This window comes from Panthera onca, chromosome B1, assembly GCF_046562875.1.
Source record: "Panthera onca isolate mPanOnc1 chromosome B1, mPanOnc1 haplotype 2, whole genome shotgun sequence".
NCBI classification, from domain to species: domain Eukaryota; kingdom Metazoa; phylum Chordata; class Mammalia; order Carnivora; family Felidae; genus Panthera; species Panthera onca.
Window position 1 is genome coordinate 92,408,382 of NC_138342.1, and position 135,242 is coordinate 92,543,623.

At 37.6% G+C, this 135,242-nt stretch overlaps 1 protein-coding gene across 1 annotated transcript; it reads left to right on the forward strand.

Moving 5' to 3' along the window:
* Positions 1 to 15,869: 15,869 nt before the first annotated feature.
* On the forward strand, positions 15,870 to 98,685 carry ENPEP (glutamyl aminopeptidase). The gene is made up of 20 exons (XM_060654430.3): positions 15,870 to 16,779; positions 26,766 to 26,907; positions 28,960 to 29,091; positions 43,743 to 43,863; positions 46,223 to 46,377; positions 47,056 to 47,169; positions 50,095 to 50,229; positions 51,999 to 52,064; positions 57,807 to 57,872; positions 57,999 to 58,150; positions 67,687 to 67,766; positions 77,204 to 77,340; positions 77,471 to 77,526; positions 84,686 to 84,836; positions 85,837 to 85,910; positions 86,016 to 86,120; positions 86,209 to 86,379; positions 88,026 to 88,166; positions 95,286 to 95,364; positions 96,759 to 98,685. The coding sequence occupies exons 1-20, from the start codon at positions 16,151 to 16,153 to the stop codon at positions 96,909 to 96,911; spliced, it is 2,859 nt and encodes a 952-aa protein (XP_060510413.1). The 5' UTR covers positions 15,870 to 16,150; the 3' UTR covers positions 96,912 to 98,685.
* The last annotated feature ends 36,557 nt before the right edge of the window (positions 98,686 to 135,242 follow it).

Sequence of the window (135,242 nt, forward strand, 5' to 3'; positions counted from 1 at the left end):
TTTGAAGGGCCACCTGCACCCCAATGTTTATAGCAGCACTATTAACAATAGCCAAAGTATGGGAAAAGCCCAAATGTCCATCTACTGAAGAATGGAGAAAGAAGACGTGGCATATGTATAATGTGGAATATCACTCGGTGATCAAAGGGGATGAAATCTTGCCATTTGCAACAATGTGGATGGAACTAGCATATATTATGCTAAGCAAAATAAGTCAGTTGGAGAAAGACAAATACCATATGATTTAACTCATATGTGGAATTAGAGACACTCAACAGATGACCATGGGGGAAGGGAAGAAAAAAAATAAGATAAAAAGAGAGAGGGAAGCAAACTGTAAGAGACTGTTAAATACAGAGAACAAACTGAGGGTTGCTGGAGGGGAGGTAGGTGTGGGATGAGTTAAATGGGTGATAGGCATTAAGGAGGGCACTTGTTGGGATGAGCACTGGTTGTCATATGCAAATGATGAATCCCTGGGTTTTACTCTTGAAGCCAATACTACGCTGTATGTTAAATAACTTGAATTTAAATGAATAGGTTTAAAAAAATAAATGCATCTTTAAATTTTTAAGGAAAGTTCACAAGAATGGCAGCTTTACATGCTGTGAGAAATATAGAAGTGTCTGACATGAAAGTGCCTGTGATCTAGGAGGGAAATAAGTCACATATTTATTAAAAGTAGCACGAGAGAAGGAGAGGTCAATAACAATATCACGTAGCAATAGAAGAAATGTCAAAGGTAATCAAATAAGTGGTAGAGGAAAAAAAAAACATTTTTCAGCTCAAAAGGCTGTGCAGTCACTGGCTGGCATGGTTTTAAAAAGGCCTCGTAGAAAAAAAATGAGGCTTATGCTGAGCTTGAGAGGATTTCAATGAACAGATTTTGAATCCCCCCGCTACCCCCTCCCCAAGAGCCATTCTGACTCATTTCCATAGAACTTGCATTTCACCAGATCACCTTCAGAGGTAAAGGAGAGTTTCAAGAAAGGGAGAGCGGCAACTGTTATGACATTCTGCATTTCTCACAGTCGAAACTGTAAAACATTAAGTCCTAAAGACAGGTGAGTCCCAGATGCTCCTGCTTCTCAAGCTGTGGCAGTCCCCCAAAACTGCTTGCAGACTCTTAACCTCCACCAAGGCGAGGAAGGAGAGCCGTCATTCACAAGGTGGGAACCGTTTCATTGAGTAGGAAATAGTGCGAGGAATCACCCATCATTCTGATCATTACCCGAGTCAGTGAACACGACTGACGGACACGACCCAAAGCTGTTCCAGAACTGCTGTGTATGTTCAGGCCAGACTGGTAGCATCATTTTTCTGCTGTCTGTGGAAGTATCTTCTAGACTGGATGCTTGGAAAACTGCTGAACGCGGGACAGCTTGCCAATGAAGCGGAGAGAGTATGCTGCTTACTCCTCCCCTCCCCAACCCCGGACACAGAAGAGCAAAAATGTTCTGCACTTACCAAGAGGAATTTTAATAGAGCTAGAGAAAATGAAGACACATGGAATTGAAGAAATAAAGACAATTAAGCCCATGGGGAAGGAAAGGACAATGCTGTGTGCAAAGGCAAATTGGGGCAAGTGGGACAAGGGCGCGCACAGCTGGTGAGGAGTGCGGGGTGGGTATTCCAATTGGAGCCGGACGGAGGCGCTCACCCACTGCAGGGCTTAATAAGTGATCAGATTATGAGACCGTTTCTGGAGTTGGCTCGACTGCGTCATTAAAAATTTAGAGCATAAGCTTCAAAACATCTTAAACAAAGATTGGCATTTTATTCCATAGAGTTATTGTCACCATTATAATTACTCTTCAGATTGAAATTTCAGGAAGTCTTTATTTTATTTTCCACTTCCTACGACATCCAACATTTAATGTCAACTTAAAGTTTTTTCTCACATTTATCATGTAAATTTTCAAATACCGTGAGTACGGGAAGAGAGCATTCAAAGATATAATGCCAAATCTTTGTTTTTATTATTCCAGTGCCTGAATATTTTAAAACCATTTCTATGTGAAAAGTAAGTATTGATAATTAAATCTGGCAATCCCATTGTAATTTATTCCCATTGTAATTTAAGTGTAATTTTAGAACTAAGTACCAGTAAGTAAATGAAGTAACATTACTGTTCACATCAGAAGTGGATTTTTATATGTTCCATTATGAATATTAAGATGGAGACACATCACATAGGGTGTTCATCAGGCAGAAGTGATTGCAAAATGAAGCATGTGAGAGCCAGATAATCATATAAGTTAATATTGTTTAAATTGTTGTATGTAACAGTCAACTTATGCTTTACTGCTAAAGGAATGCAGTAATGCATATAAATGAAAAGCACCAAGACATTATAACCACTATTCCAAACTGAAGCCAATTCTTTTTTTTTAAATTAAATATAATTTATTGTCACATTGGTTTCCATACAACTCCCAGTGCTCATCCCAATAGGTGCCCTCCTCAATACCCAACACCCACTTTCCCCTCTCCCCCACTCCCCATCAACCCTCAGTGAATGCCCTCAGTTTGTTCTCAGTATCCAAGAGCCTGTTATGGTTTGCCTCCCTCCCTCTCTGTAACTTTTTTCCCCCTTTCCCTCCCCCATGGTCTTCTGTTAAGTTTCTCAGGATCCACATATGAGTGAAAACATGTATCTGTCTTTCTCTGCCTGAATTATTTCACTTAGCATAATACCCTCCAGTTCCATCCACGTTGCTGCAAATGGCCAGATTTCATTCTTTCTCATTGCCAAGTAGTATTCCACTGTATATGTAAACCACATCTGTATCCATTTGTCAGTTGATGGACATTTAGGCTCTTTCCATAATTTGGCTATTGTTGAAAGTGCTGCTATAAACATTGGGGTACAAGTGCCCCTATGCAACAGCACTCCTGTATCCCTTGGGTAAATTCCTAGCAGTGCTATTGTTGGGTCATAGGGTAGATCTATATTTAATTTTTTGAGGAACCTCCATGCTGTTTTCCAGAGTGGCTGCACCAGTTTGCATTCCCACCAACAGTGCAAGAGGGTTCCCATTTTTCCACATCCTCGCCAGCATCGATAGCCTCCTGATTTGTTCATTTTAGGCACTCTCACTGGTGTGAGGTGGTATCTCAGTGTGGTTTTGATTGGTATTTCCCTGATGAGGAGTGACGTTGAGCATCTTTTCATGTGCCTGTTGGCCATCTGGATGTCTTCTTTAGAAAAGTGTCTATTCATGTTTTCTGCCCATTTTTTCACTGGATTATTTGTTTTTCAGGTGTGGAGTTTGGTGAGTTCTTTATAGATTTTGGATACTAGCCCTTTATCCAATATATCCTTTGCAAATATCTTTTCCCATTCTGTTGGTTGCCTTTAGTTTTGTGGATTGTTTCCTTTGCAGTGCAGAAACTTTTTATCTTGATGAGGTCCCAATAGTTCGTTTTTGCTTTTAATTCCCTTGCCTTTGGAGATGTGTCAAGTAAGAAGTTGCTGCGGCTGAGGTCAGAGAGGTTTTTTCCTGTTTTCTCCTCTAGGGTTTTGATGGTTTCCTGTCTCACATTCAGGTCCTTCATCTGTTTTGAGTTTATTTTTGTGAATGGTGTAAGAAAGTGGTCTAGTTTCATTCTTCTGCATGTTGCTGTCCAGTTCTCCCAGCACCATTTGTTAAAGAGACTGTCTTCTTTCCATTGGATATTCTTTCCTGCTTTGTCAAAGATTAGTTGGCCATACATTTGTGGGTCCAATTCTGGAGACTCTATTCTATTCCATTGGTCTGTGTGTCTGTTTTTGTGCCAATACCATGCTTTCTTGATGATTACAGCTTTGTAGTAATCATAGAGACTAAATGTAGATAAATGTAGTAATGTAGAGACTAAAGTCTGGGATTGTGATGCCTCCTGCTTTGGCTTTCTTTTCAATATTACTTTGGCTATTCGGGGTCTTTTGTGGTTCCATACAAATTTTAGGATTGCTTGTTATAGCTTTGAGAAGACTGCTGGTGCAATTTGGGATTGAATAGAATGTGGAGATTGCTTTGGGTAGTATGGACATTTTAACAATATTTATTTGAAGCCAATTCGTAAACACAAAAATGTTTTTAAACCTTCATGTTAACTGTTCATTCATGTATTGCCAAATTTATCAATAACCTTCTATGTGCCAGGTACTGTGACAGAGAAGAAATTATTAAATATTGTAAAATGGTTAATCTTATAATAATAAACATGGAATTTTATTAAATGTAGTGGGAAGAACCTTGGACTGGATGTCTAAATGTGGCTCTTTCCTCATCCGGCTTAGTGACCTTTGGAAGGTTACTAAATCTCACCTTGATTTTAGTTTCCTTATCGGTAAGTGAGATTATACCTAAAATTGCTTTGCAGCCTAAGTTGCCATATTCTTATGAAAAACATATTCACCTTTATTTTTAAATAAGTTATGGTTGGATAAAGTTTTAGGACAAACTAGAAAAAAAAAATGGGTAGGCTCTGATGCTACCCATCAGGGTAGGCTCTGATTCAAGTTTAGGGCGTGGGTGTGACAGATAAGTGGCAATTCAACCACAAACCCAAGCCCTACGAAGATAGCACCATGATTTCACCTTTGTAGACCAAAGGACAACACTGAGATTCATTGATTCAAGTTGATATTCCATTATAGAAACTAATAAGGAGGTCTCTCAAGGAACTTGGTGAAAGGCAGAAAGGGAAAGTGGAATCAGGATAATTGCCCTTTTGGTGGCTACCTGGCAAGGTGCCGACAGTTTGAGGATGGTGACAGTGAAAAGCTGAGGAAACCGGGAGAAAAGGCTTTCTCTATGTAGAGATGGAAGGTGCTCTCCTATGTTACGTGGAGTTGATCTTGTGACCATTTGAGGGAGGAAACAAGGCACAGGTACTGTGCATTGTTCAAAGCCAATTTTTGTTTAGATCCCCAACCAAGAGATATTTATTTTGTGCCTTCTGTGTACCTGGCACACTTCTAGCAATGGAGATACAAGGAAAAGTCCCTGCTTTGGTGGAGCTTACATTCTAGTTGGGGAGACAGACAATACACACGAATGAATAACTAAGTGGAACAGCTCCAGGTCCAGAGAAGGTTGTGGAAACTAGGAAACAGCATAATGGGATAGAAAGTGTGAGGAAGGAGGGAGAAGGGCAGGAATAATGACACTAAGGTAGTCAGCAAAGTGCCTCTGCGCAAGCGCTGTTCGAGATGCCGCATGAGTGGCAAGAAGGAGGCAGACTTGTGAAGGTGTTGGGGAAATGCGTTTTAAAGAAATAGCCCAGAAATGGGACTCTGGAGTGCTCAGGAAACAGAAACAGAAAGAAAGCCCTGGGGCGCCTGGGTGGCTCCTGGGTCAAGCCTCCGACTTCGACTTCCGCTCAGGTCCTGATCTCCCAGTTCCTGGGTTTGAGCCTCGCTTGCTTGGGCTCTGCGTTCTGTGCTGACAGCTCAGAGCCTGGAGCCTGCGTCAGATTCTGTGTCTCCCTCTCTTTCTACCCTTCCCCAGTTCGCACCCTCTTTCTCTCTCTCTAAAAATAAATATATAAACTTAAAAAAAAAAAAGGAACAGAAAGAAAGCTCTAGAGGATGGAACCCCAGGGGATGAAAAGACAACTTGCGGTACTTGCGGGCTATGGAAAAAGAGTTTCAGCGTTGTTTCAATTGCATTGGGAATTCATTGAGAGTTTTAAGGAAGAAGTAATAGTACTTGCTTTTAAAAACATTACTCCGGCTGCTGTGTATTTTGTATTGTGTGGGATTGAGAAAGGAAAAAAGAAATTTTACACAGAAAAATTTCATAAAGCTTTTCTTTAATAAAAAAGAAAAATCAGATTTAAAATGTGAAACCTTCACTCTATCTGCAGGTGTATCTGCCTGTCAGATGTCTTCAATAAAGGCTTAATAAGGTACATTTGTTATGTACTGCCCTGTGACCCACGTTGTAAGAAACAATCTCCTAGGGAAGGAGTAACATTAAATGATGCCCAAAAGAGAGCCCAGGATGGGCAGGGTGGGGGGATGTGGGACAGAAGATTGGGAGGGAATGGACAACATTTAAAAAAATTAAAGTTAAATGTAAAAAATTTTTAAAAAGACGGTGCTGTACACATTCCACAGCACTTTAGAATAAAGAAAAGCAATTTCCATGAAAGTAAAATTAGTTTCTTTAGTTGAACACGTGTGCCAGACATTGTACCAGATACTATGAACCCAAAACAGCAAGAGATACAGTCCCGAAGTTCTAGAGTTGTGCTGTCCACTGGAGTAGCCACTAGCTACATGTACGTACAGAGCCCCCAAATGTGGCTAGTCCAAATTAAGGTGTGTTGCCAACCTAAAATACACTGGAGTTTGATAGCGTGAAGAAAATGTAAAATAGGTCCTTAATTTTTTTATATTGAATTCGGTTTTAAATTTTGAGTACATGAAATGATAATGCTTGGGACCTATTGCGTGAATTCTATATATTACTAAAATTAGTGTCGCTGGTTTCTTTTTCATTTTTTTTAAAAATTTTTTTTAATGTTTATTTTATTTTTGAGACAGGGAGAGACAGCATGAACAGGGGAGGGTTAGAGAGAGAGGGAGACACAGAATCTGAAACAGGCTCCAGGCTCTGAGCTGTCAGCACAGAGCCTGACGCGGGGCTCAAACTCGCGGACCACGAGATCATGACCTGAGCCGAAGTCGGATGCTTAACCGACTGAGCCACCCAGGCGCCCCTCTTTTTCATTTTTTAAGGTGGCCACTAGAAAATGGAAAGCTACATCTATGGCTCACATCATGCCTTCTATTAATCAGTGCTGCTCTGGACTTTTAAAATCTGAACAAGAAAATGGCAAGTTGAAGCCACACAAGACAAGCTCTGCCAAATGTAGGGAGGCAGGGAAGAGAAGCTGGGGCTGTCGGGCAGCTACAATCCATTCAGCAGTATGTGAGGGGGAGGGAAGAGTCTTGGCTAATACCAATAAAGAATTGTCATTCTCATAAACCAGTCAAACACGGAAAGGAGGGAGGAGGTACAATGTTTTTGTGGCGAGTGATGATACTTAGCTTTAGACAAATTATTACAGGTGATGGTGGGATACCCAAGTGCACACAGACTGGCATAGCTTTGACCTTGAATCTCAGGAGAAAATTGGGACTGGTGATGAAATTTGGGAGTTTTTTGAACAGATGTGGTGACTGAATTATACAAGGGGGAAGAGAAAGAAAGAAAAATGTGTGACTTGTGGAAGAACTACATTTAGGGGAAAAGAGGAGAGAACCTTAAGAAGACAGAATAGGGAGACAAAAACCAAAGCAATGTAGTGTCATTGATGCTGAGGGAGAGAAGGGTTGAGGGCAAGGAATGGTTCATTCTTTTTTCCTCTGGTGCTTTTATTTATACGCCTTCAGTCTTCATTCACCAAACATTTAATAAACGCCTACTCTATGCCAGGTATTATGAGGCTTGCTGGAGACATGGCAATAAACACTGGTGGTGAAAATAGTATAGTGTAGAGGGAGGGAGGACTGGGTGAGGAGGCTATGACGGTGGAGAGACAAATAGATTCTAAAGCTTTGCACAAATGACATTTAGTCGACAAAGCTATCAGTGTATCACAGAACCAACACAAGAACAGAAACGAATCAAAACGGCATGAGAGGAATACTGAATAAGGCATATAATGAAGTTAATAAAATATTTAATTATATTTATGTTTGGCGTGTAGATACAGTATAAAGCAGGTGCCAAACCCCAGCACCATTGACAGTCGGACTGGCTAATGCACGAGGAGGCTGTCCTGTGCTTTGTAGGCTGTTTAGCAGCATCCAAGTCCTCTACCCCCTAGATGCTAATAGAAATCCCCTCACTTTCCCTCCCTGAGTCTTGGCAATCAAAGATGTTGCCAGATATTGCCAGATGTGCCCTGAGGGGAGGGCAAAATGGTTCATGGTTGACAACTACCAGCCTGAAGTAAAAATTCAGCAATTAAAATGATTATGTATGGTAAAGAATACTAGTTAAAATCATGCTGGAGGATATGTCCTTCAACTTTTGATAGCTTAATAAATAGAATTTAACTTCTTATTCGTAGGAGTGTCCATTGGTAGTATGGAGTTGGGAAGGGGTATGTGATCGTTGGGAAGTTGAGATTCTTTCCATCTTGTGACTCTTCCATTTTCAATATATGACTTCAGATTTCCCTGGGTGTCAACATTTAGCTGGCAGGCCAAGGAAGAGAGAGTGTGGGGTCACACAGGTGGTATTCACGGACCAGGTCGGAAGAGAATACGATCATTCCTTTCCGCATTCTATTAGCTAACATGGCATTACATTTCCACAGCAAAGAAGGCTTAAAAGTGTTGCGCCACTGTGAACCCAGAAGGAAAGCGAAATGTGCTTAATGAGCAATTAGCCAGTCACTGCCAATAAGCCACAATTACCTTAGATCTCAAATGTAACTTTGTCCTTATTATCAGATTTGAATATCTACAACAGCCAACTTGATAAAATTGTTAGCTAAATCTCCACGTGTCTTATTGCCATGTACGGACACTGTTGCTTTAGGGTTGGCAGTCTTGAGTTTCAGTTGCTAAAGGAAAGCAACAAAACGAATTGGGGTTTCTATACTGAACAACACACACTCATCATGCAAATAGTTTTATAAGCGCTTAGGACAAATGAGCAATGCTGCCCTTCAGAGAGATGCAGGATGGCATGTTAAATGTTATGACTGAAATCACAGATTGGATGGGAACTTGAACTGATAGCCAGGGTTACCTCGGGAAAGTCACATGGCTGGCTTTCTGGATATGGATCCGGGTATAGTTACTTCATGTCTGTCATGCTGGAATTGAGACACAGGATCCATCCATCATCAGGAAAATGAAACAGCTTCATTAAAATCTTCTGAGATGATAACTCACTCAGCTTCTCAAATCCATGACTTATTTGAAACATAGAATAACAAATAGTTTGCATTAAACAGCATTAGTGTGGCACACCTCTCATGTTTATTTTTTGTTCTTTCACTAGGCTAATATTTCTCATCATTTAACTAATAAGCTAGACAGTACCTATACTACGTAGATCACCAAACCAATTTCTCAGCACCCCAGGGCGGGAGGAGCACCCTCAGGGCATTAGAGGGCACAAAGTAATGCAAGAGCCACCCCAGCTCAGCACATGTTCAGGAAGGGGCACTCCCGATGACCTGATAGGTTGGAAGACCAGATTTTAAATAAGCATACCTTATATATTGGACCTTGTAGTACATTGCTTCTTAGAAACAATATTGTGATTTGTTGCCCAGGCTGGTTGCAAGATCTACACAGTCTCAATGTAACCAAAACACAAAATGATTCATGGAGGAGTCTGGACTAACCCACAAATAGTATTAAATTCCTTCTGTTACATTTGGAGGCAGCACGGTGTGGTAAGTAGCAGCTGGGGCTCATAATAACTAACTCACAGAACTGCTGGATTCATTAAAAAGACAGCAAATAAAAGACATCTGGTCCCAAGTATGTACCATGAGGGTTGGTTCCGGGTCATTCCATTTTCTTCTTCTTTCCTTCCACTTGAATGCAATTACATTTACTTACATTTGTTTCTACATTAGTCTGAAGTGCAAATAAAATGACCTTTGGAAAGCAAAATAAAAATATATTCCCCTCCCAGTACAAGTCTGTTCAGAAAGCAATCAAGTTGAAATAGACATACAGAGCAGTGATGATGAAAAATAAGCATAAACTATCAGCACGCAGCTGAATAATCTTTATAAGAACGTGAAGAGAGAAGGCACCTTGCCTTGGCTATGGCCTTCAGGTCTTTATAAAAATGTTGACAGCAATTGGCACAGTATTTTCCATCTATGGATGGCCTTTTTTCTTCTTCTGAGTTACTGCAGTGAAATATACTGCAGCAAAATAAATCCTACAATGAGGGGAGGACAGCATAGGGCAGACATGGCTAGCTGACCCCCAAAGATGCACCACCCTCTCCTGAAGGGTAGGGTTGTTGGCTGCCTGCCTGTCCCAGCCTCTTGGCTTTTAAAGGGAGTCATGTGACTATTTCTGGCCAGTGAGCCAGAGTAATGCTTAAGTAACTCTTGTGAGCAAGAGTAATGCTTAAGACAAAAGCATACTGAAAAGAGTGATAAACAAAAACCAGAAGACATGCTAAGAAAAGAGAGCACCAACAGGAGAAACAACATCCCTGTTCCCCCAAGGATGACTTTGATCATTTTAATGCAGCTCAAGTCTTTACTCCCAAAGGAAACAACAATTAAAGACAACTTTATTTGATAAAATTAATGTGGTAATTAATAAAGAGATCTTCAAACCAGTGTTAATAAATAAAAATTGGAAAATTATAGTCCTTTCCTCTGAAAGAAATGTGATATTCCTGAAGATGAAGACTGGATCTACTAGGATTTTTCTGGGAAACAGGCTCCCAAATCATCATTGCTAGTATAATTCACTTGGCCCTCTTATAGACTGAAAGAACATTGGGTGAGATGTTTTCCCTACATTAACATGATTTTTTGCAGACTTCTGCAGATAGGAGAGAAGGGACAGAGAAAATATTGCCAAGAATGTTGACACTACAAAGACTGGAAGGGAATGTTGAGTGAATTAAGAACTCTAGGAGGTTTTAATACTCAGAATATACAGCCATTGCTTAGTGCACTGAGAAAATTTATAAAGATAATTTTGAAATTCTTAGAACAACAGAAATCTAGCCTATATTATCACTATTATTTTTCTTTTGTTGCTTCTCTATCCTACCACAGTCGCCCAGTGTATTACTGCACATTAGGGAACCCAATATAAAAGTAGTTTAAAATTACAGAAATAATAAATCCTTTTGGTTTATTTTCTTTGCTTTTCTGAATATTTTCAAAATCTCTACATTCTAAGAACAAAGCAAGGGTGTAAACACATGCCTTTAGAAGTATATACTAAAAATTTTTAAAAATGTCCATATTTTGGGGTACCTGGGTGGCTCAGCCAGTTAAGCCTCTGACTTCAGCTCAGGTCATGATCTCCTGGTCCGTGAGTTTGAGCCCCGTGTTGGGCTCTAGACTGACAGCTAAGAGCCTGGGACCTGCTTGGGATTCTGTGTCTCCCTCTATCTCTGCCCCTCCCCGCTGCTCGTGCTCTGTCTGTCTCTCTCTCAAGAATAAACATTAAAAAAAAAATGTCCATCTTTTAAAGTTTATTCTAGAATTCCTTGTCCAGTAAATTTTTGTTAAAAATTAAATATTTATTGGGGTGCCCGGGTGGCTCAGTCAGTTGAGCGTCCAACTCCTGATTTCAGCTCAGGTCATGATCCTGGTTTAATGGGATTGAGCCCAGTGTGGACTGAGTGTGGAGACCGCTTAAGATTCTCTCTCTCCCTCTGCCTCTCTTCCCCACTCACATGCGCTCTCTCTCTCTCTCTAAAATAATAATAAATACATAAATAAAAATGAAAAAATTTTTAAATATTTATTGAGTCAATATATATTTGTTGAATGACTGAATAGTGGCCTGCAGACACTTTTTGAGAGGTGGGTAAAGTGACCTGATTTTTTTCGGGGTGATCCAAATGAGTAAAAGAAACAAAAAGATTGTTGCTTGTGACTCACGAAACCCTGGTGCCCATGGGTCACGTGGGTGGGGACTTCATGAACACGATCTGTGTATCCCAGAAATCCCTGCAGAAGGCCATTCAGAATCAGTCCGGAAACAATAAAGAATAGAGAGGACACAAGCCTGTTGTTTCATTGATTTTTATTTTATATTGAATTACATTTGGATACGTGTTGGAGGTTTCTTCTCATCACTATCTTTGAAAATCCTTCTTCTTCCTCTCTCCCTCTCTTCTTCCTTGCCTCTTGACCCTCTTTTTCACTCTCCTCTTCCTCATCTTCACTGCAGTGTAGTTCTCCATATTGTGCCAGTCATTGGACAAATTCATTATGACCGGCCAACCCAAGTTCGGTGTGGCATGCTGAACATTTTCTGTCCTGATATGTGCAGCTATTTTCAGCTGTTGGAAAAAGTTAGTTGAGATCACTTAATCTGAAAACCAATTGAACCCCTTATAACTTTTGCCGAGGCCAAATGAAATATGAAGAATAGGAAATAAAATATCACTGACCAAGGTCACAGTGAACATCACCAGCGTGGGTTTAGCCTTCCCGATCAACTAAGTCATATGCAATGTCACTCTCCTTTTTCAACTCTAGTGAAACCTTTACCGTTTGGAAATGCCTGGATTGACCATGGGTTTATAGAATTGACATGCCTGATAACAGTGACCCTGTGGCAAGGTGAAGACCAACGGGTTCCCCTCCTCCCCGTTCCCTATGTTATACAGCCCGACTTGCAGATTCTGCTTCCTCCGTCATGATTCTAGCTTGTCATTATTGCCTGTTATTCTGCTAAACCATGGAGTTCAGCTCTGGTCAACTAATAGGGGTAAAGAGCTACACAAATAGTCACACTGTTGTATTAATTACTGACATTTTTGGAGCTGTTCCTAGTTCTCTGGTGAGTTGGCAGCACCCTATGTCCATACAAGTCCCAGTAGTCTCTGGAGTACATGTAATTCCTGGGACCTAACAAAAATCTTTAAATTAAAGCTCCAAGTGTAAAAGGGAGGTACACATCGTTTATTCAGTATTATAGTGGGTCTCTTACGTCAATCTACCTGCTCTGGAAAGGAATTAGCCAGGAAGTCCCTTACCTACTCAAGATCAGGTATGATTTCCATGTCCTCACCTCTAGGGAATTTCTTTCTGATCGTTCTTGAAATTTGAACTGAGTTTATTTTATCTCAACATTTCTGGCATATTATGCCCATGAACGCTTCCCATTCTGGATCCTTGGTGTTCTCTACCCTCCATTCTATTTATCTATTTGTTTATTCGATAAGCAAACAATGAACATTTATGCTCTTTATGGGACAGATATTGGACTTACTTCGCTGGGTACAAAATGATAACACGCATTGTCAAAAGGTATGGGCAGGGGGAGTGTGGTCTACGATCCATAATGAATGGCTTTGCATTCACTCCACTGGCTTGAATCTGCTAAGTGGAAATTGACCAGAGGTAGCCTTTTCAAGTTACCTATGTCCAATGTAGATTTTTCAACACAAGATTCATCAGTATAAACTGTTTAATCTAGGTGAGTGCCTATGATGGTTGATTGGTCTCCTTGTAGGAATAGATTCTCTTTGTCTCTCTCTCTCCTCCATCAGTGGCTGCCCTTGACCTTTGCTGTGGATCTTTCAAGATCAAGAGCCTCTTGCCACAGGCTCGATACTTCAGTGTCAAGGAGAGGAAGGATAGCAAGTGCTACTGCAATGAAATGCAGTGTCATCAAATTATGAGAGCTAGGGGCTTTGTATTTAGTAACCCCTAATAATTTGTTCCTAGATGTGTTCAGTGCACATGCTGGCTCTGCTATCCCCACATAGGTGGCTGGATGTTTTACATCTACAACATCAGGCAACCCTCTAACATGTGATACTGATAAGATGCAGTGCCCTTCATGGGGTCTAGGCAGCCCTTACGGGTTGATACCAAGGTGCTGTGGTAAGAACTGGGGCTGAGACTCAAAATTTACACAAATGGGTGCGTGTGTGTATGCACACACACTATATACATGGGTTTAAGGTATTTTATTTCCTCTATCAAAAATATTACATTTAAATAATGGGTCCCATATGGTGGGATTTTGGGAAGAATGGGGGAGAGTTTTATAGCAGTTGACCATTCTTTTTTTTTTAATGTTTATTTATTTTTGACAGAGAGAGAGAGAGAGAGACAGGGCATGAGTGGGGGAGGGGCAGAGAGAGAGGAAGACACAGGATCTGAAACAGGCTCCAGGCTCTGAGCTGTCAGCACAGAGCCCGACGTGGGGCTCGAACTCACAGACTGCGAAATCATGACCTGAGCCAAAGTCAGACACTCAACCGACCGAGCCACCCAGGCGCCCCAGCAGTTGACCATTCTTAATCCCCCTTAAGTTCACTTTATCCCCAAAGTCTATTATCTACTTTGTTCAATCTAGCCACAAGCATAGGGCCTGGTGGTAACATTGCTGTCTTTCTAGATGAGGTTGAATTTAAGAGCTTCAGGTGTGTTTGCCTCAGCTGAGACTTTATAGAAATGCTTCCAGTTTAACACAATTTTATGTACATTCTTCCAAATACTTTTAATTTTAGTCATTATGTTGAGATAAATATGATCCACATTTTCCCTTTCATCTAATGAAATGTCAGGTGATCTTTCCAATAAAAAGGGGGTCTCTTAAGGGCTAAAACACAGGGATTTGATTTTTCAAAATTAAACACACTATGATTTAAAAAGTCCAGGATTGTTTCAGAATGTGAAGTTAACAAACACAAGATGAACTTGTAATCTAGAAAAATATATCCCTCTTCCCTTTAATTCTATTTTTATTACTACTATTTTATAAGAAAACAATAGAAATGTACAGAGCAAAATGTACTCTCTTGCTTTTAAAGTCTCCCGCCTCCCCCCCCCCCCCCCGCCCTTTTGTTTAGTTGGTACTTTGGAACAGTATAAAGTACCATTTCTCAGGGAGTTCCACGGAACACAAGTCCCACAAAAGTTACCTCACTAAAAATGTTCATCATCAGTTAAATGTAGAAATTACTCAGTAGTATATCCTGTCTGGAGATTTACAATGTATGTTACCATCTGGAGGCTCTGAGAGAATAGAAGGTAGTAAAAGAACGATGTAGACGTATGGACTTTGGACTCAGACAACTTGGGTACAAGCTCCAAGTCTGCTACTTATTGATTGTGTGACCTTGAGCAAGTACCTTAACCTCTTTATATGTCAGTTTTCCCATCTCTAAGATGGCCATCAAAATAGTACCAACCTTACAGAGTTGTTGGAAGACTTCACTAATAGCTTCGATAATGTACTTAGCAGAGTACTTGGCACGTAGAAAGCTCTCAAATTTTTGATAATTATTTATTGTATTGTCATTATTAGAGATGGCTTGGGGTCTACACCTTAGCTACTCATAAACATTCAGGTCTCTGCTGTGATTTCCATCTTGACCTTATCATTCAGAGGCGATAGATTTGCACAGATAATGGATCTCCCAACAAGCCAGCTTTCACATCTGGAATCTGCTCCAAACGTGATCTACAATTTGAAGTCTAATGAAGCCAATCTCACTCACAGGCAAACTGCAGAGAGGAGTTTATCTACACCAGTTTAGCTATCTAACTTAACAAGTTTATCTTCCTTGTCATTCTGTCCTTTCAATCCTTTCCTTTTTATTTTATTTACTATTATTATTATTATTTTTACTTACTTCTTGTTATGCTTTTCAGCTGCAGTACTGCTTTGGCTGATTTCGTGTTCCCCTCCCTCCTTCTATCCAGCATTATACTGAACTGATTTCAGGCAACTTGGCTATGCTTTGTTAACCCAGCAATTTAACAAATAGTTACTGACCACCTAAGTGGTCCTTGAATTTAGGTATCGCTTTGAACCTGCAAGCCCAGGATATGACTCCGGTAAAGGCAGAGTCTGAATGTTTTCCTAACATGAGGTGGCGGGGCGGGGGGGGGGGACCGAAAAGAAAACAGCTTCTTTGGCAAACTACCTGATTAAAGAGCTGAAATTCAAGAAGCCCTCTGGTGAGGAGAGAGAGACTGTGAGCACAACAGGAAGAAGCCATAGACCCAGTAGCAAAGGTTGAGTTTTCCTATCGTAAGCACACTTCTTTTTCCATACGCCCTCTCTCTGAAAGCTGCTGACAGAGCTTTGGCAAAGACTCATCCTCCCGCTCCCTGATAAGCTAAGCCCTACTTTATATTTAACTCACTCCTGAGCAGGAGGGGTGGGGTGGGGATGCCTCGTTTATAAGGGGAGCTGTGACAGTCTTCTTCCTCCAGCTCAGCCTGTCTTCTGGAGCCCTTATCCCACCCCCTGGTTTCCGCCTTCATCCTTCAGTGGCCGGTGGGGAACGTGAGGGGAGAGGAAAGACGCAAGGCTGTCAGAGAGGGGTGTGGGAAAAAGGAACACAGGCTGCCAAGCCAGGGAATTCCTAACAATTTAAAAAGGAAGTCAGCTGACGTTAGTTAGTTAAATTTAACATCCTTTTATGTGCAATATTTGACTTTGGAAACAAAAATGAACTTTGCGGAGGAAGAGGCCTCCAAGAGATACTGCATTAAAACGAAACATGTGGCTATTATCTGTGCGGTGGTGGTGGGGGTAGGATTAATAGTAGGACTTTCCGTGGGCTTGACCAGGTCGAATCACTCCACCGGGGACGCTGGGCAGGGCACAGCTCCGGCTCCTTCCCACTCTCCTTCCACCGAGAGCCCGCCACAGGACCAGGGGGTCTGCCCTGCCAGCGAAGATGAAAGTGGAGACTGGAAAAACTTCAGGCTGCCGGACTTCATCAATCCAGTGCACTACGACCTGCAGGTGAAGCCCCTGCTGGAGGAGGACACGTACACAGGCAGCGTGACCATCTCCATCAAAGTGAGCGCGCCCACCCGGCACCTGTGGCTGCACCTGCGGGAGACCAGGCTCACCCAGCTCCCGCAGCTGAGGAGGCCCTCGGAGGAGCAGGTGCAAGTCAGGCGGTGCTTCGAGTACAAAAAGCAGGAGTACGTGGTGGTGGAGGCGGGAGAGGAGCTTGCCCCCAGCAGTGGCCAGGATGTCTACCTCCTGACCATGGAGTTCGCCGGCTGGCTGAACGGCTCGCTCGTGGGGTTTTACAGAACGACTTACGTGGAGAACGGACAGATCAAGTAAATATTAACTTTTGCTTCCTTTAGCCTCGGCTCGCCTATTTGTTTTTCATTTCTTTTCCTTTCCTTTTCACTTTCCACTTTTTAATTGTTTCGTTGGTCTGATTGTTTTCTAAACTTGGTTTCAATTCTGCCTGTTCGCCTGGGAGACAAAAACCCATGCCCTGCTGTATTTTCAAAGGCTGTCCTAAAACTTGAAAGTATTGAGTGAGCTGCATGGAGTTCAAAAAAATCAGTGTAACTCTTTTATTTCATCGGGAGAAATCATAATGTACTGCATCCTGTCAGAATGCAGAAACTATCTACAGAAACTACCTCAGATTTTTAAAACACACGTGTTTGGCAAATTTCACTGCCATTAGTCTTGGGCTGTAGGACAGTGATTTTAAACTGAACTTTAAAAAATATATTACACTAAATTCAAGTGAAAGTCAGTAAATGTCAATTATAATCTTGAGTATTTTTTTTGGAGAAAAGATGTTGAAAGAGTATGTAGAATCCGTGGAATTGTCTCTGTGTCTGTATCTAGGAAGGAAGGCAGGATTATGTCTTTGTTTTATAATGGCCAGAACCATGTTTCACTGATAAATTTTTAATAAACACTCACTGAGTCCACCCATTAGTGGCAGCACATGGATAAATCTTTGGGCTTATTGTCCATCATGCAGTATGCAATGGTAATGCTCCATAAACGATATATTGCAATATAAAAGCTATATTAAGTAATTAAAGACATAAAAATATATTAAGTAATTAATATACGTATTTGTACATTTCCGTGTTTAGCAAAGATGGTTACTTGCCTTGACAATCAATCAGGTGCTATTACCAGAACTATGTTAAAGGCATAAACTCTCTCAATGAATTAAAAAAACCCTTCACTCTGTGGGTGTGGCCCTTGCATCAGGAAGGAAAGCTGTACCGAGGTATCACTGAACTTGAAACTGCTTTGACCTTGCTTACATGGATTCTTGACAAGATTGGCGAGATAGGGGGGCTCAGGTTCTCAGGGAGGATTGGGAGCCCAAGGTTGTCTGCTTTTATCAGTAGTAGTTGACGCTATCACATTACACAGGATGCCGCCAGTTCTTCACTGCATACATGGTTTGGGAACAGTTCTGGCACGTACTCAGGAGCCTTAGTTAGGCTAAATGGACCCCTTTTTGGTTTATCTTGCTTTGAAATATTTCAAGCGTATGAGGAAAGTCCATATATTTTTTTATTCCAGCCTCTACATAACATTTTGACAATGCAGGCCTATAGGGGTTCTCATCCACAGTGTCCATATAAGGACGCAGGAGTGAGTTCATTGGGAGCAGCACCTTTCTTTCATATTATAGAGCGAGCTGCATGATATTTGATGCACATGCAATTTAAAATACCATCATAGCAGTACGCTTTTTAAGTATACAGTCCAGTGGTATTTTCTGCCTCTTCTGTCTTATTGTAAAATTAAACTCCAGGACTGAGTACTGGCTGTTGCATATTATCATTGGGATATTATCGTTGCCACCACAACGCAAACTCAACACGAGTGTGCTCAGTAGCAACCAAAATTTCCTGATTTCTGCATATACAACCAGGACTTGAACTTGAATGTCACAGAGAGGAACCAACTGTCTGGGCTGCTTTCCCTCAGATTCAGAGGCAAGAGGAGAGTTGGAGAAGAAGGTAGAGTCAGTTTAGAGCTCCCTGGCATTAATACCCACCTGTCATCTTGCTGGGGACAGAGCTATAGTGAGGCTTAGGAGAAGAAAGTTTGAGAAACTTAAAAGTCACTTTTTCCTACTTTCTGGTCTGTTCCTTGTGATCAGAAGAAATTACTTTTAAAAGGGTCAGAACCATTGGAATGTTTTTCTGTGTATACCGCTAATACCCGCCACCCTCTCACTGTGTTGTGTAGCATTTCCAGTTGTTCTGTTCCCAAACAGAGTTGCCTTCTACTCTCGTCTCCAAAGTGTATACTGTTTTCTTCTCTCTAAGGGTCAGCATTTCCTTCTTGGTGTTTGAGCTACTCTTACACAGCATTTCCCAGCTTGCTGTTCCACAGAGTTCTAGTTGAACAGGATATTAACAGATATTTCCAGAACAAAATCAGGGGAGGGATTCTGTGGCCAAATTAGTTTGGGCAATAATACTAAATACAAAAAAAAAATGTGTTTCCTTTTTTTTTTTTTAATGATGGAACTTCTGAGAGACTTTTATATAATAACATACATTATGAATCTCTAGAGACTGCCATGAATCTCTGGAGTATGCAGTTTCCCAACTGTGTGAGGCTGTGAAATCTTCTGTGGGTCCCTGAGAGCTGTCCCTCTCTTGTTCACTGTCTAGCACACAGTGAGTACTTCGATATTACTGAATGAATATAAAGAAGCATTTTTATGTAGGCTCTCACATGACTATTGTCCTCTGGCACATGCTGGGACATGCTGCGTAGCCAGAGCCCTTTTCCCGTTATGGAGTCCAATGTCTACCAGTAACCTCTCTGTCTTCCCACTCAGTCAGGATGGACATTTTTTCTGGGTTCCTTTTCTCCCCATCTCCTCAAAAGGAAGAGGAATTGGTAAAAGAAATTTTTTTAACTTAGGACTGCAGTCTTCATATTTCAAGGACTGAGAATCATTGGAATTAGCAGGAATTACAATTAGAATTTACAAGAGGGACAGATGGAGGCTAGTTTGGGTTTTCTGGGTATTTACAGCATTGCTAGGATTGAAGCTGAATTCTGATATAATGGTGGGATGTCAAAAGGCAGAGGCAAGCAAGAACATAAAAGCAGATAAAGGAAAGGCACAAGTGAGAAAAGCAGAGTGAGGAAAAGAAATTAGCTTGTAGGAGAGGTTTAGATGAAGAGGTGAGCTGGAGATAACTCTGGAAATGTCATTGCGGGGTGTGGGAAAGAAAGGCTAGCTAATGGCAGGCATGTAGGAAAAATTAACTAGCAGCTATTTAGGTGGATGGTGAGAGAAAGAGTTAAGTCCCTGTGGGGGCACATGGGAGATCTTGCAGTGATCCAGGAGAGAGAAGATGGGGATCAGGTAGAACAGTGACTTCAGGACAGACAGAAGAGGACACAGTGGAGAAAATCGTTTGGAGGTGACATGGTCAGGCTTTGAAGACTGCTTGACTGTGAGAAAGAGGTGAGTTAGTTATGTGTACAATATGCCACAGATGTCTGATCTGATAGCTCACACCTTTAACTGATACTGGAAATAGAATGGTAGAACCTGGTTTGGGGGGGAAGGTCATGACTTTGTTGTCAGATGCCTATCAGACATCTAGGAAGACATGTCCAATAGGCATTTGGATACATAAGTCTGAAGCACAAGGTTAGGGCTTATGAGAAAGATTAGGAATTAATGTGAAAACATGGCAAAACAGAAACCAGTGAGGGGTGCCTGTGTGGCTCAGTCAGTTGAGTGTCTGACTTCGGCTCAGGTCATGATCTTATGGTTCATGACTTCGAGCCCCGCGTCAGGCTCTGTGCTGACAGCTCAGAACCTGGAGACTGCTTCAAATTCTGTGTCTCCCTCTCTCTCTGCCTCTCCCCTGCTTGTGCTCTGTCTCTATCTTTCAAAAGTGAGTAAACATTAAAAAAAGAAAGAAAGAAACCAGTGAGATGGTTCTAGTTAAGTGTGTGTGTGTGTGTGTGTGTGTGTGTGTGTGTGTGTGTGTGTATGATATATTTGCACATGCATGGAGATGTGTACTCATTTGTAGGTTTAGTCTTGAAGTTTTAGTTGTAGGTCAGTTTGTTCATTATATTCTTAGACTGCTATGTTGAGCTATCAGTATACCTATTATCAATAAACAATATATCTATTTTTGGTCTTGTTGCCTGTTGCAGGAGACATGGTAATTTCCTTTATTTTGGAAGCAAGGAAACAAATTTTACTTGACCTTGAATGTCTTCTACATAGAAAAAAAGCAACTGGAAAATACATTTAAATAATTAACTGGTGCGGTGTCTGGGGTGGCTCAGTTGGTTAAGTATCTGACTTAGGCTCAGGTCATGATCTCACGGTTCATGAGTTCGAGCCCTGCACCGGTGTTTGCTCTGACGGCTCAGAGCCTGGAGCCTACTTCAAATTCTGTGTCTCTGTCTCTGTCTCTCTCTCTCTCTGCCTCTCCCTCACTTGTGTGCTCGCTCTCTCTCTCCCTCTCTCTCTCTCAAAACTAAATAAATAAATAAAAAAGAAAGCAAAGCTAAACCATGATACATTTAAAAAATACTGGTTCATTCAAACCATCATGAAAATATATTGGAGTCTGAATAATCTAGATGGATTGTCTTGCACTAATCAGCTCCCCTATTTAATTCTGCAGTCCCTTCCTTAGTCTGCACAGCCTCTTAGCAATTGTGGCTGCCTCATCTCCATCAGAAGGCCTTTGTTGAAGGTTTTCACACAGATCTTGCCATTTATTTTGCTGGTTTAAGTTACTAAATTGCTGAACATAGCCTGAGAGTCTTCATTGGAGATGCCAGATGATATATGAGGTAATCAAGTAAAATTTTTTTTTTTTAAGTAGATTCAGAGTGAACTGGTCTGTGACTTGCATCTCAGCTCCTCTTCCTCCAGTTTTCTCTAAAGTCACCTTGATCTGATGTACTCTGAGAAGTCAGAGGGATTTCTTCCCTTTTGTGAATTAATAAGCTACACAGAATTGTATTTTTAATGTGCTGGTCTAGTAAGTGACTTATTAACATGACATAGAGAGAGGCCCCTACGGAAAAATGGTTTAGCTCAGCACATTTGCCTGGCATTATAATTATTCAGGACATGCTCACGAGTCACTCCTGAACACATCGTGCTCTTAGCCAGGCTTTCCCCATTAATTTGCAGCACAACACAACTGATTCTAAAAAGAAGAGGTTTTAATCACCGAGTAAAACCTCCCCCAAGAAGGTATGACCTAAAATTGTTTTGCATCTTCTATACCTTGTTTAAAATTTGCATATATTTAGAAAACTTCAGTAACGTTGGATGACATTTAGCAGATATAAATAGGGGCTTTTGAGTTCTATAGGAGTTCATGAGAAAAAATAACAAGTTACCATTGAAAAATATTGTTATGTTGCCTACAGTATTTATATACCAAATACTTTTGTTCCAGGACAGATACTCTTGTTTAATGAAAGAATTTTGAAGTCTGTTCATTGTGGAAAGTGCATTAACATACAGCATAGTTAGTCTTCTAGAGTTAAAGGAAATAGGGTGAGGTGTATCCTAATCCCATTATGTAAATATGAAGGGAATTTCAAATATATTACTACACGTGATCTATCCCTTATTACCCCCACATAACCCTGTGATGGGGACAGATGTGCCCAGGCTTTATAGATCAGGTTACCAGGCTTTATAGATCAGGACACTAAGAATCAGTATGTTTTGTGACTGGCACAAGATCGCACTTTAAAGGGCTGAAGTAGGATTGGAATCTAGGAATTTTTACTCTTAGAAGAGGGGTTTCCCCATGAAATCATGGGGAATAAGCCAGAAAACAATACGCATTTTGTAGCCCTTCTGCTTGTTGAGTGTCACTTTACCTTATACATCAGTGTAAGTACAGGTCACTATAATTGAGCTACACTCGGTGTGATTAACGTTCACTGATAGGGCCACCAAGATAGACCAAACACAGCACCCAGTGACACCATCAACACCGTTCTGTTCCATTTCCAAAGGTAAGTCTGAGATACCCTAATTTAGGGAAGGATTTTTTGCATACAATCAAGCACAGCCTCTTTTAAAGAGAGAAGGTGAGGAACAACTGAAAGTTCTCTTTGTGGGTGCTTGGGGTGGGGGTGGGGGGTGTATGTGCTCTTGCCCAGAGCAGAAACTGAAACAGAGCATTTAAAAATCTACCAATGGCTATTGCTTAGGACAGTGGAATCCCACTCCCTCCTCCCTCCTCACCCTGCCCCTGTACCCTCTCCCCTTCTTTCTTTCTCTCTCTCTCTCTCCCCCCCCCACCCCATCCCCCCCCAACCCAATCCTATTCCCAAATTAGTTAATTGGCTTATTTCTGAGGTGTGACTAAACTGAAACATTCTTGCAGAGAGTGATTTTTCTTTTTCTTCTGCCTCTGGAAGAAATCAGAAGCCCGAAGAATTCAGAAGAAAAGGCAGCTGACTAAACATGGGGCTGGAGCTTGGTGGAGCTGATTATAAAACCTTAGTACCCTGGGAAAGTGTGCAGGTTTCTTTATATCCTGATGTGTTTGTAATTCTCTACTGTCTGAACTGTATTAGAAACTTCAATTGACTAAGCTATTATCATCACAAAACTAATCAGGAATTACCTCTGTTGAAGAAGAATACATTCTTGAAGCTTTTTAGGATAACTATTATTTTGAACGAATTTCAAACTTACAGAAAAATTACAAGAATAGTACAAAGATCTCCTAGAAACATTTTACTGAGATTCACCAATGTTAACATTTTGTCCTATCCCCCCTCCCACTCATGCCCCCCCTTCCCGTTAGAGTATTTTGATACATTATTTCCCTTTACATTTTAACATTCCGTATATATTTCTTAAGAGACATTCTGTAACATAACTACAGTGCAGTTATCAAAATCAGAAAATTTAACATTGATATAATATGATTATCCAATCCACAGTCATAATCAAACTTCATCAATTAACCCAAAATGTCCTTCTGAGCTATTTTTCTCAGTCCTGTATCCAGTCTGGATGCATGCATTACATTTAATGTTATGCCTTGTTAGATTCCTTCAAACTGGAACAGTCCCTTAGCCCCTCTCTTTGTCTTTCATAACCTTGATATTTTTGGAGAGTACAGTTATTTTGAGAATGTCCCTCAGTTTTAGTTTATCTGACTTTCCTCATGATTTAAAAATGCAGGTTTAGCTTTTTTTTTTTTTTTTTTTTTGGGTCAGGCATTTCACAAAAGTGGTGCTGTGTCCCTCTCAGGAAATCCTATCAGGAGACCGATTCCATTGGTTTGACCATTATTAGTGATGCTGTCATTGATCACTTGCTTAAGGTGGTACCTAATACTTCCTCCACTGTAAAGTTACAATTTATCTCTTTGTAAGTAAATTCCAGAGATTCTTTGAAACCATTCAGATACACCTTTCCTCATCAAACTGTCACCCATATGTTTTGGCATCCACTGACAATTTTCTAAGGCCATCATTCCTCCTAAAATCACTAATAGGCAATCTATGTGTGGAAAAAAACACAACTTTCCCTTCTCCTCACCACCCATAAATATCTATATCTGTATCTATATCAGAGTAAGGATTCATGGATTCTTATTTTAGTCGATGGGTTATAATTTCATTATTAATTTTGACATTCTAATTCTCCCAGATTCGACCATGGTAGTCCACTCAAGTGGGCCCCTGTGTCCTTTTGACTCGTTCCCATGGTTCTTTGAGAACTTCCTTACTTTTGGGCAAAGCAAAGATGTTCCAGGATCATCTTGGACTCTTGCTGACTCATCACTGGAATTGGCCATTTCTCTAAGGAGTCCTGGTTCCTTTTAGTGGGGAGTGGTATTTAGAACTCATCATCTGGGAACTAGCTTTGCTCATTTGCTCCAAGCTTGTCAGTGCTGCTACTCCCGCTCAGCAGAGAGAACTCAGTTTGCATTTTTATATCCACCTACCTATATCTACACACAAAAATCATTGAATTTACACCAAACCTGCAATTATAATTTAATATGGAGAGACATTCTAGTCTTTCCCCTTTCCAAATTTATAACTCTCTTCCCCAACAGTGAGAAACCTGCTTTCCATTATCCTCTTTTATTTATTTATTTATTTATTTATTTATTTATTTATTTATTTATTTATTTTCATTTGCTCAAGCCATTAGAACACAGAATGTTGTTTCTGAATTGCTAACACATACTACTAGAAAACACAAACTTACTTACTGGAACTTAGTATTCATTTAGAATTATTTTTAGGGAAAATGTTCATATGTTAAACACACAAATCTAATGGACACAGTTCAATGAATTTTGACAAATGCACACATCTTTGTTACCCATATCTCTAATAAGATAGAAATTTTTTTCAGTCATCCAAGAAAGTTCCCTCCCTCAGGCAACAGTCTCCCAAAAGACAGCCACTTTTCTGGTTTTACTTTTTACAGATTAGTTTTCTTGGCTGAGTTTTTTTTTTTTAATGTTTTTATTTATTTTTGAGACAGAGAGAGACAGAGCATGAACGGGGGAGGGTCAGAGAGAGGGAGACACAGAATCTGAAACAGGCTTCAGGCTCTGAGCTGTCAGCACAGAGCCTGACACGGGGCTTGAACTCACGGACCGCGAGATCATGACCTGAGCCGAAGTCAGCCGCCTAACTGACTGAGCTACCCAGGCGCCCCTTGGCTGAGTTTTTAACAGGAAATTATTATATCTAGAGAGGTTTTTTTTTTTAAGAAATTAAAAAAATATTTTCATTTCTTACACGTGGATGTTGACCTATGGCATATTATCTTTTGGATAAATTAATGTATATAATACATCCTTAAACCAAAATGAATGCAGACTCTTACCATGGCCTCTGCTGAGTAGTCAAACTTCTTTGGCCCCAGTCCCTCTAGTTCAGCGGACACCTTTCAGCCACACTGGACACCATTCAGGTCCTCAACCACATGAAATTCTTTTCCACTCTAGAGCCTGTGCACTTTTCTGTTCTCTCTGCTAGGATACAATTTTCTTATGCTTCCCCTGTCTGGCTTTTTCTCATCATTCAGACCTCAGGAAACCATTACCTACTCCAAGAGATTGTCCCTGACTATTTTACCTAACGGTGCCCACAACTTTTCCTAGGTTTTTCTGTCACTTCCCCTGTTTTATTTTCCGTATACCTCTTATCACTCTCCTATGTGCTTATTTAGTCTTTGTCGTTCCCTCAGCACCTAGAATAATGCCTGGCAAATGTGTTTGTGTGTGTACGGCAGGGAGAGGGATGGGGTGGGTGGGTAAGGCGCGTGGACGGAAAGGGTTCGATAAATATTGGATGAATGAATGATCTAATACTTTAGCTTTGTATTCTTTATGATATGCCTGAAGGACAAAATATTTCCCTTAGCCAAATTATTAACAAATATGTCAACATTTCTGTACTCCCCCTTTCTTTTATGCTTTTTACTTTGCTTACTCTTCTAATGAGCAAGTGTGCAATATTTTACTGTGATATAACTACCTTTAAAAAGTATATATTCATTGATTTTTTTGAGCAGTTACTCAGAAAAAAATGTTATTTCCACTTTGAAATGATGGAAATATTAAACATTAACATTTTAATTTACAAAGGCATTTGCCTAGTTAGAGCCATAAAAAATGCTCTTTTCAAAAGTGGGTTTTCCTGCTTTTCAAAATGCTCTTTTTTCAAAAGCAGGTTTTCCACCTGGTCAAAGGTTATTTCACCTGGGAGATTACTCAGAGCACTGCCTTTGCATAGAAATGAAATTGGAGTCTGTCCCTGGTGCAACATAAATAAGAAAGAATGTGCCATTAGGGACAGGAGCTGGGGACTCTGGAAGATACTCCTCTGCTCTGTGACAGGACACAGCTGTTCACTCTCAGAAGGACAATTAGAAACAACTCCTTGAGTTTGGCTTTGTTGTTTACCTACTTGTTGCTTGATGGCTTTTGAGTGGAAAAAGTGACAGTTCATAATTGGATTTAGTTTTGCTTATCTACAGTTCACAGATTTTTAGTTATGGCACCAAAATATCAAACTATTCATATAAAATATCTAAATCTGGAAACTTCCAGATTTTCATTTATTTGTTGACCTAAAAATTCCAAGAAAGGCTTTGACAACTATTTGATAGTTTTCTGGATAGAAGGTCATTTTAAGACCTGCAATATAATTACATAGTAGTTATAAATACACGCAGCTGTAATTACATAATTGACTTTTTCTATAGGAATAGAAACACAGGGACTGTGAGAAGAGGTGACATGTATTTTGTTTGTGTGTTTGTTCTAAGGAGCATAGCAGCCACTGATCATGAACCAACAGATGCCAGGAAATCCTTCCCTTGTTTTGATGAGCCCAACAAAAAGGCAACCTATACGATATCCATCATCCACCCCAAAGAATATAAGGCAATTTCAAATATGCCAGTGGAGGTAAGTCCTTTAAAAAATTTTTTGTTTCTGCAGATCGTCTGTTTAAAATAGCAGGTAAATTATCTTATTTACTATGAGAGAACCCAATGAATTCTAAAATTAAATGTGCCCTTATAGTTCATTAGAGGCTTGAAAATTCATTTTGACAACCTCTTTTCTTGGAGTCCTAGAAGTCTTTAACCTGACATATCCTAGTCTAGTCAAAAAGCCATGGTTGGGTTCCAAGCAAGAGTGAATACAGTTGACCCTCATCGGCTGGGCTCTGCTTAACTGAAACAACCCCCTAGTCATGACAGACTAATGGCAGACTCATGGAATTAGAGACTTAAAAATATTCTTGGGCCCAGTGCCTATTCTTGATTTTCAGATAAATAGAAGCCCAGTGTTTAAGATTGACCTACTGCAGAAAACCATCACTTAAATATTGGAGTAAAGAAGCCAACTCCAAGGAAACTCATGCCCAAAGATTTTCTAGTGAACAAATAGTGATCATGAAATGTTAAAAAAAAAAAAAAGTAGGCTCCAGTAAGTTCTGTCTGTGTAATTACTGGCATAAGACTTTTTCCTCCATTACTGCCCCTCAACCACAGAAAGAGTAATGTAGCTAACTAAAGTTGGGGATTATTGTACCTTATACATAGAATAAATGCACATATATTGACATGTAAAAGGGTAAGTCTCATCCTTATATATAATTGTCCTCTAACTGATACCAGAAAAAAACCCTGCTTAAATTATATCTGCCATTGTTCTGATCCACTGTCTGAAATGTCATCATTGAAATTCATCCCTCTTAATGACCAGTATTCCTCAGAAAAGCAAGAACAAAGTAAAACCAACAAAAGCTTTAAGAGGGTTCAAAAGCAAATTGTCAGCTATCCATGCCTTGCAATGTGAATTAGTTGATCAATTTGTTTTATTCTGGTGTCAGGCACCTGAGCAGTTGAGCTTTGACTGGAGAAAAAAGAGAAAAGTATAAACTAAAAGAGTCTGGCACACTGACCCAAAAGGCTGGGCCAGGGTAAAAGATCCTTTCAATGTTTGGTCGGGATGGGAAGGGCAGGTGGGAGAAGAAAGGATGCAAACCTTACCAACTTCTGCTCAAGACCTCTCAGAGGACCTTTTCATTTTGCAGAATATATTCTTCACCTCTTACTAGTTCCAGACAATAGTCCTGGAAGAAGAAGGATATTGGGTCATTAGGAGTTCTCACTAGTAGTGGTTACTAGAGTAACTTTGCTGACGTTCAGATACTTGTCTACAAGCCCTTGCACACACATGCTTGCTTGTCAATGAGGCATCGATTCTAGTCCAACCTTCCTCACTTAATCCCCTTTGAAAGCTTCCCACTGCAGTGACTTACTGTGTGACTACAAGGCACATGGAAATATTTAAACAGTGGGTAGCATGAATTGGGCAAGTATATGTGGATGGAATATTAGGCCTGGTGATTGGGGAAGAGGAAGGCAAAGCTGGCATGGGCAGAAAACCAGACAGATGGAGTCAGTAGTGGCATCAGTAATGAAATTCTTCTGTCCGTGATAATCAAGACAGTGACTTTAGTGATGATACCTTGGGTCTTTGATGTAGGCATCCGAGATGGAAAAGAGAACCCAACATCCTGCTATGCCTGGTACAGCAATTGCCCTCCCTGAACAAACATTTGCTTAGTTCTTCCTTTGTGTGAGGCATTGGGCACTAACCTTTTCTTCATTGACAGATCTGCTATCCCCTCAAATATCATGGTTGGGATTGTATATTTAATGTAGAAAGACAAACGAATTCCTATATCCTAGTCAAAGTTGTGTTTTCCCTGAGAAACCTCGTACAGTGTATAGTTCAATCACTCTTTCACGGGTCTAAAAATTAAGTGCCATTTCCGTTAGTCTTTTTCAATATCACCATTCATGGGTAAGAGGAAGTTTTACCCCTAAGCTTTGACAAAGGACTTCTGACTAAAACTCCAGGTTTGGAGGAATCATTTGTTTGTCTTGTCTGTGACTGATCTTGTCTGTGACTGATAAATAAAAGATTATCTTTTGTTTTCAATAGAAAGAAGAGTCAGTGGACGATAAATGGAATAGAACAACTTTCAAGAAGTCCGTCCCTATGAGCACCTACCTGGTGTGCTTTGCTGTACATCAATTTGACCGCGTTGACAGAATATCTAAAAGGGGAGTACCTGTGAGTCCCATTATATATTTTTTATTTTTTTAAGTTTATTTATTTATTTCAAGAGAGAGAGAGAGAGAGAGAGAGAGAGCAGAGGAAGGGCAGAGAGAAAGGGAGAGAGAGAGAATCCCAAGCAGGCTCCACAGCATCAGCACAGAGCCCGATGCAAAACTTACCTGACTGAGCCACCCAGGTGCCCCGAGTCCCATTATATTTTTAAAAATTTCCTACCTAGGGATTTGTGATTAATTTTCTATTTTTTTAATGTTTCCCTCCCACTTAACAGACTAGGAAAGCCCATTCGTCATCAGGGTCTATGAGCTTGATGATAGATGCACTGAAAATATCGAAAATCATAAGCTGAAAGGACACATGTGAAAAATAAACACGACAGACATAGGAATGAATAGTTCTGAATTCTTTCAAAGGGAAAATTCACTATAAATCTAAAGCTAGCTCCCAAGTATATCAGCACAAGTATATTAAAATATTTGAGCATGCCCAGTTTAGTGAAGTGGTTAGTATATGTGTTTGGGTGGGGTCCTGAATGGAGGCCAGAGAGGAAGGAGGAAACCATAGGAAGATGAATATCCTTCAAAGTTTGTGATGCCATTCCTATATGCAATTCAAAATAAGATAACAACAAAGTGTCAAAAAGCATATTTTTACAGTGTAAGAGATAAATAAGCTTTTAGAAATCAAGATGATTAATTCAATAATTTTCTTTTGAAAACACAAATACTTTTACCTAATTATTCTTCTCATTCTGAAGGCTCCCATTTTGCTCATGCCCTAAACACTTGCTTAATCTGATTTTCTTTCCGTTAGTCCACCTCTGTGCTATCTATTTTATATATATATATGTATATTTATATATACATATATATATATAAATATATATACACACACACATATATATTTATAAATATATAAATATATTTATATATATATACACACACATATATATAAATATATATATATATACACACACACACACATATATATATATTTGCAATATAACTTTATAAGGAAAAAAACCATCACTCCTATTTTACAGATGAGAGAGTCGAAACTTAATATGTTTAAGTAATTTGCTCAAGATCACCCAACTGGCAAGTGGTGGATACTGTATGCTGCTAAACCTTCTGAAATATGATATTCTGAAAATATCTTTACCTCTTCACCAATCACTGGAGGGAAGGGATGAATTCCTCCATTTCCTGTGACACTATCTCCTAAGGAAATTTACCTTAATGTTGGTATAGTAGGAGTCGAGGGTGGTTTCCAGCATGCTGCCTTTACTGTAACCAAATAATAGCAAATGAGGGAATGTCCTAACACCTTTTCAAAGGGGTTGTATATCAGGATGAATTTTGTCATCCCTTACCACACGTGTTGCTTTGATGTGACCTTCAGTCATGGTAAAGAGCACTGCCGGGGGCTAATAGATAATAGTAGGGGTAAGAAAGAAATGCTGCTAGAAAGAGGAAATTGTTTTTTCTATATTGTGCTGAATGTCCTTGCTGGCACTCCTCCTGCTTAACATAGAGGTGAAAGCAGTAGTTCAGCTTGGTTTTTCTTACAGACTCCTCACAGTCATAGAATTTTTATCTGCAGGTGCTTTCTTCATCACCTGCAATTCAGTTGCATGAATGTTTTTCATCATGTGCAGGTGTGTTCTACACCAATTTTTTTAAAAACCTAATGATTGCTTTTTGGGCAAGTTTTTTATTTTGGGTGGAAATGACAAGGCGAAGCAGAAGGCTTAAACAATTCTCTAGTGATGATGTAATTGCATAAAAAGAAAATTTAGGGGCACCTGGGTGGCTCAGTTGGGTAAGCGTCTGACTTCGGCTCAGGTCATGAACTCATGGTTCATGAACTCCAGCTGTATGCTGTCAGCACAGAGCCTGCTTCAGATCCTCTGTCCCCCTCTCTCTGCCCCTCCCCCACTCATGCTCTCCCTCAAAAATAAATAAGCATTTAAAAAAATAATAATAATAAAAGAAAAAGAAAATGCAGTCAACTCATCAGCAACCGACAGCATACTTGGAGTTATTTCCTATAGTGACGGTGAGTTTGCATTTCCAATGCACCTGGTCCTCTGACCAAGGATATTTATTTGTAAGGTGTGATAGTGGCTGGATGAGTCATCAGAGCCCATACCAGTTAGTTAGCTGAGCTCTAATGGTGGATTTTGTATGAAGGTTTTAGATGACATAATGGAAAATACAATTTGGCAGAAGATCCCAATGGTATCTTTGAGTGGTAAATATTTCTTAAATATCAAAGCTGACTGCATACTATTCCATTGTAAATTTGGTTAAGTTTTCACCATTTGGGTGGGAAATGAGTATTGTCATAATATATTGCTTTCTGATGATCTATTTGGTAAAAGGGAAACAGAATGCTATAATCTCTTTGGACACTTCCCAGAGACTCTGGGTTGGGAGAATTCAGTGAAAGTGAAACATGGAGCTAAACAAAGTAGGGGCCCTTCCCTTCCACCCCATCTACAGAAGACAGGCAACCAGATTTTTCCCTCCTGCAAAACCTGGTAGGGCTGTTTTCTACAAAAGGTAGACAGAACCCTTACTAGAGAACTTGCAAGGCATCTAGTATGAATGCCAATTTATGGTAAATTCTGCCTCATTGACATTTGAGAGGTTCCCTGCCTGGCTTTTCCTACCCACTCACTCTAAATTGAAATCTAACAGTTAACACTCAAGCACAGGTACCCCAGTACAATCTCCCATTCTAGAAAAAATTAAGGGGAAACTGATCTACTTAAATATACTTAAATGTGACATCAATGGAAATGCAAACCAGCCTCAGTACTACATTCTTAGAGCTGAACAGACAACTTAAGATAAACAGGCATCTGAGGAAAACAAACAACATAAAAGAAAATCCAAGGCAAATAAACAAAAAAACACTCTGGGGGCCAATAGTAATGATTGGGGAAACTAAAGAGAATTCCCAAAAAAGCCATAAAAAATTGAACTTTCTCACCTGTACAACCTTTAATTATTACTCTCAGATTCAAGAAGATGTGATCATCATAAAATAGAAAGCTATGAGAAAACAATCAGAAATCAGTAGTTCAAGTTTAAAATAAAACATGATTTCCAGAGCATAATCTGGCTCTGATCCCCAGTAACCCGTTACTAATTACCAATAAGCTTATGACTTCAGTCCTGCCATCTGCTTTGTATTTTTATCAAGTTCATGGAGATATTTATGTTGTTTAAAGTCCTGATATGTCTTGTGGGTTTTCCATTTTTCCATTGCATCTATCATTTCAGTATGTGGGGGTACATCAAATTTTTAATTTACTGTGCCATCTCGACCCAAAGTCCCTATACTTCTATTTCAGTTTTTAAAAAGTGGAACTAGGTAGCTTTTGTGTAATGCAATACTTTTAGTAGAAACTTCATGAATTAAAAGATACTTTGCTTCTGACAGTATTATTTTGGTACATTAATCACTTGCTATTCATAATCAGATTATATTGTGCAATCAACAATCAGTACTACCCTGATTAAATCCTTGGGTATGTTCACCATTCTGGCAAAAGTTCCTTTATATCAATAAACGTAGAATCCAGACCTATGTTCTTCTGAATTGTTTACAAGCAGATATTATTTACACAGCAGGTATTAGTAGTTGAACCGTTCATTATGCTTAAAATGTCCTTGCTGCTCATGAGAAAAAATTGGAATAGAGGATTCATCCCAAAAAAAAAACTGTTAAGAAGAAAGGTAACTGAGTTTGGAAGGTAGCTCAAAAGACTTTTAACTTTGTATATTTCCTTTATTGAATATTATTTGCAATGCATTTTGATTCAGTCCTGAAAAATAAAATTTAGCAATAATTGAGGCTAGCCTTTGATGGAAAGACTCTTTACAACTCTGTTGGTAAGAAATCTCCTGAGGACTTTTTCAGGTTTAGTTGATTATTTCAGGGTTTTAAAGTCAGTAAAATCTTTAAGTAATATCTTCAGGTATTTATCCAAAGAAAATGAAAATACTAACTTGAACAGATATATGCACCCCTGTGTTCATTGCTGCATTATTTTTAAAATTTAATTTAATTATTATATTTTATTTATTTTTATTTTAAATTTTATTTAAATCCAAGTTAATTAAGATATAGTGTAATAATGGTTTCAGTTATGTATAACACCTAGTGCTCATCCCAACAAATGTCTTCCTTAGTACCCATTCAGCCCATTCCCCCCACCCACCTCCCCTCCAGCAACCCTCAGTTTGTTCTCTGTATTTAAGGGTTTCTTATGGTTTGTCTCCTTCCCTATGTTCATATGTTTTATTTCTTAAATTCCACATATGAGTGAAATCAAATAGTATTTGTCCTTCTCTGACTTTTTTTGCTTAGCATAATACATTCTAGTTCCATCTGCATTGTTGTAAATGGCAAGATTTCATTCTTTTTGATGGCTGAGTAATATTCCACATCTTTATCCATTTATCAGTTGATGGACATTTGGGCTCCTTCCATAATTTAGCTATTATTGATAGTGCTTCTGTAAGCATTGGGGTGCATGTGACCCTTCAAATCAGCACATCTGTATCCTTTGGAAAAATACCTAGTAGTATGATTGCTGGGTTGTGGGGTAGTTCTATTTTGAATTTTTTGAGGAACCTCCATACCGTTTTCCAGAGTGATTGTACCAGTTTGCATTCTCACCAACAGTGCAAAGTGTTCCCCTTTCTTTGCATCCTTGCCAACATCTGTTGTTTCCTGAGTTGTTAATTTTAGCTATTCTGACAGGTGTGAGGTGGTATCTCATTGTGGTTTTGATTTGTATTTCCCTGATGATGAGGGATGTTGAACATCTTTTCATGTGTCTGTTAGCCACCTGGAGGCCTTCTTTGGAAAAATGTTTATCCATGTCTTCTTCCCATTTCTTCACTGGATTATTTGTTTTTTGGAGGGTGTAGAGTTTGATAAGTCCTTTATAGATTTTTGGATACTAACCCTTTATCTGATATGTCATTTGCAAATATCTTCTCCCATTCTGTAGGCTGCCTTTTAGTCTTGTTGATTCTTCCCTTCGCTGTGCAGAAGCTTTTTATCTTGATGAAGTTCAATAGTTCACTTTTGCTTTTGTTTCCCTTGCCTCCAGAGACATGTGTAGTAAGAAGTTGCTATGGCCAGGGTCAAAGAGGTTGTTACCTGTTTTCTCCTCCAGGATTTTGATGGTTTCCTGTCTTACATTTAGGTCTTTCATCCATTTTGAGTTTATTTTTGTGTATTGTGTAAGAAAGTGGTCCAGGTTCATTGTTCTGCATGTTGCTGTCCAGTTTTCCCAACACCACTTGCTGAAGAGACTGTCTTTTTTCCATTGCATTGTAGCATTATTTACAATAGCCAAGATATGTGAACAACTTAAGTGTCTGTTGATGGACAAGTGTATAAATACACACACACACACGCACACACACACTCAGAAATATTATTCAGCCATTAAAGAAGTCTTGCCACGTGTTACAACATAGGTGGATCTCAAGGGCATTATGCTAAGTGAAGTAAGTCAGAGAAAGACAAATACTGTATGATTTCACTTACATGTGGAAGCTAAAAAACAAAAATAAAAACAAACCAAGAAAACAGGCTTGTAGTTACAGAGAATATATTGGTTGTTGCCAGAGGAGGGGGTGGGAGGTACATATAATGGGTGAAGGGGGTCACAAGGTACAAACTTCCAGTTACAAAATAAATAATTTATGGGGGATGAAAAAATAAATGAAATCACTGGATTCTACTCTAGAAAAACAATTAGTACAAAATGTAGAGATTATATGACTTTTGAATTAACTCCCAAACTATCAATAAAATGTACTTCTATTGTTTATATAGGAGTCAAATTTTGGGAAGCAATATCCTTGATAAACATGTCATTAACCTCTTAGGTTAGTTCAAAGTCTTCTGTTGGGCTGTATTGCATTCCATTTTCAAATCCACAACAACGTGGATTATGAATATATTTTTAAGTTATAGGTTTAATACCCATACATTATAGAAAATGTGGCTGGAAGAAAGCAAGTAGAAAAAAGGAAAATTAGGGGCGCCTGGGTGGCTCAGTCAGTTGAGTGTCCGTGTTCAGTTCAGGTCATGATCTCACAGTTTGTGAGTTCAAGCCCCGCATCAAGCTCTGTGCTGACAGCTCAGAGCCTGGAGCCTGCTTCGGATTCTGTGTTTCCCACTCTCTCTGCCCCTCCCATGCTCATGCTTTGTCTCTGTCTCTCAATAACAAATAAATGTTAAAAAAAAAAAAAGGAAAAAGGAAAATTACCTATATTACCATATATAAAAATCATTCTAAGTTAATAGTTTTGTGATGCCATCTGAAGTACATTTGACCTATGACCTCAATAACTTTGCTAGACTTTTTAGCTTGGCACTAGTCTTCCAGGAACCAAATTCAGGACAAATTAAATGGTAAGAGTGATCCTGTTCCTGAGAAACAGTAAGTTCTAATTAGGACTTGGGTTTCTTTGGGCTTTTGACCTCTGTCTTTTGTAAAGAGGGATGTGCAAAAAAGGAGCAGTTACTTTGCTAGAGATTAATTCAACTGTAGTCAAATTCCTTGGCTTTCATGATCAGACGGAGGAAGTTGAGGGGGACTACTCACTAAGAGAGGCTGGTATTGTCCATTTAATTAGTTTTATACTATAACCATATTAATTTGATTGACTCAGTGGAAGAGGTTGTATTGTGCCTGCTTCCAAAATGTTATAGGATGATTCCTGAATAGAATTATACCTTTGAATGAATCCTTCCTACTGCCTGTGTCTTCTTACTTGCTTCTGGCTTGGTCCATTTGTCTGGACTGGAAAGATTGAGGGCAGGGAATATGTATATCATGGGGCTTTTAAAAATAAACTTTATATTTTAGAGCAGTTTTTGGTTTTATGCCATGGATTTTAATTTATGCATTCTCCTACATGGAAATAGTCTTCTTAGAAATAAGTTTTATTGTTTTCATACTCCTATATTTTTAAACTTCTTATTTTGAAATAATTTTAGATGTACAGGTGTTGCAAAGATACAAAAGAATTCCCATGTAACATTTACCCAGCTTCCTCCAAAGTTAACATCTTACAAAACCATTTATCATACATTCATCAAAACTAAGATATTAGCATTTGTACAAAACTATTAACTAGACTACAGACTTTATTTTAATTTTACCAGTTTTTCCACTAATGTGTTTTTTCTGTTCCAGGATCCAATAGATTATACTACATCATATTTAGTCATGATGTCTCCTTAATTTTGTCTAGTCTATGACATTTTCTCCATCTTTCCTTGTTTTTAATAATCTGGATATTATTGAAGAGGACTGGTCAGATATTTTGTACAATATCCCTCAATATCCCTGAAGTTTTCTCATGATTAGAGTGGGGTTTTGGATTTGGAGGGAAAATACCTCAGAGAAAAGGTACACTTCTCATTAGATCATATCAAGGGACACATGCTATCAACACAACTTATTGTTGGTGATGCTAACTTTGGTCATTTGGTTCAGGTGGTATCTGCCAGGTTTCCCTAGTATAAATTACTATTTTTCTTTTCCATATTCTATCTGTTACAAGTGATCACTAAGTATAGCCCATTCCCAAGAGGAAAGGGATTAAAGTCCACTTCCTGGAGGGAGGACTATCAAAGAATTTATGGATATATATTATAGCCACCTCAGCAATTAATAAGTATAAGCAAGGAGAGATAATTAAAGGTTATGTACATATCCTATCTCCTTAAAACTTTGACCACTCATTGTCGTATTCGCCAGTGGATCTTACCTGTAGCAGTTCTCCTTCTAATGACAATTTTCTGCCTCAGAGCTGTTTTTGACATAGGTTTATTTTATTATTTTAAAAAGACATGTTTGCTGTGGCTTTGTAAAGTTTTCAGAATGAGTTTAATTTCAATAACATTTTTATGAGTTTTTTAAAAAGATGCCTTCCTTTATTGGAAGGGCTATTCGAAATTAATGGCTCTTAATCTTCCCCCAAAGCATGTATTCAATCCAGGAAGCCATAGAAGATTGCTAATGATTCATATTCTTTATTTAAATTTATAAAAAGATAAACATAATTTAAAATATAAAATTCTATGAGGTAAGTTAAACTTCTTTAATGTTTGGTTTTTGTTTTAAGAAAATTCTGCAGCAGTTGTAATCATCAGGCACCAAACAACTTAAATTTTGACTCAAATGAACTGGCACAAGTAACTCTCTTGTAGTTTTTTGAGGGAAAGCTGTCTGGATCTTCCTCTGTTCTCGTTCCAGTCCATTGTTACAGCATAAGTTCTATGGTTTGCTTTTTTTCTTGGCCTTCTGCTTTTTTTCTAAAAAGCTTTTTTCTTGCTTGCTTGGTTGCTTTCTATGTCTGTCTGTCTGTCTGTCTGTCTGACTGTCTATTTAGAGAGTATGAGCAGGGGAAGGGCAGAGAGAGAGAGGGAGGGAGAGAAAGAATCCCAAGTAGGTTCTGTGCTGTCAGTACAGAGCCTGATGCCAGGCTCGATCTCCCAGGGAGATGGTGACCTGAGCTAAAATCAAGAGTCAGATGCTTAACCTTAACCACCTGAGCCACCCAGCAGTCCCTAAAAGCCTTTCTAATGAGACTTTTGCAAGTCAAAAGCTTTTGGCTTTCAAGTTTATTGTGTGGGCATGAAACGCCTATTTTGGAAGTGAAAAACTCCACTTTTTCCCCCTTGTATTCTCTTAATGTTCTACTGGTAATGTGGATATCGCTCACCTATAAGGAAGTGCAGACAAAGAAAATCACAGAGGTTAATAATTCAGTACATTACCTGAAATGATACTAGTCTTCTCCATGGGATGCATAAAACTCTCATGTGTCAAACACTGCTTCAAATACTAGCTTATTTTATGTTCACAACCACACAAGATAGGTGCTGTTATTCCTATTTTGCACCTAGGGAAAGTCAGGTTTCATTCTTAGGGTAGAGAAAAGAGGCAGTATGATACAGTAAAGACCAAACTTTGGGCTGAATCCTAGTCAGTTTTGCCCTAGTCTTCATTGGTCTCATGTACACACGAGGAAGTTTCTTTTTAAAACCCTTCAAACTGTAAAGTCTGATGTAGAGGTCTACAATTCTCCTCTAAAACCATGTGGCTAGTTGCATGTTAAAATTCAGCAATTTTCTGATTTGTGAAGGTCAAATGGTACAAATACTGCATAGTTTTGAATAACTACAGCAGGATCTGGGGCAGCACCTTACAGTCAAAGAGAAATACTAATTTCTGCAGCACTGTTTTTGTGGTGAGAAAAATAAAGATTAGAAAAAACTATCATTTGTTCAGGTCAGATGAGTCTGCAAAATTAGTTTGCTCTGAACACATAAAAAGCTTTATATTTTCAGAACTCTTTGGATTTTATCATTGTGAAAACTGGAGTAGTGAAACTTGTCAGTGATGCAAAATATTCTATTACTGCTAACAGTCTCAGATTCACAGAATTGATGCATAGAGTGACACACTGCATGGAAAGTGCTTCTTCCATTACCTGGAAATTTTAAAGTACTCCGTGGGACTAATGATTAATCATAATGATGACACATAAAGGAAATGGCAGCAACCAATCAGGTTCCTAATTCTCATGGACGTAAATTCCTCCTCTCAAATTCCTGGAGATCCTTGAATGAAAGGGACAATATTAAGAACTCCGCAAGACTTCTTTACAGGCAGTTCCCATATGATCAGAGAAAAGTAACAACAACAACGATAACTCAGATGTATCACTCTTCCCAAAAGAATAATCAGCTGAATATATGCATTAGAAGGCACGGACTTTAAATCGGACACTAGCTCCATAGATTCAGTACTTTGAGATACGACCCATGGTACCCAACGTTGGTATACCTTGGTCATTTAATTTACTTGGGGAACTTGCTGCCTCTGCAAACTAAATATATGCATACAAATTAGGTTCTTAGAGCCTTACAAACTTTGTATTTATATATAAGGTTGTAAAGCTTATATATAAACTTGATATTTGACCTTTAATAGAGTCCTTGAATAATAAAAGATATATGACTCAGAAGGCAAGAAGAAAGAATATGCACACATCTCTTCTTTCTCATTCCAAGCTGTTTCAATATTGCCAGTCATATACTTAAAAAAAATCATCACAGTAAAGCAAACACATAAACAAGAAAGATGGCAATTATTTCAAAGTGATGACAATTCGGGGTAATTTCCTGAACTCTGTCATGGACAGATGGTGGCTGATGGTGGAGGAAGGCTAGCCACCTTTACTAAAGCCCACAGAAAGGAGCGGGAGATACAGATGGAGCATGAGTTGAAGACGAGGTCAGAGAGCAGGAAGGGCTGAGCAGAGGACGAGTGAAGGCAGCAGCAGAGGGAAGAACGCTTGAATCAGCAAATCTGAACATCACAGATGACCTGCTATGAAATGGATGCCACATGAAAGGATTTTGAAGCTTCAAATGGCACACCATGTTGGCAGTTGGCCGTCTTTAAGAATATGGTTTTTTTATATATAGCAGATAGGACACGCTTGTAGATAAACTTTGGCTGGTTATGTTACCAGATTAATGTCTGAATCTGTATATTCTGTGATTGCTTAGCTCAGTTGATCAGAGCAATGGTCATAAAATATGATGGATGACCCTTCAAAATAAGGGTCATGGATCCCATGTGATCTTCAGACTGGTTAGACTATGAAGACAGAACATAGCTCTGGGGGCTTGAGTTTCTCAGAAACAAAAGAAGAAAGGACTACTTTCATTGATTGAATCCACATTAATATCAATCTACCAACAGAAGTCTAGAGAGTGAGAAAAAACAGAATATGTTGTCTCAGAAGCATTGTGCTTAAAGGGAGTTGATCCACTAGCATGGGAAAGAAGATCTGGTACAAAGAGCACAGTCTTTCTCTTCCCCATTTGCCACCTGGGGTTCCCACTGTTATCTCTTCTTCCTCTTAACTCTCAACGGTGAGTCTAGGGACTCGGTGTTATTGCTTCTTCCTCTTTCTCCCTCTTTCTCAATGTTTCATTGTTCAGACATTATGTGTGGCACAGAAGTAGGGTGTCAATAACAGTGGAGGAAGTCATGATGGAACTACCTTCCTGAAGTTTTTTAATGAGAATAGATGTAGTAGAAATTCTGAGGGAGTTTTGACACCATAATCAATTCACAGATGAAAAATTCTCAGAATTTCTGCATCTAATGGAGCTATCCTGTCTAGTCATGATAGTTTTGATTTCACAGGGGGCAACTACCTCTGCTCTGTACAGTGGCCATCGACTGGATCCTTAGTTTCACTGAACTTCTTGGAAAATGCATGTCATCGTTTCCATAGAAAGAGAAAACAGTGAGAAAATGTATCATCTATCCTGACAGCTGAAAAAAAAAAACAAAAACAAACCTCAAAGGATGTTGTGATGATAGTTGTGTGAATAGTGTTGCCTTTAGAGATGAAGATGAACACATCTTTACTTTTGCAAATAAAGCAAGAATGTCAATGACCCAGTGGATGTGGGAACAGTGAGCCAGCGCTGGTAATTTCAGGGATGCTCTTTCAGTACTTGTCCTTTATTTGCTTTTTACAAAATGTTTATTTATTTATTTTGAAAATGAGAGTGTGGGGCGCCTGGGTGGCTCAGTCGGTTAAACATCCGACTTCAGCTCAGGTCACGATCTCACAGTCCGTGAGTTCGAGCCCCGCATCAGGCTCTGGGCTGATGGCTCGGAGCCTGGAGCCTGCTTCCGATTCTGTGTCTCCCCCTCTCTCTGCCCCTCCCCCGTTCATGCTCTGTTTCTCTCTGTCCCAAAAATAAATAAACGTTAAAAAAAAAAAAAAATTTTGAAAATGAGAGTGTGTGTGTGCGCGCGCACATGAGTGGGGGAGGGGCGGAACGAGAAGGGGGGAGAGAATCCCAAGCAGGCTCTGAGTTGTCAGCACAGAGCCTGACTCGAGACTCGATCCCACTAACCATGAGATCATGACCTGAGCCGAAATTAAGAGTCAGATGCTTTACTGACTGAGCCACCCAGGCACTCTGGTATTTGTCCATTAAATTATTGGATCTTTCCACTGTTGTTCACAGCTGAGAAAAAATGGCTCAAGATCCATGCCTATAAGAATACCAAAATTAGCAATGCTTTTGGCATAATAAAGGAAGAAAGTAGGCATAGTTTCTCTTTCTTTTTTCCTTTTTTAAAGTTATGAGTCACCTGTGCCATTAGGTAGATGGGATTGGATTTACCAAATGACTGCATATTTTGCTTTACTTGAGGGTTTTGAATCTGGCCATAAGTTTAGCAAGTACGCTTCACTTGAATTCCTCAAAGTTATTTTTAAAAGACTTTTTTTAGGGAAGTTTTAAGTGTACAATTAAATTGAAGGGAAGGTATGAAGATTTTACATATACCTCCTGCCCCCACATATGCATCCCTTCCCCCATTATCACTATCACTCCTCCAAATAGTACATTTTTTTTAACCAAAGATGAACCTACATTGATACATCATAATATCCAAAATCCATAGTTTACCATAGGTTTCGCTCTTGGCATTGTACATTCTATGGATTTGGACAAATGTATAATGTTATTTTTGTATCATTGTTATATCCTACAGATTACTTTCACTGCCCTAAAAATCCTCTGTGGTCCATTTATTCATATTTCCTTCTTCCTCCACCTCCTAACCCCTAGCGACTACTGATCTCCTTATTGTCTCCATAGTTTTGCCTCTTCCAAAATTAATATAGTTGGAGTGATACAGTACAAGGCCTTTTCAGATTGGCCTCTTTCAGTTAGTAATATGTATTTAAGGTTTCTCCCTGTCTTTTCATGGCTTGATAGCTCATTTCTTTTTAGCACAGAGTAATATTCCATTGTCTGGATGGGCCACAGTTTATTTATCTATTGAAGGACATCTTGGTTGCTTCCAAGTGTTGGGAGTTGTGAGTGAAGCCGCTATAAACATTTTACGTGCAAGTATTTGTAGGACATGTTTTAAAATCTTTAGGTAAATACAAAGGAGCACAATTACTGCATCATATAGTAAGGGTATGTTTAGTTTTGTCAGAAACTTCCAAATTATCTTCCAAAGCGGCTGTAGCATTTTGCATTCCCAGCAGCAATGTATGGGAACTCCATGTCCTTGCTAGCATTTGTTGTTGTCAGTGTTCCAGGTTTTGGCATTCTAGTGGGTGTGCAGTCGTACCTTACTGTTGCATCTCCTTGATGACATATGATGGGGAGCATCTTTTTGTGTACATATTTGCAAACTCTGTATCTTCACTGATGAGGTGTTTGTTAAGGTCTTTGGCCCATGTTTTAATCAGCTTGTTTGTTTTCTTCTTGTTGAATTTTAAGAGCTCTTTGTATATTTTGGGTAGCAGTCCTTTATCAGATATGTCTCTTGCAAATATTTTCTCCCAGTCTGTGGCTTGTCTTCTCATTCTCTTGACATTGTCTTTCACAGACCAGAAGTTTTTAATGAAGTCCAAATCATCAATTATTTCTTTCATGGTGTTGCAAGAAGTTATCTTCATACCCAAGGTCATCTAAGTTTTCTCCCATGTTATCTTCTAGGAATTTTACAGTTTTGCATTTTACATTTAGGTCTGCAATCCATTTTAAGTTAATTTTTGTGAAGGGTGTAAGGTCAGTATCTAAATTCATTTTTTTGCATGTGCAAGTTCAGTTGTTCCAGCACCATTGGTTAAAAACATGATCTGTATTCCATTGTATTGCCTTTGCTTCCTTGTCAAGGATCATTTGACTATTTTTATTGGGTCTATTTCTGGGCCCTCTACTGTGTTGTACTGATCTATTTGTCTATTCTTTTGCTAATACCACATTGTCTTGATTAGTATAGCTTTATAGTAAGTCTTTAAGTCAGGTAGTATCAATCTTCCAACTTAGTTTTTTCCCCTCAATATTGTGTTGGCTATTCTGGGTCATACATGCTTGAAATTGGGGGGTAAAAAGTTTATACTTGGATTTGATTTATAAATCATGTCATAGGCACACAAATAGAGAATTGATGTAGTTTGTCAAGATGCCTCCCTCTCAGAAAATTTTGAATCACTATATTTTAGACTCTGGGAGTAAAATAGTTAAAATATCAAAAGGGTAATTTGGACAGTAATGAATAGTACAAGCAAAAAAAAATGTATCTAAGGGCTCTTTAGATGAGAAAATCACATGACTCATTTCCTCAAAGGCAGATTACACACACACACACACACACACACACACACAGAGAGAGAGAGAGAGAGAGAGAAAGAGACAGAAATTGATAGAAAAATAGGTACACATAGATATTAAGAATATATGTTCAAAATAGAAAAAAAATAATAACATTTAAAAAATATATTGGACACTATGCCAACTGTTGCGACTTACATAATTTCTAGTCATTGAAATTACTCAGAGTGTTATACAGCATAATTTCCTTTACACATCAGTCTCAGAGATGTGAAGTGATTTGTCCAAAACCATAAAGACCTGGGATTCAAACAAGTCTCTACCTGGCCCCAAAGCTCACCTTCTCTCCACTATGTTATATGTCATAGTTTTTGTGTTTTATCAAACAAAGAATAATTTTCACTGAATTTTTGTGTTTTGTTTAATAGCTCACTATATATGTCCAGCCAGAGCAAAAGCACACAGCTGAATATGCTGCAACCATAACTAAAATTGTGTTTGATTATTTTGAAGAATACTTTGCTATGGATTATGCTCTTCCTAAATTAGGTGAGACTCATTTTTTATTTTCTTATTTTTAATATTGCCTTTGCTTTCACCAAAGTTAAATCATTTCCTCCAGGTTTAGCATTTTCAGTTAATAGTCACCCCTTAGTCTTTTTATTATATGCCTAAAATATGTGTCTAATATTTACTAGACCCTGAAACGCATTTTGGATTCCTCCAAGAATAATGTCCATACTTACTCTGTTCTTACCTGTTAAATGCAAAGACTTTTACTTCCAAATAAAGATTAAAGTATTGTGTGGAACTGCAGACGCTGATAATAATGGAGCCAGAAATAGCAACCTAGATTAGTTGATTTCAAAGTCATTACTGTTCCAATAGCTTACATTGCTGCTCTCTCATCAATGAGTTCATAACTAAAAGAGATAAATGATGCTATCGGAGTCCTATGTTCTTCCCGTCCTTCTATCGAACAAGACTAATTCTAGATTCTCCAGCAGTTAAAATGAAAATGGGGGGGACGTTTTCTTTTTAAAATAAAAATAAGGCTATAATCGAAATGGTGTGGATATGACACTTCTACCAACAGCAAAAATGCTTTATTAGTAAGCTTGCGTGGTATTTGCAAAGACTTTAAATGAAACATCCATATAGATGTCTGTAGGGATAAAATGGAGGCAACAAGAATGCCAACCAACCCAAAATTGATTTCTCCATTTCAATTTATTCCTGTACTTTAACAAATTAGCAGTGCAAAGTGACTGGGAAACCAGGTTCTCTGAGTGGGAATAGCTGTGGCTCTGAGCACCTTTGTAGATGGTCCGTTTTCTCTTCAATGGCATCAGCTCCCAACTATTACAGAGAAACAACTTTTCATCAAAATCAGAATAATATTTAATAAAATGTTAAGCACATCAATTTAAAAGTCTCTTCTCTCTTTATCTCACTTGTACCACCCAGGATAAAGTGGGAAGTGGAGCTTTTAGAAATTTATTCTCTCTGCTCCTTCTCTCTTCCTCATTCTTCCTTACTCCTTCTTTATACTTTAAAATGCATTTCAACCCTTTCAGAATTAACTGTTTCCTAGACTTTTTTTACAGATGACTTCTGCATTTGTCACACTCCCTGTTTATTAAACACTACACTAGAGTTCATTAATTATAATGTTAATACTCACTAGAGAAACCAGGTCACAAAAAAAGTCCTTTTGTTCAAAGATTAGGTACAAATTATACTCCATAATGGTTTTTTTTTAACGTTTTTATTTATTTTTGAGACAGAGAGAGACAGAGCATGAACGGGGGAGGGGCAGAGAGAGAGGGAGACACAGAATCGGAAGCAGGCTCCAGGCTCTGAGCCATCAGCCCAGAGCCCGACGCGGGGCTCGAACTCACAGACCGCGAGATCGTGACCTGAGCTGAAGTCGGACGCTTAACCAACTGTGCCACCCAGGCGCCCCTATACTCCATAATGTTATAGAAAATATTGGTCCTTGGAGGGAATAGTTCTTCACCCTTTAAGTGGGTGTTCTTGTGACAAAATAGCCAAACCTAAGAATGAAGATGACACAAAAAGAAAACTGCTGTAATCTTGATTTTTATTGAAGATAATATACCCATTTTTCATTCTTTATAAAAAGGTTTAGGAATCCTTATTTTAACTAGAATCATTGAAATTCTGGGTGCTAATAGAGAAATTACATTTTTTTATTATAGTTCATTAACTGAAGAAATTGCATCCTGTCCACTAATCAAGCTCAACATTTTCCGTTTTGCGATTTAACATGGAACTGATCAGCACCGCTTCTTCCTGTCATTATATCTAAGATTATGGGCCCAAACAAAAATAAAGAATAGAAAGTCCTGGTAGAACCCGACATGGTAGGTCTGGAAGAGAATTGAGAAAGAATACAGTTTATTTCGTGTTGACCCAACTTCTTTAGTGCACACAAATTGATGGGACCCTATTCAATTAGTAGGGAATCGAGCTGATAAATTGTACAGAAATAGGGAAAAAGTGGAATTTTATATTCTCTAATATTCTGCATCCCTGGATAGAAATATATCTCTGTGTACTTCGAAGCCCTGCACTTCTAATAAAAATGAAGTACAGACAGAGACAAAGACATAAAATTATAGAGGACTGAAAAGAGCATTGCCATTAGTATCCTTCTTTGAAAAATAGAAGACACATTGATATCTGGAGTCAACAGGAAACATTCCATGGAAAGTTTGAGTGCATGAAGATTGAATAGTTCACACAAATAGATTATTGTTTTTTATTCTAAGAAATTATTTTTAGCCTTTTTAAAACACATTCATCCAAAGAACTTAATTTGGTAAGAAATGTTATAAACAAATGCAAAGAAGTATTTCTCATGGGACTGTTTCTTTTTCCATAGATGAAATCGCTATTCCAGACTTCGGCACCGGGGCTATGGAGAACTGGGGACTAATCACTTACAGAGAAACAAATTTGCTTTATGACCCTCAGGAATCAGCTTCATCAAACCGGCAGAGGGTGGCCAGTGTGGTTGCCCATGAACTTGTGCATCAGGTATAGAATCTTAGCATCAAATCAGCTTTTTTTTTTTTATTTTGAGAGAGAGAGAGAGAGAGAGAGAGAGAGAGAGAGGGAAAGCATGAGTGCACACACAAGCAGGGGAGGGGGAGACAGGCTCTGTCAGTGCAGAGCCTGATGCGGGTCTCAAACCCACGAACCACAAAATCATGACCTGAGCCAAAATCAAGAGTCAGACCCTTAACCGACTGAGCCACCCAGATGCCCCTCAAATTTTCGCTTGTTTTTTAAAGTAGCTTAAGACCATAGGAATAACTGAAATTAATTATAACTTGACAAATAAAAAACGGCCAATCAGAAAATCCTGCCTGAGAGTCTTTCTTAGTGCTACTAAATATTTTACCATAAAACCTTTTAAGACACATTGTTTTGCCTGTAGTAAGTATACAGGAGTCTTTGTTATGACTTTAAATAGTCCTGGTGATACTTAAATAAAGGCAATAAACGAAAGAGAATTTAAGATCATTTAAATATCAGGAGAAGTGGAAAAAAATCAGGAGAAATAATGCAGGAAATAAATGCTAATTAAGTACAATGCCTGCCACTTCTGTGTCAAGTGACATTTTCATGGACAAATAAACGTACTGAAATGGTCTAGGCCTCTCTACCACAAGCATAAAAATTTAACCATCTCTTTATTGCTTATAATTCCAGTGGTTTGGAAATATTGTGACCATGGAATGGTGGGAAGACTTGTGGCTGAATGAAGGCTTTGCTTCCTTCTTTGAGTTCCTGGGAGTAAACCAAGCAGAAAAAGAGTGGCAAATGGTGAGCCCTAAGCACATAAGCTCCAAATGTCTATTTTCCTCATGAAAGTGACTGAGACCTGTACACAATGACAATGTCCCCGAGTCAGGGGCCTGGTGCAATGGTGAACTGGGGAGCCAAGCCCGTTGTGTGTATGGAGTAGAATCGGTCAGCTCCACTGAACTCTATCTGGCTTAGGGTGAGTGCCGAGGTCTCGGAGAGCAATTGACCAGCCCAGTCTGAGGATATCCTTGATAGAGTCCCTTAATAACATGTGTCAAAGTAAGAAAAAAAAAAAACAGTGAGCTTAGGCAACGCAGCTCTATATTTAAGTGTCTGTAGTGCTAGTCCTTTGAAAAATCTCTCATTTTGCAAACCACTTACCTTATGGTGAAATAGTGTGGTAAAGAAATAAGAGCATACACTTAGTGTTACAGAGAATGTGACTTTGAGCAAGTGACGTATCCTGAGTTGGTTCTCTCCTCTATACAAGAAGAACATTGTTCTCTCTCTTGTAAGCTTAAAAGCTCCTAAAAATACATGTAACTACCATTATCCTACCTTATGTCCCTGAGGGGCCTGGAACAAAGGCGTCTGTGAACCCTAAAGATTTTTTTCTGAAAAGCTAAAGCTGTCTTTATCTCTATTTAGATGGTGTAGGTATGCCTGTCTGTTAGTATATATGAAAGTGTAAATGTGTAGATGTGTAAAAGTAGAGAATTACAGAAAGTTGTGTACTATAAGACTACTGCCCTCTACTGGAAAAAATAAAAAGACAAACTTGAAGCCTTTGGCCAATTCTGCAAGCTATCTTAAAAAATGAAGAAGTTAACTTGCAACAATTCCTGCTTTAGAACTTTAATCTACATCATGGTTTTCCAACCATGGAACTACTGAGATCTGGCCCAGATAATTCAGGAGTGCTTGATAATGGTGGAGGCTGTCCTGTGTATTATAGGATATTTAAGAGCATCCCTGGCCCATATAGAGATACAAGTAACCCTCCCTCCTCAGTTGTAAAACCAAAAATGTGTCCACATGTTTCCAGATGTTCCCTGGGGGACAAACTTTCCACTAGTTGGGAATCACTCACATATGTTGAAAATTGTTGATTTTGTAATTTGTTGAAACTAAACTATATAAATGAAAAAATATGTTGTCCTTTATTTTCTATAAAATAACCTGATGCCATACTTATATCAAGGTATTGCAAGAAAGTATAACATTTTAAATTGTTGTCATATATATATATATAAATGTTATATATATATATATATATAACATTTTAATATTCCAATTCAGTATTTCAAAACACCAATGAAATTTCAAAAGAATTTAGTATGCAGTTCTTAAGTGAAATTTAATCACATGGTCCAACTCATTTATTCACCCATTCATCATCATTCATTCATTCATTTTTTTTTAACTTTATTTATTTATTTTGAGAGAGAGAGAGAGTGAGAGAGCATGAGCAGGGGAAGGGCAGAGAGAGAGGGAAAGAGAGCAAATCCCAAGCAAGCTCCGCATTGTCAGCATGGAGCCTGATGTGGGGCTCAAAATCACGATCTGTGAGATCCTGACCCGGGCCGAAACCAAGAAGAGGACACTTAACCAACTGAGCCACCCAAGTGCCCCCCATTCATTCATTCTTTATCCACTCATTCAGTCTTCTGTCTTTAGTGAACACTACAGAGTATCCAAAACTGAACAAAACATAGCTCTTGCCCTCAAGGAGCTCCCAGTTAAGGGTATGGCGGGTAGAGGGGACAGATAAATAAAAAGACAGACTGTAAGAGAGCCTGATAAGTACCACAATAGTGGAGCTTCACTTTACAGGTGAAAACTCTGATGCCCAGGAAGGTAATATAACTTTCCAATCTCACATAGAAAATTGGTAGCACAACTAAGACTGGAGTCAAATTTCCTGACCCTGAGACCTGAATGCGTTCTGCATCTAAAAGGTGTACAAAGTTTTAAGTCCAGGTCAAAATTACCTTGATTGGCAGTCATCACTTGACAATAGTACCTTGTCTATTATAAATGGAAATCACAAAATTGGAAAATGTAAATATAGTATGCTCCTCTTTGGGGAATATTTTTAATAAAAGAAGACCAATAAGGCTTTTGATTTTTTTTTAAGTAATGATTTAACAGAATGAGATTTCAGAATCTAATTGATTATGAATCAAAATAATACTAGCAGCTAATGTGTTGGCTTTCACTCCACCAGAGACTATGCCAAATGCTTACCATGCATTATCTCATTGAATTCTCTAACAATTCCAAAAAGTAGATGCCATTATTATCGCTATTTGATGGGTGCGGGAGCTTGCTTAAACCTACGTATCTAGAAAATGGCAAAAATTGAGTTATGAGCTGTGGAAGTCTGACTAGATGGCTAGACCTCTCAACCACTGTATTTTGCCAAGAAAATATAGTATTGGAGTGAGAAGATGATGAACTATGGAAAAAGCTAGTATTTTCTTTGATTAATTATGAATCATCCAAATTCTAATGATTAGTTGACTGAAAAAAAGAAATCCCAAACATTAGTTTTTGGCAGATCAACATGCATCCTCACTTAATTCTGAGAACAAAGGTGTGAGGCGATAACATGCCCATTGCACAGGTGCGGAAATAGGGCTTGAAAAGGTTGGCACATGTCCGAAAGTCACACAGAAGTGGCAGAGACAGAATTCACAGATGCTTGTGTCTTCTTGGCCTGTCACATAGGGGCTAAGTCAAAGGAATTATACTAGAAGAAGGGAACAGAATCCATGCAGATGAATCAGTGCAACATGTGATTCATTTGGACACCTAACGCTTGTCTTAAGTAATTTGAGCAATTTATATTTATTCTCCCCCAATTTTATATCCCTGATATTTTGAAATATGGACCAGTATAGAGGAAGTGCTGTATTTCTTTGGTTCGTTGTGTCGTTTCAGAGAGATCAGATGTTACTTGAAGACGTGTTACCTGTACAAGAGGACGATTCTTTGATGTCTTCGCACCCAATTGTTGTCACTGTGACAACTCCTGCTGAAATAACATCTGTCTTTGATGGAATATCCTATAGCAAGGTGGGGAAGATAGGACATTGTTGTGAGCATCTTCCTGTTTAGTGACTTTTAGTAAATGCCTAAAAACGGTAAGAAGGTTAGACTATGCTCATGGGCTTTAGGAAACAGTGTGGAACTTATTCTGGATGCTGAATATTCAGTAGTTGGTACTTTTCGGTCAAAACGATCAATGCTGGTCATTGTCACAAGACTTTGAATCAGACTTTGAAAGATTTCTCCCTTCGCTTTTGTTTATAGCCTCTCTCATTCTAACTGAACATGTACACTTTAAGCTTCAAATTCTTTTATCTGATTTTTTAAAAGACAGTAAATCTTCTTTTTCTGCTATGTGGTCTTTGGAAAACACCATATATGGGGACATCTTTTCTATAGAATCCTTTAGTGCTTCCAGGAAGAACTGAAACCCAACTCAGTTGGAAGGAATTCCTTTTATCCATTTTTATATAAGACATAAAGATGACGTTATTAGCATGTTGCAGAGGGGGCATTTTTATCCATGAAATTTTTTTTGCAGAACTACTGAAGGTCTGCAGCGACTCATTTTTCCCACAGTGTTTCCTTCCTACAGCTCCTCCTCCAAATGTATTCATGCCTGCATGCAGCATGATGTAGTTATTTCCCTTTTGCTGTTCAAGGTTTACCCACTATGCTAAGTTGCTCAAAATCCACTGGAAATGAATACCGTTTGTTATTCTGGATAATACCTAGTTTTGTTTAAGACAAAATATTTTAATTATTAAAATGAATACTAGATAAAATGGCTTACGTGAGAAAAGCCTTCTATAGATGGCTACTTCAAATTTATAGCATCATAATTTTGGCTTTCCCTGTCATTCCCACAGCATCTTTTTAGGCTTCTTTTCTCATTTTTCTTTCGTATTGCTAATGATTCTTTTATATTTCTGTTAAAGTGAACATTTCTAGGCCACTTACAGGATACTCTAATTACTCACATGGAGATGTTTATATTTTATTAAATCGGTTTCTTTCCGAGTCCTAGATATTCCATGGGTTTAAGATACTAGGTCAGAAATAAATGTTCTAAGCCTTTAGTCTTCTCTGTGCAAAAATAATTTATACTTAATAAATTGCAGTAAAAATTGCTATCAGATGGGGAGAAGCACATGTTCTTCCGGCAAGTTACTTGAAAATGGATATAAAAATTTATCAATAGTGCATTTTAGTATTAATCTTATAACATGTGCAGAGAAAGTAGAGAGCAGAAGTATTCATTAGATTCTTCAGACAAAATAAAACCAAATGAGATGAACTGCTTTTGAAAAGGATTTTATACCTAAATGATATATCTATATTAAACTATTTGACCAGATAATTCCTCAACTATTTCCACAAAATGTAGTATTTTGAAAAGTATTGAAATAAATTTAAGAAGTAGCCAGAATTTTATCATGGAATTACTTTCCTTATTCACTGAAAAATAAGAATTTTCTGTCTTTCTAACGGTTCTCTTTCATTAGAAAAGCTCCATCTGCTGGTTCATTTGATGAAGTGCAATAATTATTTAACCCCCAAGTCTGAAATGATGGCCCCTTTATCAACTACTCTTGACCTTTTTGTTATTTTAGAAGCATAGATACAGGAGGTGTGCCAAATGCTGTTTTTATTTTAAAACCATGGAGCTATAGCCAAGTAATTTAGTGGAGTCATATTGAAGAGATAATCTCACACATATGATCATGAAATACTAGTCACGACAGTGGTCACTGGTATCCTTTACTAGTTCAATTTGCTATTCTTTTCCACCATAGGGCGTTTCCATTCTGAGGATGCTTGAAGACTGGATAACCCCAGAGAAGTTTCAAAAAGGATGTCGGGTATGATTTATGACTTTTAACAGTTTTAGGCGTGAGCCACATCGGTCTGTGGCTGATGAATGTCGGTATGTGATTAATCAAGGAACTACTCCTCTTTTACTTTTTCCTCTCCTTACGCAGGGACAGATTAAACAGCAAAACATAGAAAGGTGACTTCACATCCAGTTAACTGCCCACACTGTTATCTCTAATTACCATGTAGCAGAAATTTCATGGAGAAGTTACATGGAGTCCTTAATTATTTTTGATATCCTTTACATGTGTATTGGCTTAGGCTGCCATAATAAATACATCGACTGAGTCGTTTAAACAACAGAAATTTATTTTCTCACCGTTCTGGGGGCTGAGAAGTCTCCGACCAAGGCACCGCAGATTCCTGTTTTAGAGAGGGCTGTTTGCCTGGCTTGCAGATGGCTGCCGTTCCCTTGTGTCCTCACATAGCCGAGGGAGAGAGCTTTTGGGTGCCTCTTATCATCAAGGCATTGATCCCATCATGAGGGTCCCACCCTCATGACTTCATCTAAACCTAAATACCTCCCAAAGACCCCATCTGCCAACACAATCGCATTAGAGATGAAGCTTCAATGTATGAATTTTGGGGAACACAACTCAGTCCATAGTGACATGACATAAAGATTTAAGTGTATCTATAAAAGTCTTCCTTTATAGTTCGTGCAAGGACTTTTTCCTTATTATTGGATTTAAAAGTGGCAAATACACACATTCAAGGAATGTGTAGAGTCAAGGAATAAAGAGGGCCTGCTTCCTTTTGGAAGCAGAAATGGTAATACATTTTCAAAAGCATTGCACACATCCCCCTTAGGCATACTGCCCCAGTGGGTATTTCAGCTTCTTTTTTGCTTTTCTAGAAAACCTAAGCCAAATCTCTCAGGGTTTTAATGGCATCAGTGTGGCTACACTCTGTCCCTGTAACTGTCCTGTCTGTAGGTTGGCCCATTCAGCCTGGAGTCGGAATTGTCTTCCTGCTTCTTCCCATTCTCCTTCATCCTCCCCACTGTGAGGCCTCGGGTGGTTAGGCAGAGCAGTGGTGCTGGGGTGCCAGTCCAGAACGTAGAAAACAGGTCAGAGCAGCGTCCTGCCAGCCTTCCCAAAGAGTGCCAGTACTCCTTTTGGATGTGATTCCCCAGGACAATGTCCGCTCACTATTCCTTCAGCTCTTACCACCACTGAGCCTTCTTATGTGGCATCTAGCAGTCTCTATGCCACCCCAAAAAGAAACAGCCTCTTTACCCAATGGCAAAATTCCTAGGTGACTATTTACGTAAGACACAAGACCAAGACTTACGAGATATTCAGGGAGCACATCAATACATTTTACTCCTCTTGTCTACTAATAAAATACTCTCTGTGGACACTGGAAGAAAGGGAGAAGCCATGTGCCTGTTCTTATGTGTACATTAGAACACCTTGTAACGTTTCCATCAGCTTCAAAGTCACATTTCATCATATCTTCTCTCGCTGTGAGCACCTTTAGTGGGGAACTCTGTCTTCTGTATCTTTGTATATATTCCAGTCCCTAGTAGACTGCTTTACACATGATAGACAATCCAAACAGTGCTTCTTAAATGAATGAACGGTCTGTAATAAACAACACGGAGAAAAAAACAAAGACAATTCATTTTTAAAAATTAAGTTAAAATTCCATTTGCATAGTTTCATTCTAAAGGAAACTGATGGATAACACATTCTTGGAATTTTCAAAGCTGACTTCAAATTAAATGATTTTTAAAGCAACTCCTAGAGATGTACCAGGAGTCTTTAAAAGTGAATAGCTATTCTAATAATTCAGTAATACTCTCATATTTCCTTTATCCTGGTATCTATGGTATAATTAATTAAAAATCTAGTCCTATCTAAAACTAATATTTCTCAAGTGAAATATGTCTTCCTCTACCCTGTGACTACAGATGGAGCTAGAAACCAAACTAGAATGAATAGATATTAATTTTTTCATGCCATCATAGTGCTGTGGAATAAATTAACACACACACACACACACACACACACACACACAACCCACTAGCCACTAAAACACTCACTTTTCCCCTACAATCTTCAAACACTAGCTAATATCTGAAAACAGCATATGATCAGTATAGACCACACTCAATAAGCTCTCAAGCCAATTGGAACATTCTTTTACTTCATTCAAGTATCTGAATAGTGTCTTTACTTGAATTAGCATCACTCTATGTTTGCCGCCCCTAAATTCCACAATCTGTGATATTGTTCAAGATCTTTCCCTAGCAAATACTTTCTGACCAAAGTGACTCTTCATTAGCTGACCTGGTGTGGTACTAAATCTGGGGATGGCCAGCTGTCTATTCTCTTTCAAGCTCATCACCTTCCCCGAAACCCTATCTCAGACCTCAAGTAGGTAGTCGTGAAGGGGAATAAGATCAAAGCCATCACCTGGAAAATCTTTAAGGCTGTGCTTGTACATAAAAAATGATAACAGGTAATGGGGAATTTGTAACAGTATATGGTCATGAAATCAAGCTGAGAAATATATCCATCCTTTCTTTTTCTCCTAGTATAAGAAATAGCCCTGATGGGACAGCAATGGCTCAGCTGCAACTTGTCCTTTCCCTTCCTGGGATACTAGTAACAGAAACAGTCTTCTTTTCCTTTTGTGCTTACCACACCAAACCCAACTAATGAGGGGCTATTATTGGGGGATGTAGGTCATCATGAAATTTTGAGTGGAATGACTGCATTGTGACTATTCAAGGTGAAGAAAGAAATTTCTCAATATAGAGTATTCAGAAATGCACTAATCTAGACAAAATAAAATTGATGTCTTCTTTTTTGAAAGAGAGAGAGAGAGCGCGCACACAAGCAGGGGAGGGGAGAACAAGAGGGAGAGAGAAAATCTTAAGCAAGCTTCATACTCAGCACAGAGCTTTACATGGAGCTCAGGGCTCCATCTCATGAGGGTGAGATCCTGAGCTGCCAAAATCAAGAGTTGGACACTTAACTGACTGAGCCACCCAGGCACCTCAAAATTGATGTCTTTTAATGTACTGTTTATATAAATGTCTATGTAGCCTATAGTTCGGAAGAAGCAAGAGACTGCAGTTTAAAAAGCAGTAACAATAACAACACCACTGACAGAAACCACACAGACTGGTTAAGGATTCAGAATTCCTTCAAAGTTACCTTAGAAAAATCTCATCGCCTCTCTAGGCACCAGTTTTCTTCACCCCCCAAAATGTGAGTTGTATTAAATAATACTTAAAGTCCCTTCTAATTACAAGATGGCATGTTTCTAAGCTCAAGGCATTGTGAGTATACAAATAAACTCCTCTAAATTAATTTTAAAAAGCTACTACTTACTAGAAATTTTCATTAACAGGTAGCTATGGTTACAATTCATTACTAATACTCAAGTATCCATTTATTTTATTTAGAATGAATGATTTGTGCAAAGCTCTGGGACAAATGCTTAAAACTGATATCCAGTGAGCGCCTTTCGTTTCTTCTCCCTTCCTTTGCCTGCCCTCCAGTGGTAGTGCTGAGCAGTGAACTAATCGAAAGAACAAAAACAAAGGCAGCATTCCTAACTGGTCGCAACCCTAGTCCAGGCTTCTTGGAGCTGGCTGCTAATATTGTTTTATCTCTCTATGCCTGAAAAGAAAGGAATTTAGAAGATAATGTGACTTAGGCACAGTACCTCCTGAAAATTATAGTCACTTTGAGTGAAACTGTCATGTGCGAAGTCAACCACTTGTTATTCTTTGAAGGCTCAAGAAACACTTAAGAAAGTGATGTTATTTTATTTTATTTTATTTTTTGAAAGAGAGTGACGTGAGCAGGGGCGGGGCAGAGGGAGAGGGAGAGAGAGAGAATCCCAAGCAGGCTCTGCACAGCCAGCATAGAGTCCAAGGCAGGTCTCTATCCCACAGCCATGAGATCATGACCTGAGCTGAAATCAAGAGTCAGATGCTCAGCCGACTGAGCCACCCAGGTGCCCCAAAGATGTCCCTATTACATGGGACAATTCCTGACAGCAACAGAGGAGAAGTGGCATAAGTGGCACCCAATTATGAGACTAGGAGAAAAGTGGGGATTTTCTTTAGGGACCTACCACATTGGATCTGAAAACTCACGTATAGAGAGATTCTGTGAACAAAATCGTTAAAGGGGAGAGCTTTCTAGTTAAAAATAATTCATATTTTATTTATTTATTTTTTATTTTATTATTATTATTATTATTTTTTAACGTTTTATTTATTTTTGAGACAGAGAGAGACAGAGCATGAACGGGGGAGGGGCGGAGAGAGAGGGAGACACAGAATCGGAAGCAGGCTCCAGGCTCCGAGCCATCAGCCCAGAGCCCGACGCGGGGCTCGAACTCACGGACCGCGAGATCGTGACCTGAGCTGAAGTCGGCTGCTCAACCGACTGAGCCACCCAGGCGCCCCAAATAATTCATATTTTAAAGCCATTTGAAGAGTAAAGACATTCTTTAAAGGGAATAATTTCCCAAATTTATTCATGATCAGGATCATCATTATCATTCTTACTGTTCAAAAGGTTGTATATCCATTTCCTTAAAGCAGGAGTCTACCAACAGCGACTTGCAGGCCAAATCTGGCCCACCACTCATTTTTCTAAGGTCTGCAAACAAAATCATTTCTACAACTTTGAACTGTTGAAAAATCACAAGAATAACAATATTTTATGACACATGAAAGTTACATGAAATTCAAGTATCAGAATGCATAAACAATGTTTTATTGGTTATTCATTTATACATTATCTATGGATACTTTTGTGCTACAGAGGCAGAGTTGAGTAGTTGTGACAGGCATTATAGAGCCCACAAACCTTAAAATCTTTACTGTATAGCTTTTTTAAAAAAAATTTTCTTTTGCTGAGCCCTGGCTTAGAGACAAGCTCACCTGTTTTATCTTTGCATATTTTGCATATTGCCTCAGTCATTCATGTGTGGTGGGGTCATCTAGTGTCTGAGATGAGAAAACATCACTAATAAATGAACGTAAGGGATGTAGCCAGTGGTGACAGGTTGACAGCTCTAACTTAAGATCATAGAATTATGGGTCTTTCTTCATACTGGATCACAAATGTTATGGACTGTTGACTATTTACTGAACACTTGACTGCCCTTAAGTATCTCATATTTCTTGTCCTGAAAAGAAATTAAGCTTTTCCTTTCCTGTGCACAAGCCCATTAGACTATTAAAAAAGAACAAGCTAGGGGTTCCTGGGTGGCTCAGTCAGGTGAGCATCTGACTTTTGATTTCGGCTCAGGTCATGATCCCAAGGTCATGGGATTAAGCCCTGCGTCTGACTCCACACTCAGCGTTGAGCCTACTTAAGACTCTCTCTCTCTCTCTCTCTCTCTCTCTCTCTCTCTTTCTCTCTCTCTCTCTTTCTCTCTCTCTCTCTGCCTCTCCTTTTGTCCCTCTCCTCTGCTTGCACACTCTGTTTCTCTAAAATAAAAAATGAAAAAACATTTTAAAAACCAAGCTACATCATTAATAAGGAAAAATATTCCTTGTGCTTTACAAATAAATTATTTGATGTTCTTATAGGTTACAAAATGTTTTGCATGCCATGTGTCATTTGATTTTTATTGCAGGTACACTTGCCATATTATACATTAGAGTGAAATATGTTGATGGATTCAGCTCATGTGTGGAAGTATGAGAAAAGCATGCATTGATTTCTAAAATACTTGTTATCTTTCACATACAGATTTACTTGAAAAAACACAAATTTGGGAATGCAAAAACTGAGCATTTTTGGAGAGCACTTGAAGAGGTATGGAGAATATCCCCAAGTATTTCTTTGATTAACATATGATTTATCAATCATTTCTTGATCTGATTATTCTATCCTTTTATTTTCCCTAATTTGTTAATTATTCCTCATTTTTTTTAATATCAGGCAAGTAATTTACCAGTGAAAGAAGTAATGGATACGTGGACCAAACAGATGGGTTATCCTGTACTTAATGTGAAAGATATGAGGAACATCACACAGAAACGTTTTCTGTTGGACCCAAAAGCGAATTCTTCTGAGCCACATTCAGCTCTTGGGTAAGGATCTAAAATGCATTTGAAGAAAAAAGCAGAAATTTGATGGAAATACTGGCCATTTGCTTAGATCTTAGTCTCCAGTACGTGATTGATAGATGATAATATTAAAGCACAATGTCTTTAGGGAACCAAAAGCATTCAAACATAGGTCCATGGTCTCCAGGTTCAAGATGGTGGACTGAACACATGCCTCCAAGTCCTGTTCTTCCCAGAAATCACTGAATAAAGAAGTGCTAAAAGAAATAAACTCATAAGAGAAAGAAAGAGGCGGGGCTATATAGATTCTAGAAGGAAAGCCAGAAGGAGAAATATTGATAGAAAACAAACAAACTGAAGAAGATGAAGCCAGATAAAAAGGGACTTGCTGTAGAAGTGGAAATAACTTCCCTATCCCTAGACAGGCTCCGGGCTGACTGTCAGCATGAAGAGTGGAGCACAGGAGTGAGAAGTGAGGCTGAAAATAGGACAATCTGAAGTCGAGACTCAGGACAATTGTGCCAGTCAGACACACCCCCACTCCACTTTCCCGTCATCTACTAACAACCTTTCCTCTGTTCGGAGCTCTTAGAAGTCTGCCAAAAGTCTGGCAATGACCCAAGGCAAAAATCCGAAGACTCTACCCCCTGCCTCACCTCCCCCCCACCCCCCGCAAATAAATGGACTAAAACAGTGGAGGAGAACTAAAGATTTCCACTTGGTTAGGATGCCCAGAATACAGCTTTCCTTCTCATGGCATTTGTAGGATGGGTGGGCTGGAACTGCCAGCTCCCTGCATACATGCTCAGAGCTCCCAGTCAGACTTCTGTCCAGAGGAAAAGGCTGTTTCAAAAATATCAGAGCAGAGGGGTTACATACAGGACACCAAGAATAATTAATTTAGTCCTTCTTTCCGAAATATGAATGGGCAATTAAGATCACAAGACACATGAAAAAATCTAAAAGCATAAAAGGTTGAACAAACAAAAACCTGTCACTGTAAGAACAAAATTGAGGAAATAGAAAATAAATTTATGAAATACATTCAGAGATCAAAGAAGCTATTAACACTCATTAGCTCAGAGCAGAGTATCTTTGAAAAAACAAACTTGGAATATAGAATTGCTCTGAAAGATTAAATTTGTGGTTGTCAAAGAATTAATAGACCAAGTGGCAATAAATTTGGGGAATTCTCTAAAGTTATAGAGCAAACACAGAGAACTGACAAATATGAAAGAGAAGACAAATATGGAATGTCCAGCACCCAACTAACAGACATCTCTCAAAAAAGGACACAGAGAAACTTGAGGGGCAAATAATAAAGGGCACAAGGATTCTGATTACAAAACCCCATTGAGGTCACAGTACAAAAAGGGAAAACAAACCTAGCTACATTCTCATGAAATTCCAGAAAACAAGGATACATGAGTTAGAGTGACATTAGACCTGTCCACAGCAACCTTGAATGCAAGAAGAAAATGGAACAATCATCTAAAATGGTTGCAGCAAAAAATATCTTCAACTTCTAATTCTCTTCCCAAACTAAACCAAATGCAAATGAACAGCAAAGACATTTTCAGACATGCAACTCCAGAAAATGCTTTCCACACAGCACTTTTTAGAAAGTTACTAAGGCTACATCCCAGGGGAGGAAGAAGAGAAAAAATAGGAAACATCAGAAAGAGAAGAAACACATCCAGGAAACAATGTATCCAACAGAGGAAAGTCATGAAAGGAAATGCTGGCCAATAGCGACCCAGGGGGCTCACAGTGCCATGCATATGAGCAGGATGCTGGGTTCAGGTCCGTGATTGCCATGAGAAAGCAAGTATGGTTGAGAAAATGGTGAGATTATGAGTTTGTGAATGCCCATCAGTTGGGCAACTGTAAAGAAGAAAACTAGAGAAACCAAATCAAGGCTGTATGTAAAAATTGTGATCCAAGAATGTAAACCAGTAGAATAATTTTATGCCACTGACAATCCATATAATAAAAAGGAGTCCTTTTGACTCTTATGTCAGGCTGTTAGGGTAAATTTTTATTTAAGTGACTCAGGGGGCCAAGATATCAGCCCATAGAGAAAGAAATGTAACTCCACCCCACCTCTTGGAACCATACGTATACAACAGTATAATTTCATAAATGTTACTTGTTGGCTTTTAACTTTTATTTATTTTTTTTTAACATCTATTTATTTTTGAGACAGAGAGAGACAGAGCATGAACAGGGAGGGTCAGAGAAAGAGGGAGACACAGAATCTGAAACAGGCTCCAGGCTCTGAGCTGTCAGCTCAGAGCCCGACGCGGGGCTCGAACCCATGGACTGTGAGATTATGACCTGAGCCGAAGTCGGACGCTTAACCGACTGAGCCACCCAGGCGCCCTGGCTTTTAACTATTATAATCAACAATGAACAACGTGTAAAACTTTTGTTACAGTGGCAGAGTAGATTGTAAATATAAACAGTCTTAACATTGTAACAAGAAAAAAAAAAAAAAAGGCTGGCAGAGAAAATGAGGTGGAAGAGGAAGGAAAGGTGGCAGAAAGGGTCAGGATAGTAATTCAGTGGTGGGCTGGTGCTGACTCGAATCCCAATTCAGCACCATTATGCTGGTAGCTTGAAATCCATCACTGAATTAATGGAAACTAGCAAATACTGCATTCTGCTCCCCCGGTCCCCCAAGAGCCAGTTGTTTGTTTACCAGAACTCCATAGGATATCCTACAGTTTCTCCTCATTGTCAAGTAGGAGATTTTGCTCCTATTTTACAGTTGGGAGAGAGTAGCAACACTGAAATTTATGAAACAGGAAATGGCAACATGATTCCACTACTGTAAAGGAACAATTATAACCTAGAGAAAGTCTAATAATTTTACTTCCCTAAATTTTGACTGTTAAAGGGCAAATGGAAGAGAAAGCATTATAAGTAAACTAAATCACCCTCTCACGTGGATGAGTTAATAAATACTATCTGAAAAAAAATTTAAAAAGCTATTTAGAGTTATAGAATTAGACGTCAGAAGAATTAAATCCAGAAGCATTTTAAATTTGTTTTAAGCTTTATTTATTTGTTTGAGCGAGAGAAAAAGAGAGGGAGAACGTGAGCAGAGGAGGGGCAGAGAGAGAGGGAGAGAGAATCCCGAGCAAGCCCTGCATTGTCGGTGCAGAGCCTGATGCGGGGCTCAAACCCATGAACCGTGAGATTATGACCTGAGCCACAACAAGAGCTGGACGCTTAACTGACTGAGCCACCCAGGCACCCCAGAAGCGTTTTTTAAAAGGGGATGTTTCCAAGAGGGGCTGGGCTGTGGGAAGGGTGGAAAAGGAGACTGGCTTCCAATAGCAGTTCATCTAGTTTTTGCTAAGAATGTTTTTTATTTACAAACTGCACAAATGAAGTTCTCCTGAATATTTAAACAGCAATTATAAACTCAATCAAATTCTCTTGCATGTATCATTTATAAGTAACTTATGAACATCACTACTTAAAATTTTATTAAATCTCATTTATAATTTCAAAATACAAACAGCTAAAGACACAGATTTATAAATCAAATTTAAAAAACATACGTATATGTTTTTTTATGAATGTAATGAAAATTCATACTGTATACCAAATTTATTGGGCATTTTCAACATATTAAGAATCAAACCTTTAACTTTACAAACTCAGAGTTTTCAAGACGTTTAAACATGACTACTGAGTTAAGGTATCCTAAGAATTTCAGTTAAAATTATAAATACAATATGTTATTTCTCTTCAGTTTGCCAGACTTTTAGAAATTGGCAAGGGTGAAATTGGAATGATTCTACAAATATTGTACAAGCTGACAAAATGTGCAAACAGCGAAAGATTTCACACTTACCACACTTATATGAATATGGCTTGTATAAAAAGTCTTAATATTATGTCCATTTCTGTATACTTGGTTGTTTTTGTATACATTTCTGGGATGCCAATCTCTCCCCACAGAAGAGAATGGAATCAGGATCTCAGGAGCTCTGGTATGGGGCTGGCCACAAAAACCTGGGTTTACCACTTTGGGGATGTAATCTCAGCCCCCCATTACCCAGAAGAGCCTGCTCTTAGACAGCATCCTGATAAATGGGAACAGCACTGTGTAGCACTAGTTCCCTGGAAATCATTCCAATGTCACCCTTGCCAGTTTTTCCCCCAATATCATTGACAAACAATTGACAGATGTCCTATATCAGTTTAAGATGTACAACACGATGGCTTGATTTATGTGTATTGTGAAACGATTACCACAACAGGTTCATCGCCCATGCCAATTTTTACTGTCCCATCTTTCAACTTCTGAATACTTGGTTTGGGTAGAGAGACTTTTGCACCCACGGTCACTTTCAGCTGGTCTCTAATCTTCAGTGCCCAATTTCCACCGAAAAGGCCCTTTGCCCTCTTTATCTCCTCTTTAATAGTCTCATTGGTCTTATACACAAAAAGTTATTTATATATAAATCATCACAAGAGCAATTATTCAGTAGCAATTAAGATAACATGAGGAAGGAGAATTATAGGGTGTGACAAAGGTGTCCCAGAATAACTATAAGCTGGTTCTTTTACAGTTACTGTTTTATGTTCTAATAAATTATACTGCCCACATTTAATACTGCTAGAGACTATTTAGATATGAAAACTTAAAAAAATATTTCTCTCTTGTGAAACAAGCTTCTATTGGGGAGTAATTACTGTCTCCTGTCATGTGTATCCATGGATAGACTGAGCCTGAATTAATGGGTCAGGAGGTGTGCTTGAATAGGCAAGGGCACAGAAGACTTTCTTGAAGAAGTGATACTTAAGCTAAGTAAATTGATATGAGGGGATGACCATGGGGGATGTTCAGAAGAGAAACTACAACATGTAGGAAGGCCCTGGGCCGGGGAGGGGGCGGGGGCGGGGAGTAGCATTACACATATAATATGCAATGCTTACTAAGTATTTACTAAGTAGCTGGCACAACTTTAAGCACTTTAGAGTATTTTATTATTATAACAGGTGGGGAAATTGACAAATGACTGAAACTTATTAGATAACTTATTCAAGGGCACAAAGAGTATAAGTGATGGAACTCTGGTTTGAACATGGGCAGTCTGGCTCCAAGAAACTGAACAGCAGACAGGCACTGGGCACAGTGGTGAGAGAGGCAGGGGCCAGGCACGCAAACCACACTGAAGATTTTGAACAACAGTGTGCAACTTTAAGGACTTCAGAGAGAGAGAATTGGTAGGATCACCTCTACGTTTTTCAAAGTTCCCCTTTGGCTGCGTTACAGAGAATAGATCAGAGCAGGGCAAGAGTGGAAGCAGGAAGGCCAGTTACTATGATAATTGTAGCAAGTGACTCACGTGGGAGATGATTCAGAAGATGGGGTCTGCATTAACAGAGTGGGCATGGGCTGGAGGGGTGTGGCAAATGTTCCAAAGATTGGGTTGAGCTACAATTTCTCATTAAAGAGTAAACACTATGCAGGGAACTGAATTGGATGAATTTACAGGTAACAATCCCATTTTAGAATACTGTTCTCATCTTGTTCTACAGTGGTCTAACCAAATTTCTAGAGAACTGCAAGATCTGTAGAGACACACTTATGACACGTACTGCATATGGTGGGTAACAGAACCTATTTTCTGGTTTCCGAATCAGGGCTTTGAAAATTAAGTCACACTAATAAATAACACACTCGGGTGTTTCCAGAAATTCAAAGTGCCAAAATTCAAATTGGACTTTCTGTACAAGGCATCAGAAAATGAAAAGCACCCAGTATTATTAAACTAACTACTTTGAAAAAAAAATTAAAAAATAGAGTAACTACTTTGAAGATCTTGGCTGGCACCTGAACTGGAAGAATATCAAGAAAGCCAGTGGTGCTCACCGTGTTGAGGCCCATTATCAGACTCTGCTTCTGGAAATGTCAGATAGATAGTCACAATAAATGAAATTCAGAGTGACTGGGTATCTTGCTGTATGCAAATGCGGAAAATTAATAGTTCATGACAAAGGAAATTTGAGTTCCTAGACCAAGTGAGATCAGTCAGAGAGTGTCAGTATAAACTTCTTTATCTTTTCTTTATTTTGGAAAGGAAAGATTAGGCTAGAAAAGCTTTGTTTTCACTCTTTCCTCTTCATAATATATGAATGAATTGAAACCTAGATCTGACTTAGGTGATAATTCAGTTACAAAAATCAACATAATGACTGTGATCATTCTGTTAACTATAAACTGTTTATTTTATAGTTACTGTTTTATGTTCTAGAAAATTAGATGGACCATATTTAATATGCTATTTAATAGCCTTTGTATATTAAAATTAAAAAAAAATTTTTCTTTCTGGAGAAACAAACTTCCACTAGGAAAGCTTCATAGGAATTGTTCTCTTCTGACATATGTATCTACTGATTTGTTAAGCCAAAGACATACCCAACACTGTTTTTAAAACGGTGGGATTGCATTTTTTAAACTACTCCTTGGTTATGGATTTCTCTCCACACAAACACAAAAATTTATTACCAAGTAAATGAAATGAATATTTTATCAAGTCTTCACTTTTTGAGTTATAATAAATCTTTGTATTCATCAAGATTTAGAACATGGAACTATATTAACATTCACACTTTTCTCTAGTATCTTCTTTAATTTCTATCTTCAGATACTGTTTTTTTATTTAGATTCACAGACGCATGATTTTTAGTGATCACTTATTATAAAGTCAATCTACTTGATCCATTTTTGTAAACAAAAAAGTTATATATGCATAGGAAAAACCTTATGTGCTATGCTGTTGAGAACATTTGTTAAAAATCTATAATAGCTCCTGAACAAATAGAGAAAATGACATTCTATCAAAAGTGATCCTTCATGATTTTTCACTTGGTTAAAAAACTAGATCATAACATATGCCCTCATTCCCCCGGAAGGTAATTAGCTCTTTCTCCAACCCTAGTGTTCACCTTACTCTATGTTCAGATATATTCCTGTCCAGTAAAAAATGTGGTTGAATAAGCTGTACTATAAAATGAATGGCCCTCTCCCTTTTCTCACTGCTTAAATATTTCAAGATGAGGGAATTTTTATGAGAAACTTTATAATCTTTATAAACTTACACACATGTGTGAGTTATTGTTTTAACACTACGGCCTCAAGCATCAGGCAAGCTTACATGTCTCTGGCAGTCCACTCAGCGTTAACAGGGGGAAGATGGGAGTAGGTGTGTTATTTGGGGGCAAAGTCAGTTTCTTTAGTGAAAATTAGATTGGCCATATTTAATGCTACCAGATCTTGTTAGATACAAAAAAGTAAATTGTACCTTTCAAAATGAAATCTGATCCTCCTAAATTTTAGATGTCCTGTGGGAGACTCCCATCATTCTGTTTATGTAATTTTCATTTCTTGACACTTTGTACCCAAATCTATTATTTTACTCAGATTGCATTAGATCCTGTAAGTGATTCTAAAACTGTAAAATCATAAAGCCTCAACCCTCAATCCTTTTAGTCTTATGATTCTCTTACAGACTTCAGAGCAACGTTTGTACATAACTTAGTAGTGTATTTTATGCCCGCTTTTGGGCACAGTGTCATCTCAGAGACCATGTTTTACAGGAGGTAGTCAAAATGTGAAGTCTTGACTGTGCACACAGGGCATCCAGACACTTGCGCACTCTGTTCTTTCAGTCAGGTCGGCAATGGGGAAAGGGAGGGAAAGAAATGTTCGTTTATGTGGCAACACCAAAACAGAAGAGTGGTGGAAGGGCGAAACATGTAGGTAGAGTGTGATTTTTACCAAATGCTTCTTTGTCTATCTGTTGAGAAGCTACAAGGGATCACTTTTAGGTTGACTTCCCTGAAAGCAGATGCTGAGGTGATGATTAAAGTGAAAGCTACTCCTCAGGAAGTGTTTCTAGGAAAGACTGAGAAAGGAGTGGGCAGTGAGAGGTCAAGCAGCAAAAGTGAAATATGAAGCAGGTGCTGTAGAGGATAGCTACCCTATGGGGAAGTTGTGGAGATGCTGTTATAGAGGGGTCCTGACAGATGGGGCCAAGAAGATTCTCCTGCCATCCATCATTGGCGAAGGGTTGCATCCACGAATGTAAATTTCAAAGAACTTCTGGCAGCTAGAGGGCAGTTCTCTGACAGACAGCCCCAGGTGCTTGGCTGTTGGCTAGGAGAGCACATTGGAATCTAGGGTGTACAAAAATGACAAAGGGATTCAAGGGGACAATCTTTGCTACACGACCCAAGAAGCAATTTATGCGTGGGTTCTATGGAACTTCTAACCCAAAACATTCCACAGCCATAAAATCCTCAAGGAAAGCTAGTGACAACTCAATCCCATAAAACATTTCAACAGTTATAAAACAAAGGATTACTTCTTTCATGGAGATGGCAAAATGTGTTCTCCCTGAATTACATAAATTTTATTATAAATTGAAACGAAGTATCATTCCCCGTTCTCTGTTAGAGACTTGAATGATCACAGATGTAGAAAAACAAGGTGAACTTTGAGTTGGTAACCAAATCCAAACACACATTCATCTTCTTTCTAGATCTGTTGTATTTTCTGATTGATGGTACATGATATGAGAACAATCAAAAAACCTTAAGACCTCTTTTATGAGATTTCAATAATAAAACGTTATGTATAGGGGCGCCTGGGTGGCTCAGTTGGTTAAAGTGACCGACTTCGGTTCAGGTCGTGGTCTCACGGTTTGTGGGTTTGAGCCCCACATCAGGCTCTGTGCTGACCGCTTCCTCAGAGCCTGGAGCCTGCTTCAGATTCTGTGTCTCCTTCTCTCTCTGGCCTTCCCCTGCTTGTGCTCTGCCTCACTTTGTCTCTCAAAAATAAATTAAAAAAAATTTTTTTTAAATAAAATAAAACGTTGAGAATATATGGAACCAAAGGACAAAAATAACCTCTTCACCCTGCTCCCCAAGAAAATATTAAGTAACTAAAGAGAACACCAAGAAACCCTGAAACATGTTTGTCTGATAATTTTTGCTTTGCAGCACACCTGATTCATATGTAAAATAGGAGATATTTGAAGAGCATGAGAATCTTTAAGGGATGATGGTGGTGCTACAATTTGAATTTCAACATAATTTCTAAAATGTGTTATTTCCTTTGTGGCATTTTAAGATTGTCTTCTGAATTTGAAAAATGCTTTGTGTTCCTTGACAGAAACAAACCATATTAGAGTATGTGTAAGTATGTGTGTGAATGGTCAATGTTATTATACAATGAGTTACATTTATGCAATATCTTTATTCCAAAGCCTCAACACATTTTATTGAAATAATCATCATGCTTAGCTAATTTGTTGATACAAAGTTCCAAATTTTAGAGATTTATAGAAATTGGAAGCAGTTATATAGCCTATCTTCATCTCTAAAGAGTGTTATATTAATTGCTTTAATTGTATCCTATACACTGGATATTCGTTTATGAGGAAAATATGCTTGTCTATTGCTTTTTAATTTTTATGTGGGAAATGTTTTTATTTTTTAGTAATAAAAGTTAAATTTTCCTTTTTAAAAAACTTTAGTTACACATGGAATATTCCAGTTAAATGGACTGAAGATAATGTATCAAGTATTACATTCTACAACAGGTCAGAAACAGGAGGTAAATTTCATCAATTGATTTATTTCTTCTTTGCAGTAATATACCACATTAAACTAATGTAAGTGTAAAGAAGCAACAATAAAGCTGGGGCTTATAATGTAAATTTCAGCTAAAACAGAACTCTTAAGTAATTTTTCAATGGATTCAAGCTCTTATCTCTAATAATGAGAAATTTTCTACCTTGTGATATTCTTTTTAATGATTTACCATGACTTAATAACAAATACCCATGCCCAAAGGAGAAGTGTCACACACCCAGTCATTGGATGATTAATGCATAAGTTTTCTTTCTTTCTTTCCCCCTTCCTCATTTCTTCCTTCCTTTCCTTTCTTCCTTCTTTCTTTATTATTTTTCCTTTAGAACAGAGAAGTAAGTCATGGAATTTCTTAAAACCAAACCTGGTTTCTTAAAATGCTGTCATTAAATTAGACCTATCATTTTTCCAGTTCAGTATAATATTAGAATTTTTAATGACTCCAAATTCTTTTCTAAGTTGTAAATTGTCACCAATAGCTCAAAGCACTATCTGTATCTATTTCCTTCCTTCCTTCCTTCCTTCCTTCCTTCCTTCCTTCCTTCCTCCCTCCCTCCCTCCCTTTCAACCATCTGTCCGTCCATCCGTCCGTCCATCCATCCATCCATCCATCCATCCATCCCCCTAAATGAATTACTTGCTATGTACCTGTGTTGAAATCCAGCTGTGGCTACTATGCTAACTTAAATCAACTGGAAATATGTTTCTATAGTCTATCCCCTGTGGTTTGTCTTTTCCTTTCTTGAAAAAATTTAGTAGTATAAAAACAAGGAGACCTTATCTCATGTTCTCTCCTTCAGATGGCTGAAAAAATAATAGGGCATCCTAGAAGATTACTACTTTTTGTACTTTTACCATTGTACTTGTTTTACATTTCAAAATCATTTCTTTTAGAAGACAAATGATACTCTTCTTCACCCCATCCCATGCAGGTTTGGTTTCAGAAAAGCATTTGGCATGGACTCTCCCTTGTGACTTCTTAGGGATAAAAGTAAATAATCTATCCTTTATTTACATATTTTCTCCTACAAAATAATCTAAACTATCAATTAAGTATGATTTCCCCTAATAAGTAAATTTTCATCCAATTTCCAGGAGGTTGATTTTTTAAAACAACCTCATTGAGATAAAATTCACATATTATGCAATTCACCCATTTAAAGTGTTTTTTTATTCCATTCACAGGTATGTGTAACCATCACCACAGTCCAGTGTAGAATACTTTAATCACCTCAAAAATAAATTCCATGCCCATTAGCTCTCAATCCCTCTATCCTTCTATACCCCAGCCCTAAGCAACCATGGATCTACTGTCTGTATAGATTTGCCTATTTGGACATTTCCTATAGTGAAATGATATATGTAGCATTTCATGGCTAGCTTTTTACATTTAAAATAATGTTTTCAAGGTTCATCCATGTCATAGCATGTATCAATACTTCATTCTTTTTTATTGATGAATTATATTCACATCGTATCGATATACCACCTCTCATTTATCTATTTATCAGTTGATGGGCATTTGGATTATTTCTACTTTTTAGCTGTTAATGCCGCTGTAAACATTTGTGTACAAATTTTTCTGTGAATGCAGTAGGTTTTTTTCACCTTTGGGGTTTTTTACTTTTATTATAAATTTGTGTGTGTGTGTTTAATTTTTACTATAAATTTTACCAGCTTTGTTACTGTCAAGGTAAGCACCCTTTCTGTTGCTTTTGCTATAAAACTTTCTCTTGATCATTTATACTAACAATTACTTTGATTGTTACGGTCAACATTCCTCCTGAATTCCTCTAGAATTCCCAGATCAATGCCATTTTGTCTTACTATTTTTTATATGATTATGTTAACTTGAATACTGAACTCTAGCTTTTGTGATCTGCCTTTTGACCATTTTCTTACTCATAAGCATGTGTCAATGGAAAATGGAGAAGACAAAAGAGACACTTTAAAATGTGCAATACCACTGATAAAGCACAAAATGAGGCTACCATTCCATTGGAAAGTTCTCAGTGAATTTGGTTTAACATATTACTACATATATTTGCCATTGGTTACCATTGGTTAACTGAGGGTTAGAGGAATGTTTTGGCAGCTTCTTGATTTGCTGTTAACAGGTTTAAAAGCATGAATAATTTGTCTATGCTAACAGCATTTTCATGGAATGAGGTTTCTGTTAAAGTGAATTTTCCAGATAACTAAGCTTTCTCAGGTGTTTTGTAAAATAAACTTGAAGAGTTAACAATAAACATTTTTTACATGAATTATGTACTTAGTAGACAAAATATATGAATAATAAATTTAATCCTTATTAATTAATTAGTTCTTTCAAGCAAGTATTTACTGAGAGCTCACTTATGTGCCAGACACAGTGGTAGGCATGGAGATAATGCTGAGGGCGAAATAATCCTTACCCTCTCCGTGCTTACTGTCTGGGGAGGTGCAGACGAGTCAGCAGGCAAATATGTGTCATAAGTGTCTGGTGTGGCTATGGGGGATCACTGAAGGAAGCACCAGCCCAGATTTGGGGGTTCAGGAAATTTTACTAAAGAAAAGGACATCTAGGCTGAGAGGGGTGGTAGAAGTAGTGTTTAAATGGATGATAGGATTGACCAAGTGTAGACAAGAACTGTGCTCTGGACAGAGAATGCTAGTGGGAAAGTGAGGGCAGAAGGCTCTCCCAGCAACTGTATTCCTCTGTCTTTACATTGAACACATTTTTTTTTTTTTTTTTTTGTGGCTATAACTATTGATTTAGCTGTCTTTCCCCTCCCCATAGAATATTTCTTAAGGAAATAGAGCTTATTGGGTTTTGGTGTTGTGGTTGTTCTATATATTCAGCAGGTACCCAGTAATTGTTTATTGAATGAATAAGTGAAAGAATGAATGGAGAGGCTCTAATGTTTACAGGGCTTTGAAGACAAACATGTCTTTAATCTGAAATTTCAGAATCATGACTGCTCACTTAGCCAGAAGCAAACTAGACATCTCTTCCTACTTCAAAGTGCCTGCTCCATTTTTAGGCTATGCAATAAGTTCCTGTTTCCTGTTTAGGGACATCTTCAGTTCTCAACTCAGAGCACAGATGACAAACACGTCCCAAGTGCACTGAATGGACAATCAGCTCAGGTTACCAGCCCTACCACTCTCCTCTTGGTTTCTCTGATGATTCATCAGTTAGAGATTTCCCAGGCAACGTTGGGACTTCCCCCAAGGCCTTCTATTTACATTTGTGTTGCACATGATATTTTAAACATGAAAAAAATTTAACATGTAATTTATAGAGGACCTCTATCACAGACACTTCTCAGGCTATTCTAACCTGCCCTGCATAATCTCTCTTCTCACTGTTTATAGTATGTTTTGTGCAATCAGTTTAATCAATCCTTCCTTATTCCTACTATTATTGCTTTATATTTTAAATATCATTATTTAACATCCATATGCTCTGTCTTTTCTTTTTTAAGTAAATTATAAACCCCTTGAAGATACAATCTATACATCAAACTCCTTGATGACAGGTCAGGAAACCACCCTATTCCCAATGAGGTTCTGTGCACAACTTAAGACTTACTAAGAGTTTAGTAAGCCCTTGCTTCATGAAGGCTTGTTTGCCTTCAGACTGCTGTGCTTTTAGAGGATACGTGTGTATATTTAATTATGTATATTTAATTATGTGTATACTTTAATTATGTCTCTATCTTTAGTACTGCCTACTATTTTGTCAGTGCACCTACATTTAGTAGTATACCCCCCCTTTTTTTTTAATCTGCTGCTTTCTAACATTTAGAAGACTTGAAGGTCATCACATGATGCCAGATAACTAATCCTACTAAAACATAATATTTTGAGATAGGTGTTTGTAATGGCCTAAGTTTTTCCTAGGCCATAAGAGATGGTAATGACTTTGTGTTAGCCGTTTTCATAAATCTTTCAGGTCTGAGAATACATTCTGGATGGTTTAGATAGCCAAATTTTGACTACATATAAATAGAATATTACTAGAATTTTATGGTAGTTATATTTAAGTATATTTCATGTCAAAATAATTATGGGTGTATATATTTTTAAATTTAATAACAAAGAGAAAGAAGGAGAGACTTCATTCTTTCAAGCTGAGCCTCTTGGAATGTTTGAATTTTGATTCAGTCATTATGAATTCAGTTTTGCAGATTCAAAAGCTCAGTTTCATCAGTTCATCCCTGGTCAACCAAATCTTGAAAGATTTATTCACACAAAGCAAACATATAAGAATGCTAATTTGTTAATTTATACAAATAAAAATATACTGGCCAAGGTGAACCAGAATACTCATGCCAGCTAAGTAGGTATCTCTTTCCAGGAAGAAAGTTTACTTAATAAGAGTAAAGAGAGAGTTAAGGTAGACCAATTATTTTAGAGATTTCATCAAGCTGTGATAGCTTTATATATTGCATTAACCAGGGGAGTCTAATTATTGTATTTAGAGGCTATTTTGATGCAATAAAAGTTTCTTATTCATGCAACAGTCCGATGGAGGTATTCCTGACCTGCCATCTCTTCTAGGTGGCTCCCTCCCAAATAATAAGTTAGAAATCCTGTCTTTCTCCTTCTTATGGCTCCACCAACCCCCTGAACTTTCGACTCCTCTGCTAGGTCTTTGCATCTGACCAGAAGACAGAGGAAGATAATGGAAGGACCAAGTCTAGAAGTGCATCTATTACTTCTGCGCACAATTTGTGTCCAGATGTCAGTCCCATGTTGCTACCTAACTGCAAGGGAGGCTAATAAATGTAGTCTAGCTGTATACCCAGGAGGAAGAGAGGAGTGTGGTAAATCACCAATAGACCTCTGCCACATACACTGTTCTCTATAGGAGGCAATCTGTTAAAGATATGAAACACATGTACCAGCTCAACGGTGCACCGGCTTCCCTAGGCAGAATGAGACACACTGACAGATCTTTACTACCCAATTCTTCTTTGCAATTATTTTTTTTCCAAGCAACAAAACCATCACCAGTGATAATCCTTCATCATGGTAGCCAGGTTGCATTTTCTAGATTCCCGTTTGTTATATATTACATGTTAAAACTACACCTTTCTTTTTAGGGAGATTCTTTAAGCCACTTGCTGAGATTAGGAGGGACTCTATAATTGTTACTAGCGCAATCATTAATATTTTCTTAAATAAGTGATTTGTTGAAAATTTTACCACAAATGTATAACCAACCAATTTTATAATAGATCATGTTAGTCTTAGTTTAAGAGAGTAAAGCTTTCTTCCTTGACTCTAAATTCTGATACTGCATCCTACTAGAAATTTTTAGCTCCCCAACTGTAAATTGTGTGTCATTAGTCAAAAGTTACTACTTTTGTATTTTTCAGCTGTTTTACTATTAAGTGATGCACAAACTGTCATTTTACACTGAAAAAGAATTTGCTTAAAAGTTCAATGCAACAAAGCATTTACATCACTAAAGAAAAATGTTTCTTTCTCTACAATTATCAAACTCTCACAAGCTTGATAGTCTAGTTGTCTAAAGTTTGTTATAATTATTTATATAAAATGGTATACCTGCACATCTCAGAGATACTGTGGGTTTGGCTCTAGACTACCACAACAGAGTGAATATAGCAGTAAGGGAAGTCAAACAGATCTTTTGGTTTCCTACTACATAACATAAAAGTTACATTTACGCTATACTGTAGTCTGTTAAGTGTGCAATAGCATTATATCTAAAAAACAATGGATATACCTTAATCAAAACAATACTTTATTGCTACATTTACTAACCATTATCTGAGCTTTCAGTGAGTCATAATCACTGAGCACAGATCACCATAACAAATATAGTAATAATGAAAAAGTTTAAAATGTTGCAAGGATTACCCAAATGTGACACAGAGACACAGGTGAGCAAGTGCTCTTGGAAAAATGATGCCAATGGACTTGCTCCATGGAGGGTTGCCACAAACCTTCAATCTGTGTAAAAAAAAAAAAAAAGGTAGTATCTGCAAAGCACAATGAAGCAAATTTCAATAAAGTGAGGTATGCCTGTATTAAAGAACTGTTACATGAGTTCTGTTACTGAAGTTATCTGGATTGAAATTAATTAGCCCCTGGATGAAATTGTGAAAAAGGAATTATCCGTCTTCTCCACCATCCAGACAAATAAAAGAAAAAGGGAATTTTCTAGAGAGAACTCCTACCCAGAAAGAATTCATGCAACACTTTTATACATAAAACTAGCAAGAAACAGAACAAGACAATTTATAAATTGAATGACAGGTTGTTATGTGGCCATTAAATTTCCATTTCACATACAGGTATTCCGTGCTTTCTGAAAGTTCATATTCTGCCATTTCATGTTAAAACAAGACCTATATTGGTATGGTAATGACTTTTTTTTATAAAAATGAACGTGCTCTTTGGATTTCTTTCGGTTAGCAAAAACAGGTACTAACGTAGATCCTTTGTAGAAACAAAGTGGTATTATACGGACTTTTAGAAAGTGGGAGATACCCTTCTATGTCATTTCAGCTTATGAAAAGTTTCACAGGAATGCGTTACTTTCCCCCTGATAGTGGGGGATCTCTGCATGGAAAACAAAATTTCAAGGTGTTTACAATATACATTTTTTTAAGTTTATTTATTTATTTTGAAAGAGTGAGAAAGCAAGAGTGAGGGAGGGGCAGAGAAAGAGGGAGAGAGAGAGAGGGAGGGATGGAGGGAGAGAGAGAATCTCCCACGCAGGTTCCATGCTGTCAGCACAGAGCCCGATGCGGGGCTCGAACTCATGAACTGAACCAAGAGATCATGACCTGAGCCAAAATCAAGAGTCGGTTGCTTAACAGACTGAGCCACCCAATCGCCCCCTAAATATACTTTTAAATGAAAAGGATTATGAATCCTAAAAACAGTAAAGTTCCATTATGTGTACTGTGTGCGTGTTTATGCACATATATAGACGACACACATGCAGTAGAAATAACTACTAGTTATTACATTAACTAGTGGTGGGTAATTTTTATATTCTTCATTATACTTTTTTTTGTTATCTTCCAAATACATATTTGGAACTGTAAGGAACACATACAACCGTTAAAATCAGAAAAAAAAATAATGGTAAGTGGAGAAAGGAAAGGAAACATATGCCCTGACTTCCATGTGCCATGGGGAATGGCCACCAGTATTTTTAGTCCTACTTACTTCACTATGCAACTAAACAACCCAACAGTCTTTTGCTGTTGACAACTGTTCTGAAGGTAGCATGAACTTGGAAAGTCCATAACTACTGACTTCCTGGATCTCAGCTTCCTCATCTATAAAGTGAGAAAAATCACAGTAACCCGAGACAGGCTTAACTAGGTATATATAAAGCACACTAAAATACTGCAGTATTTAGATGGATTGCCAGGAACTTCTCAATGTTATTTATATTTGCCTTGCTATTTATAGAACTATGCCATATCCCCTTTCATAATAATGAGGATAGCTACCATCTGTTGGACAAATCACTGTGTGACCAACGCTTTACTGATGTTATCTTATTTAATCTTCACAACAGTCCTGTGAGGGATTTTTATCCCTATTTCCCTTATGGTGAACTGGGACACAGAGAGGTCAAGTGATTTGGCCAAGATCACACAGCTAGTCAGTCACAGAGCAAGGGTTTTATCCTAGATCTGTCAGACTCGAAAGTTCATGCTCTTTCTCCTATAACATATGTCTCTGTGCTTAGCAAGAGGCTCTCCTCCAGATCCAAACATCCAAAGTGTACGGTTGCCAAAAGATTAGCTTCCTTTCAACAACCTGTCCATGGGAGAATGACAAAGAAAGATAAATACTACGTGAGTGAGGTAAAGGTTTATAATTTGTCAAGTACCTCCTCTGAACGCTCCTAAAAAAAAGTATTGTCTTGCTGAAGAGCTTACTCATGTATTATGAAAAACTACTGCGTCCTGGAGATCTTCCAACCCTCGTGAACACTTCCAAAATTTAAATCATCTTTTCTCCCAGACTAACTCATCTTCCTCTACTCCGTAATGGCAACATCATTATTTATCCAATCATGCAAGCCACTTTCCTCTCCTCTGACTTTCCACATCAAGTAAGAAAACCAACTGTTGCTTTTAACCTGTGATGTGTCTCTTGAATGCATCACTTCCTTTCTTTTTTCATTGCCTCCACATTAGAGTAAGCCCTTATTCCCCCTTGCCCTACGTTATTACAGGAGACTCTAAATCTCCTCCCAATATCTCTCTCACACCACTAGCAAAGGTATCTTTCTATGAAGCAGACGTGAGCATGTTATTTCCCCGCTTAAAAATCTTCTCTGTCTCTCAGAAGACGGAGTTCTTCACGTGGCATGTGGCTCTTGTACTTTGAAGAGCCAGACTTTATTTCCAGCTTCATCTTCTTTTTTCCGATATCACATCCTACACCCTCACTACATTAAAATTGAAAATTTTCAAATATACTAACTATTCTCACACCATTACTTACACTGCATATTGTCCGTGCAAACGAGAGAGTGTATGAATTAAAGAGTATAGGAGTAACACTAACAAATAAATACTGGTCGTGTCAGAGCACAGCTATTATTTTAAGTGAATATTTTTTTATCTTACACATAAGTCTCTGTTCCTTCAATGCTGAGCTTCTAAAATCTATATACTAGAGCCCTCTGTAAATACGGGATGCTACTTTAGAAAGAGAGTTCATTTGGCAAATCCATTGCTGAAAAGCATTGATGTGATCAACTGAAATAAGGAAACAGAAGACTTTACAAAGATAAATAAAATTGGAAGAGCAAGTATGAAATGGATTACAAAATCAAGAATGTCGTATTTGGATTTCAGTTCTATTGCGAGCCTTCTTGACATTTTAAAAGCATTACTGATGCTCAAATCATTGTTCTGCTAGGCAATAGCCATTTCCATCAATTTGAATGTTGATTTTAATAAATAAAGTATTCTTTGAAATGTTTACATTTTTATCGCCTCCCCAGGCTGCCCAGTGCATATTCTTTGTGTAATTCATCCATCACGATTAGAAATATGCAGACTACCCCCAGAAGCACGAACCACTCTGTCTTTGGGCATTGTTTACTTTTATTGAAGGATTGACAAGCACAGAATTATTTCACTCCTTTGGCAAGCTACTACCAGTAAGAAGTATAAGTCACAAATCACAGGACGCTTATTTACATAAGTTATTCTTTTTCAGCTCACGTACTACAGTGACATTCTAAAATTAGGCAACTAAATAAGAATTAGGCTTTGGGGCTTTGGATCCAAATCAAACTTGACTCCTTGAGCTGATATTTCTTTTCTTTTCTTCTGACCCTCTGGGCCTAATTTCTCTGTGTTTACAGTATATGCAAACATGTTTCTCATTAGTGTTTATTTACTACCACAGGAATCACTTTGAACTCTTCTAATCCTGCTGGAAATGTTTTTCTCAAAATAAACCCAGATCATATTGGGTTTTATCGTGTAAATTATGAAGTACCAACTTGGGAATGGATAGCTACCAATCTTTCCTTCAACCACAAGGTAAGAGTAGCAGTGGTTGTGAATTGTTTTATTTTTGTTCTAAGAACAACAGCTTGAATGATATTAATTTTTTTCAACATTCTTTGTTTTAGAAATTGTGCTTCTTACCTCATTTTCTTCTTCTTCCCAGGGGTTTTCTTCTGCTGACCGCGCAAGTCTTATCGATGATGCTTTTGCCTTGGCAAGGTGAATTTTGGAATGAGTTTAGACTATTTAAAATACTATGGATTGTATCCCAAATCTCTTTTCTTAATGAGTTGCAACAATGTTTAAGTATTAGTTATAGCTTAAAATATCCAAAGCCACTATTTATAACATTATTGTTTTCCTTAACTCTCTTTTTAAAAACCCATATAAGCCTCATAGCCCAAATACTGATATTAGCTCTTATCAGACCCACAAAAACTCACCTTTGAGTAGGGTTTGACTATACCAGAGCCCTTGAGCTAATTAGGAGTGACATTTGCAAATGCTCAAAAGTGCACTTGCATAATTTGATTTAATAAAATGACAACGTATTTCATTAACTTAGTTCTATGAGCCTAACTAAGCCCATTGTATCATTTTATGGCCAGAGTTGTCAAATCTTGTTAAGTAATCAAGGTAAAAAGAATGAAACATGGTGCTCTAGGATTGACCAGAACTAAGGTACCGTTTAAGAAATTTGACTTTTTTTTTTTCCCATGGCTTGAACGTAACCTACGCTTAGAAAAAAAATCATCAACATATATTAGGGAAATGGAGGAGTAGTAACCACAGTACCTTTGAGGGGTTTTTTTTTGTTTTGTTTTGTTTTGTTTTGTTTTCAAGTAGTCTAACACCACTAATTCAACTGGTATTTGTTGAATTTCTGATACCTGTAGGAGCTAGGGACACAGCCCACTGGTTTCGTGGCTTTGTAGTGGCCTCATCCTAGACATAAAAAAGCCTTCACTGGCCCCTCTGTCTGGGTTGGGTGTCCCTTTTGCGGACTCTGTATTTCACCACGATCTGGTACGGTCATTTCTTGTTAATTGTCCATCTCACCTACCAAGCTACCAAACTGTAAGTTAGTGAGGGTAGGAGCCCAGATCATGTTCCCGGTGTATTTTATTCCCAGCTCCTGTGACTGGCCCATGGCAGAAGCTCATTAAATATGAGCTGAATACATACCTGAGGGATAGTATGCCAGCACTAAAGGAATGAGAGAACTATTTTACACAGACTTCCTCGATAATACACTGGAAGTCAGAAAACCTTCTCGACAGTTTTAAAGGAGGGAATGAGTAGGGCTAAAAAAGGAGCTGGGGAACCAGATTAAAATCTTGGTTCTGTATAACCTTAAGTAAATTTCTTAACCTCTCTCTGACTCTTGAGTAGAATGGAGGTGACCTGGTGAGACTTGTAAGAAATAAATGAAGTAATGTGCATAAAGCGCCCCAACCAATGTCTGGCCTGTAGCAAGTACTTAATTAAAGTGTACCCCTTGACTGTCCCAGACACTGCACAGGCCTGGGAAATTAAGTGGTAAAGGAAGATAATATTTCAAAACATAATAGAACCATTAAGAATTCTTTTTTGGGGGAAACTCTCCTCTGAATGCATCATGACCTTTTCCAAAGTTTGGCATCTTCTTGGCTGTTAGAAATTACACAGAATGGCACTATCTTTCTTTATGGTTTAATTCCCATCACAACACAATGCAGACAGTTCTTTTTGCTTTAAGAAGTGAAAGCCTCTTGAACAGCTCTCTCTGGGGAACTGTGTATAAAGCAAATAACTCACGGAATTGAAAGACTTTCTCGCATTTGCTCAGCTCCTCGGCCACAGCCCCGTAAAATTTTGAAGAGATAAGGAAAGGGAGAAAGTGAAACAAATCTGAAAACCAAAAAGCATGTAGAATCACACAGCAACCCATCTGGAAAATACCTGAGCTACCACCTGGGCTATTGAGCTATCACCCAATTTCTTTCTGTAACACATGAGGAAAACAAGACTCAGGGCAACAGAGTTCACTGGTGTTGACTGCATCCAGGTACAGATCACTCTGAAGCTTTAGGGAGAAAAAAGGAGAAACACATCACAATCACACACAACACATTCAGATCACTCTGAAGCTTTAGGGAGAAAAAAGCAGAAACACATCACATTCACACACAACACATTCAGATCACTCTGAAGCTTTAGGGAGAAAAAAGGAGTTACACAGGTAAGTGCCTGGGGTAGGATAAGAATTCATACGGTTCCGCTCGGTTGTTCAAAGAGAAATGTAACTATCATGTTTCATAAGCAGGACTAAAAGAGCACATCTAAAAATAAATGCATTCTTGATTCCCCTGTCCCCAAATTTGAGGAGCCAGTACTCTTACTGCCCTGGATGAATATCCAGATGGGTACATTTGTCTAAGACAAGGAATAAAAATTCTTGCAACGCTTCAAGTCCCCCAGACAGGCTCAGTTTGAGTAGATGGCCAGTCCAGTAAAACCATCAAAGTTACCAACTTCCTTTAAAGTTCCTCCCTGCCCCCAACTCAGGCAGGTTGTAGGCCGGCTACCTGCAGCAGGAACAAGGTGCTTGATGTCCTTCCCATTGTTTGGCATGGAACTTCTACTTCTTCCCCCCCTTACTGGGCTGCCTCTCCTTCCTCCAGACCTAAGGCAAGGAGAGACAGAAGGGAGAGCAGGTGAAGGGAAGAAAGAGCCTGACATACTGTCCACATTTGGTGCCGTCTGAACTTCGTAGATGTTGAATACTGACTCTTTTCCTTGTGTGCTGTTTTCTTCGGGTGTTTGCCATCCACACCCATTCTTATTGCTAAGAGTCTTTCTCCTGCAGTTCCTTGAGGTGAGCAAGTGAAAACCTCAGAACCACCTCTGCTCCACAGGAAGTATTCATATATCTTTTCCCCCAACATAGTCTGGAAGGATGGGCCACCCCATACAGTCTTATCTCTTCACTGTGAGGCCAGAGCAGTAGTCAACTGTAGTCTCTTACCCTTTAGATTTCTTGGGTATCAGACACCAGGCCACTGTGCCTCCAAACTCCAGGTTACACAGGTAAAACTCATCAAGTGGTCTCATTAAAGCCTCTTTTCCTAAGCTTGACATAAGGGGAAAAGCCTCTTGTATCTCTCTTTCCCCTGTGGAAGGAGAGCATTCACAGGACACTGACAGCACTCCCAAAAGTCCTCTTTTATTTTTATTAAAATTTTTTTTTAATGTTTATTTATTTTTGAGAGAGAGAGAGAAACAGAGACAGAGTGTGGGTGGGGGTGGGACAGAGAGAGAGGGAGACACAGAATCCGAAGCAGGCTCCAGTCTCTGAGCTGTCAGCACAGAGCCTGACACGGGGCTCAAACCCACACACCGTGAGATCATGACCTGAGCTGAAGTTGGATGCTTAATCGACTGAGCCACCCAGGTGGCCCCCTAAAGGCTTCTTTTAAAATGTCTCTCTCCCCCTAGCCTCTCCAATGCCTGCAATAGTCTAGTGGTGGGTTATCAGCTAAGAATCACAAAAATCTATACTGACCATGTTAGTTCCAATTTGGTGGGCCTGAATCTTACTTTGGGATTTAGGCCAAGGGGGGTTAGGCAAGGGGCCTTGCCAAAACTGAGAAAGAATCCTTTTTTTTTTTTTTTTTTTTTTTGTCCACCTGTTACCGTAGGTTTTTCCTTTTCAGTAGCTTATATTGTGCTCTGTGGCCCACTCTGTGCTACAGCCAGGAGAGGGGTGAAGAGTAACATAAGGGAAAGCAGAAAGTACTGGCTAGCAAGCCAGTGGGTGGGAGCGGGGGTCTCTAGGTGAAGAAAGAAGGGCAGAAAGGATGGCTTAAAGGGCCACCTAAGCTAATGATGTGGACAGAATTTCAGCCAGGCTTCACAGAGCAGTGGCTCCTATGACATCCAAAGTGAGGAGCAGGTTAGCAAATAAAGACAGCCAGTGAACATCAGCTATGCCAGGTTACAGATCTCTAGGTCACTAGTTTTACCATTTTATAGGTGTTTGAGAGGTGACCAGAGCACAACACAGACCTGGATAAGCAACCTCACCCTCCCAATCTCCCCCCAACCCCAACGCCGCCCATGGACTCCCTTTTAAAGGAGAAGTAATCAACTAAGTAATCAAAAAGGATCTATTTGTTTGCAAAGCGACTGTTTTAAGCCAGAAATTAGAATTTAATTGGCAAGTGAACCCTGAGAGATCAGACACATGGGAACTTTTGAAATTCTCCATACCACCCAAGGCTTCTCGGGGGAACATGAGCACATGAGGTCAGTTCCTTCCACCCAGGCACCTCTCTGAACTGTTTCTAATGTCCCAGTAAAGAGTAATGTTTGGCAAGACACTATGTTTACCTCAGCTTCTCTGAGGACTATGCTGTCTTTCCAGGTCACATCCAGGGAAGCAAAAACAAACCCTTTGTTACAGGATTCCCCAAACTTCCTGGCTGCCCTAGCTAAAGATAGGAGAGCAAGAATTCTCTCATTAGACCTGCTTGTCCTCTTGGCCATTGAGTTTGGTGGAAACTTTAAGTTTTAGCTTCCCTCTTCTCTGGATTATAGGACAGTTTAAGTCCATCAAGCTAGGCTTCTGCTAGATTGATGGAAGATTTTTTTTTAATGTTTATTGATTTTGAGAGAGAGAGAGAGAATGTGAGCAGAGGAGGGGCAGAGGGAGAGGAAGAGAGAGAGAATCCCAAGCAGGCTCCACACTTTCAGTGCAAATCCCAATGCATGGCTCCATCTCATGAACCTGAGATCATGACCTGAGCCGAAATCAAGAATCGAACATTCAACTGACTGAGTCACCCAGGTGCCCCTGGATGATTTTTGAATAAAGAAAATTCTTAACCACATCTGGCTTTCAGAAATGCTGTATGTCTATGGATTTAACTAATGGAATTTGAGACTCAAAGTTGCATAAGAATGATATCCTAGGTTGAGTTCCCTTTCTAGAAATAGAGTATGAAATGTGGGTTAATGTATGTGTAGTTTATTGAGAGAGAACTCTCATGAGATAGGGAGTATGAGAAACAGAATGGGACAGGGATAAAAAGCTAAGCCATAATATGGTCTCAGATGGAGTCGAGCTTTGCTAGATTCCACTAGAAAGCTATGAATTGTGCTGAAGAGTGGGTCCAACTTGAGGGAAACAGGTTGGCTTATTTTATTCCTGAATCCTAAAATTAATGGCCAGGGGTGGGGATTGCATAACCTTTTAGGTAGGATGGCTGTATTTGGCCAAGGGCTATTCTCTGAAGAAGGTGGCAGCTGTGAGCCAACACAGGACTGTAAGGGGATTTGAGAAGGGCACTAGAGATGACTTTGTTCTCAAAAGCAGGTCTTCACATGTGGTCCCAGCAGTATCAATACTACCTAGGAACTTGCGAGAAATTCAGATTCTTAGGCTCTACTCCAAACCTGCCAAATCAGAACCCCTGCTAAATCAGGAGTATGTGATTGAATGAACTTTCCAGGTGTTGCAGATGTATGCTCAAATTTGAGAATCATAGTTCTAAATGATACTGCTCTTCAGGGCGCCTAGGTTAAGAGTCCGACTTCAGCTGAGGTCATGATCTCGGGGCTCATGAGTTCAAGCCCTGTGTCGGACTCTGTGCTGACAGCTCAGAGCCTGGAGCCTGCTTTGGATTCTGTGTCTTCCTCTGCCCTACCCCCACTCACACTCTGTCTCTGTCTCTCAAAAATAAATAAATGTTAAATGATGCTGCTCTTCCTCTGGAGTTATCAAATACCAGTAGGAGCTGTGGAGTAACATAATTTGTGGAAAAAGAAAGGTGCATCAGCTAATTTCTCAAAATGTCATCCCTATAATAATCAGCAAAAATTCACTCCCAGTCCAGCGTTCTGACCATATGACTCAGACTTAAAGAAAACAAGTGATACCAAAACGGAACTGTTGCGTAGCTATCAAGCATGTTGGAAAATATAAGGCAATGGGATAGGATATTGATTTTCAACATTTGAATACGTAGTATTCCCTTCTTACTTCTACTTATGCTACCTAATTAGCCGATTCTTCTGGCCTTAGTAACCAAGACTCATTCCTTCCAATCTTCACCTATCTGAAATGTACAGACCACTTGGCTTCTGACCAAACAATCTGTCATCCTTCCTAAACTTTCATTGTTCTCTTCGCTAAATTGATCCTCAGAGCAACAACTATTCTTCATAACCACCTTAAAAAATCACCAACTGGACATGGTTGTTGCTCTATCCACCAAGGAAAATAGAGAATCATTAAAATTAGAAAATTCTCAAGTTTCAAGTATCAACACAAAATTCTACATTTTTTTTTTTTACTTAACCAACATTCTGAATAAAACACACCATTTCTCCATATTATTTATACTATTATTAAGGGAGGTTGAATGCTTCAAAATATAATTCCTTCTAAATAAGATCAGGAACTGAGAAAATAGGGGAAATCAACTCTCTGAACTGAAAACAAGCTGTGTATCATATCTCATTATGTAAATCAAATGATATCAAAGATTTGTCTTCTTCTCTATCTGTCCAATATTAGTACATCCTGTAATGAAACTCTTGGGAAGAAATCAAGATATATTTACTGTCTTATTCATTCACAAAATAATTTCAAACATAATAGCCAACACATCAATATTACTAATTCAATAATTTAACATTTATTATTTAACTTAAACTTTCAAAATGTAATTTGAAAAGGCAGGATTCCCATCTAAGGTTCTTTTTTAAAACCTAGTCTAAAATGTGAGGCATAACAGATTTCTGAGAACAGTATTTCAAAAGGCTCTAGAATCCCTTTTAAGGAGGAAGAAATTGGATTCTTTAAACTTTGAAATGTCAATAGAAACTTCAGATTTTGTGGAAGAACAAAATCTATATTTATTAGTATTACTTGGACGTATATGAAAAAGATGTTTTAATGGGCAATATAAGTTAAATTGGAATGTTTTAAGTATTCATAATTCATGAGTGTTGTCATTCATGCTTCTTCACATCAAATGTAATTTCCATAAGATATATTTATCATGGTACATATGTATATTACAATCAGCTTATGTCTATCCATCAATATTAGCCATAGCTAAATGGCTTTTATCCAAAATTTTACCTCAGCAATTTTTCAAATGTACTTTTCAATATTCTGTCTTCCACTTTACTACTGAAAGTATGAAAGCACTAATGCATCATGTGAACAAACCTCTTTGACTTGCCGCCCCAAAATAAATCCATTTTCTTAATTGTTTAATAGAAGGATTCTCATTAATGTTGAATTCTGTGATTTCCGTATGAGTACTTTCAGTCAAATGAGTACTAGTCTATGGTTTTAAATTAACTGTTTTTTTTTTCTCTTCCTTAGAGCTCAACTTCTAGATTATAAGATGGCTCTAAACTTGACCAAGTATCTCAGAAAGGAAGAAGATTTTTTACCATGGCAGAGAGCAATTTCAGCCGTAACCTATATCATTAGCATGTTTGAAGATGATAAAGAGCTTTACCCTGTGATTGAGGTGATGTTAATGCTAGATCTTATGAAAGTAAATGTGTAGCAATTAGAAGAGTAGGGAGATTTCTGAGAGAAGGAGCTTCCAAAGCACATCGACCTGCCAAGTGAAATGAAAGGAAAGTACAATGACATGACTAGTCAAACCAAAGAGATGCTATCTCTGTTTTTTTCCAACTTGAAGTATGTCCGTATTTCTGGTTCAGTATACCACATAATGATATATTTTAGTGTTGGAAAGAATACAAGAATTAATATTTTAGTTAAAATAGACAAGATACTAACTAGATCTTATTTTTAATGGACTTGTCAATGTTAAAATGAATTTATTCTTACCAAAATATAACATTATATTTCCTTATTCTTACTGCTGTTATTTCCACGTTGAGAGTTTATGATGGGCTAGTCATTCTGATTACTTTGTTTTGTGATTTCTGACACATTTTGCTAGGTCACTTGTGATTTTAAGGAAATTCTGGATTCAAATCTGTAGCTCTTCTACTTACTAAATGCAATAACTTGGACAAATGTTTTAATATTTGTGAGTCTTCATTTCCTTCATACAATAGGAATGTCAGCACTTCACTGTCCATGGCAATGGGATAGTGTAGACCATATAAAATAAAAACCCTTTGTAAATCCAAAAGCAATGTACATACATTAGTTATCACTATTTTAATGTCATCAATACTTGATTAATCTTCTTAGTGCAGTAGGTAGGTCAGGTGTTACTCTACTTATCACAAATGTTATTAACTAAAAAGTAGAGCTTAAAAGGGGCTTACCCAACGTTTTACAAAACATTAGAGAATCACCCAGGATGTTCTTATCTTCAAGACTGAAGCAAATTTGCAATGTGATAGAACTGAATACGTCCCTTCCCTAAGGAGAGACCCAAAGTTCTCTGGACTAGTATGAAAGAAGATTACAACAGGGGCTTCATATTATAATTATTAAGAAACTTGATAAACAGTAAATTCTTACTGTACATGGTGCTTTTATTTCAGGAATACTTCCAGAGTCAAGTGAAGCCCATTGCAGATTTTCTGGGATGGAATGATGTCGGAGACCACCTTACAAAGTTATTTCTTACATTTTTAAATTTTCACTTAATATTTGTCAGTGTATGTTAAAACATGTTAAAAAGTGCTCAAGGCCCCAGCTTTGTGTGTGTTTGTTTTTTAAGGTTACTACGTGCTTCCGTATTAGGGCTTGCGTGCAAGATGGGAGATCAAGAAGCTTTGGACAATGCTACCCAATTATTTCAGCAGTGGCTGAGTGGGACTGTAAGGTGACTGTCCAGCATGTGTTCATTTCTAGAGGCCTTCAAACTTAGAAATGAAGACTTTAAACCTCTGAAACACTGTTTCTTCTTCTAGGCTTCCTGTAAACCTCAGGCTTCTGGTATATCGGTATGGAATGCAGAACTCTGGTAATGAGACTTCATGGAACTATACTCTTGATCAATACCAGAAAACTTCATTAGCTCAGGAAAAAGAAAAACTACTGTATGGATTAGCATCAGTGAAGAATGTTACTCTTCTGTCCAGGTAACTTTTTTCTTCACTTATATGAATGGCATTTGATGGCTTATGTGTCACTTTAAGATGCTAATTAAAGTAAGATGCATTTCCAAGAACATCTATTATAACATATTTTCCCATCAAGAAACAAAATATCCATGTAAGAGTGGAATAAAGAAGGGTAACCTCACATGAAAACATGCTGGAGGTAGGCAGTTTCTAGTTGTGAGCAGTGGTTCAATATTTTCATCCAGAACCTGGGGTGTTTCTCTTTCTATTCTGCCATCCTCAACATATTGGATGTCTCATAACTTCTAGAGCTCCAAGTATTTTGTCTTCACACAAATATGTTAAGTGAAAGCAGAACAAGAGCAAAGAGTTTCTCCTCACAAGTTTCTTTTATGCTAAAGTCGAATTATCTCCACTTCCCCTCATAACTAGAACTGGATCACACTTGATCATTCTGGGTTATACTCTAGGTCTACCACTTGATCATTTGCTGACTAGGAAGAACTTGAATTCCTTTGACTGATTGGGGCCATCGTCATACTCTGAGGCTGGGGTAGGAGCCTACCTACTTCCCTAGGATCAGGGATACCTTGATCCAAGCCCAGAACAAAATTGTTTCTGTCAGCAGAGAAGGAGTATCTGCCACAATATGCGTGCGCGCACACACACACACACACACACACACACACACACACACACACACATTTATATTCCACTCAGAAAGACTGCTTGAAGACCATCTATGAATCTTCTCCCACTACACCTATGCCTCCAAATCAACTAACATCTGTCTTCATTCATATGTTGTATGGTTATGGTTTCTGAGTTATTTACTTCATTCATTTAACCAACACTTAGGATGTCCTTTCTATATATAGGTCTATAAATTGTGGGAGTAAAAATGAATAAGATGTGGTATCTATCCTTGAGAAGCTTATAGCTCATGAGAGAGGCACAATATAAATAGGAAATTACAATGCAATACCCAATTTGTAAGGACTATTGGCAACACCTTGTATCCACCTGGCAGAGCCAATAATACTTTTTCACCATCTTATCTCAAAGTAGATGTCAATTCTCCTTCTCGCTGCCCTAAAATAGTCTATCAAGAACTTGATCATTTTGCCACTCCATAAAACATGATATTGATCCATTATTTTGATGGCATTGTTCTATCTGATGAGAAAATTAGCAAGTGCTTACATGCCTTACTAAGACTCTTATGAATTAGAGAATAAAAGATAAGTTACACAAAAATTCAGGACCACCACTAAAGTGCAGTTTCTGGAAGTTCACTGGTCTAGAGTATGTCAAGGTATGCCCTCTAGGTACAGCCATGGCATAAAGTTAATAAAAAATCTATTGATTTGGTCACTTAATTTATCTTGGACTTATTTGCATTATACTATAATTATAGGTAATTAATCTAACCATATAGGTTACGTTAAAAGGTTGTTTCCTACAATCTAAGGAAGAACAAATAAGATGTGACTATTATCCTCTAGAAAATAAAATTATAAATACTTTCCCTTAATTTACTGGCTCCCTTTTTTTTTTCCCAGTGGGATAGTAAGTGGGTGAAGTGCTTTTATTCAATAAGTGCAGTTAATTTTTAAAAGTTAATAGCTAAAATTTGAATTGTTTTTCTCTTTGGATTTTCTTAGATATTTGGATTTTCTCAAGGACCCAAATCTTATTAAAACTCAGGATGTGTTTACAGTCATCCGATATATCTCATATAACAGCTATGGGAAGACCATGGCCTGGAATTGGATTCAACTCAACTGGGACTATCTAGTCAACAGGTGGGATAATCAGCTAATGGTCTGTTGTTCTCTTTGTTTGATATCATCTACATATTCTGTTTCTTTTTGCTGTGCTTTCTCTGACATCTATACAATATCTAGAATGGCATATTATTAGAAGTAAAGGATCATGGTAGTTTCCTCCTAAGGAAGCAATATACTAGTTAATTTTAGGCCTAATTCCTTTTCTGGAAGTTATTGTTTTAACTGATCTACAGAGTTCTGAAATCTGGAGAGATGCCTAAATTGTATTATTTTTAGTTTGGTTAAAATAAGTTAATATAAATCTCCCTGTTGTGTTAGCACTTAGTATAATTGCAGACACATATTTATTCTCGATTAATATTTAATGAAAAGTGAGAACTTCTGGACCTAGGTTCACATTGTAGCTCTATATCTTACTGAGCTTATATGGATGATAATTTTTATCTCCCTTGACCAGATAATTAAACTTTAGGTATTTTGAAAACTTCTTAAAAAGGGACCTATATTTCCCAGGCAATAGCAATCTTAAGATGGGAAATAGAAAGGACAAGAGAACAAGTCAAACTAAAGGGATGCTTTCCCAAATTTATTTCTTCAGCCCCATGTAGAAGAAATGTTGCCATTCTTGGTGCTAATCTTCTAAATTTAATGCTTACTCCCATTTAAAAATAGATCCCAAATAAATGTGCAAACATTGACCAAAAGACCTTTACTGTGTGCAATCCCCACGGTGGGAAATAGGCCGTTATCCTCTCCTAATCTCTCCTGTTTTCCCATCAGCACTACCTAGTTGACAATGACTTATCAGAGATACTAACTATGAAGAAAATTTTCTGTTCTCTTTTTTACCCCATCATTCATCAGACTGCCATTAGGTTCATTCACATTTCTCATCCTTCTGAGATCCAGATTGCATCTGTATGTTTCAGCCCCAATACCCTACATTGCTTTTGCCTATTTGTGATGAAAATTTTTCCCCTTTTTGTTCTTGTAATTATTGAGTGAAACTGCTCCATCTCTATGAAGTTTGACTGGTGCGTGTGCGTGTTTGTGTGTGTGTGTGTGATGCCTGTCCATCTGTGTATAACCATTTCAATGAAAGGCATGATGGAATTAATAAATCTACCTATTGGGAACATGTTGTTATCTGGAGATAACACTTCATATTATGCAAGCTAGTACCTTCCATTTGCTTACTATATGCCTAGTGACATGTACTGAGTTTTTTGTTTTAATCAAAAAGACCGTAAGTCATTTTTTTTGGCCTTTGCTGCAAGAAACCTATGCAGATAAAGAGTGCTTACTTCTGAATTATTATAAAAAAATGAGTAAATAATGTTCCATTTTGCATAATAAAGTGGCCATTCCCTTATTGTTTATTAAATAAAATACTTCTCAAGGCCTATTTGAATAGTTCTAGTGTGATTGATTTCAAATAATGCATATTTCATTTAAAAAATTAGTTCACTGTCATTCTTCTTAATAATTAAGAACTAGAAAAAAACAGGTGTTACTTTGTCATAAAAGTCATAACCATCTGGTCCTCAAGTAAATTAGACCTAATCCTGAAATTAAAAAAAAATGATAAACTATTTCCAGTGCTACTTCCAAAACCCTTGCCCAGGGCTTTTAATATTTCTTCATAGTCTAATGATCTAATTCTCATGAGGCATTATTTCACATAGACTCAAACATAAAATTATATTACAACCACATGGTGAACACAAAAATAACGCCCAATATTAATTATGGTTAGTTTGAATAAATAGAATTTTCCCACTAAAATTGGATAGGATAAATTAAACAAAAATGAGCAAGCTATATACAAATATGTTCAAACTTGAATATTTTCCAGAATTCGAATGAGTGGTTTTCCTGCCTAGGATCCTGAACAACTTATTGTCATCCTAAAATAAATAAGCTGCTTTTTTATAAAGGGTTTGTCATATGACTTTTATGACAACTGATGGCCACATCACTAATGCCCTTTCTAGTTTGAGACTTAACCAAAAAGTTCCAAGGGTACTTCAGCAATTATTCTTTGATTTTGTTTATCCCAGTAAGGTCTTAGATGAAACTGTGAAGGGGAATGAACTTAATAAGTCAGTAGTGTGGTGTGTTAGAGTTTGATTTTAATTTATGACTATGGATGAAAATTAAGTCAGTAGAGACATAATTGTAACTATTTAAAGACTGCCTCAAACAAAAAAATTAATTAGAATTAAAAGTTTTATGAGCATGAAATAATTTCTTTTGGATTATATGATAAAACTTATGTAAATATTAAATCCAAGAACAGGATTGTTACATAATATTATTTTTAAAATATTTAAGATAAATCTTTATTTTAGTTTTAAAAGTAATTAATAGGATAAATATACAGCATATTTCCCTTTAAATGCTACAGGCTATGTGATGTTGGTTTATTGGTATAAACATATTTTGTTCTGGCATTTTTAGTATTTATACAAGTAGTTTCAGTCTTTACTCAATCTCTCCATTGCTAGTTCCCCAAAATATTCTTTAATTTATAGTCACTAAGAACAAAGCAGAAGAGGAATATTATAGAAGTTATAGAAAGTCACTGAGAAAAATTGTGTTCTTACCTCTAATTAACAGACTTTCTTTGAATCTATAGAATATCATTACAGCAACTTAGTGTGATTCTCCTTTTTTATTTTTATCATTTTTATTTTTTTGTGTGATTCTCCTTTTTTAAATCCCCATTTTCTTATTATAAAATGAGTATGTATTTTATTGAACAAAATACAGATAAGCAAAAATAAGGATGCAAAAATCACTCATAATTCTACCATTTAGAAATAACTCTTATTGTCACACCACTGTTTCCTTGAGATATTTTCCTATGGCTGTTTATTTATATAAAAGGAATCATATTATACATATGATTTTATAACCTGCTGTTTCCCCTGCATCATCCTATATCATGGATGTCTTTTCATGTCTTTAAGTATGCTTCTTCAATGTTATTTCTAATGCTCAATCATATTTCAATGTCTTTTCATGTCTTTAAGTATGCTTCTTCAATGTTATTTCTAATGCTCAATCATATTTCAATGTGTAGATACATCTTAGTTTATTTGGCCAATCTCCATATGTTGGATCATAAAATTGTTCCAAACTTTGTGATGAATGTGGCAGAACTGTCACCCAGAAAAAGAAAATTACTCCTATCCTTGCTAATTGAGTATATAAAAACTGATATCTCATTTTAAATATAATTCTTTCACCCAGTAAATATTGTGTAACATCCATTATGTGCTAGGCACTGTGCCTGGCATTGAAGATATGATAGTAGAAACATACTGGTTCTCTGTCCTCATGGAGCTGAGAATCTGGTGATGGAGTCCAATATTAATTAAAGAATCACACTAATACATGTATACTTAAACCTGTAATAAGTACAAATAGAAGAGGTTCTATGTACACTGAAAGAATGTAAAAGGGAAACTGACCAAGTCAGGAGAAGTTGGACTTTAAGGGCTTCCCCAAGGAAGTGACAATTGAGCTGAATTCTAAAGGAAAAGTGGGAGTGACTTATGGGAACAGGAGGTGAAGCACTCTTGGCTGAATGTCTACTATCAGAAAAGTAAAAAGATAATGGCCAACCTTTTCAGGGTCAGGTTAATATTTGGGCTGTTGTTATAAGAGCAATGATAAGCCACTAAAGGGTTTTAAGTAAGAAAGTGAAATGATTGATTTTACTTTAAAAAGAAAGCTCTGGTAGTAAGTCACAGACCTAGATAGGGGCCAGAGTGGATTTGAGAGAAGCAGTCAGAGAGCTACTAGAACAGTCCCAGCAAAAGATAGTGGCAGATTGGACTATGGATGTAATGATGAAGATGAAGAGATAGGAACAACATTTAGAACTTGGTGAATTAGAAACAGGACCGTCGTGAGGGGACAAGGATAGTGCCTAGATTTCTAGAAAACATAAGGCTTGTAGAAGGAGAACAATGGCTTCAGTTTGCTATTTATGATGCCTTTGAGTCTCTTTTGAGATGTTGAAGTAGAGATGGTTTCAAGGAAGTTATAGTTCCTTGTCAAATGCTTAAATATTTAAGTTTAAAGTAAATCCAAGATCAAAAAATGCCCATTATATTTACTGGCATAAGAGCTATTAGTAACTCTAGAGATCTACTTTCTCAGTGGAGTGATGGGGGCAGAAACTAAATTGAAGCAAGTTAATAAAACAGTCAATGGTGAAAAAATGAAGACAAGAAATGTAGAGGACTCTTTGAAAAGTTTGACTCTGGGGGGCGCCTGCGTGGCCTAGTCAGTTAAGCGTCCGACTTTGGCTCAAGTCATGATCTCACAGTTCACAGGTTCAAATCTTGCATCCGGCTCTGTGCTGATAGCTCGGAGCCTGGAGCCTGCTTCAGATTCTGTGTCTCCCTCTCTCTCTGCCCCTGCCCCACTCACACTCTGTCTCTCTCTGTCTCTCAAAAATAAATAGACATTAAAAAATGTATCAAAAATAACAAGAAATTCTTGGGGCGCCTGGGTGGCTCAGTCAGTTAAGCGTTTGACTTCGGCTCAGGTCATGATCTCACAGTCCGTGAGTTTGAGCCCCGCGTCGGGCTCTGTGCTGACCGCTCAGAGCCTGGAGCCTGTTTCGGATTCTGTGTCTCCCTCTCTCTCTGACCCTCCCCATTCATGCTCTGTCTCTCTCTGTCTCAAAAATAAATAAAACGTTAAAAAAAATTTAAAAAAAAAGAAAAGTAACAATAAATTCTTTAAAAAAATAAGTTAACTCTGGATGTGGCGGTGAGAAAAAAGGATATTAAGAGATGCCAGATCAAGGAAGAGGAGTTTTTTCTTTCTTTATGTGGAAGATCATTTTAATATGTTTAATATATTTTAAAGCTGATGAGAAAGACCCAGTGAAGAATGAGAGCTTTAACATGTAGTACAGAAAAGATTCTTTAAAATTTTTTTTTTAACGTTTATTTATTTTTGAGACAGAGAGAGACAGAGAATGAACGGGGGAGGGCCAGAGAGAGAGGGAGACACAGAATCCGAAACAGGCTCCAGGCTCTGAGCTGTCAGCACAGAGCCCGACGCGGGGCTCGAACTCAGGGACCATGAGATCATGACCTGAGCCGAAGTGGGACGCTTAACCGACTGAGCCACCCAGGCGCCCCCAGAAAAGATTCTTTCAAAAATAAAGTGTTTAAGTGGAGAGAAGTCGGAGTCAATGCACAGATGGTAGAAGAAAACTAGGTATCTTTGTATATTTGCAAACTAAAAGATGTAGGAGTTACCGTATATTTTCTCTGTGGATTAGAAGACAAGGTCATCTTTGTTGGAGAGGGAGGAAAGCAGGAGAATGTCTGGAGGTTGGAAGAGAGTGACAACACTTGAAAAAAGTAATTCAAGGATAAAGAGAATGAATTGACCAGGGTAATGTAGGAGGACTGTCAATGTGGAGGGTCCATTTAAGATTGATATTATGAATTTTTAGTGAAACATTATGAAGAAAGTTGGGTGACTGTCCTTGACAGATTAGCCACCTGGTGCAAACACAGAGGAAATGGGCAGTTGATTTTCTCCAAAGCTGGATTTCTGCTGGAAACAAATTATTAAACTATAAGGGAGTTTAGGGCTTAGGAAAAAAAAAAATGTTGAAAATGGTAGACCAAGGAATCAAAGCTATATAAGAAAATAAGTGCAAGGAAAAGGAAGATCTGATGGTCTGGTGGCACTGGACCTGGTACACTGACAATGGTTAGTTATTAGAACATTTCATGTTTTTTCCCATTGGCATATTTTGTCTTTATGTTTCTTCTGCAAACTGTGGATTCATTTCCTTGATAATTTCACGTTGGCATATTTCTCCCTTTTAAATTTATATAGTGAAATGTATTTGTATAGTGAAGAACTGTATAGTGAAATATTTACATAGTGAAAATATTTGCTCTTTTCACATCAAAACAACAAATTTTGACTTAATTTTATGAGGTTGAATTTTAGTATAAACAATTTTTAAGATGTGTGTAATAATCTTAGTTTTTATCTCCATGGTTTCTGCTTCTGTTATGTGATAATTTTTAAGTGTAGAATTTCTCCTACCATTTGTTTACCTCTCTATATAGTGATATATTTTCTTTTATTCTTCTCTGGCATTCCAGTGGTTCAAAGTTAATACATAATTCTTGTGGTTGTTTTTCTTACACTGTGACTAGTTGTGATGAGATTTTTACCTGTATCATAATTATTCATATTACGGTCTGTAAGGAAATTTCTGATCCTTGCTCTTTAAGAGAAAAAGTGCAAAAGGGAAAGGAATCGAGTATCATCTCTAAAATCCTATCTTTGCACTTAGCTGTAAGTGTCTTTGCTTAGTCTAATATAGATCATATAGGCTAATATAAACCAATATGGTATGCAAGTAGCTAATAGAGCTTTTGAAAGAAGAATGAATAGCTTATATTCAAATTTCTGCACCTGCGGGAAGATGCACAGAGTATTTGTCACAATAAAGGTGACTAGAGCTACCCTGCTGTATCGAAAATACAGACATGCAGCAGCTTAAAGGATATGCGTAATTATTTCTCACTCAGGTTAGTCTGCTGAAGTGAGCATTCTAAGTTGTTGAAGTAGTTCTACTCTATGAGACATAGGACCTTATCCGATTGGTGTGGTTGAAGGTTGGAGGGAGGGGAGAAAAAGAAGTCCAAGGCAAGCGATTTTCCTTTCCCGAAGCAAGGAGGCAGTGGTTGAACATACCGCTTCTGCTCGTGTTCCACTGATACAAAGTGAGCCACCCATCTGCACCTCGCTATGAGGGAGGCTGACAAATGTAATCTCTATCTGGGTTCTCACAGTGCAGGAAAGAAGAACAGATTTGGGGAATACAGCAAGCAGTCTACCACATCCGGGATAGTGTTGTGGATCTGTCTACAAAAAAAGTGAAGGATTTACTAAGAATGCTTCCTGAATAGAAATATTAAATTAAATGTGTTTCTATGTTTTACTTACTCTGCAAATTACTTTAACACACACACACACACACACACACACACAAATCAAAAGCAGATGTCTACATCTAGAGAAATGATTTAAAGTTCTAGGCACTTATATTCCCTTTTACTTCCTTAAACTTCTCTTTAGATATACACTCAATGACAGAAACCTTGGCAGAATTGTCACCATAGCAGAACCATTCAACACCGAACTGCAGCTCTGGCAGGTATGAACCTAAATCCCTCTGGACTTGTCCAGGAAGAAAGAATTTAACCGTTTTCTTTGTTTCAAACAGAAATGGCATTTTCTCTATTCGGGTCGCAGAAGACAGGGAGAAAGAAATAATTCTTATATCTAATTAAATGTGTACCTATTTTTTTCTAAACTGAAAAACATTCAAATAATCAAGAAACAAAGTTTAAAAGTGGAGAAAGCTGAGGCCTTGGGAGGCTTAGAAGGCTACCTTTTGGCTTATCAAAGCTTGGATAGTATGTGTCCCCCGGTAAATGTAGCTTGGAATAAGATGGTCAAGATTTGATTCCTCTTAAAATTCATAGTTTTGGAATTAAATTTTTTTCAATGTTTATTTATTTTTTAGAGAGGGAGAGAATGTGAGTGAGTGGGGGAGGGCCAGAGAGAGAGGGAGACACAGAACCTGAAGCAGGCTCCAGGCTGTCAGCACAGAGCCCAACGTGGGGCTTGAACCCACAATCCATGAGATCATGACCTGAGCTGAAGTCCAACACTTAACTGACTGAGCCACCCAGGCACCCCTTTATAGTTTTGGAATTTAAAGACTTTTTAGGTTTCAAATTATCTCAGTTCCCAGAAGGAAAAACATTTATTAATGTTGGACAGAGATCATATGAATTTTCAGTATCTGCATATTATATGTTGGAATGATAATATTCTGTGTATTAAGAAACAAAATTCAGGCACCTGGGTGGCTTAGTCAGTTGGGTGTCCAGCTCTTGATTTCGGCTTAGGTCATGATCTCATGGTTCATGGACCAGTGCAGAGCCTGCTCCCTCTCTCTCTGCACCTTCCCCACCTCAAAAACTAATTAGTTAATTAATTAATTAATTTAGAAAGAAACAAAAGAATTCTCATTTTTGTAAGTAGCAAACAACACTATAATTGAATTTGGGGAAAGACTTTGGAAGGAAGAGGAAAAATAGAACGAAGGTTAAAAGAGATGTTATTGGAAGTCCTTAATAAGTGAATTGAGAGTATGTTAATATATTTCCGACTCCTGAAGTGAAAGGCTAATAAGGAAAGCCATCATTCCGCAGACCAGGTTTTCCAGGGAATGCCTGGGGAATGCATAGGAAACAGAGAAAGCCCCAGAAGCACAGCAGGCCATGCCAGCAATTTAGTGTGCTTCTCCTTCTCCAATATGGCAGAGCCTCCTTTGACTTGACATGGTGCCAGAAGTCCAGTAATGACTGCTAATGTAAGAGATGGGCTTAATCTAAACGATGCACCAAGACTGTACCTTGGTGTTGTACAATAATAATGAATTTCCAGGGAAGAAAGAAACCAATCCAGTTTGTAAGTAAAAGTCTTGAAGACTAGTTGGGCTTAAAATGACTTTCTTAATTATTTCCCTTTCTTTTCTAGATGGAAAGCTTTTTCAAAAAATATCCAGAAGCTGGAGCGGGAGAAAAACCTAGGCAGCAAGTGCTGGAAACAGTGAAGAACAATATTGAGTGGTTAAAACAAAATAGAAACACCATAAGACAATGGTTTTTGGATTTACCTAAGAATGGTTAATGTGTTCAAATATCATGTTTTAATTTTGTGAATCTATTGTTTCTCCTGTTAAACATTTGGTGGCCTAATTTAGAAGCACCATGGAGGGAGTCTTATACCCAGATACTGCTTTTGCTAAGTAGTGTGTTTATATGTCTTGCAAAACTTTTAAATTGTTCTTCTTTGTTTATGAAGGAAGATACTAATAGAGTAGTTAATGTACTCAGGGATTTCTTCTAAGTGTACTTCATAGGAGATTCTTTGCAAACTGAAGAGAATTTAATAGCCATTTTAATGTCTTTAAATATCATTCTCTATATCTTAAATCTGTGAAAATAGAACAATTTGGTCTTAGCTTTACATTTTTAGTACCAAAGAAACACCACTTAATCTTCTCTCTTGATTGATTTTTAAAGTTTAAATACCAGTACTTGAGGGACCAAAATTACCATCTTAATCTTTATTTTATTATTCAGAATTACACATATCTAATATCATTATATTCACATGTGTCCTACTCCTTTAAATCCTCAAAAGTAACCCAGGTTTAAATTTTACTCAAGGATTGCATGAATTAGCCAAATAAATGGCTTTTGCCTTCACTACAAAATCAACAAGTGAACTCTCTTTGCCTTTATAAAATAAATCTGAATGATTAACTTGAAAAAAATATATTGTTTTCCAGTGTCACTTTACTCTCGAATAATAATGACTGCAGCGTTCCCCAAATAATTTAGCATGAGGCAAATATGATTCAAGAACCTAGCCTTTTTCATGCTTGGTACTCTGTCATCCTGTTCCATTCCCTACAAAGCTCCTTCAAATATGCTATGAAATTAGAGGGAAGATAGTGCTTAACTTTGCTCCATGGATTTTAGAGGAAAAAGGCTAAATAATTGGAAACTGGTCAGGAAAGAGAGAAGGCTGATTATTCCATAAAACTAAATGGAATTAGAATTTAGCTTTGATCTAACCTAGCAATCTAAGTGTGAAAATGAGGAAACCCATGTATGTCTCCAGCATGACTCTGCATATCTGAGGATATTTCTTCTTATAGACAACTTTTATGTATAAGCCCTTAGATCCTAATCCATACAGAATAGCACCGATCAAATTTATGTTCGTGACTTGATTAAAGACATCAGTTTTGTAGAAGCCGGTGGCAAGAATATGTTTAATATGGCACTTGGTGCCTAGTGGACCCACAATGTAAGTCCAATAGGCAGAAAAGAAGGTAAATGACTATGTTCCAGTCTGCTATATCTAGAAAATCTAAATTTATTTGGAACCTTCAGAAGTATAAAATAATTTAAGATTGGTCTGATGATAATTCAAGCATATAAGAACAATGAAAATCTTAGCTTTGACTTTACTTACATAATAATGTGCCTCCATTAATACTCCCAAATTTTGTAAACTTTCCTACTGCTCTTTCATAATTATTGCTTCTCAATCTACGCAGCTAAACTGGCAAATTCAAATGTGGACTGGGGGAAAAAGATTTAAAAAAAAAAAGAAATTTCCAGACCAGAACTTTAAAAATATTTAAAGAAGAAGAAAAGAAGAAAAGACACATTAACACCATAAATCATCAGGAAAGTCCCACTATCCGCATGAGGCTTAACACCCTAACTACAGATTAATCATAATCAAAACCAGCAGTTCAAGTCTATGTATTGTTTCAAGTGGACAAATAAGGAGTGGAATGGTTTATCCTCCTGCTTTATGTAATAAATTATTTTTTAAAGAAAAATGTAAGTTTGAGGGCGATGGTAAATAAAGAAACTCCAACTTGTGTACAAGTTATTCTGTGTCCTTCCACTTTAAGCACCACAATGGAGAATCAATTGCTTAGCTTTCTTTACCCCACGTGAAAAAGAAATGTGTACACCTCTGTCATAATAACTCCACTAGCCCTTTGGGCCCTTCCCATAAGCATCTGGTTTTTAAAAGGCTGACGACCGATAGACCTATGCCAAGAACAATTTACTACTCTGCTTGCTTGGTTTGTCATGATTTTCACAAGGGAGGAAAATTAGTATGTTGTTTCCAAAATTAAAACACAGCAAACCATCAACTTTAAAAAATTAACTGGAAGAAATGATCGGCAAGTTCATGTAACAAGGGGCAGGGCCGGTATTAGTACCTTTGACCTAGGCAGTCTACTGTATCCCAGATCATTGCTATGTACCCACATGAATATAAACTAGGAATTCAAATAACAAACATAAAAGTGATAGATGGAGAAGGTCTGGGAAGCAGAGATAAACAGCTAGGTTGATGGCAATGGTATTCCTATAGTTTACCCTCCATGTTGGTAAAGTGTAAGTCGAAAAATAAACATAAGGTGGCAACAAAAATTTAGTGCCACAATTCTCAAAGGAAATTGAGAATAAGGAGGGAACAGAAGTAGGGGAATAGGAAGACGAGTGGAGCTTTTCAAAACATTACTAATAACAGTAGCAAAGTTTTTCTTTTAACCAAGCACTGTTTTAAATACTAGCACTCCACATACATTAATTTCTATATTTAAATTTATAAAAACCCCATGAGGTAGATACTGTTAATGTCCTATGTTATAGACGGAAACACTAAGAGAAGTTGGAGAACTTGCTCAAGTCATTAGTGTCCGGCACCAGCCAGAATTTGAATCTTGGCAATTTATCATCAGAACCTTTGTCCTCAACCCCAGTGTTAGAACAGCAACATGTGCTTTATAACTGGAGTGCTCCGGATTTGAATTTCAGCTACTTGATAGTCAAGTACCTTCAATCTCTCTATTGCTCAGTTTTCTCATCTATAAAGTGGGGATAAAATAAAAATGACTATCTCAATGGGTTATTGTGAGGATTAAATGCAAAAATGCATGTAAAGGATGAATGTATGGGAAATAATCACTGGATAAACAAACACTAGACACTTTTATTTTCATTATTATGGTATCTCCTAGTCCCCACTTAAGACACTAGTTTGCATAACACGGTAAATCTGGGTTCAAGAATAACCAAACCTAAGCAACTGAAGGCACTAAGGAGAGGCAGTGTGTCAAACTATGCTGTCGTTCACAGTCACTGCCCCTCCCTAAAGAGGATCTCATTATCTCTAGCATGGTCCAGCATGGGTGTGTGACCTACTTTGGCTGAAATATGAGTAAGAACGATGTTTGTTGATTTTAGTCAAAAATGTCCAAAGCTGGCACACGGTTTCCCACCTCCTCCATTTTTCTTCTGCCACTAGATCCAGTGATGTCCCAGATAAAGGCACCTCTATTAGTCTGAATTCCAGAATGAAAACAACACGGAGCAGAATGTAGCTGGCACACAGTGCACCTGCACTGTGAGTGAGAAATGCCCTTTGCTATTGTAAACCATTAAGATTTTGAGGTTGTCTGTACCTCAGCATAAGCTAGCCTAATCTGTCTAGTATGAACACTAAACTAACGTGATACTCTCCCATAGTTATTTTTGTTCCAGTTCTCCCACCTTGTCCTTCCTCTATCAGGGGTTAGAAAACTTCTGCCTGCTTATCTTTGTAAGACTTACAGTTAAAAATAGTTTTTACATTTTTAAATGGTTGGGAAAAATACAAATAATAGTTTGTGGAATGTGAACATTGTATGAAGTTTAAATGTCAGTGCCCTTAAAGTTTTATTGAAACACAAGTTCAGGCATTCATTTACATATTGAGTATGGCTGCTTTCCTGTTGCAACCGCAGTGCTGAGTGGTTGCCACCAGAGATCTTATGGCCCACAAAAAGCCTAAAATAGTTACCTCTGTGTCCCTTACCAAAAAAGTTTGCTGGCCCCTAATCTTATATTTAGTTCTTCCCTCCTTTTGCATTCAATTATTTTCCCCCTTTCTCCCCTCTATTCTGTACTCCAACCCAGTGTTTCTCAACACTAGCACTATTGCCTTTTTGAGCCTGTTAATACTTTGTTGCAGAGGGCAATCTGTACTCCGTGAAATGTTTAGCAGCATCCCTGGCCTTTATCCTCTAGTTGTCAGTAGTGTATCCCCCCAAGCCCACATGTCTCTAGACATGACCAAATGTCCTGTAGGAGGCCAAATCTCCCCAGTTGAGAATTACTGCCTAACATTAAACTTGCGAATAAATGCTATGGGCATTATTTAGCCACCTTAAATGACAGGTAAGGAGACTACAGACATTCAAAGACCATTAAGAGGAAAGGCTTGATGATGAAGAGAAGGCTGAATAAAGTATTCATTCATTCATATATTCATTCAAATAACTAATATTTAGGGGCGCCTGGGTGGCTCAGTTGGTTAAGCATCAAACTTCGATTCCGGTCATGATCTCGCAGTTCATGGGTTCAAGCCCCATGTCAGGCTCTGTGCTGACAGCTGGGAGCCTGGAGCTTGCTTCCAATTCTGTGTCTCCCTCGCTCTCTCTCTGCCCCTCCCCCACTCATACTGTTTCTCTCAAAAATAAATAAAAACATTAAAAAAATAACTAATATTTATAAAATATCTATTGTATGAGAAGCCTTGTTTTAGGTACTGGTTGTCCTAGGTTCAGGAATGGATTTAGGAGACAACTGGAAGAAACAGACATTGTCTATTGTCACCGCGCCTTCATTTCTATCATCTTTTCCGTCCTCATCCCCCTCTATTACCAAGCTGGGATGCCAAAAATTGTACTTCCCTGGCTTCTGCATGATTTACGTTCTGCCAGTGATATACACTTCTATGAGACTTGGAAGGAAAAGAGAGAAGAGGCTGTTTCCAAGAGAGTGCAGGGGAAAGAAGTTTCTGGGGTAGATGTGAGTTGGCAGCTTCTGAACTCCATGTCCCTGTGTATTTACCATCGCTGTGATGCAGGGAAGCTCTGATGAGACATTCATAGTTTTCTCACTTCTGGGTGATACTAGCAGTTTCTGATCTCTGGGTCAGAGAGGTGGTGATATGCAACCCTGAAACCAGAAGCCTAGCACTGACCCTCTAACTTCTATTCCTCTTGCCCTTTTAGTGATGTATGAGTGTCTGATTCTTTGTATTCAATCTTTTTCTGCTTTCTGAACTGAGCCCTGAGTGATACAAGTGGACTACAGTTTTTGTTTTGGTTTGTATTTCCATCTTACCCAGTGTTCTTTTTTCTGCCCACTGTCCTTCATATATAAAAAGCTCCAAGCTGGGTCCTTTGTTTGACACAGATTAGTGGACTGGATTGACCCTGTAAGAGACCACTCTAGCCTTGATGAGTTTTAGAACATGGAAAAAATCATGATAGGCAGTATTTGAAACAGATTCATATCTGTAATAAAGGGGAAAAAAATTGGAGCAGTGTATTTTCCTTTTGTGTTGGGATACATAGGCATATTAGAATGCATCACTGAGAAAGCATCAAACTTGACCTCCCCAGTTCCTCAAATGTTAAACATAGAGTTACCAAATGTTCCAACAATTCCACTACTAACATCCCCAAGAGCATTGACGATGTATGTCCACACAAAAACTGATACGTGAATATTCACAGAATCATTCATAACGAATGGATAAACAAAAGGTGGTGTAACTATACCACAAGGAGGGATGAAGTATTATGATATATACCTTAACAAGGATGAAACTTGAAAACTTTATGCTAAATGAGAGAAGCTAGTCACAAAACGCCACATGTTGTATAATTCTATTTTTATGAAATGTCCTAAATAGGTAAATCTGTAGAGACAGAAAGTAGGTAAGTAGTTGCCAGGGGCTCAGGAGGAGGACATGGGAAGTGATTGGTAATGGTTTTTTTTGTTGTTGTTGTTTGTTTGTTTGTTTTGAGATGATGAGGATGTTCCAAAATTAGATAATGGTGGGGCACCTGGCTAGCTCATCGACAGAGCATGGGACTCTTAGTCTCAGGGTCAAGTCCCACGTAGGGTGTGGAACCTACTTAAAAATTTAAAATAAATAGAATTAAAGTGATGGATGCCCAAGTCTGTGAATATACTGAAAACCACTGAATTGCAATACTATTTACAAGGTTGAATTTTATGATATATGAATTATATCTCAATAATGCTTTACCAAAAAAGTTGTCTTCCCTTTTTGGAGCTTCAGTAAACTCACTAAACAGTAGTACTGGCTCATGAGAAAGTCCTATATTCTCTGCAATGGATACTGACAATGCTCATTCCACCAAGTGCTTTTGTCTCCTTAAAATTGCTTCTATTTCCAGATTCAAGAATTTGCATCATTAATTCCAAAAGATCCTTATATTTTCATTCAAAGATGAAGCTGATTCTTAAATTGCATTTTTCATCATCAGGATTCCATGTGATCTTGACAGAACTAAAAATCACAGTGCCTCATTTCCCCCACCTCCCACCCTTCCCACCTTGGTGCCCCATCCCAATGATCAATGGTAAGCTCAGGAGTGACCACTTGGCCAAAGCAGAGCAGATTAACATATTCTGGGGTTATGATACATGAATATCAGAGAGGTCTTCTTTCTGCTGGGGTTTCCAAGCCAGAAGATTCCTGGCCATTCTTGGCCATCTTGCTACCACATGGAGAGAAGCCAAGCAGAAATAGCAGAGCAGGAGAGGAAAGAGACAGAATCCTGCCTACATTATTTGAGCCTCTGAATCTGTCTGTATTTAGGCATCCCCTAGTTCTTTGAAGAAAAAAATTAACCTATAAATTTTCTCTACATTTGAACTAGTTTAAATTGAGTTTCTCTCACTTTCAATGAAAAGAGTTCCCTCACATTCTCTCAAGAAAAGTTATATAGCTACAAGAGAATGTTAAGGAAATAAACATTGTTAAGCCTAATAGAAAGGGTCAACAATTGTTACCGGATGGAAGAAAGCAAGGAAAGAAGGAAGGGAAGGAGGGAGGCAAAATTAAGGGAAGAAGGGAGGTATAGAGAGAGGAAGGAAGCACTTTAATTGAAAAGGAAGGGAAAGTAAGAAAACTGTCATAAATTATCATCACATATCAGCATGTAAATGGAAGAAAATCTCTAATTTGTTTTCTGATATTCCCATAACAATTTTTTTCTCCACTTGAAAACTCAGAGTTAGAAAAATTAAATAACAGCCCTAGTAACTAAGACCAATATTATACTTATTATCATGAAAACAAAAGCAATCAATCATTGAACTTCCAAGGTCATGAGAAAAACAAGTAAAATAACCATTTCCCCTTCCTGCAAACAAACTGAGAGGAGAAACTGAGGGAAAAGGCTAAAAAAACACATGAAGAAGAAAAAAAACTGTTTAATGAAGCAGGATAAAGCCTACAGCTTATAAGATACTTGTTTGTTAATTCAAGCATGTGTCATGTTACATGTTTTATTTTTTTAAGATTTTTTTTTTAATGTTTATTTTTTGAGAAAGAGAGAGAGAGAGAGAGAGAGAGAGAGAGAGTGCAGGCAAGCTGGGGAGCATCAGAGAGACACGGAGACAGAATCTGAAACAGGTCCCAGGCTCTGAGCTGTCAGCACAAAGCTGGAAGTGGGGCTTGACCTCAGGAACTGTGAGATCATGACCTGAGCTGAAGTCAGGCATTTAACCGACTGAGCTACCCAGGTGCCCTTCATATTATATGTTTTCAAATGCCTAGGGAGAATTTTAATTTTTATGACAGATATCAATTTAATTTTTTTTAAATTTTATAGTGTGTTATTTTTCTATAAGAAAGAAAAGAGTTGTCAACTGCAAAGCCTCGTTCTGTATCTTTGAATCTTTGCCTACTTGTCTAATTAAAAGAATGTGATCCTATACCCTAAGAAGGGATAAATCCCAGAAATGGAAATGAAGGCAACATATTTTTTTAGAGAGTAACTCATAATGCTTTTCTTATTTTCTATACATGTAACTTATATAGTCAGTGTTTCTCTCAACCAAAGAGCTGCTGTCTTTATTTTTCTCAGTCTAAAGCTTCCTGTCCTACAACAAAAATGGTAATTATTAAAAACGAATGAGCCTAACAGACATGGATAGAACATTGCACCCAACTACTGTTTAATATACATTCTTCATAAGCGCATAGGTAACATTCTCGAGGACTGACCACATGTGAGGACATAAAACAAGCTTCAATAAATCTAGAAGAACTGAAATCACAGAAAGTGTGTTCTCCAACCACAATGAAATTATCTTGGAAATCAAAAACAAAAGGAAGTTTGGGGAATTCAGAAGTATGCGGAAATTAAACAGCACACCTCCTAAATAACATAGATCAAAAGAGAAATCACAAAAGAAATTAAAAGATACCTTGAGGTGAATGAAAGCAAAAACACAACACACTAAAACTTATGTATAGGAGGTTCTCAGAGAGAAATTCATAACTATGAACATGTATATTAAAAACAAGAAAGCTCTCATATCAATCACTCAAGCTTCCACTTTGAAAAACTAGAAAAAAAGAGTAAACTAAAGCCACTAGAGGAAAGGAAATAGTAAAAATTACAGCAGTAATAAACGAAACTATTAAAATTTAAAAAAAATTAAAAACAAAACAAAACAAAACAAAGACCAGCCTTGAAAATTCTGTGAACAGACAAAACCAATTTAGTCAGACAAAGCTTATTTTGCCAGACTAACTTGACCTGGGTCATTTCTTGCCTATGCCTCTGAAAATCATGAAAAGTAAAATTTAAATTGCTTCCCAAAGTTGATATGAGATAACCATTGACCAATTGCCTATCACTTAAGAAAATTCTAATATTATAATCAATCACTGTGCAGAATAAACAGTTACTGCTTTCTATGTAAGCTGCTTTATAATACTGTACCCAAGTCTCATTCTATGTTTTGATTTGAGTGTTCCTGGTTTACAAATTGTCTTATTGATGTGTGCACAATAAACTTTTACTAATTGCTACTTCAGTAATTCATTGGTTTTATTTCTGCTACTTATGAATTTTGGACATTTCATGGCATCAGAAGTGAGATACAAAGAAGACCCCAAATGACTCCAAGCCCAGTGAGGAAAGAGTGCTGGTACCCACAAAGCCACTGAACTCTCACTACTTTCTCGCTGACTCTGGAATCTGAGGATCTCTCTTGGATCTGAGCTCTGTTCTCTCTGCATTTTGAGCACTCCAACTTTATTATGCATGCCTATGTTTTGTTTGTTGAAGCTTCTTGGTAAGTCCCCCTATTTTGTTCAAAAGAGGGGGAAACGTGATTCTATGTGTTTTAGAACAGTTGTTGGTAAACAGAGCCACTCATAGTTAAAAGGTCTTAGGGAATCTGAAGGCAAAGTTGGATTCTACCTGGTCTATGGACCAGGATCTTGGGCCTTTTTGGAAAATGGGTGAACTTTTGGAATTGTAGTGGCGGCTATGGGGAATCTTTAACTTAGGTAAGTCCACCTTAAAGGGCACCCTTAAAAGAGAGGATACCAAACATCTCAGAGACAATGGAATGCATTCTTTGGTAGCAGAAGCTTCTAAAAAACAAAATGATTTCAAAAAACATCTCTAAAAGGATCCTTACAGCATGCAAATAAAAAATCTTTAGTAAAAACTCTTTGGCCATCTGAGCATAACCTTAATTTAGTCCATCCACCAGAAACACAATTTGGATCCAACTATTCTTTTGAGTTTTGTACTTGAGACATGGCTAGAAATTTTAAAACAAAAGCTATAAGATCTCTGTTTGTCTATATGTTTATGTATGTCTATGTATGTATGTTACAGATACGTGATATTTTTCTACTTCTGAATAGTATTGCCAAAATTAATTTGTAAAGAGCTCTACTTAATTGGCTTAAAGAAAAGTTAAGCGTTTACATAAATCAAGTATAGTCTCAGAAACATAGAAACTAACCCAAATGTTTTTCAAGTTTACATGATCTGGGATAATCTTTGATAAATAAAAGCTAGTATAAGTTTGTTGGTTTAATAAAAACAGGAATGTGTTTAAAGTTGTCACTATTAAAATGTAATGCACACATACAACTTTTTCTACCTAGGTTTACTAATCAAATAAGCTCATCCTGTCTCTATGCCTTCAAAATTTGTCAACAAGAAAAATAATTTAAGATAATGATTAGCTGTTTAATGTCTAATCCAAGAATAATTGTTAAAAGCAAGTAATTTAAGTTTTTTAATGTTTATTTATTTTTGAGAGAGACACTGAGTATGAGTGGGAGAGGGGCAGAGAGGGAGACACAGAATCCGAAGCAGGCTCCAGGCTCCCAGCTGTCAGCACAGAGCACTACATGGGGCTTGAACCCACCAACTGTGAGATTATGACCCCAACAGAAGTGGGATGCTCAACCCACTGAGCCACCCATGTGCCCTACAAGTTATTTAAATAAATGTAAATAAAATAAAGATTTTGAATAATGGATATTCATTGCATAACTAAATCATTTCCAAATGAGATAAACATTAAATGCTAAACATAAGTTTATCTACTTCTGACTTTTTAATTTTTTCAGAGAAACAAAAGATATTTGGGTCTATAACTAAACATGTTTTGTACTACACTGGAAAAATATACTATGAGGAAGAGTATACTTTTAGAAATTATAAAATATGTTTATAAATTTGTCAGTTCGCAGTTTCTTATTTTTTAGTTTTCATTAGGAATTAAGGATTCTAAGGGTTAAAAATTCTAATTAATAAATGTAATTAAAGCTACTAGAAATAATAAGGGTGAAAGAAAATAACTGAATAAAAGACATGGGTCAGGAAAATAGAATGTGTTTTCGGATAAGTAAAGGTATGAAGGACATAGTTTTTTGTTCCAGGTGTTTTTGTGTTTGTTTTTGTTTTGGTAAAGGTAAAATGGTTGTTCCAGAAGAAGAAAGAAAAAGGACAAAACCTGAATGGACATAGTAATTTGCAGATGGTTTGTGAAAAAGGAACTTTATGTGTAGTCAAGCTAAATAAAATTGTAATAGATTTATTTAAGTTTTTTTAAAAAAGGAGAGTTTTAATATTAAAAGTACACTAGGGCAAAATTAGAATTTGGTGTTCTCTCTGTTAAAATCACAGGTTTTTTTAGATTATTGGTCTGCTGTTAATAAGAAATTCTTTGCCTTTAATATAATCTGCCTAGGAAACAAAGATTCTGTGTCTTATGAAAATATTTCCTGTGCTTCACATTGTTTTTATCAAGTCTGTGATCACTTAAAAAAATAACCGATTCTTCTCTATTAAAAGAACTATGCTTTTTTACAACTATGTAGCTTTCTACACTTGCCTTTGAAATCTTTTATTGTCACTTTGGTTGAATAGATTACTTAGTATTGTTTCATGATGACCTGTTTATATCCTATTTGACTAAGTGTTTTTAATTTTTGACGTTTTTAACTTCCCCAAATCAAATTCTGAATGAAGTAGAAACAGAAATGTTTATTTAGGTGTATTTGATGTGTTAAATTGAATGGGAAACACTGTCAAATAAAAAGTAAGGTTTAACTTTCGTGGGTTATAGTTACATAAGTATATATCATTAATATAAATGTTTTAGAAATTACATGAAATTCTTAAAAATTTGATATGTCTTGGTAAATGTTATCAGTCATAATTCTAATCATCTTAAAATATTGTATATCACAAAAATAACCAAATTTACTTATCAACTGCATCATTTTTTGTGTGTATGTGTATGTGAACCCTCACCATATCTTTAACCACGGCTATTTAAGTCTTTTGCCATTTACATACAGTTATTGTTTTACTCTGATGTTTTTGCAAAAGGGTTCCAGCAAAAATGCTTTATCTTCAAAGAGATTCATGGAAAAGACCCAGACAGGCACTCTAAAATGCAGGTTTCTGATAACTTGAAGATTGTAACACTGAAGCTGGGTAAGAATTTCTAAAACTTTAATGGAAAACTGATTGACTCATAAAGCTGCTAACCCAAGACTGAGCAAAACAAGAATTAATAAGACTGAATGAACTGAGAAAGATAATTATAATTTTTATGACTTTATTTAAAATATTGCTAATTTTTTAATGTTCTGTTTTCCAGATTTAAAGGACTCTCTTCTCTCCTCTCTTTTAAGCTATGTGTAGCTCATAGAAATTTGGGAAAGTGGATCTTTGCAACGAAGGTTGAAATATTTATCCTTTTCTCCCTGCCTGATTCTATTCTAATAGAGTATTTAGAAACTCTATTAAACATTCTTATTTTTCAAAAGAGAGAGAGGGAGAGACTCTTAACAATAGAGACCAAACTGAGGCTTGATGGAGGCCGGTGGGTGGGGGATGGGATAGACGGGTGATTGATACTAAGGAGGGCACCTGTGATGAGCACTGGATGTTGTATGTAAGTGACAAATCACTAAATTCTACTCCTGAAACCAATATCGCACTGTATATTAACTAATTAGAGTTTAAATTAAAAAAATTTTAAATAAATATTATTTTTCATGACAATATATGTATTTGCGTAAGTTCAGTAAGAATTTGTTCTCTTTGCAACAGGACACAACTAGACAAGTCCTTGGCTTGGATTCCTAGCCTCAGGAGGCTTTAAAAAGTCCAATCTGAAATTCCTTATGAAAAATTTCAGCAACACAGATTTAAAAGAGCTTATAGTTTATCACTTTATTTGTTGTACTAATATAAGTAATAAGGCCAAGTTTACTGAAACCAGACTCAATTTGTAAACAAATTAGTCTTACTATGGTTGACTTTGAAAGAAATGGGAATGATTATAGAAAAATTAGGTTTCAGTCATACACCTTTGTTGATACCAGATTCTAGTGCTGTTAATTGAGGTTTTGTTTTGTAACTGGAAAACTGGACTGGATAATAGGTTAGAACTCTGCAAACTAACATTTCCCATTTTCTCCCACTCTTTCCATTTGGAATCTCCAGGAAACTAAAACTGCTCTTTTCTCAAAGCCATGCAATTAATGCTGGACACTTGATATAACCTTCAGAGAAATCATCACAATAGCTCATGTGTGGACAAACTTCATGTCTGTTGCTAGTAGCACTCAGAAAGATCATCAGGGAATGGGCACCCAGGTGGCTCAGTTGGTTAAGCATCTGACTCTTGACTTTGGCTCAGGTCATGATCTCACAGTTAGGTTTGTGAGTTTGAACCCTGTTCTGTGCTGATGGCCAGGAGCCTGCTTGGGATTCTCTCTCTCTCCCTCTCTCTCCCCCTCCCCACTGGTTTGTTCTTTCTCTCTCTCAAAATAAATAAATAAACTTAAAAAGAAAGAAATAAAGAAAGAAAAAGAAAGATCACCAGGGCAATTCAAACTGCAAACCAGGAAAATCTATCAGATTGTCACTGCTTGACGTCACTCCATCTGAAGATGCTTAGAGAACCTGACACCTAGAAGTTTTCTCAACTGACCACTCTCTAAATTCAGAAACTGAATTTACAATTTGCTCAAACTGTTAGCTTTGTTTTTCTTTTGTTTCCATAAAAATGCCAACTTTAAAAAATTAGAACCAATTTGAGTTATTTAATTGGTTAAATCTTGGCTCCTGGAAATCTGTGCTTCAGGAAATTTTTCAATCCCTGGCTATTGTTTTTTGTGTACTTACCATATTAACTTCTCTAATGTGTATACTCTTGAGGTTTTTAAAAGTCTGTTGGCAGTCCTTTACATGCCAAATGGTATCCATTAGGATCAGACAACTGGATGAAATCAATAACAGCCACATAAATGATCACTACATGGTCCTCCAGCCTGACAACTCAACTAACAGAAATAGTAGATATGTGATTCTCCGGCCTGACTGGTGGTAAATGGGAATAACACTATACTGCTTGGTCATACTCTCAGCCTGTGGATAGAATGACCAAAAGCAAGTGGTTGTTAAAATGAAAAACAAACAGAGCAGCCTTGAAAATTCCCTGAGCAGACAAAACCAGTTAAGTTGTACAAATAAAGCTTAATTTAGCTTATTTTAAAAGACTAACTTGACCTGGGCCATTTCTTGCCTATGCCTCTGAAAATCATAAGCAAAATTTAAACTGTTTCCCAAGGTTCATATAACTACTGACCAACCCCCTATCATTTAAAAAAAATTCTAATATTACAACCAATCACTGTGAAGAATAAACAGCCACTGTTTTCTTATTATATAAGCTGCTTTGTAACAATACACCCGTGAACCTCATTCCATGCTTTGGTTTCAGTGGCCCAGTTTGCAAACTGTCTTTTGGTAGACACACAATACATTGTAATTAATACTTTGGTGATTCACTGGTTTTACTTCAGCTATTTATGTTTGACAAAACAAAGAATAGAAAACAATAGAAGAAATCAATAAAACAAAAAGTTGATTCTTTGAAAAGAACAAAATTGACAATCTTTAGCCAGACTGACCAAGAAAAAAAGTGAGAACACTTAAATGACCAAAATCAGGAATGAAAGAGGGGCCACACTACTTACCAATTTTGCAGAGATAAAAAGGATTGAAGAGAACACTATACACGACTGTGTGCCAACAAATCAGATAACTTAGATGAAATATAAAAATTCCCAGAAAAACACAAACTATGAAACTGACTCAAGAAGAAATAGAAAATCTGAATAGACCTATAACAAGAGATTGATTTAGCAATAAAACAGTTTCCACGAAAAAAAAGCCCAGTATAAGATGGTTTCCTAGTGAATTCTACCAAACATTTTAAAGAAAGATTAGCACCAATCCTTCACAAACTCTTGCAAAAAAATAGAAGAGGAGGGAACACTTCTCAATTCATTCTATGACATCATTATTACTCCGACACTAAAACCAGGCAAAGACCTGACAAGAAAAAAACCCCAAAACTACAGACCAATCAATATCCCTTTTGACTCTAGACACAAAGATTCTCAACAAACTACTAGCAAACCAAATCTAGCAGCAACATAAAAAAATTAAAGATCATGACCAGTGCCAAGTGAACCTTATCCAGGAAAGTAAGGTTGTTCCGACTTACTAAAATCAATCAGTGTAACATGCCATGTTAACAAAATACACATAATCATCCCCATAGACACCAAAGAAACATTTGACAAAATAAAACACCCCTTCATGATAAAATATTCAACAAGCTAGGAATTAAAGGGAACTTCCCCCACCTGATATAAGGCATCTGTGAAACATCACAGCTACCATCACACTTACAGGTAAAAGACTAAATGCTTTCCCCCAATGGTCAGTGGCAGTGCCAAAATGTTCTCTTTTGCCACTTTACTTAACATTGTAGTGGAGGTTCTAGCAAGTGGAATTGAGAAAGAAAAAGAAATAAAAAGCATTCAGATTGGAAAGGGAAAAACTAAAATGATCTCCATTATCAGATGACATGGTCTTGTATATAAAAAATTGTAAGGAATACACATGCACACACATTTACTGCTAAATGAGTTCAGAGAGCCTGCAGGATCCAAGGTAAATATATAAAAATTAATTGCATTTTTATATACTAGCAATAAAAATCTGAAAATGAAATTAAAATCAATGTCATTCTAAGACCATCTAAAAGGATAAAATACTTGGGAATAAATTTGGTAACAGAGGTCTAAAACTTTTACACCTAAAACTATAAAACACTGTTGAAAAAAACTAAAGATCTAAATAAATGGAAAGACATCTCAGGCTCATAAACCAGAAGACTTAATATTGTTACAATGGCAATCCTCCTCAAACTGACCTACAGATTCAACATGATCTCTATTAAATCCCAGCTTTTTTTTTTTTTTTTGCAGAAATTAACAACATGATCATAAAATTCGTATGGAAATACAAAGGACACAAAATAGCCAAAATAATCCTCAAAAATAAAAAGAAATTTGAAGAGCTCACATTTCTCAATTTTATTTTTTTAAAGATTTTATTTTTAAGCAATCTCTACACCCATCGTGCGGCTTGAACTACAACCCTGAGATTAAGAGTCAGATGCTCTTCTTACTGAGCCAGCCAGTTGCCCCAGATTTCTCAATTTTAAAACTTAATACATAGCTATAGTATCATAAAATGTGGTACTGCCATAAAGATAGAAATATAGGTCAACAGAATAGAATTGACAGTCCAGAAATAAATCCTTACATTTATGGCCATTTGATTTTTGAGAAGGGTGCCAAGACACCTCAATGGGGAAAAACAGCCTTCTCAAAAAATGGTGTTGGGATAACTGGATATACATTAAAAAATGAAGTAGGACCCATTTCTTCCATCATATACAAAAATTAACTCAAAAAGCATCACAGACCTAAGCGCTAAAACTACAAAACTGCTAGAAGAACACATAGGAGTAAATCTTTGTGATTTTAGATTGGCAATGATTTCTTAGATATGACACCAAAAGCACAAGTAATAAAGGAAAAAATAAATTGGACTGCATCAAAATTCAAAAATTTCTGCTGCAAATGATACCATCAAGAAAGTGAAAAGACAACCTACAGCATTAAGGAAGATATTTGCAAATTATATATCTGATTAGGGACTGGCATACAGAATGTATAAAGAACTCTTACAACTCAATAATAAAAAGACAAATCACCCAGTTAAAAATGGGCTAAAGATTTGAATAGACATTTCTCTAAAAATATACAGATATCCAATAAGCACATGAAAAGATTCTCAACATCATATGCCACTAGTGAAATACAAATTAAAACCATGATGAGATACCACTTCACACCCACTAGGATGGCACTAATAAAAAAGACAGACAATAACAACTGTTGGCAAGTATATGGAGAAATTGGAACCTTCATACCTCACTAGTGGGAACGTAAAATGTTGCAGCTGCTTTGGAAAGCAGTTTGGCAGTTCTTCAAAATATTAGACATAGAGTTATTATATGACCCAGCAATTTTACTCCTAGGTATATATCCAAAAGAAATGAAAACATATGCCCACACAAACACTTGTACACAAATGTTGATAGTAGTAGTATTCATAATAGTCAAAATATGGAAACAACTGATATAAAATACAGTATATCCATGGGTTAAATGGTGATGGGATTAAGGAAGGCACTTGTTGCGATGAGCACCAAGCATTGTATGTAAGTGATAAATCACCGTATTGTACACCTGAAACTTATATAGCACTGTATGTTAACTAACTGGAATTCAAATAAAAACTTTAAAAAATAACCCCCCACCCCCGCACATAAAGAAGATAGAACATATCTTCTATTATGGATGAACTCCTAGCTAGGGCCAGGGCCAGGGCCAGGGCCAATGCACTAGGTCTCAACTTTATAAAGCATTGCACTACTAAATCTCCATTTTCTTTTTCACACCATCAGTGTTTTCTTCTCTAATGGGCTCTTTACATTAGCAGAGAAACATGCTAATATTTCCCAAAAAGTTAAAAAAAATATATATACATTGACCCCATTTCTCTTTCCAGATCTCTCCTATTTATTGCAAAATTTCTCTGAAGATTGTCTATGCTAGCTATTTTAGAGAAATTAGCAGAAAGTATTGGATTTTAAATGGTTATGCCATAGACCTAGCAATTGTACTACTAGGGTCCCCTTTAGATAAATCCTTATACTTGTTCTCTTAGAGATATTTTATTGGTTCAACCAATATTATAGAACATTTCTTATGTCCAAGGTCTGTGCTAAAAACTGGCATGGTTTCTTTTATCAGAGAATAAAAGACAAAAACAAAACAGAGTTATGTAGGTTCATCTAAAATTTCTCCCTTGAGCCCATTCTAGTAGGGCTTTCCACTAAAACTGTGCTTGTTGAGGTCACCTTGCTAAACTCAAAAGTCAGTTCTCAATTAAAACAATTCTATTCTATAGAAAGCAGAAATAATAGTGTCCAGTAGACAGCTAATTTATATCTGGCTTAATTGGAATTTTAGAACTTCTAGACAAATGAAATGGGCCATATTCTTCACTTAATTTCAGAAATACTATTTTCAACTGAGTTTTGATGTTTTACCAAAATAGTAAACAGTACTGAGTCTGAGTACAGATTTTTCTTTTGTTACTTTGTCAGATGAACTGAAGGAAATGGTGACATATTCTTATGATAGCTGAGAACCAGCTGTCTGAATAGAAGTCTACTCCAAAATTAGAACCATTGTGCAAAGATGAGATTTTCTCAAATAAATAATTTTGCATCTATCTACTCTATACCTAGGCTAATTATTAAGGTCCCCAAATTACAGGATGTAGAACATAGCTCCAGCTGTTTCAGCCTGTAAAACGTTTAAAGAAAATACTGGCAAGCTTCCTCCTCAGCCATGTCCTTTTAGGGAGGAAAAACAACAACAACAACAAAAAAAACCACCCAACTCTTGATAAAGCATTGTAAAATCTATAGTTTTAATCAATATACCTTTGCAATTAACACTTTAAGATAAATTGAAGATGTATTATAATTGGAAGGATAGATGTCAACATTATAACGAATATTATCCCTGAGGGGTGCAACTGATTCCTATCTAAGGAATTAAAGGTCTAGGTCTAAGGATCAATAAAAACTCAAATAAATGTATGCTTTTCCTAAAAGATTTATCCACAACATAATAATAAAGAGAATATAAGCTCTGATTTTTTAGAAAAGTCTAAACATAAAGTTCATCAAGAAGAAAGCTATAAAAAATTGGACAAAATGTCTGGTAAACTAATAAATGCTTAATTTGGGGTAAGTAAAGCACTATGCTTTTTTCCCTCCTTTTTAAGAAATATGAAGTGATAGAATATACTCTGGACCCAGCTAGGATTAGTCAATGACTGTATATAATGTATCATAGTTTAAACTTTTAAATCAAATATGCAGTCATAAAACAAGAGTAGAATGGATCGACATGAAATGTAGATTTAGAGCGGCTGGCCTTGATTCACAAAGCTGAGAAAAGTCTCAGTGGTCAACTGGTATCTGATCTATTCGTATTCACCAAATTCATGCTTCATGTAACTATGCCCCAGAATCTACCCTAAATTCAGGTTCTGTCGTACTTAGATTTTCTCACATGGATATTTTTATTTTCATATTTCATGTTGGTGTTGGGGAAGGGAAGGTCTTTATTTTGAGGCAATAAGGAATGAGTTTCAGGCATCAGTATGAACTCATGTTTAGCTTAATACAGATACAGATGGTTACAAATAAAGATATTTATAGATGTGTGTATATAGAAAAGTCAGTATATATACATTCTTTCTTTTACCTGTCAGCTGACAAAAACTAGGAGCAATGACAGCTCAGTGGTACTGAGCACCTTAGCATCCATATCTTGGTTTCTAATACTATTTTCTAATAAAAGAAACCAGGGCTTCTTGGAAAAATGGTTGATTTTAGGCCTAGGGCAGAAAATATACAAGATTAGCATGGAGAATCTTATAGTGCCAGCAAGTAAAGAAATGCTCAAAAACAAAACAAAAAACCTCACGGTGTGTGGGAATGTCAGAGGGACACAGGAGCCAAGTGGAAGGCCTCCCAATGGCTAAAGATGTACTAATTTGACAAATGAAGCCATAATGAATTATAACCGAAAGCATAAAAGTAATATCCACAAATCCACACTGATATGAATAACTGATTAAATAAATTGACAAGCGGGGAAGAGTAACAAATCTCCTGTGCAGAAGCCAACATAATTGATGTTGATACTCTGCCCTCAGGGAAGTGGTGCATCGCTCCCCACCTCCTTAAATGCAAGCTATGCACAATGGCTTCCTTCCAAAGAGTACAGCAGGTTAAGGTAGAGAAAAGGCAACTTTAAGGGGCGAACTTGACAAACACTATCTCAGCCAGGTGTTCCCAGTCAACATCAGTGATAAGTCATACTGACAGTATGTACTCTTGACATGATGTGATGAGACGGCACTTCACCTCTGTGGTCATCCTCCCAAAACCCATAATCCCAGGCTAATCATGAGAAAAACATCGAATTGTAATAGAAGGACATTCTACAAAATACCTGACCAGTACTCAAAACTGTCAAAAATAATGACAAAAAATGAATTTAAAAATTCAAAAACAATGAAAGTCTGAGAAATTGTTACAATCGAGAGGAGTCTGAAGACATACAACAACTAAATGTAATGTGGTATCCTGGATGGGATCATGGAACTGGAAAAGGGCATTGGATAAAAACTAAGGATATCTGAATAAAGTATGGAAGTTAGCTAATGAAAATAAAATTCTGTAATTATTTATGAAAACTGTGCGTGATTTCTTAATACCACCTTTGTTCTTGCTCCACTTCTTGGACTGTAATGAGTTGAAAGAGGATGGGCTTTGGCATCAGACCAGATCTGATCTCAGCTTCACCCCTGGATAGCTGTTGAATTCTGAACAAGTTACTTCTCACTAAGCCTATTTCCTCATTTAAAAAAAAAAGGTGCTAATATCTCTTCATAAGACTGTTGTAAGGATAAATGAGATAATGACACATAAGATACCTAGCAAAGTACTGGCACATAGCAGGAGCTCAATAAACAGTAAAATGTGTCCCTTTTGCAAATTACAATAGTTGGAAGTCAAAAAGGGCAGGTCTTGTATATTATGTAGGAAAGCTGAATGTTTACTTTGAGTCTCATGTTGCAGATTAATACTTTGCCATCTGACACTTAAGGGGTTGGTATCACTTGTCAGAAATTAAAATATTTTTGACGCAATATGCCTTTGATGAGGGATAAAGCCTGTATCAGCTGTTAGAACTTCTCATAAATCTTCTCCTTGTACTCATTTAGTATTTGCTTGAGATCTAATTATATCTTGCCTATTTGAAAAGTCCTTTCTGAACATCCCTTATTTTATTAAAAAGAGAGTAGGTAAAGAGAACAACCATTTAATTCACTATAACGGCTAATAAGAAAAGCAATAGACACAATGCATTTTAGTCATGAATTGTGCCTTAATAAAAGTGAGTTTTCTAACTGCAAAAAGGAAATTCAGTGACAGCGACCTAAGGCAGCCCAGGACCACATACTGTGCTGAAATACAGAAGCATAAGCCAAAAGCAAGAGTGCCTTCATCCTCTATTTGGATACCAAAAATAAACCATCAAACACAACTGATAGGAACCAAACCTAATAACAATAATAAAGTTTTTCGAAGAAAGAAAAGAACTGTGATGGGGGGGGGGGAGACCTCAAAATGTGAATGGGAAAACAATGCAATTTCCAAAGTAATTTCCAGTTTTCTCACTTGCTGTGGGAAAAAAATAACCTCTTCACTACGTTAGTCCTCACATAATAAGAATGAAGAGCAGCCTCTAGTGGCAGGTTAAGGATTTTACAAAGTGACCTTGCAGAAACCAAATCTATTTCTTTTACTATTTGCTCCGAGCAGAAAATACATTTCATCCAAGGAACCTGCGGGAGTTCAGAGCCAAAGTTTGTGAAGCTGCTTTAGCAATTATCTAAGGCAGTATTTTATTGTATGCAGTCCAGTTCTCACTTAGCCTTCTCTCTCCACGTCAGGAGTGACCCCAAACAGAAATACTCTCAGAGGAAAAGAGAAGTATGTCTTCCACCTGAGAAACAAATCTCATGTCATCTTCTCAAAGGGGACCCCTCTCTCCAACAGTGCAAGAGAAAGGCTGGGAATGGGCCAAATAACTGTTTTCTTCCCTGCACCTCTCTGTCCTTGGAACTCGAATCTACTCATCCAAGCCTTGGTTTCTCACCACTTCTAAAGTTAAAAAATAAACGAACGAATAAACTGTACTTCCTCATCAGTTACTGCTACAAAGACACTGATATTACCTTTGGAGGAAATACTACCTTTGGAGTGGTGCTGGGATGTGAGGTTTTGCCCCTGTGGCTAGCTTTACTGCTTTGGGGTTAACAACGCTCAACACCGCGCACTGTCTACAGGAACCGTCAGAAACCCCGCGAACATCCAGGGGTAGGCATTTTTTAAATTCCCACGAAAGACATCGCCAGGGAATTGGGAAAATCACCGAGAGCCGTTAACACAAACTGGGGGCTGCGAGGAAGACACAAGTCGCTCCCCAAGAGAGGCCACACACGCAGCTTCACATCTCATCGCCTCTCCGGACTGTCATCAGGCTCCACTTCTGGGAACGTGGGGAACCTCGCACGTCTTCCCGGCGAGTGACTCGGCCTCCTCGTTCTCAGCGGCCTCAGATGACTGCCTTCGTTCGCTCCCTCCTCCGCCCGGCCCCGCTGGGGTCGCGACGCGCCAGCAGGGCCGCGCCTGCGAGGTCCGGCCCCAGCGCGGGCCCCGCGCCTCCGCCTGCCCGCGCCCGGCAGGCTGCAGCCGCCTCCACCGGCCCCGTTCCTCGAGGCGGGCCTCTGCTGCGGGACTGCGGGCCTCCGGCTTCCAGCCCCGCTTCTCCGGGCCAGAGCGCCGCTCCACCTGGCAACCGGGAGCGAGAGGTGCGCGCCGAGGCCCAGAGCACGAGGACGAAGCGCCAGGTTTCTCAAAATAAAAGGCCCGCTTGGTCGTGGAAAGGAAGAAGGAAGCTTCGGGAAAGACGCAGAGGTGACCGAAACCCCGGCCGGGACCGAACTGGACTTCCCGGACTGGAATCCCCTCCTCGCCCACGAGGCGAGCAGCGGAGGGGGCGGGGGGGGGGGGGGGCGCAGGCGCGCGCCAGGTGTTCGGGGCGGGGCTTCTGCTCTCGGAGGGCCTGGGACCCCGAGGAAGGGGAAGGGGAAGTGGAAGGGGAGGCCCGGTGCTGCGTGAGGCGAGGGTTGCACACTGCCTGCAGTTAGTCACGGCCCCGTGGAAATACTGCTAATTGTTCCTTCACTTGAGAAAGGGGGGTGGAGACAAAATGTTCTTAACCTTGGCAGGCCCCTAACTCCCATGAGTTCCTCCTGAAATTACTTCAAGGGAGAGTGAATCAGAAAACAATATTACCTTCTTTATAATTAATATAATCATTTAATTTTTTTAGAGTTGCTCTGCTTGCCTCTCACAGGTGCTTTCAAGTAAATTAATTAACCTAGAGTATACTTTATTATCTTTTATTTATTAAAAATTGCTACCTCCTCATAGGAGTGCTGCAATGCTGAATTCGTATTTGCTAAGCACTTGAAAGGTGAAAACTACATAAAACGTGATGGAGTTACTCTTACTGATACAGAAAAAAAGATAATAACTTGGTGGGATGGGTAACCCATGCCATCTGCTATCTTACCCGAAATTACATTGTGAAAAGGCTTTGCAAAGGCAAAGTGGTCCAGTACAGAAATAATTATCCAGGTAACTCAAATTCCCCAGCAGATGGAATCCTGCTTTTCAAGAAAAAAGTGAGTCTTGACTGATTTCGTTTGTTTTGTTCAATCATTATTGTTGTATAAACAATAATGAGCCTATATACAACTGTGAATCAGTTGTATAAATATAGTCACTTTTGGACACCTTCTCTATTTTAATTCCTCCTTCCTGAAAGCAAGGTCTGCATTAATAGATTGGGAATTAAAGAATGTTTTTCCGTTCATAGCAGCGCAGCTAACTGACTTTATATTCAGGTACTGTAATAGAAATTTAAATGACACTCCAAAAAATTTCAAATATTTTAATATCTGTATCATTACTTACACAGCATATCTGACTAGTAGAGAGAAATAAGGTTAATAGTGTATTACTTTTCTGAGGTATACGACAACCAGAGCAAAGATAAACATTGTATCTAGACTTAGATTTCCAGTTAAACTTATTTCCACCAGGATCCACTTTTAATTATTAGGACAACTGCTTTAATTCCCCTTCTTTACTTTGCTAATGCCAACAGGGCCATAGCCATCAAATAACATGGTACCAAATGTGTTTCAAAAGTATTCTGAAGAGTTTTAGAAGAAAATTGTTTTTTTCAATGCACGGTTTTTTAATGTCATGTTCTAAAATATCCAGCGAGCAGCTCCAATCAATCGTTATAAAACTTCCTTATATTCAAGCACAGAAAACATAAAAATTTAATATCACAAAAGAAGGCCAGACCACTATCATCAACCTAATAGTCATCATCATTTATATCATTTATTAAATTACACGGAGCAGCAGTGCCAAAAAGCGAAGTAATATTGTGAATTCACTAGAGGGAGCAATTCTTTTTAGTAAATTAGTATTACTTAGCTCTATATAGTCAGTGGTCCTAGAGTGGATCTGGATACTCAACATAATTTGAGAATAAAAATATGCTGAATTCAGGAGAGAGATCTCAGTAAAGACGTACTGTCATTTCAAGGGTTATTCGGAACTTATCTTCAAACATCTGAAAAGAAAAGAGAATTTGGAAACAGACTAAGTCCAAGGTAGTAATACTGAAGCTGAACATCTATCAGCATCCCCATTCTGTTTTAATTTTCACACATTTATACTTTTAGACAAGAAATTACTGCCTACTAAATTGGCACAGTATCTTATCCATTATCACCAATCACAGTTTAAGAGCTGGTTTCCAAGTGTCTGGTATAAGTGCAAATAAACTCCAGAGTCCATGAAATAAAGCTAACTTATTCTAGTTAGCAACACAAGTGACAGATGTTTAGACCAATTCACACTTCTACACATTTCTATAGTTTGGCTATTTGTGACTTAACCTCAATTCATTTAGATTTGCTTCCTATCTGCTATATTTAATACTTTGGATTTTAGCCAGAAAAGCATTTTTAAGCAACAATTAATGTGGAATTAACAAATAGTATTTATACAATTGTGCCTAAGTGTTTTCGTCTTGATTGCCTGTTAAATGTTGATTTTTAATGATATAGATTTGCCCTGGAAGATAAAATAAACTTTACTGTTATCATTGAATTCTGTATTTTAATAATATCAAAGATGCTATATTCTTAAAATGTAGTTTTATTTTATTTTTGAAATATTTCATTCAATACTATTTAGTGAATTTCTACCTGGTACTGAATACTGTTAGGATTGGGGACACAAACGTAAATAAGAATAAGATCCAAGTTAGTTCACAAATACTGATCCTTTTAAAATAAAATTTTCCACAATAATTTAATTATATTTATGTTTCAAATGAAAACTATGTATTTAAAAAGCTAAAGTCTTTTACTGAAAGGAGTGGCATGTCTTCCTTTTTTTTTTTTTTTTCTTTTTTCTTTTTAAATCTCTGCAAAACCATCATAGGAGCTCAAAGTTTAAAGAAAAGTTTTAGAGTCTTCCAACATGTAAGGCATGTTTAGAATATAAATTGTCAACTCTGGCAGCTCCAAGTCAAGTATTTACTACTATTTATTTGTATGCAGATGGGCCAGATGTTCCAAACTGCATTCCCCGAACTCTTTTCCTTAAAACACTTCTCCCCAAAAATGCCATCCTAATACTCGTGCTGTTGAGTTGATGATTTTGATCTTGTTTCTACTTAAGAATGAAGAAAAAGGATAGGTGATGAATGAATTCCTGGTAATGATCAGTGTTTTCCACACTGAATCTCTCTTTCCCACTGCACCATCTAAAATAGTGTGTTTCTACACTGTTATAATGTACTGGGTTAACCATAGGCTTTTATGAACTATAATAATGTGTCAATGTATGAAATTATATTCTAAAATATGAAGGTGTACTGATGGCATCATTTCAAATATTATCATGCAATAAATGAAAGTGTAAATATCAGTCACTAAGGAAGAATGATAATTGAAATAGATTATGGCTAAGGATGACACAAGTTGAGAATGGATTAATTTTTTTTGAAGTCAAACACTGTGAAAAATTCACTTTAAGCTATGACTTAAAGAACAGGAATATTGAACTTTCATAAATATTCTATATCCCAATAACAATGAGATATTTTGTTTTTGGCATATAATTTATAGAGAGCTGAGAAAATAGGAATCCATTCATTCTACATTTTAGGATTAATTTCATCAAAAAATAAGTGAAATTAATTTTCTTTTTAAAGTTATATGAGGTTAGCTCCCATTATAGAAAATAAGTAAATAGCAATAAAAAATTATACTCCATATTCTGAGACATTCTGACCAAGCCATAATGTCCTTAAAACTAAACCTGCAACATAGTTTAACAGTGGCTTCAGAAATAAAAAGCCATCAGCCTTTCTGAGAGTGAAACCAAATACATTAAACTTTCAGAATTTTAAATATTTAATATTGACACATATAAATAGCCATCCAATATTAAAAGTGGATACTCCTATCATTACCGGAAATATACTTTCTTATAACTTTTCCAGATTCTAAACCAAGACCAATTCAGTTTTTCAGGAAACTGAATTTAATTGCAGCATGTGTTGAAAATGAGTGTTCTCCCTTCTCCTTAATAATAATTAAGATTACTTCATTTTACCAATGCAAGGAACACAAATTTAGACCTATTTGGAAAGAGTTGGCCCTTTGCTTTTTTATATTTTCAGTTGATAAATGTTAATCCCAGAGAATCCCCGGGACTGGTGAAGACTCGTAGACTGGGGACATATTTTGTAAGAAGTGAAAAAAGCAGTCATTCCCCCTCAGTTATAAAGTGAAGAACTTAAGAACTTTAAACTACAATCTAAAAATCTTGGCATATTAACTAACATTTTGAAAGGTAAGTATTCATGTGTGAATGTTGATGTATTTATGACTACTTTGCCTTATATATTTTTCTGCTTAATCTAACTGGTAACATAATATGAAAATAATGATGGTAGAAAAATAACTTAGGAGGCTTAGCCTGGGAGAGCAATGATAAGAAAAGACCTTGAACATAAGATTTTTCTAAGACAGCAACTTACAAATGGGCTTTTACATTCTTGGGAAAGAGCTCAGAACACTGAGTCTGTGTAACATAAAAAAAAAAAGTTTATTTCAGACTTAAGGTTGGCATTTTAATATACATTATTCTAGTAGAAATGTGATTACTGTGTTAATACATTTGAGAAATGAAACTGTTCTTTAAGAATATTTCACCATTATGAGAATCTTCATCTTCAAAGCACAATAGATAAATCAATGTTTGTATAACATTCTTTTATGTTGTTCATAAGTATCAATCCCAATTTGTAGATGGTAAAACTGAGAAAGACTTCTTTCATAACTTCAGAGATAATTGGTAAAATATTATGGTTTTGTTTTCCACATTTCTATTCAAAAATATTGTTACATTAGACACAATTATCTAGTTAGTAAAGTATTACCGACATATTGTTTTTATAATTGTAGATATTATCATAGCAATAATTCCTAAGATATTTTTAAGGATGAGGACACTAGCTCATCTTCTGTGTAATTGTATTTTTATTTTTCAAGAAAAAATAATAATATAGCTCTGTGAGTATTACATTAAGAATTAAGAAACCTCGGGCATTGAGGAGGGCACTCTTTGGGATGAGCACTGGGTGTTGTATGTAAGCAATGAACCACGCGAATCTACCCCAAAAACCAAGAGCACACTTTACACACTGTACGTTAGCCAATTTGACAATAAATTATGGTAAAAAAAAAGAATTAAGAAATCTCCATTTTTTCCCCCCAACTCTGTCATCAGCAATTATAAGACTTTGTTTAGATGATTAAAAGCTTAACCCTTACATGTATGGCATGTAATGGACCCTCTAGGTGAATCTCAAACAACACACAATGAAATGACTCCCAGTGGAGAAAATGATTTATGCTTATCTAATTCTTTTTATTTTATGATATGCAAGTTGACTTTAAATGTTATAAATCATTCTAATCTCATTTAAAATGAGGCCAAAGCTGGATCTGAACTTTTTTTTTAAGTTTATTCATTTTGAGAGAGACAGAGACAGTGTGAGCAGGCGAGAGGCAGAGAGAGAGAGATAGAGAGAGAATCCCAAGCAGGCCCCACATGATCAGCACAGAGCCCGATTAGGGGTCTGAACTAATGAAACCATGAGATCATGACCTGAGCCCAAACCAAAAGTCACTTAACCAACCAAGCCACCTAGGTGCCCCTGGATCTGAACCTTAGTTTCAGATAATAAATCTATCCCAGGGAAGTCTTTTTTTTTTTTTTTTTTAATCTTCACACAAAATAAGGAGAACAAGAGGTATCTTTACTCTTACATTGTCTTTCTGCTTTGTTTCTAGATGGTCATGTAATTGGGAAAACACTAATTACTTTTCACGGATCTGCAACATGCCCACTGTGTCATCTATGACAAAACTTCTGTAAGACTTTGGAGGTTCATTGAAGGGAATTACTAAAAATCTGTTATTTATTGCAGGTAACTGAACAAATGTATTTTAGATAAGGTAGGAAAGCAGCCTTCGAACCATTTTGCAAAGTTTATCCAACATTTTAGCCCAGGATTTTTCTGTACTGCATTTTTCTATAGGTGATAATCTAGCCTGTGTTTCACCTCTTCCAATGAGGAAATCATTATTTGATAATCTAGCCTGTGTTTCACCTCTTCCAATGAGGAAATCATTATTTTTTTTAGAGAATTAGAAGCACCAAAAAAAATGCTTTCATATGCTATTTAAAATCTACTGTTCTAGGGGAGCCTGGGTAGCTCAGTCAGTTAAGCATCCGACTCTGGATTTCAGCTCAGGTCGTGATCTCATCGTTCATGAGATTGAGCCCTGAGTCGGACTCCATGCTGTCAGAGTGAAGCATGCTTGGGATTCTCTCTGCCTCTCCTATGCTCATGCGCTGTCTCTAAATAGATAAATGAACATTTATAAATAAATAAATAAATAAATAAATAAATAAATAAAATCTACCATTTTATAATTATTAGCCTTTTGTTCCCTTTCTCCCCTTTGAAGAAACACAGTCTATGCAAGGTATATCTATTACATGTTTCCCATGCTACTGCTTTAAACACATGTACAGATGCTGTGTCATGTCTAAGTCTATTCAAGGTATCACCAGTTGTTCTCAGATCCTCTTTATGTTGTATTTTGTTGTTTGCACTATTCTGATAGTCCGTTAGTACTCTCAGGGACTTTGGCAATGTCTTTCAAGGTATGTGACTCAGACTATATACAGTATTATAAATGAATACAAGTCTAGAAATGGACTATTACCATGGTTGGTATGGAAACTTTGTTTCATTGATGAGGTCAAAAAACACGTAACATTTTTAAGCAGTCATTTCATATTACTGTCTCAAAACAAGGTTGTAGTTCACTGCATTAGTTATCTGTTGCCACATAAAAATTACCTCAAAACTTAGTGGCTGAATGGGGCCCCTGGCTGGCTCAGTTGGTGGAGCATACAACTCTCGATCTCAGGGTTGAAAGTTTAAGCCCCATTTTGAGTGTTGTAAGATTATTTAAAAATAAAACCTTAAAAAAAAAAAACAACTTAGTGGCTGAAGATAACAACATTTATTATCTTAATTTCTGTGGCTCAGGAGTTTGAGAGTAGCTTAACTGGTAGTTTTGGTGCAATGTCTCTTATGAGATTACAGTTAAAAATCTCAGGTAGGACTAAAATCCTCTGAAAATTTGGCTGGGGCTGGAGGATCTACTTGTGAGATGGCTCGCTTATATGGCAGTGAAGTTCACGAGGGCTCAGTTCCTTACCCCATGGAGCTATCTGTCCTTAGGGTCAGATGCTTGAGGGTCCTCATGACATGATGTGACATGATATCTGACTTCCCCAGAGTGAGTGATCCAAGAGAGAGCAAGGCAGAAGTTACAGTATCTTTTATGTTCTAGTCTTGAAAGCTACCTTGTCATTTTCATGATATACTAATGATTACACAGGTTAGCCCTACCCAGTATGGGAGGGGACTACACAGAGGCATGAATATCAGGAAGCAAGGATTATTTGGAGGTTATATCAGAGGCTGACTCTAGAGTCCATCTTCTATCCCCCAAAGACTAAACTCCCTCTCACAGGTAAATTATACTGTCACCTTCTCAAGTCCACCAAAAGTCTCATCCCATCATAGCATCATCTCAAAGTCTAGAATCTTGTCAACCAGGCCCAGATGTGGATGAGGCTTTCTGGGTGTGGTTCCTTGAGCATAGCTCTTTGCAAACAGTTCCTTGATCTAAAGAGCTGTGTACTAAAGAAATAAGATATCTGCCTTCCCCAGCCCCCGCCACTCCCTGCGGACACACACTCAACATACAGTAGTGAGGAAGGAATAGGATAACCACTCTAGATGTTCCTGTTCAAAGCGGGGGGAAATGAGGAATACAGGAATCACTGGTCCATAGTAATTCTGTAGTCCAGCTAGGCAAATATTAGAAGTTCCTTCACTAGAACTTATTCCTATTGCTTCCTGGGAATGATTTTCCATGACTCTTGAATCTGACCTTTAGGCTTTTGGTTCTGCCTTCTGGGTCAATTTATTTTTTTATGAAAGGTAGCCTAGGTTTGTAGCTGTGTAATTTTCTGAGTCTGGCTTCTGTCCATAGTTTTCAGGTCCAAAATCTTTTTTTTTTTTTTTTCCTTTTATTCTATCTGTCTTCTTTTCAGTCCAAGGTGCTGATGTTTCTAACAATTAAATACTTTTAAAATTTTTGTGAGTCTCCTATGAATCTTCCTGAGGTTTACTCCATTATCAAAAGCCACACCTGCAGATGTATTTGAGATAGCCCTTCTCTACTTAGGGTTTCTGCTGAGATTGCTGAAGGACTGACATCACTGAGATTTCTAGGGACTTAATCTAGAAGCCCTCATGTCTGACTGGATGGCTGTCTTGAGGCATAACCTTAGATCTTTCTAAGATCTTAGCAAAGAATTTTACAACCTTACCCTCAATTTTTCCACAATTGCCTGGAAGTGCCTGGACTTGATCTTTGCTCAGAAACCATTTCTTTGGGGGTGTCTGGATGGCTCAGTTGGAATAACAGTCAACCCTTGATCCCCAAGTCATGAGTTCAAGTCCCATTTTGGGTGTAGCAATTACTTAAGTAAATTAAAACAAACAAAGAAGAAGGAGAAGGAGAAGGAGAAGGAGAGGGAGAAGAAGAAGGAGGAGAAGAAGAAGAAGAAGAAGAAGAAGAAGAAGAAGAAGAAGAAGAAGAAATTATTTCTTTGTTTTAGCAGTTTCCCATCTTGAGAAGCTGGCAATTTCCAAGACTAACAAGTCTTGGCTATTTTTATTATTATTATTATTATTATTATTATTATTGTTATTATTATTATTATTTTGCTTAACAGCCCTGCCTTTAGCTTTTCCCCCTCATTCCTATATTTGACTATAAACAGCAAGAAGAAATCAAGCAGCACCTTGAACACTGTGACTGAAAATTCCTTCACTAGGTCATCCAATGTGTTAGATATATTTTCTAGTTCCCACATCACTTCAGGTGACAGTGTTACTTAACTTTCTGCCACTATATTAAAACTATCCTTGTTTTCTAGCCTTGGAAGACACATATCATCATTTCCACAAATATCCTGTTAGCTATGTAGGTTAATTTTATTCATTGTGGGAGGGGACTGCAAGAAGATGGCAATTATAGGAGCCTAGAATCATTGGGTTCATCATGAAGGCTGGCTACTGCATCCACTAAAATCTTTGATAATTTAATTTTTAGGAGTTTCTATTAAGCCAGCTTCATCCATTTGGGCATTTATTGATTAAAAAAATTTTTAACATTTATTTATTATTGAGAGATAGAGAGACACAGAGTGTGAGCGGGGGAGGGGCAGAGAGAGAGGGAGACACAGAATCCGAAGCAGGCTCCAGGCTCAGAGCTGTCAGCACAGAGCCCGGCGTGGGGCTCAAACTCACAAACTGCGAGATCATGACTTGAGCTGAAGTCGGTCGCTTAACTAACCGAGCCATCCAGGCGCCCCTACATTTATTGATTTTTTTAATCCAAAAATTACCTATATCTATCATTAAACTCCAATTGCAGTTTCAATTCTGTATTCCAACCTTTTCAGATCTTTTTTGAATTTTAATTCTGCCATATCAACAACACTCCACAGCTTTGAATTCTTGATAAGTATGATAGATTATGGAATTTTAAAGATGTAATTCACTGATAAAAATGTTACTAAGCGTGTCTCTAGGCCTATTTATATGTTCAGTTGATAAAATAAGTACACATATCTTCACCTGCACCGTTATAGAAATGACACATACATTTAATTCCTTTTCTGTCAAATATAAATAGGGGTCCATTTTTTCTTGTGCAGTATGCTAAACAGTGGGCAGCTCCAACTTCATCAGGAGTTCTATTATATTTTTTTTTAATTTTTTTTAACGTTTATTTATTTTTGAGACAGAGAGAGACAGAGCATGAACGGGGGAGGGTCAGAGAGAGGGAGACACAGAATCTGAAACAGGCTCCAGGCTCTGAGCTGTCAGCACAGAGCCCGATGCAGGGCTAGAACTCACGGACTGTGAGATCATGACCTGAGCCGAAGTCGGCCACTTAATCGACTGAGCCACCCAGGTGCCCCAGGAGTTCTAATATATTTTGAAAGATTGACCAATTAGGCAAAATCCTCAAGAAGTGAGAACTGAGGAGTACAATGTTTTAAATTCTCTAGTTTGAAAACCTGAAAAATATAAGTGATTTGATAGCTTACTGTGCACAAATTATCAACCTTTGGCAAAATTATGAGGTATGATAAATTCATTATCCTTTCCTCACTAAACTCCTTAAGAACAGAAACAATGTATTTGTAATTTTTTTCTCTCACTGGACTTAGCAAAATGCTCCAAGCTCATAGATCCTTAACAAATACTTTTTAACTGGTGAATTAGTTAATAAATGATTAACAGATCATGAATTCCCCTCTCCAAAATTTCTTGGTACGCAGTTCCTCTTGCCTGTACCAACTACCCTACTGAAGTCCTCCCTCAATGTTCCAAGATGAGAATCTTTTTCAATCTCCCTCTATTCAATCAAAATTTAACTATTTTTGGTAAGGAAGAAGTTGAACTATCTAAAACATTTACGGACCTTTTGTTGTCAATGTCCGAATCCATATTAGGGCATCTAATAATGTGGATTTTCTGATACAGTTGATAAATAAATAAAAAATTTTGAGCAAGCTTTTGACTGCCTTACAACCATGATAGATGGCTATCAATTCACCTTTTCAGTAAGATCAATCTTGGTTGAACATGTCAACTGTTGAATTCTCTACCAGGAAAATCTGTTCTTCCTAATTTTGAGATTCCAAAACTGTACTTCTCACTATGTGCCTTACCATGATTCCTTTTCTTGTTCTCCTAACTTAGGAAACTGTTCTTTAAATGAATAGCATTTCCCTATTTCTGCTAATGGACTCATCATTCAGTCAATCACATAAACTCAAAAACTTTAAGTTTGTTGAATTTGTCCTTTCCCTTATCCCTCTCATCCAAAGTAGTCTTTTGGCTAGCTTTCTCAACTCTACCTTTTCCTTTATCTCTACCATACCCCAGTTTAAACCTTTTAGTTCTTCTTGCAGTGTGGGTACATATTAACTTACTAAAGCACAGCATCTATCCATTCGTTACTCTGCTTAAAAACCTCACTCCCATCTACTCAGTGCCTACACAATTAACTCCAAACTTCTGAGTCTAATTTTCAATGTCCTACACATTCTAGCTAAAATTTCGCTTTCCATGCGACAGGGATGTCCACTCTCACCACTGTTTTTTAACATAGTGTAGGAAGTGCTAGCATCAGCAATCAGACAACAAAAGGAAATCAAAGGCATCAAAATTGGCAAAGATGAAGTCAAGCTTTCACGTTTTGCAGATGACATGATATTATACATGGAAAATCCGGTAGACTCCACCAAAAGTCTGCTAGAACTGATACATGAATTCAGCAAAGTTGCAGGATACAAAATGTACAGAAATCAGTTGCATTCTTATACACTAATAATGAAGCAACAGAAAGACAAATAAAGAAACTGATCCCATTCACAATTGCACCAAGAAGCATAAAATACCTAGGAATAAATCTAACCAAAGATGTAAAAGATCTGTATGCTGAAAACTATAGAAAGCTTATGAAGGAAATTGAAGAAGATATAAAGAAATGGAAAAACATTCCGTGCTCAAGGATTGGAAGAATAAATATTGTCAAAATGTCAATACTACCCAAAGCTATCTACACATTCAATGCAATCCCAATCAAAATTGCACCAGCATTCTTCTCGAAACTAGAACAAGCAATCCTAAAATTCATATGGAACCAAAAAGACCAAAGCAGGAGGCATCACAATCCCAGACTTTAGCCTCTACTACAAAGCTGTAATCATCAAGACAGCATGGTATTGGCACAAAAACAGACACATAGACCAATGGAATAGAATAGAAACCCCAGAACTAGACCCACAAACGTATGGCCAACTCATCTTTGACAAAGCAGGAAAGAACATCCAATGGAAAAAAGACAGTCTCTTTAACAAATGGTGCTGGGAGAACTGGACAGCAACATGCAGAAGGTTGAAACTAGACCACTTTCTCACACCATTCACAAAAATAAACTCAAAATGGATAAAGGACCTGAATGTGTGACAGGAGACCATCAAAACCTTAGAGGAGAAAGCAGGAAAAGACCTCTCTGACCTCAGCCATAGCAATTTCTTACTTGACACATCCCCAAAGGCAAGGGAATTAAAATCAAAAATGAACTACTGGGACCTTATGAAGATAAAAAGCTTCTGCACAGCAAAGGAAACAACCAACAAAACTAAAAGGCAACCAACGGAATGGGAAAAGATATTTGCAAATGACATATCGGACAAAGGGCTAGTATCCAAAATCTATGAAGAGCTCACCAAACTCCACACCTGAAAAACAAATAACCCAGTGAAGAAATGGGCAGAAAACATGAATAGACAGTTCTCTAAAGAAGACATCCGGATGGCCAACAGGCACATGAAAAGATGCTCAACGTCGCTCCTCATCAGGGAAATACCAATCAAAACCACACTCAGATATCACCTCACGCCAGTCAGGGTGGCCAAAATGAACAAATCAGGAGACTATAGATGCTGGAGAGGATGTGGAGAAACGGGAACCCTCTTGCACTGTTGGTGGGAATGCAAACTGGTGCAGCCGCTCTGGAAAGCAGTGTGGAGGTTCCTCAGAAAATTAAAAATAGACCTACCCTATGACCCAGCAATAGCACTGCTAGGAATTTACCCAAGAGATACAGGAGTACTGATGCATAGGGGCACTTGTACCCCAATGTTTATAGCAGCACTCTCAACAATAGCCAAATTATGGAAAGAGCCTAAATGTCCATCAACTGATGAATGGATAAAGAAATTGTGGTTTATATACACAATGGAGTACTATGTGGCAATGAGAAAGAATGAAATATGGCCCTTTGTAGCAACGTGGATGGAACTGGAGAGTGTGATGCTAAGTGAAATAAGCCATACAGAGAAAGACGGATACCATATGTTTTCATTCTTATGTGGATCCTGAGAAACTTAACAGAAACCCATGGGGGAGGGGAAGGAAAAAAAAAAAGAGGTTAGAGTGGGAGAGAGCCAAAGCATAAGAGACTCTTAAAAACTGAGAACAAACTGAGGGTTAATGGGGGTGGGAGGGAGGGGAGGGTAGGTGATGGGTATTGAAGGGGGCATCTTTTCGGATGAGCACTGGGTGTTGTATGGAAACCAATTTGACAATAAATTTCATATATTAAAAAAATAAATAAAACAAAATTTAGCTTTCCAGTCTTACTTCCTTTACTTTGACACAGTAGATTATTCTGTCCACTAAACTCATCACAGATCTACCATTAAATCTCTACTGCACTTTTTCCTGTACCTGAAATGCTCTCCTTTCACTTCTGTTAAAGCTTTGCCCATCTTTCAAAACAAAAATCAAAAGATATCTCAGACATGATGCTTCAATCCTCCCAGCCAGAAGTATTCTCACTCTTTTCTGAAAGTCTGAGGTACTTTGTACCACTCCTAAGGTACCTACTGAATTCTAAGTTAGGTTTCAGTTATATGCTTACATGATTTATCTCTTCTTACATGTTTTCAGCTCCCTGAGAGCATAGGTTATATCATTCCATGTGTAGTATTTAGCAAATCTACTTTTGTTAGACGTGGTTGTTCCTGAGTTGGAACCATCATGGAATGAGCTGGTAAGTAGTATACATTGATTTGGGGTGGTGAATAGGAAAACAGTATAGTATGGTCAAGAGAAAAACCTTTAGAAATCAAATGATACCAGATTTAAACTTGGTTTTACCAGTTTCTAGGTACATGATTTGCAGCAAATCAACTAATCTCTTGGCATCTCAGTTTCTTTATCTGTAAGGTGGAAATGAATGCCGATCTCACAGATTTGTCATCATTCCCAAGGTGTTGAGTATAATGCACTTATCTTAATAAATAATTATTACCTTCCTATCTTCTATTGTGTTTGAAGAAGTGTTTGATAACTTTTTATTAAATAAATGAACTATTTAGAACACAAGAACATTATGAATTGTAATTTAAATATGCATATATATTTAATAATTAAGAAAAACATTAGAAGGGTATAGAAGACAGGATAAAAAATGGAAGAACAAAGGAAGAAATCAAGATAGTACTTTTTTTAAATGAGCAAGAAAAAGATTAATTTTTGATACAGACTTACAGTCTTAACTCTACAGAATACACTGAGAATTTCTTACAATTTTCTAATGGGAAAAACCTAATTATTTATTTTTAATTATAGTAGTTCACATCTTAAATTACATATAAAAATGTTTAATACTGTAGCTTATGGGAGGCCCAGCCAGGCTCCAGATTCTCAGCCACTGGGGAGTTTCTGTGCCAGACCACCCACTATGAAAGTGAAAAGTTGGTACCTTTGCCAGTGTGGAAATTTCTTCAGAAAAGAGCTCTAAACTGTTGTAACCATTTTCCCCCAGGAAGAACAAGGTGGGGTGAAAACACATGAGAAATTACTGGACAAGCACTAATTGTCCAAGTTTCAAAGTAATAATCAAATGTGGAATTAATGCCTTTAGCATCACAGCTCTCCCAAACTTAAGTCTGTTTATATAGATTTGGACTGACTTGTTTCAGACAGTTTCTTTGGAGAAAACAAACGTATAGGAATAAAGCTAGAGTTTCAAGGCAAGTCACACTATTTAGTTATAGTTGATTTGGGTTTTTGTTCATTTTTTATAATCTTTCTCAAAATGTCTTTAGAAACAAATCGAATAGTAGTACTGTGATACCACTTACATTTGAAATCTTGTTTTAAGTTGCTTGGGATAGCCTTTCACTATGAGAGCGAAAGAGACATCCAAATAATGGTTAAACCTGGCGGAGGTTTAGAAAGGTGAACAGAATGAGAGTCTTTGCTCATAGCTTTTTCTTTCTGGAAAAAGTAATATTTGACATCTTTTACCTTTAAAGGTATTATCTCATCTATAATTAGGAACAGTATGAAAAATCTAGTTTCTTGGACTAATGCAGAACAGATGTTTGTAAAAGTGCCTGAAATATAATAGACTTTCAATAAATATTATCGTGTTGGCAAAAAAACTTAACGTGTGTGTGTGTGTGTGTGTGTGTGTGTGTGTGTACCCAATTCTCCTTCACCACTTAAATACTCTACAGGCAGTGTTAGCAGAGGGCACTAGAAGATGAGAGTTTTCTTCTTACACTGATGCCTCTGAGGATCCCCCAAAACCATCTTAAATCATGGTTCCTAAAGCACTTTCTTCTGCTCTCCTCAAGGAAGAAGACATTTATGGGGGTGGGAAAAGGGACACTCTACTGAAGCAAGAATTCTTTTGGCTGCAAGTAACAGAAACCCAATTTTAGACGGGCAAAACAGGAAGTAAATACTGACCTGAGTACCAAAATCTCAGGAAGGGCACGGACCTCAAGGAACAAGCAACAGGGACTCTAGACAGGCTAGACTCTCTCTCCATCCAGCTGTCATCCGTGCTTCTCTCTGAGTCAGCTTTCTGTCTTACCAGAGACAGCAACATTCTGCCCTTGAGAACCTCGCTTTTGATATCTCTTTATGAAAGGACTACTTCTTTCTAAATCCCACTTGAAAACTCCCAGAGAGGGACCAAAGGGCTGGCCTAGGTCGTATGCCTCCTCTTGTGAAGAGAGAGACCATTTCTATAATTGGCAGCCTCCACTAGAACAATACAGTTTAAGTAAAGAAAAGAGCATTTCCTCCAAAAAGAAGACACTTCTGTCTCCAGAAGGAGAGCAGTGCTGGGCAGACAAAAGAAATATTCTTAAATTATACTTTTAAAACTCAGAATCTTATTTATTAAATATGAAGTAAAATATCATTTTCAGTTGCTTCTTATTTTCTGTAAGTTTATTTTTTTGTCTCAGAGTGTCTATCTCATATTTCTTCTAACTCAAATGTTTTTCTTTTTTTTTTCTTTAAAAATTTTTTTTTAACGTTTATTTATTTTTGAGACAGAGAGAGACAGAGAATGAATGGGGGAGGGTCAGAGAGAGGGAGACACAGAATCTGAAACAGGCTCCGGGCTCTGAGCTGTCAGCACAGGGCCCCGATGCGGGGCTCGAACACACGGACCTCGAGACCGTGACCTGAGCCGAAGTCGGCGCTCAACCGACTGAGCCACCCAGGCGCCCCTCAAATGTTTTTCTTAAACAGCATCACTGAGTCCTATCCTTT

Bases quoted from the DNA above. Each gene is read 5' to 3' on its own strand.
- ENPEP (XM_060654430.3), top strand. From the start codon at position 16,151: ATGAACTTTGCGGAGGAAGAGGCCTCCAAGAGATACTGCATTAAAACG. The intron at 29,092-43,742 runs GTGAGTCCCATT...TTTGTTTAATAG, and splicing joins TATCTAAAAGGGGAGTACCT to CTCACTATATATGTCCAGCC. The intron at 77,527-84,685 runs GTGAATTTTGGA...TCTCTTCCTTAG, and splicing joins GATGCTTTTGCCTTGGCAAG to AGCTCAACTTCTAGATTATA.